The sequence below is a fragment of the Lissotriton vulgaris genome, unplaced genomic scaffold (assembly GCF_964263255.1).
Source record: "Lissotriton vulgaris unplaced genomic scaffold, aLisVul1.2 SCAFFOLD_811, whole genome shotgun sequence".
NCBI lineage: Eukaryota > Metazoa > Chordata > Amphibia > Caudata > Salamandridae > Lissotriton > Lissotriton vulgaris.
This window is the reverse complement of record NW_028252708.1, coordinates 509,212-653,390: the sequence shown is the minus strand read 5'-3', so window position 1 is coordinate 653,390 and position 144,179 is coordinate 509,212. Positions and strand designations below refer to the sequence as shown.

Below are 144,179 nucleotides of genomic sequence, written 5' to 3'. Positions count from 1 at the left end.
TCTCTCTAGGGCCTGAAACACTGCACATCCTGGGATGAGGGGCCAAGCCTCCTTTCCCAGGCTGGGCAGGGTCCACGAAGGGGAAGCTTCAAAGGCTTGCCGCCTTTGTGAGCTTCCCCAGGCCTTTGCTGCTTCCTGGAACTGGTCCCCACCGGTTCTGACCCGCATTATGGGCGGGGGAACTGTCAGGAAAAACAAGTGAGGAAGAGAGGTGTGCCCACCTCTGCCAACTCCACCCCTCAGGTGGAGGAGACAAGGTGAAACATAACTCTCAGTCCCCACCTTCTATCAGTTCGGGGGACCAAGCCAACCAGAGTGAACCCACTAGAGGGTTGCATAATAGGGGGTGTACCCAACCCAAGGAAGGGACCCATCGGTCCCAACCTTTACTTACCTGTGACGCCCCTAAATCTAGTATTTAGGGGGTACCCTGAACCTTGCTTCCTCCAACAAGAAACCAGAAGATGAAAAGAAGGACGAATAGCCATGCCGAAGCTAACAAGAGGACGTCTACTGACTTGGCCTCAGCCCTACCGGCCTGTCCCCACCTTGAACCTGCAGAAGAGAAACCCTGGTATGTCCTTTATCCAGCAGCCTCAAGAACGCAGATGACCTGCCCTGCCTTCAATAGAAAAGACTCTGTCTCCAGTGTACACCAGATTTGTTCACCAACAGACCCTAGCTCCGGCAGGATGCGCAAGTCTGCACCACTCTGCACCCGATGCCCACGGCCCGAGTTTGAGTGGCCCAACACAAAAAGGAGGCCTCCCCGGCAATCCTGACCCGAGATCCGGTGACCAATGCCTGCAGCATAAAACCGGAAGGTCCCCCAACCATGACCAGGAGCTGGTAAGAAGATCTGACCCGAAAAGGCACCCATGCACCTGACGCCTCATGGCCTTGGGTGGCCCAACCAAAAGTGCCTAACTAACCCCCAAGATACCAACTTACCTTTCCACGTGGTGGTCCCACCCAGAAGACATTTGTCCTCGAGCCTGCAGTGTGTTTGCAAACCGTAGACTCCCCATTGAAAGCTACAGGGCTCCTGACGCCAAAACAGCACTTTGCCACCCCAGTGCTGATGAGGTAACACCTTTTGTGTTGGCCTAAATCCCATTTGCCCTGAGTTTAAGTCCAGAAGCTTTGCTCCCACAACCCAGTGGCCTGTTCGCAAGCAGCCACAAAAGGGAGCCCCCCTATCCCTCTTTGGATAACCTGAGTCTAACCCCAGAATACCAACTTCCACAACTGAATACTACCTTTGAAGCAATAACCCTATTTTCCTCCATAGGATAATATTGACTGTTTTTCTGTGTGGAGTTTGAAAATCTAAATTTAAGAAACCCTTTAAAACTGTAACTAAATTACAAAAACGCTTTTACTTACCTTTTTACCGGAAATGTCCCAGTGCAGTGTCCAGGTATCCAGGTATACTGCACTGTTAAGAAAAGTAATCTGTAAAGTAATCTACTTTACATTCTACTAAAAAGCCAAAACAAAGTATATGTACAGTATATCAAAAGCATTGCATGACTAGTATCTTTACTGTAATCACATCAAAGTGCGTATACAACTGCAATTCAAACTGTTCACAAACTGCATTACTACTGTAAAGTATTTATTGCTTACCTGTGCCAGGCGTGCTTGGTTCTAGAAAATAAAATAACTAAAAGAATATTTTTATACAAAAACAATTGGTCTGAAGTTTAGTCTTTGAGTGTGTGAATTCATTTTGTGACTGAGTGTGTACAACAAATGCTTAACACTGTCCTCTGATACGGCCTTACTGCTCGACCACACTACCACAAATAAAGAGAGAGGTGCTATCTAACTTTACCTCTGCTTTCCTTTTGGGTTCCACTGGACTCTGTGCTCACCATACCTCAATTTGGTAGAGTATACACAGAGCCAGCTTCCTACATCAGCTTCATAACTATGTTTTATTTTCCCTTCTGTTTAATTAAGGTCAGTATCTAATCTCTATTCAGCACATATCACTGTAATAAAGATAACAATGTTTACTTGTAAGCTACTTTTATCTTTATTGCACTGCCGGTGTCTACTTTCAGGAGATGGGCAATATAAAAGCTCATACCAACCCAGACTTTTTGTTAAAAAAACAAGTATAAATGCATTTTAAGCAGCGTATCTGGTACAGCTCGCTTAAATCCAAAGTTCTCGCGAAAGCTATTGGCATAGCCAATGCTTGTTTACTTAATGCAGACACTATGACATTCTTAGTCATGTCTAACTAATTAGTAGTCCGTCCTACAAAATTCAAAATGTGCCTTTTGCACTTCCCAAGAACCTCAAGAGGGAAAGATTCCTTTAAAAAGGACTTTTATTTATTCGAACACTGTCTTGGGCTCAGCTGTCATCCCGAACCACGAGGACCCACTGCTCGCCCTCAGAGGTAGATTTTGTACAACACGGGTGTCTGCTTCGATGAACAGAGGGGAGGTGGTGGGCTTGGCCCTCGAAGTCCGTCAGGCTGACCACAAGAAGTGTCCCATCTTGGGTGCCAATGTCAAATGTGGTAAGTTATTTCCGTCTGCCCGTCAAAAGCCACGTCATTCTTTCGTCTTGGTTTCCTAGAATCACCTTTATTCACGTCTGGGAGGCCTCCTGAAGTATCATGTGCAGGACATCAAACCTGAGCTTCTATTGGAATTCTACAAGGCATATTAGCAAGTCCATTATCCAGTTTCCTGCCGCTAAAACAGCGATAGTTTTAACGAGGTTCTTGCTAATATGCCCCCATGTTCTTCTATATTGTGTTAGACAAAAGCTTCATACATTAACTACATCAGCACGCAGTTCACATGTTCTCAGCCAACAGAATCCAAACACAGAAGTAACAGTTGTAAAGAAATACATTCAAAGATTTTTTTAACTATTTCACTACATGGAGTGCTGGCAACACAACATCTGTTCTCCGCACATGCAGCCGTGCCAAGTACCACGCATCAGGCGTTAGACCAATGCGTTTTAGTGTGCAGGAATGTTACATAGTATGTTATTCAGTCTGGGACAGCCGCTCTGTCCTTGGGAAAGTACACTTTGCTTAGTCAGCTACTGAAAATCCCTTTCTCTTCTAGTGAAGCCTTGGAAGTCTTTATTGTAGCGAGGAAGAAATCAGCAACTCAAGTCACCTTATAATTAGGGCTTCCGGTTTTATTGTGTTCATTTTTTTCACATTTCCATCTGTATTCATCTATATTTATTGTTTGGCCTATTTATTCTTATTTTTCCATATTTATTTAGTGTTTTGACAATAAATGGAGTCGTAAAATGGAATATTTCCACATTTATTTAATGGAAAAACATGCACTCATACTTTGATGCCTGTCACGATTTAGCAGATTAAGCAGCCAAATATGACAAATCACTATAGCCACAGGTCAATAGTAGCATTATATACAAATGTTTATTAAAATATCCCTGTGTTTAAGAATATCTCATCTTGTCTTTTAACTCCCCATGCTGCCTTTCTGTTCAGCTGTTGGCCTGGAAATCATGAAGGACAGCATGGAGAGACACTAACAATAGGCACACTTTTCTGTAATTTTCCACTTTAAAAAATAAATACAGACAGGAAATACATTGTTTTCTGTTTGAAATTATCTGTAAAAATCAGTAAAAACGAAAAACTTTGATCCTTAGTTGGAATGCAGCATCACGGTGAAAATGGACAACAGGGCATAGGTTATCCGTGGTTTAGCTACAGCCTGAATTCTTACACTCTAACAACCATTGAATTTTAAGCAATCTGCAATCAGAACATCCCTTCTGGTGATTCTTGAAATCACCACATCCCGTCCGTTATTACCATCACAAGACAGTTGTCATTGTTTCCGGATTCTTTTGTTTAGATCCTTCAACTCCTTCATGTCAACATAAAAGTCACTCTGTTAAGCCTTAAATTCACTATCAGCCCTTTTTAGGTCTCGCGTGGCATACTGCGCACATGCGCAGTTGAGCTTGCGAGACTTTATGTTTTTAGGAGAACTTCACTAGCAAGGGATAAGCCCCGCCCCTCTTCTCCATTGGCTGGCCTCCTAAACGGTGGCCAGCCATTGGAGAAGAGGTCCTAGTGACGTTCTCCTTTCTCTTTTACCCCCGACCTTTTCAGATTGGGTTCCTTGACTTACTGGTGGCGTAAAAGGTTTCTTATCTTCTTTATGGGGCCATCTGTTTCGCCCCATAAAGAAGATAAGGAACCTTTTACGCCACCAGTAAGTCATGCTGAGCCCGTCTGAAAAGGACGGGGCTAAAAGAGAAAAGTTTACGCGAGCGATGATTCTAGAGTGCTTCTTGAATATTTTTTGTGATAATAAAACGCAGTAGGGTTCTGTAAATACAACTTTCTCGAAATATAGACTGACATTTAATATTTAAAGCTATGCATAATATCGATTAAAGCGATTATGGCAATTTAATTTTTTTCGATTCACATTTTGAGCGATGAATAGATTCACCAACTTGATAATCTGGGTCTATCTATTAATTTAACTCGGCGTATAGTGGCCGGACATTATCGTAGGTTGTGAGTCAGTCGGGCAGCTCGGCCAGCTTGTTTTTTTTTTTCCGGAATGATGATTCAGATGAAGAAAAGTGGCCCTCGGAACACCACATCTTAAACAGCATGGGGCAGATTTACAATAAGTGACGCATCCCCCCATATCAGCAGGGATGCGCCACTTATTGTGCGCCATGCCTCCACCCCCATGCACCATGGGACAAATCTGTGCCGTAAAAGAAGCGCATTGCTGGAGTTGGGTCGCAAGCGCGACGCAGCTCCAGCAATGCTCTGGGGGGCCCTATTCTTACAATGCTGCGTCAATCCTTACGCCTGCTTCAACCAGGTGCAGGGTTTTGACGCAGCATGGGCCCCAAAGTGACTGAGTGAAATCTTGTAGATTTCACTCAGCCACTTTTAGGAGGCGTTCCTGCGCCGGAACCCCCCCCCCCCCTGCGCAGGAACGCCTCCTTCTGGTGCAGGGCTTTACAATGTGACGCATCTCCCAGATGTGTCACGTTGTAAATACCCTGCTCCAGACGGACGGCGAGCGTTGTAATATCACCTGCGTTGTAATGGCATGCGTTGTAAAAGCATGCGTTGTAATGGATTTTGCGTTGTGAAAGTTGCGTTGTAATGGTATGCGTTGTGAATGTATGCGTTGTAACATCATACATTCGCTAATGGAACTTTAAGAGAATACAGACAAGTGAGTCCAGACTGCTTGCAAGCAGCTCTTTGTTAATGCTGCAGCAGTGTTAGTGGCCAGTCTATCTACTAGGGTCGACAGTTTTGTAATCTTAACATCCTTTAGGGCCACTCCTACTGAAGGTGTTACTGCACCAAAAATGTCACTCGTTTTCTGTCCAAACTGCATTTGCTTCGTCTCAAATATGTCTTAGGTCTTGGACTTGATTCACTGGTGTGATAAATCTTCAGGAAAAATAAGACTATATATCAACTTCTTACCCAGTAGTGCGCGGATGAAAGAAAGCAGACTTAACAAACACACAATGTATTCCCCGTTTACTCCTAATTCTGCAAAAACTCAACCTTTAACCAACTATCTATGGTCACTTCTACTCCAGCCTACATCTTCCACTGTCTCATTTCCTCTTGTCTGAGCACATGGATAACACCTCTCTTTTCTCCAGGTATAAACTTAATTTGTGGTGTTGATCTTTCTTATCCCCTTTCTCTTCCTTTTGCTTTACCTTCCCTACTTTTCTTTTCAGCCTCCTTCCTTATTCTTTCATTCAACTCATTTTTAAGACTCTCTTGTTTTAGTTTTACAGGTTAGTACATGCACATTGGGATCAGTGGGTTTTGCATTTGTTATTTGCTCCCACTTGTCCATTTGTTTAAATGCTTTAGAAAAATGGTATGCACGTTTTGTAGCCCAAAGATATAGACTGCTATTTCTAATGATAGGTACATTTTCTAAAAGTCTTTCATAATCTAAATAAAACAATTTCATCGAACTCTGGTTCAAGAACAAATTCAAGAAAAAATAAATGTGGAAATGGTTGAAAGAGCCGCCACGCTTCCCTACGTGAATCATACTTACTACAACTTTACGGCCAGCATTTTTCTTCTGATACGCTACGCATCTCTGACGTAGGTTTTCGGCCATGTTTCGAAATTGAGGATTGTGCCAATAGTGCTTGAATGTTAGCACCATACCCTCTCGCCCTGCATGAGTCGGGCTATGTATGTGTCTTACCGGGATGAGAAGTATGGGGGCAGATTCACAAGCCCCTTGCGCCTCTTTTACGCCGCTGTTGCATCACTTTTGTGACGCAGCTGCAGCGCAAAGCCAGCGCCATGCTGCGGGGTATTTACAACGTGACACATCTGGGGGATTCGTCACGTTGTAAAGCCCTGCGCCACGGCGCAGGGGGGGGGGGGGGCGTTACGGCACAGGAACGCCTCCTAAAAGTGGCTGAGTGAAATCTACAAGATTTCACTCAGTCACTTTTATGCCCATGCTGCGTCAAAATCCTGCGCCTGCCTGAAGCAGGCGTAAGGATTGACGCAGCATGTTAGGCATAGGGGCACCCCGAACCTTGCTGGAGCTGCGTCTCGCTTGCGACACAACTCCAGCAGTGCGCCGCCTTTCCGCCGGGGGATGCGACACGCATCTGTCCATCCATGCGCCAAGGTGCGCCGTATTGTAAATGAGGCGCATCAGTGGTGGCGCACAGGTGGGCAGAAGTGTCACAATTTTTCTGGCGCATCCCTGCTGATTAGCAGAGACGCGCCAGAAGTCGTAAATCTGCCCCATGGAATCTGGCATCAGAGACTTACCATCTGTTGACGCATCTTTAGTCACCCTGCCTTCTTCCTCTTCTCTTTTGCAACTGCAGGGTCTCCATGTTTTATCTCCCTCAACTCCCTAAATATTTGCTCTGTGTTTAACAACAGAGAGGGATATTTAGTGGGACACAATCCTTGTTTTAAGTCTGTTTCCTTCCCTGTAAAATCCCAAACTTCTTCTCTGACTGTTTCCTTTATCTCGAAGGGCCTGCTAAACTACTGGAATTTTCAAGGAAATCCATCAAGTGGACATTAACCAAATATTCTCGCATTTTAGCTGGGGCAGGAGGACTAGGAGGGGGTCTAACACTGGCTTGGGGTTATAGAGCTGCAGTGGATTATTTTAATGGTGGTTTGACCCCGTCCGGCTTCCGTCACTCTGGAACCAGAGCAGAAGAAAGGGGGACCCTGGGGCCCTGGAGCACCCCGGGGGCCCCTCTGGGGAACAAGGTCTGTGACTGGGGCAGGTCACAGGCTGATCGGGAAGGCTGGGTGGGGGTGGGGAGGGGGTCTGTAAGCCAGATTGGCCAGGCTAGCTGGCAAATGTTACTACATGCATTCATGTATCTGTGAAATGTCACCCCAGCCTGTGTGTCTCGTGCACCCCTGACTGCTCAGGGGGTGCTGAGCTGGACGGGAGGGTGTGCATGACCCTGAAGCATCCTTTGGGCCTGTTCACAAGTGCGTCTGCCAGGCCCTTTGCTCACAATCAAGGGTGAGTGATGGGGTACTACAGGGCTTTAAGTGGGCCGGGTCTCGCCGGTGCTGAGCACCAGCAGTTTTTTAAAGGGGGCCTCGAAACGGGTCTCTATCGGGCTCTGTTTTGTGCCCTGGCACAGGCGGACTGCAGTGACAGCAGGAACATGGATGTGCGCTGCTCACACTGCTCACTTCTCACTAGTGAAGTTACATCATGACGTCATACCAGGTGAGCGCTGTAGGGGAATGGAAATCCTTTAAAGCGTCGTTTCCTCTCTGGATTTCCCTTCTCTTTAAAACTCAGGAGCAGCAACATTGTCCTGGTGCCACCAGGGCTTTAAGTTGGAGCTTTTTCAATATTATATAAAAGCCAAAGTTGTTGCTTTCTTTATCTTATGCAACTAACAACCATTGATAAAGCCAATAGTCCTGACATCTTGTAGGTATGATGTTACTGGTTGTATCACATATCTGGATTGCTTGACAGAAACAGCAAAATACAAGTCGGCGGCAGACTCTGCTAAGCACGGATGTTTAGCTTAAGTGGTTTTAAGACACGCCCTTAAGTGCACAGGCCACACCCCCTTTGAGAGACCCACTCGTTTTTTCATCCCACTTAAAGCCCTTGGGAACTCAGAAGGTGAAAAAACCCGACGCTGTGTCTGGTGGCCCGAGGGCCGGAAATTGCAGGAGGAATTAAACATGTTTTTCCAGGTTCAAGGACCCTGGCCTGGGGGAGGGGGAAGTATGAGAGGCGCCAAGCAGGTCCCACCGGTGCTGTGATGATGAGAGGCGCTATCAGCCCTGCAGCGCAGGGTGTGACCCTGGGCCTGGTGCTGGCCAGGAGAGGCTTGGCTCTCGGGTGGGTGAGGACAAACCCTCTCACCCCAGCTGCCAGGCTGTGCCAGGATACAGGGCGGAGACAGAGGGGCGGTGCGTGGGCACCAGACACGGCCTCGGGCATCACCTGAGAAGATGCTAACACCCAGGAATACTGACAGAGTGACGTCGCCGCCAGGTGTGCCTGTGTTCCGACAGCCAATTTACTGCTAAGGTATAATTTGGACGTCAATTTAAGTAGATTATTAGTGATACCGAAGCTCTGATCTGTGCCAACTTAAAGGGCGCATTTCTAGTACTGGCCTTCGTCTCGGTTCCCTTTGTATTCGCTTCTCATCCCGCACCTGTCTGCATTCACCTGGCCATGCGAATCTGAACCGCAAAGAAAACTGTAAAATGGGGGTGACACTTTCAGACAGTAAGAAATGTCATAACAATGACATTAAGGGACAAATTCACAGAACTAACTTAAGACAAAATCCTAAACTTACCACTTTTGGTATTCACAGAAGGCATTTAGTAGTAGTAAAGTTAAGATTTTGTCTTAAGTTTGACTTAAGTCTGTCTTAAGTCTGTCTTAAGTGTGTCTTAGGTTAATTCTGTCAATACCAAAAGTAGTAACTTTAGGATTTTGTCTTAAGTTAGTTCTGTGAATCGGGCCCATAGAAATAATAAACCATTTTAATGTAACTAATACCTTGCAATGGAGAGAAACTCAAGCGGCGCTCAACGCAGAGTCCCTGGGGCAGATTTACAAGAACTGACGCATCTCTGCTTATCAGCAGAGATGTGTCAGTTAATTTGCATCTCGCAAAAAACCCTGGCGCCACCATGGATGCGTCGCATTTACAATGCGGCACACTGTGACGCAAGGATTGACAGGTGGCGCAAGGGGCTTGTAAATCTGCCCCCCTTGTTTTTATAATAAAACATATATGACTTACATTTAATACTGCAGGACGTCACCTGATACAGCAAACATTGGTCCATCCAGGAAACAGCCCAAAAAACAGCGCAGTCCAAGTGCAGTGCGCAGAACTGGATGCAAGCTCATTGGTCCAGCAACCAAGGTACTACCTGGGTGAGGAAGCAACGGACCCGCGGACCCTGATGGAAAAACTTACAGGAGCCGAAAGGAGCCTGCCGGGCCAGGGGCCCATCCTCACCTGGGCAACCGTCCGCTGGGGGTCCTCACTACACCCCTCTGACCTCACCTGGGCAGACCCCGCAGTACCGCAGCCGTCCGCTGGGGGTCCTCACTACCCCCCTGTCCTCACCTGGACAGACCCTCTGAAGATTATGCCGGGTTGCCCAATAGTATCTATATATATCTCAGGGGAAACCCAATAAACCAAACGGCTTCTGGGAAAATACAACAAAATAAATACAATGACGCTGAGACTGACTACCGCCGACCAGGGAGTTCTGTGGATGACCCCTGCATCGTTCCTGTTACCGGATTGACCTTTTGCCTTCCATCCCCGTACCTCGCGGAACCCGCTCCGCGGGTCCCGCATCGCCCGCTCTGCTGGGCTGACTTTGGAAAGGGGAGAACTTTGGCTGTTCTACAGGGGCGAAAGAAGGAAACACTCGGCCCGGGCTGCGAGCACCAGGTGAGGGACAGGGACTCCATTTCCCAGGAGTCCCTGTGTAGTCATCCCCTGCACCTGGACGCTCTCCCGGGTAGCCCCGCCCCCGACCGCCGGAGTAAAAGCTGCCGTCCACCGCAGCAACTTGGGAAACGCTGAGACTGACTACCGCCGACCAGGGAGTTCTGTGGATGACCCCTGCATCGTTCCTGTTACCGGATTGACCTTTTGCCTTCCATCCCCGTACCTCGCGGAACCCGCTCCGCGGGTCCCGCATCGCCCGCTCTGCTGGGCTGACTTTGGAAAGGGGAGAACTTTGGCTGTTCTACAGGGGCGAAAGAAGGAAACACTCGGCCCGGGCTGCGAGCACCAGGTGAGGGACAGGGACTCCATTTCCCAGGAGTCCCTGTGTAGTCATCCCCTGCACCTGGACGCTCTCCCGGGTAGCCCCGCCCCCGACCGCCGGAGTAAAAGCTGCCGTCCACCGCAGCAACTTGGGAAACGCTGAGACTGACTACCGCCGACCAGGGAGTTCTGTGGATGACCCCTGCATCGTTCCTGTTACCGGATTGACCTTTTGCCTTCCATCCCCGTACCTCGCGGAACCCGCTCCGCGGGTCCCGCATCGCCCGCTCTGCTGGGCTGACTTTGGAAAGGGGAGAACTTTGGCTGTTCTACAGGGGCGAAAGAAGGAAACACTCGGCCCGGGCTGCGAGCACCAGGTGAGGGACAGGGACTCCATTTCCCAGGAGTCCCTGTGTAGTCATCCCCTGCACCTGGACGCTCTCCCGGGTAGCCCCGCCCCCGACCGCCGGAGTAAAAGCTGCCGTCCACCGCAGCAACTTGGGAAACGCTGAGACTGACTACCGCCGACCAGGGAGTTCTGTGGATGACCCCTGCATCGTTCCTGTTACCGGATTGACCTTTTGCCTTCCATCCCCGTACCTCGCGGAACCCGCTCCGCGGGTCCCGCATCGCCCGCTCTGCTGGGCTGACTTTGGAAAGGGGAGAACTTTGGCTGTTCTACAGGGGCGAAAGAAGGAAACACTCGGCCCGGGCTGCGAGCACCAGGTGAGGGACAGGGACTCCATTTCCCAGGAGTCCCTGTGTAGTCATCCCCTGCACCTGGACGCTCTCCCGGGTAGCCCCGCCCCCAACCACCTCATTTCCTCATTAGCAATAGTTGATATCCGCTACGCGGGACGCGTGCGGGACGCCCGGGGCTAAGCCCGGGCAAAGGGCGGGCCCTCTGTGGCCCTCAGAGGCCTGAGGAGCCTGGTCTGGGCCACACCTCTTGTCACTTGGCCGCCCTATATTCCGGACTAACGGACCCACTACCACTCAATTGTAAGTCTGCATACTGGTATATTTGTGTTTTTTATCGGGACTAACATTAGAGCCTCTTATCCCATTAGTTGCACGTAACCTCGGCTGCCTTGCATTGTAATTGTATTTATTCTTTTCGGACTGTAATGAACTGTCGAGAGACCAGAAGCATGGCAGCTGCTGGAGCCAAAAAACTGACGGGTACCCTTGATGATTTTATTGTTCGGACCCATGCTTTAATAGATCAGGGGATTATTTTAATGGATAGAAGGGTATCTCAAGATCTGGCATTAGCCAGGAGATCCTCTCTAGGCCTCATAGCACAAGCCCGTACTCCACACGCAGTAACAAATCCTAACACCTTAGCAATTGTACATAATGAGGGGGCCCATGACGACATTAGCTCACAAGAAGGTTTGGAGGCAACACCTAATCTCGCTTTGTTAGCTGAGAGTGGCTCACTAAATGAGCCTGGAAATGTTTCGTTGGAAAACGCTCTTGAAAGGGGCCTGAAAGAGGGAGCAATACCCAAAAAAAAGTCCAAACCTGTCACACGTAAGCGAAAGAAAGCTTTGAACACAGAGAACCTAGACCAGACTACCCCAGACCTGGTGACTCTAAACCCCAACAGTGTCCTGGCGACTAACACTGCTGACACTGATGGTTCCAAACATACCAATGTGGCCATGTCTTTAAGCTTACCAGATGACACAGTTATAGATAGTAGTTTAGAGGAAATTTTGGATCTAGGTGGCGATGTAGACAACCACGTTAGAAGCGATGAGGATAGGAATAGCCTCAACTTGGTAAATAACAACATTTTCCAAATGTTAAAAACCCTGCTTGAACCTATTGAAGTAAGGCTGCGTTGTCTAGAAACCATCTTAAAAAACATTCACAAAGATATAAGCGCTCCTAGTTTCAGCCTGGATAATAAGATACCCCCCGTAAAAAAGCCCATGAACAAGCCTCCGCTGGTTAACAAGAATACCCCATCCCTAAAAAAAAGTGCACCCACCAATCCAGTTAATTCTATTACCACTGGGGGCACTTCCTTAATAACTCCTGACACTAAACTAGTCCCTAACCCTGTTAATCCTAAGGTTGCCCCGCAGGTTAAGTTTAAAGATCCTGTACCCCCGACTCCTAAATTGGATCAGACACCAAAGGAAAGGAGAGAATCACGGAGAAACATCCATCTCCCCCCGGATGCATGCTCCTATGTAGTCATCCTGACAGGGGTCACTGAACTTGGGCAAACTGAAACGGAGTCTTACCAAACCCTAAAAAATAAGGTGTGCCATTGGCTGTCTAAAAATTTTCCTTTACCGCCTGGCATGCCTAGTAACATCTTAATGGTGGAGAGAGCACCTTGGGTAGGGGGCAATAGGAAAAATCTACAAGGTGACTGCGTGGTGGTCACCTTTGAGCACCCACAAACAGTAAACTACATTTGTGCCGGTACCCCGCGCCATCAGGCGAGTACGGTCACGGCTAGGCCTCTCTCCTATTTTTACGTCCAAGGGAACCAACCGGACAAAAGATGGAGTTGGTTAAAGGTCCCTCATGAGCTCAATCATAGACAGAGGTTTAATCCCCCCTGGGAGGTTCAATCACGTGGCTGGGAGGAGGGGGGGGAAGACGGGTGGACCATGGTCAGGAGAAGAAGAGCTGGTCCTTTTCAGGGTGGTTTTTTTGCGGGCCCCCAAAACAAATATCCACACCATGACCATCACTACGTAAATGGGCAGGAAAATTACTTCAATGTCCCCACGTTCAATCATTATGATCACCCGTCCTTTATGGACTGGGTAGATTGACAAACACTGGGTCACCATGCAACACAATCTCTAACTTCCCCACACACCACCTCACAGAGTAGTCACTCCCCAGTAGATTTAAACCCTGACCTAAGTACTGAGCAAATGTCCATTGCAGAACAGTTCATGGAGGGGGGGACAGACTTGTCTGTAATTGATGGAAATAAAGAAGGCAGGCAGGGGATCACTATGGCCTCATGGAACATAGCGGGCCTCAGGAACAAAATCGATGACCCTCACTGGAGAGATCTTATAGGCTCCATGGACATTATTGCCATGCAAGAATCGTGGGTGACCGAAAATTTGCTTACATTGGATGGATACACCACCTTTTCCCTCCCTGCCGTAAATTCACTGAGAGGGCGGGCTAGAGGTGGTCTGATCACCCTGATATCAGCAAAAATTTCAGGCTCCTATAAAGAAATCCCCACTGGTAGTCCTTACTGCCTTGCAGTCTTAATTACAAATAGGAGTTCAAATGCTGTATTATTAGTGAACTTCTATAACTCTTTTGATAGAGAAAACTCAGTTGATAACCTGCAGAGGCTAAACTCTTTTTTAATTAAGTTTCAAGAGTCCATGAAGGCCAATTGTATTGTTATTTTATTAGGAGATTTTAATGTACACGGCTGCCAGGAAGACTGTCCCCCTAACCTTCTTTTTGGTTCCCCTGATGATGAAAATACTCATTTTGAACACTCAGAACAGGGCGTTTTCTTAGAATCTCTGTTAGCCGAAAATGGTTTAATGTTGCCTTCTGGGGGGGGAGAGGACATTCCAACCTTCACGGGTCATGGTAGCGGGTCTACTATTGATTATATTTTTGTGAGTAGTGTTTGCAGTAGTCATATTATCTGTTATACCGTTGTTAGATCCCATTTTAGTGATCACAATCTTGTTGTACTTAAAGTTAGAAATGTATTAGAACTTAATGACACTAGCTTGGGTTTGGTTGATAAATGTGACTTACGATCAACTGATCAGGCACGGCGAATTAAATGGTGCAAAATAATTCCTGAGGATTTCTTTGGCAATTTGTGTTTAAATAGTCAGGAGGATCTTGAACTCTGTTTAAATGACCAGGCGGGGGACACTGAGGTCTTAGACGCATATAAGAGGGTATGCATTAACATCGTGTCTAACCTGACACAACATTGCAAAAGGAAAAATCAGGATAGGGTAGGCTGGTTCGACAGTAAATGCTCTGCTGCCAACCACAAATTAAAACTAGCCTTAAAATCTAGCCCTGTAGATAGAAAACTTGTGGCTACCCTTAGGAAAGCATATAAGACTGCCATTGAGAAAAGGCGGCGTGAGATCAGAGAGGATGCCTGGGCCGACCTGACCTCAATTGACGTCTTAAAAAGCAGCACCAAATTCTGGGCCGTGGTAAATCAACCATATTTTGTAGATACATGCAATAGCGATTTAGATTGTGGCATCCAAGAAGATAAATGGCACTCGCACTTTAAATCTGTTTATGAGCAGGAAGCTAACGGGGCTGAGGATACGATTAGTTTTCATCAGCTCCCGTATAGCTTAACGGTGGATGAGGAAGAGGTGGGTTTAGCCATCGAAAAAATGACCACCAATAAGGCTCCGGGGCCGGACGGGGTCCCAGCCGACCTTTTTAAAGTGGATATTTTATTCTGGTCCAAAATTTTAGCTAGAGTTTTTAATAGCATCTTTAAAACGGGTATTCCTGATTCCTGGTCCCAATCTGTTATAGTGCCTATTTTTAAAAAAGGTGACAGGGGGGAACCGGGAAATTACCGCCCCATATCCCTGATAGACTCTGCGGTTAAGGTCATAGGGAGAGTGGTCCTTAGTAAACTCAATGATTGGTTAGAGGAGACTAATACCTTGTCCCCAACTCAGTATGGCTTTAGAAAAGGAAGGAGCACTATCGATCAGAGTTTAAATTTACAATTGCTGATCGGAAAATATACTCAAGCTAAACCAGGCTCCCTATTCATTGCCTTTATGGATCTGTCCTCGGCTTTCGACCGAGTGAACAGGTCCAAGTTGTGGGCCCAGCTCCTCAGTATAGGCATCGATCCAAACATTGTGTATTTTCTGGCAGACCTTCACAAGGACCTCACCGCTACTGTTCGTTATGACAGAAAAGGGAATTGTACAGGGAAAATCCATATTACTAATGGTGTTAGGCAGGGTTGCATTCTTGCTCCCCTGCTGTTCACCTTATACATTAACAACTTGGGTGGAACATTGGATCTAGCCTGTAAAGACATACCCAGAGCGGGGAAATATACACTTCCCGCATTACTATACGCAGATGATGCGGCTCTTATAGCTAGAACTGCGGTGGGTTTGCAAAGTCTGCTGAATTCCTTTTATAAGTTTATGACAAATCTGGACCTCAGTATTAACTTTGGCAAATCCCATGTAATGGTGGTCGGAACTCATGTTAAGGCCAAAAAACGCGCCTTGTCTATACATTGCAATGGACATAAACTATCTAGAGTCTCAAGATTCCCCTATCTGGGCGTAGTGTTCGACGATCGCTCTACCTGGCTTCCCCAATTGCTGGAGAAAAAAAAGGTCTTGATGCGCGCTACATCCGCAGTCCTTGGTTTCTCACGCAAAATCGGGGTGAAGCCAATAGAGGCTGTCCTAAAAGTGTACGCCGCTAAATGCATAGCTATTGCTATGTATGGCGCGGACCTGTGGGGCATTATGCCCACTAAATCCCTCCAAGTGATTGAAGACAACTTCTTGAAGTCCATTCTCTCTTTACCAACATCCACTGCTAATTTTATTGTCCATCAGGAATGTGGGGTGGATTTCTTGGAGGATCGAATTGCTATGGCCCCCCTCCTGAAATGGATATCTGTGTGGCTCAACTCAGAGATTGATGTCAACCATGATATTTTGAAGGATTGTTTAAAACTAGATCATTGGAACAAGATTCCCTGGCTAAAATACGTCGAACAGTCCTGTGTTAAACTGGGCAGGCCTGAATTGTTCCGCAATCCCTCTGCCCTCGTCAAGGCTGACTTGAAGTGGGTTAAAAACACCTTCTTGCTACACAGTGGAATGGACAGAGAAAGCAAGGAGCTGAAAAAATCTTCTGTTAGGTCACACCAATTGATTGTTTCCTCAGATTGTGAACCGGAGCTTTACCTGAAAGTTGTAAATAACCCAACCCACAGGTACCTCCTCACTAAGTTCCGATTAAACAAGGTTCACCTGCTAATTTGTGGTCGCCCTGGTTGGACCAGGGACTCGGCACTGAGTGTATGCAATTGTGACGGTTACTCAATTATGGACACCGCCCATTTTCTGTTTTTTTGTACCCATTTTAAAATCATTAGGGAAAAATTCATCATTCCCCTGTTGAAGGGGAAGGGATTTAGGCAGGTCAAACCAGCGGTGTTATATCTCCAGATGCTAACTAACATCTGGGAAATCTACAATGTGGCCAAGTTTTTAACCATTGCTATGAGAATGGGCAAAAAGATCAATTGGGTGTAGTTCATGTTCCAACCATTTGGTTTTTATTTTGTAAATGTTTTACCTTGCTGCTTTTTTAAATTGTAACTATTTTCTTTAATGATGAATTCTAATGTTTGGACCTTTTTTATGTATGTCTGTACTTTTATGGTTTTGAAAATTTGAACCGAATAAAGTATTATTTGACTTTGAATACAATGATGCCTCTGGTGTTTCTTTTAAGGAACCTTCTAGTTGAAGACAGACACTATACATTATCCATCCATGGTTATTAATTTCCACCAGAATGAATCTACCACATAGTATTCTTTGTTCATCGAATTGCTATCAGAAACATTTATACCAACAAAATTATACACAGACAGAAAAAGTTGGTTTAGTATACTCGTTTTTAGTTAACCAATTGTACTTTTCACTGAATCTTATTATCAGTTCTTTCCATTTTTTCTTTTTGTACACATTTATATACAAACATCATATATTTATACACAATATTTACAATGTCCAACAAAACAAAAGTGTGACGCACGGCAACCACACCTTTACAAAACCCAATTATGCGTGAGTAAAGGCGCGTTGTTACGGTGCACAACATAGTCAGTTACGGCGAGCATTAGAAGCGGTAATTGGTTGGGAGCGATTTCACAGGATTGGATTGATGGACGCCAGTTTCTTCGTCTTACCACATGACCTGATTTAATATTGGGTACTAGAGTCTTATTATGGAATAATTTAACACTACCCGGGATGGTAGATGCAAGAGACCGGTTGACCTCTACTTTATGAGGTAAAGGACGATACTGGTACCTCGGCTATTAAGAGGTTGAACACAGTTTATTGCTGGTAATGTTGTACTTGTTGCCCAAAGTCCTGAGGAGGCCTCAAACTGTTTCATAGGCCGAAACGCATCGACAGTTATTATAATCCGACACCATACAAAAGTTGGAATTGATTTTGAAAAATCCTACGAGAGCTTTGCAAAAATAAGAAGCATAAAGATACTTTAGCTGCCTAGGCTCTATAACTATATGGTGATTGTGTTAAAGGAATTAAGGTTACAAAAGATAATGCCATAAATTTCCTTATGTAAAAAAATTGGGCTTCAGTCTACCCCAAATAATTGGGTTTTGTAAAGGTGTGGTTGCCGTGCGTCACACTTTTGTTTTGTTGCACATTGTAAATATTGTGTATAAATATATGATGTTTGTATATAAATGTGTACAAAAAAAAAGAAATGGAAAGAACTGATAATAAGATTCAGTGAAAAGTACAATTGGTTAACTAAAAACGAGTATACTAAACCAACTTTTTCTGTCTGTGTATAATTTTGTTGGTATAAATGTTTCTGATAGCAATTCGATGAACAAAGAATACTGGCCCACATGCATCATTGTGACATTTTGCACTTCCTAATTTGCGAAAAATAAGGAATCGCAAATTAGGAAGTGCAAAATGCTATGCATCATTTTTTTCGGTATTTCCTTGTGATTCGGTAAAAATCGCAATTTTTACCGAATCCCAAAGAAATACCGAATTCTTAAGTTAATTTTCGCAATTCCCATTGATTCCTATGGGCCAAAAGGCCCATAGGAGTCAATGCAAATTGCGAGTGGCACTTAGAAAATTTCATGGGTGCAGGGGGGGGTCCAAAGGACCCCCCCCTGCACCCCTGAAATGTATTTTTCGCATCATGTTGCACACACACATGTCCTAAGGACATGTGTGTCCGTAACATGAATGCTTTTAAAATGCGTTAAAAGTGTTAATTACACTTTTTGCAAATTTACTGAGTAGTTCAACTACTCGGTAAATTTGTCCCTCTAATTGCGAATTCGCAATTTCAAAATTAATCATGCATTGCTTTTAGGAAATCGCAAATTTGCGATTTCCTAAAAGCAATCGCATTTTTGGAAATCGCAAAAATGTTGCGATTTCAAAAAATGCTTCATGCATTCCAAAAAGCACTTTTGGAATCGCAAACGGCCGATTTTAAGGAATCGCACCGTTTGCGACTCCAAAAATGAATGATGCATGTGGGCCACTATGTGGTAGATTCATTCTGGTGGAAATTAATAACCATGGATGGATAATTTATAGTGTCTGTCTTCAACTAGAAGGTTCCTTAAAAGAAACACCAGAGGCATCATTGTATTTATTTTGTTGGGTTGCCCAATAGGGCATGAAACCAGATTATTCGCGATGGGCAAGGAGTATAATTACTCCTGCGAGATGGGCGGCCAGCATCTTAAAAAATATTTTTACTTCTGAATTCAAAAGCGAGATTGGTCGGAAGTCCCTGCAAAGTGAACCCTCCGTACCTGGCTTCAGGATTATCCCAATCGCTGCCGTCCGGAGATCAGGGGGTAAGTCGAACCTCTCGAAGGCCTCTCGAACGGTCTCCAGCAGTAACGGGCCAGTTTGTGGCCAAACTAGGCGCCAGAACTCAGCCGGGAAACCATCAGGACCCAGAGCTTTATCAGCCTGCAGCTAAGCCAGGGCCAGGCACAGCTTGCCGCATGTAACATCTGCCTCCAACGCTTCCGCTCTTCAGGGGTCAGGCGAGGCTTTGGTAGATCCCATACAAATCGAGGTAGGTCTGGACGAGGGCTAAGGGGGCTGCCCCATACAACTGTCAGTAGTCAGCTGCAAAGGCATTCATGAAGGGCTTGCTCCGAGTCTCCCGGGAACCATTCTATGCCAACAAATACGCTTCTGGGCTCCAATCTCCCTGGGGGGTGCAAAGCCAGTGCAATGTCTTACTGACTTTATTGCCCCCAGTAATAGACCCTACTGGCAGTGGCCAGACACAACACTCTAGTCTCCTGAGTAAGCTCCTGGTGGGGCAAAGTCATTCAAGTCTCAATCTACCCCAGAAGCACACTTCTGATGTCCCTCGGGACCTCAGAGAGACACCTAGAGAGTCACAAGATATCAGCGTGGGGCCAGCAGAAGGGTCCAGCCCAAGCCCAGTGACCACTGGTCAGCTGGGCAGTTGTACGGAAGGACTCTTGTGGCATATTGTGTCCCTGTAACTTGAACCGGAGATCAGTCTTATGACCCTTGGAGTCCACTTCTTTGTCTTGGGTACAACAGGGAGCAGGTCCAGTCCCTCAGGGCTCCTCTCAGGTCCAGTCCCTCAGGGCTCCTCTCAGGTCCAGTCCCTCAGGGCTCCTCTCAGGTCACAGACGGCAGGTCTAGTCCCTCAGGGCTCCTCTCAGGTCACAGACGGCAGGTCCAGTCCTTCAGGGCTCCTCTCAGGTCACAACATCAGGACCAGTCCTCCTCAGCTCTTCCTCAGGTCCAGGAGTGTTCTGAAGTGGGTGACTGAAGATGCCACATTTATGTCTGCCACAAGCTAGCTGGTGGGAATGATTCCTGGCAACGGCCTAACCAACTGGATAAAAGCTTCTACGGCCAACCTACCCACTTTGGGAATTGTCAAGATGGTGAAAGTCTTCGGCCACAATAAAGCTATGCTCTGAGGGCTGAGAGTGGAGGGAGGGGGGTAAGGAGTGCACTATGGTAACCCCAGTGTCCTCTCACATCTTACACTAACATCTAGTTTGAAGCAGCCTCGATAACCCCTATAATCCCAGAGACAGATGTCTGGTAGGAACAAAGCAAATGTCAAAAAGGATGCTCACAGCCCACTGTTGCAGGGATTCTACACCATCACAGAACTATGCGTAGGATTATGGGACCGTAGTGCACAGGGACTGAGTCATCCTACCACCTTGGTACCCACGAACCCGGGACCGACTAGCTATAGTGTCTCACTTGCTCTCCTACTCACTCACAGAGAAACAAGTGATTAGACACCCCAGAACACAACACTCCAGAATCTTTCAGGAATTGCGGTTACAAGACACACCCTTTCGTTCACACTCTTGTACCTGTCCACAATAAGATTTGACAGAGACACAAAAAAGTTTAAAATATTCATAATAACTAATGTGCCCTAACATGCAGTATACGTGCCACAATAAGCAGGAAAATGCATAACACAAATACGGTCAGCAGATCAAGTAGTCCGTAAATCATGAAAGGAGCTGTCATTATGAAAAGACAGTGTAGCCTACTCTCTCTCTCCTTGTATAGAAGCAGAATGATTATATATCAAAAGAACTCTGGGAGTTATCTGCAGACCCGATGCTTCTGTCTATAGATGGTAGATCTACATCATAGGAGCTGTCTTGCTGTTCTCCCTGGAAAGGTCCCTCTCTACGTGTGTCCTACCTGTTCGTTTATTCCAATAAGACCAAAGTACATATTCCCAAACAACTGCTGCATCGATATGTTTTGTCTAGGTGCTCGGGCCGGACCAGAACAGAATAACAAGCGTCATTGTTGATCAACCTTGTTTGCAATGTTCAGACTAACTCACATGAACCTGAAGAGTGTGAACACAGCGATACGTTCTCATTCGAAAATGACAAAAGAGGCATTTGCTAAATAAACTTGTGTAGAAACGTGTGCAAATCAGCGCACAGTGTGCAGCGTGCTCATGTTAACTTAGAGAAGACGACAATGCCCCCATGGGCCATGTTACACCCCCTCCTGCTGAACTCAAAGGAGTTATCATCCCTGCCCATGCAGGTTGACCTGTCAATCACTGTGACTTATTGTGTTGCTCCTGGGAGTTATTTCACATCTCTTTTCACTCCTATTCAAGGCTTGAGCACAGGCCAAAAAAGCTAGAGAGCCAATGTAAATTAGCCTCCAGGAGTTTCTGTCAGGGAAAGTGTAACTTTCTAAAAGTTACTTTTCCTTAATATTTATTAAAAATCTGGATTTACAATTGAATTTGATTTATAATAAATGTTAAAAATAGTTGTTCAATATTTTTCTAGCTAGTCCCATTCCCGAGATACAATATTATATCATAATATTATTATTAATATACTGTATTGTGGTTTTCTACGTGGGACAGCTAGGCCTGCCACAGTAAAAAAAAATGCTTTTGCGTGCTGGTCACTGTAAGGGGACATCAACAGTAAAGATCTCTCCATGTCCTGCTTTTAAATACCATGCACTCTGCCTTCTGGGCTACAAGGCCTACTTCGGGATGACTTATGAATATTTAAAAGGGAGGTTTTGACCTGTCAAATGGGTTTATTCAGACAGGTTGAATTGCAGTTTTCACACAACTGCAGTCAGGCTACAGTGGTAGGCTTGAAGCCATGTTTGCACTGCCAATGCAGTGGGAGGAGCAATACGGGCTGCAGTCCACTAGTGGCATATAACTTTACGGATAGGAGTGGTGTGAGTGATACGTGTCTAACATCACATTACAGTACTGTTACCCAGGGAGCCATTTTAAGTGGGTATTATCCCGCCCAGCCTCTCTCCCTCCTTGCCCCGATTATGACTTGCTGCTGGGAGAATGTTTTACGCTCTATCTGGGGCCGCTATTGCTGCTGTTAAGTGCACCACCATTCACATCTACCTTACTTGTCTAGGTTACCAGCTACCAATTTTTACATCCTATAGGTGCATCCAACCTTATAACGCTGGCCTCACGGGAGCATGCTGCGGGGCCCATTCTTAATCCCTTTAGGGTAAGAACATGACTAATGCTGCACGCCTGCTGTTGTTTCCTAGGGACGGGTTGTTATCTTGAAAGCTTCGGCTTTATATACCACAGTTTTTTCTTAAACACACAATGGAAATTCTCCAATTGTGATATTTGGGTGGTGTATGACATAGAAGGGACGTTGCACCCAAATTCCCGGTTCAATTGGTTTTCCCTTCCACACTACCCCCTTCACTTTTCACAGTGTGGAGCCTGTGTCACAGGAGTCACGCTGCACGATTTGAGCATTGAGTCACTATGTTGCATTTGACTTGAGTTGTTCTTTCTGTTTTTATATTTTGTTCCCCTACCTCTAGGTCGCCTAAATAGAGCAGGACCCCTTGGCCCTCTTGTCCTCCGACCCAGCGAGGTTGTATTTGCTTTCTTCATATAGATTGAGCATTGAGTCCAAATTTGTTTTTTTGTGTAGTACTTTATTTGAGGTCCTGACGAATCGCCTTTTGGCGAGAAACATGTTGACCACACTAGGGGGTAGAGTTATTGCTCTGTATACCTTTACGGTCTCTAAACTCCCCTCCCACCCCTTTTAACTAAGGAATCAGCCACGTTATTAAAGTTGGAAGTGGACTGATTACCTTTTTTATCACTTTCACTCACTATTGCACTGACTACACCTTCCTTCATCCTCACCCACATCCACCATCGGCAAGGAACTAAAGAACCCCGTCAAAAGAGTACCTTTGGGGACTCCGTCAGACATTGCAGCGCCGGTCTGACGAGGGGCAGTGAGCCGATGATGACACCGGACACCCTCTAGTAAGGGTGTGTTTCACGCTTATTACTTTGGGTGTGTGAGGCTCTCTAAGTTCCGACTAGGGAACCCTTCCTTCGCAGCCACGGTATTTGAAATACCAACTCCTTGCTCCACACTGTTACACGCTCCCTGGGGAACTTTGTACTCTGCTGTTAGATATAACTTTACGGACCTGGATACACTTTGGGCCAGATGTAGGTAGGCTTTTACCAGTCGGTAACGGCCGAAATCGGCAGTTACCGACCGGTAAAAGCCTTTTCCTATGTAGGAGGCTTTTTTACTGATTCAGTAAATTCCGAATCGGTAAATGTTGATTCGGTATTTACCGAATCGGAGAGAGGATTTCCTTCAAAGACCTCCTCTGTACCAGCCAGTGATCAATTAATCAATCAACCAGGATTTTACAGCGCAGCTAATCACCCACGAGGGTATCCAGGCGCTGGGAGCCAGGCTGCTTGGGTAGCCTCCGTTGAAAAGCGAGGTCTAGAGTCCCCTTTGTATTTTCTGAAGAGAGGGGGATGTCCTGAGGTGGAGGCTGTTGCAGGACTTCACAGTTAAGTAGGAGAAGGAGATTCCTCCACTGTTGCTTCTTTGGATGTGGGGGGTGTGTGTGAGGGTGAGCAAGGGAGAGGGAGGTGGATCACCGGAGTCCAGGCTCAGGCCGTGGTTGATGTACGCTGGTCCTTGGTTGTGGAGAGCTTTGTAGGCGTGGGTCAGCATCTTGAATTGGCATCTCTTGTGGACGGGGAGCCAGTGGAGTTTCTTGAGGATGAGTCTGGCTGCAGAGTTCTGAATGGTCTGCAGTCTCTTGAAGAGGTGTGTGGTAATTTCTGCGTAGAGCGTTGTCGTAGTCCAAGCGGCCCGTGACGAGGGCTTCAGTACGGTGCATCTACTGGAGACTGGGAGCCATTTGAAGATTTTTCGGAACATTTTCAAAGTGAGTGGGCAGATGGAGGAGACTGCGTTGATCTGGTTCTTCATGGTGAGTTTGCTGTCCAAGATGATGCTGAGGTTCCAGGCTTGGTCATCGGGGGTGGGAGAGGGTCCCAGTTCAGCAGGGCACCAGGAGTCGTTCCACGGGGAGGTGTTTTTCTAGGGCGTGATGAGGACCAGAATTTCAGATAGCTCCTAGGTCTGCTGGGCAAAGCACTGAGGTTTCCCATTTAGGGCCAGGTTTATTGAGCCCTGTGAAAGAACCTGGCTTTCAGCAGCCAGCTCCTCATGCAGAGTGAGGGAAATCTTCCCAGAAACAGCCTGCTTTGCCTCTGGGAGGAGAAGACGAGCAAGCACAAGGCCTGGATGCTAGAATGAATCGCAGAGAAATATCATCCGGAAACATGGAGGGCAACTAGTGGGGGCTGAGAGTAGTAACTGCAAACAGCTCCAGGAGAGACACTGGCCTCCCCCAGGGGGAGGAGGAGGCATGCTTGGACGCTGCCCAGTCATTCCATTATGTTATAAATAATAAGTGGGTGGTGTTGCAGGTGCCAGGCTGCTGTCGACAAACAAAAGAGCTGTTCAGCGTGCCAGTGTGCCAGGGTGGTGCCAATATCATCAGGGCGTGTTCTCACCTCTCACTGCCTCCTAACCTCGCCCACCATCCCCGGACCTCCACCTGATCTTCTTGAAGATAGGGGCACCTCTGCCTAAACACTGGAGAGGGTTTGGGGGGGCTCTAGCATGTTTGAGCACAGGATGGATCTTCATAGGCCCCCCCAGTGGGCTAACAGAGGGCATCCAGGCTTGGCTCATCCCACCAGCCACACTCCTGCTATTGCCCCAACAGCCAGAATCACATGACCAGTCAGCCCCTCTGTCTTCCCTGTCAGCAGAGCTCAGCAGTAGCTGAGCAGAGTAGAGTCTGGAGAGGGAGGGGCGTTCTACCAGTGCTGGGTTCAGACCCAGGATTGTTAAGAACTGGGGGCTCACTGCTGAGAGCATGGAAGCCCCTGGATTGGCTGTGAGGGTGGCATGGTGGAGCTGTGTGCACTCAGCCCGGTGGCACCACCATGCAGCGCGGTGCCTGCCTCCTCTTCTAGGCTCATCTGCCCTTTGCCTGGCGTGGTGCCCTCCTCCACCCAGTTGAAAACTCACAACCTGGGGTGATGTTTGACAGCAGCCTTCTTCCTTCCTCAAATGCTCTATGGCCAGAGCTGCAACTGGGGAGCTGGGGAACCAGCTTCGAGTCTTGGTGTCGGCTCAACATCCTGTGACCCTGGGCAAGTCACTTAGGGGCGCATTTATCATAAAATCATGCAGTGCTGCAAGCCATCTTGCTGGGTGATAGGGAAAGTTCAGGAATGCGCTGTATTTAACATTATATGCCACATTCCTGTCTTTTCCCCATGCTGACGCACAATGTGCTGCCTAGCGCCAACACAGGCGCCCTAGCACCATGGTGCAATCAAGCAGTGTTTGCATAGTGCGGCTAATCACCCAGTGGGTATCCAGGCACAGGTATCAGTTGAAAGAACAGGTCTTGAGTCCCTTCGTGAAATGGTTAAGCGAGGGTGCTGTGCCGAGGTGGAGGGGGAGGGTGTTCCAGGCTTTGGAGGTGAGCTGGGAGAAGGAGCGTCCTACGGAGCGGCTGCAGCAGATGCGTGGTGTCTGGGCGAAGGCAAAGTGTGCGGAGTGGAGGTGTCTGGTCGGCTGGTGGAAGATAAGGCTGTAGTTTAAGTAGTCTGGCCCTTGGTTGTGGAGGGCTTTGTAGGCGTGGGTCAGGAGCTTGAACTGATTTCTCTTCTCTACGGGGAGCCAGTGGAGGTCTTCCAGGTGCTGGGTGATGTGCGTCCTCTCGGGGATGTTGAGGATCAGTTTGGCGGCTGCGTTCTGGTTGGTCTGTAGTCTTTGCATGAGTTTGGCTGTGGTGCCACCCTGGAGTGCGCTGCTGCAGTGCAAGGGTGCTTGCGTTGTAAGCAAGATTGTTTTTATGCAGAAAAGGACACCTTAGAAGCATTTCCTCTTTCTGTGTGTGCTGCACGTCAGCGCTTGTCGGCATAAGCCTTCATTTTGCATTTGCAAGAGGTGTCAGTGACACGAATCTCATCAGGGTCTACTGACCGGCTGGTGGTCCATTGTGGTATCTTCATTCCAAAAGCTCTCCCCTGGCCAGGAAGGTGGCAGGACTTTCTCCTGTCCTGGAAAGAGAAGCGGAATGGTAGGCACGTAGGGCTGGGCGTAAAACAGACTCGAGGTCGATGCCTTCCAGCGCAGCGCACGGAACCACCCTTTTCAAAGTACTCATAAATCGCTAAACAACGCCATTTGCCTGTGGCCAGAGAGGTGTACTTTCTCATGTTTGATGTTCAAGTGATTGAGAAAGTCTTTGAACATTGTGCTATTAAAGGGTGGACCGTTGTCAGATTTGAGAATGGAGGGAACACCCCATGTTGTGAAAATGTCACCGAGCCTCTCAATGAATCTGTCATGTGTGGTTGATGATAGGTCTTCCACTGAAGGCAAACAAGAGAACTCATCGACAACTACCTAGAGATGATAGGAAGGAAGGACCCAAAAGATACAACTGGGGGATGAAACATCAGAGGTGGGGATCTTGGAGTGTGGGGTACCGCAGGGGTCTGCCCTGTCCCCGCTTCTATTTAACCTTTACCTGCAACCACTGATTGCTTCGCTAGCTGCGATGAACTGTAAAGTTTTTAACTACGCTGATGACACGCAGCTACTGCTAAGTATAAATGACACCACGGAGGCACAACTCCAATCCCAGAACATCCTGAGGTTCACGGTGCAATGGATGACGGATAACCTTTTAAAAGTCAATCCTGACAAAACTGAGATCTTGGTTATCCCATCCACTTCTTCACCTTGGAGTGACCTTTACTGGCCTATGGAGTTGGGCCCTGCCCCAAAACCAAGCCTGGCTGTGAAAAGTTTAGGGATTAAACTGGATGCCGACCTGTCGATGGCTGCTCAGATCGCATCGGTGGTAGGCAGCTGTATTAATATCATTCGGCAACTGCGGAAGCTATCCCCTATCCTTTCAGAGCCCATGATGCGATCAATAGTGGCTGCCACCATCATTTCCAGAATCGATTACGGAAATGCTCTCTATCTTGGCTTACCGAAAACCCTCACCAACAGGCTCCAGGTTTTGATGAATGATGCTGCCCGTTTGATCTTTAGACTTCCTAGGAGGTCTAGAGCCACTCCCCTACTACAAAGCCTACATTGGCTTCCAATTAAAGAGAGAGTGGAATTTAAGAGTTTGTGTACAGCTCATAAGGCAATTTACGGTAAGGCTCCAGCCTATATCAAGGAGCGCCTGCAGCTGTACTGTCCGACGAGATCACTTCGGTCCTCGGACTCGCAGCTGCTGACCTGCTCTCGCTATAGGCTGGCGACGAAGGGAGGGAGAGCTTTTTCAGTACTGGTTCCCCAGTTGTGGAACAGTCTGCCTGGAGGGTTGCGCGAAGAAGGAAACCTCCTAAGATTCCGAAAGAGCTTAAAAACATTATTGTTTAGGAGAAGCCTGAGCATAGCATAACCGGAATGCTGCTCTTTGCTCTGACTTCGTTATGTTGTTGTCCTGTACCATCTTTTCCTGGCGCTTAGAGACCTGCAGGTGATTAGGCGCGGTATAAAATTAAAATAACAATAACAATAACAATAACAATGATGTCCATTATTGAGGGATCCGAAGAAGTCATTCACAATCCTCTCCCAAGCTTTCGTAGGCAGATCAGCCATGCTCAACGGGTGCTGAGTCATTTTGGGAGACAGGCAGGTGCACAGACGACAAGCTTTCAGCTCACTTGCAAGTCGTTCATCAAGACGTGGGAATCACACTCAATCCTGGAGGGCTCGTTTAGTTGCAGCAATGCAATAATGTCCTTCGTGTGCCAGTTCAATAACTTGTTGCCTCAGGCTTTCAGGGATAACGATTCCCTCCCTCTCTTAGTATGACACCGTCGTGTGTGACAGAAAGTTCTTCCTGAACATTCTAGAATGTCTGGCACTCGACATCATCTGCCGGGTCTGGTGGTTTATTGGTCCAAGGTGTCCACTGTAAGGGCTTGTGTTTGACTTCACAGTCACAAGTTCAAAACCCGGCAGATCCACTCAGCCTTTCATCCTTCTGAGGTCGATAAAATGAGTACCATTGAGTTGGGTAACAATAAACATCTGTTATTCAGCGCCAAGATACCCATGGGTGAATGTTCGCTTTACAAATACATGTTATGTTATCCGTAAGAGGTCGAGTATGCTTCCTCCAAGATTGTGTTGTAAGGATTTCCTTGAGCTTAAGCATGTCTTTGTCAGTATCAGCAGCTGCAAGAATCTATTCAATAGAAAGAGTTACAGATGCACTTGACTTTATTATGAAATTGATGTAGGCCTCAGCCGCTTTGGACGTTGTGCTGTGACGCTGTAGAGGCATTTGTGAAAAGTAGTCTGCGGGGTTTTGATCCTTCTCTGGGTTGCGCACAATAGTGTAATCATACTCCTACAGACGCAACCCCCACCTCTCGGTGCGAGGAGGCCTCTTGCCTTTCAGATTTCCGAAGAGGGTGAGCAACGCCTGATGATCCACGACAAGGGTGAAATGTTTTCCATGCAGAAACACATGGAATTGTTCACACGTCCACACCACAGCTAAGCTTTCTTTCTCTGGTTGGGCACGGGCACGTTCAGCCTGAGATAGGCGCAGGCTGGCATAGGCCACAATGTCTCTCTAAGCATCAGGCTGTCTATTGTGTTCTATTAGAACTTCTATTAGAACAAGACCTAGGTGGTGCAAATAAGGAGTTTATAGTTAACTGTGTCAGACTCATCTTGACCAATAATGTGTTCCTATTCAAGAATGAATATTTCAAACAGCTCAAAGGGACCAGCATGGGGGCTACCTGTGCCCCGAGCCTGGCTTGTTTGTATGTTGGCAATTTTGAGGCCAAACATATCAATAACGAAATGGCACCCTTTTTCGAAAATGTAGCGGGCTGGTACTGCTACATTGACGATATTTTCTTTATATGGGAAGGTCCCACTGAACTTTTGGATGAATTCCTTCAGTGGCTCAATCTGGGAGACCCCAACTTGAAGTTTACATCTACATACAGTACTACTAAGGTAGATTTTCTAGATATATCAATCAAAAATTGTAGTGGAACTCTGACTGTAGAACTATTTACGAAACCCATGGCTAAAAACACGTTATTACACTTCTCTAGTTTTCATCCCAAGTCACAAAGGGAGAGCATCCCCTTTAGTCAATTTCTCCGTCTCCGGGATTACTATAAACATGCGGAGACACTTAAAATAAAATTCAGAGAGAGGGGCTATCCAAAGAAGCTCCTTTCACAGTCTATGAAACGAGCGAGGTTTTATGACCGTGATGCATTAATCCAGAACACTAAGAAAGAAAAGGGCCCTCTGAACAAGTTTGTCTTCGTAAGTAAATTCTCCAATATCAGTAACCAGATTAAAAATGTGGTAAATAAGAACTGGCACATCCTGAATCATGAAGAAGAAATGCCCCTAGAAAAACCGCTGTTCGCATTTAAAAAGAATAAGAACTTGCGTGACTTGCTAGTACACACATATAAGGCTGAACCACTGAACAATCAAAGAACAATAGATGGTACAAAGGTGATTGGTACGACTAGATGTGGTACATGCAATGTTTGTGCTCAGTGTATTGTTGGAACAGAAATTGAATGCAATACCAAGACTGTTAAATGTAGAACCCACAACAACTGTAGGAGTAAAAATGTTATTTACTTACTAAGGTGTCCGTGCGGCCTCTCATATGTTGGAGAAACAGGTAGAGAGGCACGTACGAGGTTTCAAGAGCACAGATCTACTATTAAGACCAAAAAGATCACAGCACCGATTGTGTCCCATTTCCTGGAGAAAGAACACAGAGAATCAGACTTTAGTTGGTTCATTCTAGAGAAAATCAAGATAGGCAAGAGAGGTGGTGACATGGTCTCTAAAAGAAAAGAGAGAGAGCAATGGTATATCTCCTACCTTGATACTGTTAGAAGAGGTCTAAACTCTAGAGAAGAGTGGGACCGCATTGTTGGGGCCACATAACTCTTTACCGTAGCATAGGATAGCCCTAGTATAGATGTAATGGGCATGTACTTGCATGCTTGCTGTTTAGGTGCATATGCGTAGCTGTTCAGATACAGGTTCATATCTGTATCTGATAACAACATGGACATTTGGGTAATGATATATGCTGTCCCATAGGGGCTGTCGCAGCATATCTTATGCGGCTTATCATATTATAGGTCTAATATGTCAAGGATACAGTAGTGCTCGGCAACCTACTACCCTCCCTGCATATGATTCTTGCACTGGACATGATGATGCCCAGTCTCAGATATAGACCCATATCCGTGTGGTATTCTTTGGGGTAATGTTTACCTCACAACTTGTAAAGGAAAACAATAGCGCATACCGGGAGTGCATTAGGCAAGTTTTCTCAAAATAAATTATAATTTCATGTCTTCAGATTTCACCTAGCTATATACATTCTTAATTAATATTTAATACCAGACGGATGCCCTTGTATAGCACCTTCGTTAGCCATTGTTTATGTTTTGTTTAGCAGGAAGTGAATATTTGACGCTTTTCGAACATCGTCCGTTAGTCCTTCCTTAAGCTCTTAGAAAAATCTCGCCATGTGACCTAGACGTCACGGAGAGCGTAGAAAGAAATGATGTACTTAAACCTGCAAACGATGCGGGTGAGTTGTTTGTTGCTGAGGACCCCAAGCTACAGACACGCGGGACGCTTTATCCGGCGGCGCGAATAGGTATGATTGCGAACATATGCTTACCACATCGGAAACCCGCTATTTAAATTCCGTGAATTATATACGCATAGCATTTCTCTAATATTCGGCACATTTGCCCCCTAGGGAACGCACGTTTGAACTACGGCGGGTTCCAACTATCGAAGGCTTCTAATGCACATGTCTTCAAGTAAGTAATATCAAGGAAGGGTTTCTAGTAATAATTTATATAAGACTAGCTAACATATCTATGGCACTGAAGGCTATCTTCTAACCACTAGGTTTTTGCCCACAGACCTACATTGCCCGTAAAGGAAGCCAAAAAACGTAAAAATACAGAGACTCCGCTCTGCCGGGTTCATCTAACACTAAGCAAGTGATACTTTATCTAGGCTAGGCTGGGCTATTTCTTGTAGTTAGTTATCAAGTATATTGGAGTCAGCGGGGGAGAAAAAATTATAACAAATAATAAGATATGGCTTTTGCTTTCTGCTATCTCTTCACAGCCTAATTTTTTATATATGAGCTATGTATACCGCGTGTCAAGATTGACAATATTAAATGACTTTGTAAGTATTAACTAGTAAACTTTTGATGTCTACGTATGATTAGGCATACTGAGCAGTTGCATGACTTCTTTGGCTTTCACGTAATCTTGGGCCTATAAGTCTGTGTTCCCTACCGGTTGGCTGTGTATTACCTTTTCACATCGTATATTATCTTTATCTTTATTTCGCACTCTATACATCAGTTATATTTTAGGTGGGTGAGCCCCAAGTGTATTATGGGCTTTTTACCGGCGCATTTTTCTATCAGGAATACCTTTGAAATTCTAGTGTATTTTCTTATGTGAATAGACAGCCATTGAAATAATAGGTACTAATTATATACCCGTACCACAAATTGAATTACTTTAGTAGTAGGCTATACACTGTCGAAGTCTGGGACGCTTTAGAGTCACGTTTATCTACCCCATAAACCATTTGACAATTATTTCCAACTAGTATTGTGTGGAGCCGTCTGTATGATCGTGTGCTGTTAATAGGTTCAATAGATATATCCGACTCTTTGGTCTTTCTAGAATACATTAGGTGAAGACCTTTCACCACAAAAGCAACGGCTAACTTTTGCTCATTTCCCTACATAGGACACTTTTTAAACATTGAAAGTGGGAGGATATTTCGCTGGCCGAATATCTTCTGCTTTGTGTGGAAAGGAGGCCGAGTACCCCTTATTACGATCCTAATGGTTTTATCGAGGTAGGTGATATATCTATACCATCATGCTATCCACCTCCCTTGCCTATATTGAAGGAGTAAGGGTATTAGAATTGAGAATTGTCAGGATATTATGACATTTCAGGGATACCCAAGAACAAAAGGTACAAGTTCTTGATGTTATGGACTGTTCATGAAAGATATAATGATGAAATGATCAATGGTATTAGCATATTGTGGCAATATTTATGATTATTATGCTATGTTATGTTATGATGTTTTATGTAATGTCTGTTCTTTTTGTTCATGGAAGCAGTGTTGTTAGATTATCTGTTAGGGTAGCAATATCCGTTTACACTATATTTTTTAAGAAGAACTATATTATGTTGCCATGAATAGTAATTGTAACTAAGAATGGTTCTGTTTTAAATTTTAGAATTATTGGGAAACTACTATCTCAACTGTCCTGATGAAGGTGGTAAAACTTCTTTCTCACCACCGAAACGCGTCGATGCATAAGGAGTAATACATGGTCAAGAAATAGAGGAAAATTATATAATTTCCGTCTTGTCTGTTTCCCATTTTTTAACAAATATAGTGTATATTAATAAATTGTTTAGATTAATTTTACTAGAGTGTTTTCACTTGTTTTTAATTCTGTTGACATTGCTTCCTGCTTGTCCATGTGGTATGTATTGATGTATTTCTATTTGTTTGGTCCGTAAGAACTAGTTGTTCTATGTTCATTCGTCCAAAGGGAATTTCCTTTTTGACTTATGTCTATTGTGTGGGGCCAGCATTGCTCCCAAACAGTGCTTAATTTGCAAAATATGAAGTGCCAGGGCTCTGACCAGTGGGCCACTGCAGCTTGCACCACACTTCGCCCTTGTCATTGCTGCCAAAAGAACTATTAACCATGTCTCTCGCATGCGAATGCGACAGTTCAGATTATTCCAGGTCCCCAACGATAAAGGAATGGCTGGGGAGGCAGGTATTACAAATTTTAATGTATATTGTATTCCCAAACTACCGTTGTTCTACTCATCTCTAAATTAATGAGCAGCGCCACCATGTGGTGGACTGTCCCAAGCAATGTTCCCTCTAATTATTTTCCTCTGTGTGCGGCAGAGTAAGGTCTGTGTGCGCTGCAGCCAAGGCTATGTGCGCCAAGGACCTGACCGCGTGTGTAGACTAGGGCTTTGAGAGGGATGGAAATACTCTGAGATCTTTCAAAGGGGCGTAACCGATGCAATTAAGGGTGTGGCTTAAAGGCAATTACACTAAAAATATGTGCATCGCATAGTGTGCCACCCTACCGATATTTTGCTGCTTCTGTCATTGCATCCAGATATATAATACAAGTAGCATTACACCTACAAAAAGCCAAGACTATTGGCTTAGTCAATGGTTGTCTTTTGCATCAAATTGTAAATAATATTGAAAATGCTTCCGCTCTTATGGTTGGGGTTGTGGCTAATGCTCAAGCTATCGATTTAGGAGATGGGTTTTTAGTCTCTGGTCAGCCTAACCTGCGATTCTGCGGTTTTATATAGCGCAAACTTTACCCGAAGGTGTCAGAGCGCTTTACATAAGAACCAGTTGCAAAACATAAGGATTTAGGATTACATGCGTTACAAAAAAGATACAAACAGAAAAAAATGCAAATGTACAAGATGTAAAGTCACACAAGGAAGAGATACAAAGTGAAAGAAAAATTGTGAATGTACAGGTAGTAAAGTCACTCAAGGAAGAGATACAAATGGCTATACTCTAAGAGTCCCATAGGAATGGTAGACAGTACAAAGGTATACTGCATATGCTAGTGATTAGAGTTATCTCTATATACACATAGTAAATTTTCTCAGGTCAAGAGCGTTCAATGCGTACCAACACGTATTTGTGTGTAAATAGAATAATTGAAAATGCTGCTCATCACCTCAGACTTAGTTAAAAAAAAATCAGTAGCCACTTAAAATCTGAGTTTTACTCACTGAAATAGATCTATATAAATGTACTTGATGGAAACTGTTCGATACTCTGTGGGAATATATAAAATCCTACTCAGACACCAGGCAACAGCTAAGTGACAGAAACTCACGATAATATGACAGTAGAAATCTCAGTACAACATGCTTTTACTAGGCTTAGTGCTTTGGCTAATTTTGCTAAGCATGCTTTTCATGCTTGCTTGAATAGTGTCTGTGAAAGTAGTGCAAAATCCTCGGTGTGGAATAGGTTCAAAAAGACCCCCCCAAAAAATTGGACACTGGCAAAGTCGCTGTCAAGTATATTCTTAAAGAATCATGCGTAAATACAAGTGTATACTAAATGCAGAAACAGAATGAAGGTCAACAGGGTACTAGATCAACTTCTTGGCGAACCAAGGAGTATAATAATAAAATCATGTTAAAAAAACTTTCTAACTCGTTATAAGATATACCAAACATTGAAAGCATCTATTCAGAAGTTATATTTCTGAACATTTACAATATCCCTCTTTACAGTGTTGGGTCAGTACCCCAAGAAACCCCTCCTTCGCCTAAATGCCGTTCCTGCTTTTCTAATGTGCCATGGATGACAACATCTGCATTAAGGAATCCAAACGGAGAGACGGTGCTTTGGTTCACGCTCTCCGAAAAGGAATGGAACACTTAACCTCTGGGAACATACTTAATACCGGACAAACCATTTACAGCGTTATATTCAGGAGAAATGGTACAGGTCGCTGCTCGAGTCAACTTCTCACTCGCATCGTGACTTATTCTAGACCACGTCTCGCCTTTCTCCAAGCACGGAAAGCGTCCTAAATCTCCTCTGAAATAATTAAGGAACGCGCGTGGGGAAAAGGAATAGCATAAACAAGCTGCCTGATTCGGTTTCAAGAAGTAGGCATATGTAGGGTAAAAATAAGAAAGAAGCAGCAGCATACATAGGGGTGGGTGTGCTTTTGTTGGTGAGAGTTGACTGAGGATGCACGGGAAGGGTCTGGAGCTGGTAGTAGGAGAATGGAGCATTGTCTGAATGATCCTTACCAAGCCTCCCGAAGGGTAGCCGGTTCCTCTCTCCCAGCATCAGGTTGAATCTGGGATTGTCCCTCTTAAACCTCTTCCACTGACCGGTGGAGAGGAGGATCTTGGAACCCTTTGCATAGACGCTGCTGTTCTCATCCCGCACTACAAATGTATCCATGGCTCAAGCTTCATTCAGTGACCGCGGCCACCACTGCAGGATCAGAGGGGAAAGCTCGGCAGCAGCCGCACAACGGAAGCAGTAGAGGCGTGCGGATCCCGAGCCACAGCCATCAGCAGCTATTGCATGGGCCCTACGCTGGCACACCGGCTGCTATTCTCTGCTGGGGCACAAAGTGGCAGCTGCAACCGTTCTGTCATACCAGGCCCAAAAGCACCTGAAGAGTGTGCTTTACACGTTTTGCTTTCAGACGTGTTTCATTTCTTTTCTAAATAGAGCGCAGCAGGGTGCTGATTGTGGGACATTGTGAAAATATTCCTGTTAACTGCAGCGCATGATGGGCACTGTAATTAACAGGAATCCTTTCACGATGGCCCACTATCAGCACCCTGCTGCGCTCTATTTAGAAAAGGAATGAAACACGTCTGAAAGCAAAACGTGTAAAGCACACGTTGTGCTTTTGGATTTGCTACATGTCTTTTCTCAATGGCGAGAGGCTGCGGGATGATTGTGAACATTTGTGAAAGTATTCCTGTTAATTGCAGCGCCTGACTGGCGCTGTGATTAACAGGAATACTTTCACAAAGGCCTCTGGCAACGAGTAAATTGCCGTTTTTTGCCGCTCGCGCTTTAAAAGCGGGCGGCAGCGAGAACGTTTGCGCGCTTCACTGGAGGCACTGCGCGCTCCATGCCTTAAAGGTGCGCGCGAGCGCAGGCGCGCAGGTTAGAGGGAACACTGGTCCCAAGTAATGTGTTGACAATAAGGTGCCGAGACCCGGAAAGCCCCGGCTCTAATTAAGCACTGCTCCCAACCCCACTGGGCTTTCATCCACCACAATCTATGTATGCTATTTCGGATCAAAGTAAGCCATTTAAATAAAAATGTTAATTACATGTTTTATTTTCTTGAAATCTTTGTCACATTCAGATGACCATCTGCTTTGTTAGTTCTCTTAGAGGGGCACTCACAGTAACAAGATCACAAATGTACCGTGAGAAGTAGCTGCCCATGGCTAAGGATTGTCGCATGGTCACATCTTCTGGAGGGCAGGTAGATGACAATGCTTGTACCTTTTCGGGCTCGGGAGTCATTCCCTTTTCAGAAAAAATATGCCCAAGGAATTTGAGTCTATTTTTGTGAAACTCACACTTGTCTACATTGTAGGAGGCTGGCTTAGTATATGGTGCTCACTTATATAAGGGTAGCACCCTGCACTAATCCAGACATGGTGATATTAGTGGTTTAGATAACCATAGATAGCTCTCTAAGTGGTAGCTGTGGAGAGCAGCCTTCAGGCTTAGTCTAGGAGGAGTGTAAAGCAGCTTGTTTTACCAGTACTAATAATATAGTGTAGGTTAAGTGAAAAAGAACCACACAGTGTAGTTATAAAAAGATGTATTTATTATAAAGACTCACTAACACATTGCAATATTTCCTCACCGGAGATATAATCACAATACACAAAATATTTTAACAATAAAACAGGTAAGCAACACAAATACACAGTGGTCTCCAAGGGGAGATTAAACCATATACAAATAAAGTGGAATGCAACCCACGACTTAAGTCAATACTGGACCCAGAAGACATAGAAGGGCCGGGGACCCAAGGAACCACCCATGGTAAGTACCCAGGAACATCACAGAGGCCGTGTGCAGAGTGGAAACACAGCCACATACGCAATGCAAGTTGATGGGTAAGTCGCAGTTGCAGTTTTTAAGAAGAAGGACACTTCCCAGAGGACCCTGAAGAAACCAGATGCAAGATGGAAGGTTGGAGACTCACCCCACCAGTGGATACCCTGGGAACTAGGATACCTACACCAGGGAAGCCAGGTGCATAGGTGCGACGTGACGTCAGAAACTGCCATAAACCGCAATGGAGGACTTCAATAAAGATACCGCTGGCGAAGAGGTGAAAGAGTCCGGTGGAACCTAAAGGTGGATTCAGGATGAGAAGTACCTGCAAGCAGAGGGGACAGAGTCTATGCTACTCAGGAATGACCAGGAGGCACTGAAGACGATGCCCACCGATGCCATGAGATGCAGGAGAGTTGACGGTGACCTTGGCGCTGCAGCTGTGCGGACCAGGCAATGCTGTGGAGGACCAGGTGCCATTCATAAGCTGTACCATGTTGGATGTCAAGAGCCAGGGGGTTGGTGTCCGCCGGGGGCACCAAAAAGCCTTGGCAATGGAAACAAACGTAGAAGAAGAAAAAGGTACAATGTCGGGACCAGCGAGGTCCAAGGGACTCACCACGTTCAGGTAAGTCAGAGCAGGCCACTAGAAAACATGAGGGCCCACTGGAGCCAAAGAAGACCCTCAAGAGGAACCATGGTATGAAGGTACAAGAATCACAAGAGGACGCGAGCAGCTCACCAAAGGATGAAGACCCACGGTGCAGAGGATGCGATGCACATGAAGATCTTGGCTGCAGGAGATGCTTGAGGCTGGAGCTTCTTGGAGCCGGAGGATCTCTGGAGGAGAGAGTAAACAAGCCTTGCCAACGGCAAGATAACAAGGTGCACAGGGTTACTGCTCCAGCAGTTTCGACGAGGGATACTGGTGTCAAACTTGCTGGAAGACAGTGCAGGCCTTGAAGGAGTTGAAAAACTATAAATTGTGTTGCTGAACCTTTCAGAGTCCGTGGTAGCTCAGGAACAGGAGACTTGTCAGCTTTGTTGTGGTGCCTGCAGATGCAGGAGAGTGACTCCTTCACACTTCAAGGGAGATTTCTTCGGGTGTCTTGGATGTCCACAGGCCTTGAGAAGAACCTGTATGGAGCACAGGCACAGACGACGCAGAAGACTGTCAGGACGACGAGACCAGGAGCAGCAGGAGCCGTCCCAGTTGCAGTCTCGGTTCCCAAAGCGAAGGCCAGAGTGCCCAGATGGTTGAAGATGAAGTGGTTTCAGATCTGAATCTTGTCCCACGACGAATCTAAGGAACCACCCGCAGGTAAGCCCCTAAGTACCGTAAGGAAAGGGTTGGGACGATTCAGGGATCCCTCCCTCAGGACATGCTGGACAGTGGGGAGGATACTCCCCTGTCCTTTGTCCAGTTTTGCACCAGAGCCGGAGCCAACGGCTCACTGAACTGGTTCCAAATGGAATATCCAAGGAGGGCACCAAATGTTCCCTTCAAAGCAGTCTAGTGGCGTTGGCAAGCACCCCCAACCTTTCCCAATACACTAAGGGCCAGATGTAGGTAAATACTGTTTACCGATTCTAAAATACCGAATTTTACCAATACGGTATTTCAGAATCGGTAAATGCTATGTAGATAAAAATTCGGTAAAATTTACCGAATCGGTAATACCGATTCGGTAAATACTGAATCGGTAATTCCCATTCTTTCCTATGGGCCTGGAGGCCTATAGGAATGAATGGGAAGCCATTCACTATTACCGATTTGGTAAATACCGAATCGGTAATAGGGGGTGCATATTCAAGGGTGGCAGGGTGTCACATTGACACCCTGTTGCACCCCTGAATCGTGCATGTGTGCACATGTGGCACACATACATGCCCTAAGGGCATGTATGTCTGCCACATGGCACTTGTGAAAAAGCACAAATTTGCTTTTTCAAAGGTATTCAATATTTACCACCAACTTATAGTTGGTGGTAAATAACGAATCCTTAACTCAGAAATGCACTCACTTGAGTGCTCCCTACATTACTGATTCAGTAATTTACAGATTCTGTATTTTAAGAATTCAGTAGTTACCGATTCCTTAAATTACTGAATCAGTAAATTACCATACTAGTACCATATACTAGGGACTTACAAGGGTACACCAGTAGCCAATCTGGGGGGTACTTAAGTACTCACCATGGTCCAATTTAGGTAAGAAGCCCAGAGACTGGGGTCCGGATTTGCAGGATCCCAGTCAGACAGAAAACATAAGGACACCCGCAAAAGTGGGGACCATAGAAGCAGATCCTACTTTCCTACATACATTTAGTGTGAGACCTGCATCAGCAATCAGATGGCAAACTTGTGTGAGTGCTTTGTCATTTTCCTTTTGTGTAGCCCCAGACATCAGTAGATCATTACTGTAGTAAAAAGCATGTGTGACAGGCTGCATTATTTAATGAATGACATCGTAAAAGATTACTGTGGCGGACGACACACCAAAACTAAGCCTTTATATCTGAACAAACCAACATGCGTTGAAAAAGTTCAAGTTGATGGTAAACTTTGTTCAGATCAAGGAGAGAGAAATCTTTGATGCCATTCAACTACGTGATCATGTCTGCAATATGTGGACGTAGATGTCTTTGTCTTTCATTTGCTTTGTTGGCCTGTCTTATATCAACACAACTGTGCAGTGAACTTCCACTGTCTTTTTTTGGTAACACCACAATGGGTGAAACCCATGGCATAGGTCCGGTAGAGCGCTCGATTATGTCATGCTTTAACAGTGTTCTAGTTCTTTCTCGACAGCTTCCTGTAAGTAAAAAGCAATTCAAAGGTGTTACTGTGCAACAGGGAGAATGTCTTCATTAATGTAAAGCTGCACCTTCATTTTCTTAAGTTTCACAAATCCATGAAACAATGTCTGGAATTGACTCACTTCTTCAGAATGAGCATTCAAGTTGTAGTTAATAGAGATCAGTCCCATGTCAGCAGCAGTATCGAATATAAGCATTCACTTGGCGAAGTACCTGGGAGGACATTAATTGGTGCTTGCACTGTCGTTTTCTTGTGCCGCATGGTCACCACAAAGGATCCTTTATTCTGTAAGGGTGTAGAAGCTGCCCAGGTGTACACTTTTGTTCTCGATAGTGTGAGGCGTGGCATCAGAAACAGTTCTTTGTACTTTCAGCTGGCATGATGTTTATCGACGCTCCACTGTCTATAGTGAAAGTTTTAGGGCAACCATTCACCTTGAGTGTGATTTTAGGACAATGTCCAATTTTAAGTGGCGATTCTTTCCAGAGTTGTGTTTTTCCTGGCAAGCGGCCAATCCTATATGTGCATGTCGGTCTGTGACTGACATCCCATTGCACATTCTTCTTCCTCATCCTCACTCTATGATAACGTCCCCGAACCATTGGAAGATGAATTTGATAATGATCGACTTCATTTCATTTCTACTCAACTTAGTCAATGTTGCCGTTTGGCTTTGTGGGAGTGGCTAAGTGCTTCTGGAACTTACTGCCATCCATCTTCTAGTCTCTTTGTGACGCACTTAGTTTCTCTTTTGCTTTGCAAACCGTTATGAAATGGTTTTCCTTCTGCAGCCTGTGCATATTTGTCCGATAGCAGGTCGTTTGCCTTCATGTGGAAAGGAGAATCTACATTGGAAACACAATTTCTTTTTCTTTGGAGACATCACTCGGTGGGCCTCTCCCTTGTGATTTTGCATATTTTTCATGCTAAATGCTGATTCGTTTTGGGTTGTTCTAGCTTCCATATCAGCAGCTTGATGGTCAGCACATTCCGCCGCTATTGCAGCCATGAGCACTTTCTCCAAAGTGAGCGTTTTTCTCAGAATGCGTCGTCGGAATGAATTGGAGAGACAACCATCAATAACTGTAAGACTCATGGCTTCTTCATCATTGAACTTGCAGTGCTTTATAAGCATATCAAGTCCCTCAACAAACTCATCCATCGTCTCGCTATCTCGCTTGATTGAAAGTGTACCTTTCATAGTCGACATTCGTTATCGGATTGTACTTGGCCTCTGTCTTCTTGATTTGACTGTATGATTTGACGGTATGATACTTCATCAGCTTGTGATATCTTCTTTATCACTTCCTTTATTCCGTCACCTGCAAGGTTCTGTAAGTATTTGGGAATCTTTTTGTCACTTGCTTCTTCCATAGCATCTATCATAGAACGTTTCAATCCAGGCACTCCATCTGGCGTCATTATTCTGCTTTTTGGCACGATCGAAAGTAAGTGGTGGTTTCAAGAACGTGACTAGGCCATATTTGGCGCTCTTCTCTGCAACCATTAAAATATTTCACTATTCTGAAGACCTTTTGATATTTTTGGATGCTACTTGATCCTTTGGACGCATTGGCAGCTCAACTGGGTCGTCACAGTTGATTCAAGGTCATGTGGCACTCCCCTCGCTCATGCTGGTAAGTATGTTTGCACTTTCGATATCCGGTTGTCACTTTAATTAGTGCTTTCTTGTACCTGGTTGTCGCTGCCTGTAGAGTTTCTTTGCACCTGCTTGTCTCTGCCACTAGCGCTTTCTTACACATGGCTATTGCTGCCTTTAGAGTTTCATTGTACCTGGTTGTCACTATCTTTAGAGTTTCTGCTTTGTATTAGTGCTGGCTCTGTGTTGTGCTCTGGCAGCGAATCTCTTGTTTAAGCCTTACCAGTAGATTTTTGGCAGGCTTACTGACGGCTCTCCTCTGTAGAGCCTTCACCTTCTGCGAGGGCCACTCCAAAGCTGGAGTTGTGCTTTGGCTCCACATACGCTAACGGTAGACCGCTTCTTGAGGCGCACATGGCATGTGAGCAGTTTTCTGGACCAAGGCACACTCTTAGGGAGAGCAGTCTTGTATCCTTGGGGTCACGTATCCCCATTTTGTCACCAGTTGTAGCATCGTCCCCAGTATGGGAGCACGTAACAGACCACACTACACACGGAGCTCTGGTTTGCACGTCTTTATTCTTCGGCATGCAACCGTTAACCGAACGCACTGCGTCACAAACTTTAACCACAACCACCAGATTACACCCACCAGATTCTTGAACAACGTGCTGTGGTGCTTCCTACGAAACCCACCCCTGGAGCAAAAGAGGACAGCGGGGCCCGTAGTAGAAGGTATCCCCGTGTGAGTAGCCCGACAGAGGGGAACTGCTTTCACTGGGGTGGCCTGCACGCTCGGGGAAAAGAGAAGCTCCAGGCCCTGTGCCTGACTTTAAGATGGTGTCCCTTCCCACCATAGGCGGCCATCTTAGAGTGTGTTCTTCCTATACATTACACTCATGGCCTGCTTTGTTACCCCATTTCCGCATTGTTGATGGTGAATATTTCCTATATGACCTAGTATGAAATGGCCTGTCTGAACTGACTACCCTCTGAGGTTATTTGTATGAATCGGCCTGCCTGATCTCCCTTCCCTCTGAAGATTTAGAGTCCCAGATCGCCTCCTTGGCGCATCTCTGACCCCCCCCCCCCCCGCCTGCCTGAGGGTCACTCCTCGCACCTGTGCCCATGGCCAGACCACCTCTGGCAGCCACACCCAGCAGCATCTACCCCCTTGGATGTCTTATTTCTTTGTTCACTCTATTGAAAAGTAATATACAATCATTTTTAGCCTAATCGTGAAAATGGAACCCTGAGTGAATTTACTATCTTGCATGGTTACACCTCTAACCACTAGTATATGTAGTAGTTCTTTGTACTTAATATCAGTATTTTGTGATTCTGAGCTTGCCCATTTCCATCTCTCTCCTGAGTGACTTTACAACACTATCTGTGTCCCTTCCTTGTGGGGTCTTCTACTCACTGATTCTCTCCCTTTGCCCTCCCTGACCTCTGCCTTTCGTGGATCCTGTCTTTTTCTGGATCGCTAATTTACCCTGGTGTTGAATGTGTTATCTTACTGTAATTAATGCGATTTTCTTTTGCCTTTTGGTCCCCCTCTGTTGACCTGTCAGTTCCGACCCGCCTCCTAGCCCCCTGTCCCTTGTTGCCCTTTGACTAAGCACTCCTTCTCCCCTTGTTTGGGAAAGAGCCAATATTCTTACTCTGGAGTCTCAGTGACCCCTTCTGAGAGAGTCCACTGCGCCCAGGGAGCCACTCACAGTTGAGGTGTGGTATGGCCCCCCCATGCCAAAGCACTCCCTCTCCCCTTTTTGGGGAAGGATCCAGTATGTAGGCCTTGGAGTCTCAGAGACCCCTCTGAGAGAGTCCACTGCGTAAAGGGAGGCTCCCGCAATAGAGATAGGGAAGGGATACCTTTCCGCCTGGGATCACAGCTCACTGGACTTGGGACACAGCTTTGACTCGTCTACTACTTTGTGTCCCCGTCCCCCTCCCCCTCCTCTCCCCCTCCTTCATTCACTGTCTACTACCCCTTCTCCTAACCCCTCTCCAATGAATCTCTCCCCTTGCCTGCTTTTTCTCTTAAGCATATTGTCCTTATTGCTTGTCTCGACCTTACATCTCACTATGTTGCCGGCTCTAATAACTGTGTAACCTTGGTAACGATGTAACCTGCAGCTATGATCTGATGCTCATGTAAAGCGCTCTCATACCCCCGGGTCTAGCCAGCGCTATATAAAACCTGTCAAAGAAAGAAAACAAACAAAATAGATAATACTCGTAAGGAGTCTGCCGAGGGACCCGACAGTAGGTACAGCCCGGGTGGTGTTCGGCCTGCAGCCCTTGTGACACTGCTGCTGGGTGTGGCTGCCAGAGGTGGTCTGGCCATGGGCACAGGTGCGAGGAGTGACCCTCAGGCAGGCCAGGCTCACACTCAGCCCTTCCCCTGCCCTGTGAGGGGTGTCAGAGGCCTCCTGCAGTCAGCAGCTCTTCCAGGGCACTGTGTCTTACTTTGGATTATGGGGTTCATGAACCTGTTCGTTTACGCTGATGAACCCTGGACGTGTGACCTCTTGACCTTGTCTCCGTTCCATGACCTCTCAGCTGGTCGGTGGTTCTGATCCGAACCCGGCTCACCTGGACTGAGCATCCTTGGAGGCGATGAGTCCAGCATCCGAGTTATCCCACCGTCCTGGGTACCAAAGGGCTGTCGGGCACTGCCACCTAGTGGGAGACACGAGTATCACTCCGCAACAGGGACATGGAGGGAAATGCATGGATTGTAAGAGCGGTAAGATAACTCTGGAGGTCAATGCACTTCTAAGAGTTCCGTGTCTATTATCTGAAGGAAGACCCTCCATTATAAAAACCCTTCTCTCCATCACCTTGGAAGTGCCTTCCCAGTGTGTCTGCCATTTATTGCAGTATTATCCTTCTACCTGTATTTTGTACTCTTTTGTAACCTGCACACGTCACTGTTCTCTTGTAACACTGTTTGCTCCTCTTACATTTTGTTTGCCTTTGATACTTGCACAAGTGCCACTATTGCCCACGTAACGTTTGTTCTTGTGCTCGAGTGTCTTACAGTATTTTACCTCTACTGGTATTTTGTACGCTTTTGTAACTTGCACACTTGTCACTTTTCCCTCCTGTAATGCGCCGTTTGCTCCTCTTGTATTTTGTTAGCTCACAATTGTCATTTTTGCCTCATGTAACTTAACGTTTGCTTTTGTAATTTATTCACTTTTCATAATCTCCTCTTGTATCAGTTTTGTTCCTATTGTTAAGCGCTCTGACACCTTCCGGTAAAGTCCGCGCTATAGAAAAACGCATAAAATAAATAAATAAAAATATTTTAAAAATCACACTTCTGACTCTTGAAGTAGCACAAAGGGTTCATGTGCCTGCTGCAAAGCACATTGTGCGACATGCAGATCCCAGAGTTATATTTTATGCACTGCGGAATGTGGGCTACTGCGTTATTTCCAGTTCACAAGTTGCAATTCTTCTAATGTAGCACAGTGAGCTATTTACGGAATCAAGGAGCTGCAGGCAAACTGTACATCATAGCTTTAGGTCCTTATGTTTTGTTTTTTTGATCTGTGGTTCTTCTAAGATTACAAAGAAGTCTCCTCTGGGAACCAATGAAGTCATGTTAATACAGACAAACCCCAACATCACATGATGTTTTATATCCTGACTTTCTGTTTTTCCTGACAACAAGCTCTTAACAAACAGTGCCTTCAAGTGTGGCTGCTGTGTGACTCCTGTAGCTTATAACCCTGTACGTTGTATTACACTCTTGTATGCTTTACTGTATCTGTGTTTGTGATGTAAAGTGCTCTGATACCCTACAGTGAAATGAGTAGCGCTATGAAAGAACTAAATAAAAATTAAAAATAAAAATTAGCAGGGTGAATTTAAACCTATGGTTAGTGTAATTATTCATACACATAGACAAAGCTTACATTCTTACAATGCATGCACATCTCTTACAAAAGGGTGTTGAACAAAGTCAAAAACGTTCCTCAAAGCCATATTTTCATTAAAGTACTTGTAAAGTGATAAGCTGTGTGCCTTTGTTTCCTTCCATTGCATTGGCATCTAGGAATTAGGCTACTGATATCTCCTAGCCACGGTAATACTTGAACAAAAGATGGGCTGATTTCCCTTTAAATCACGCCTCTGTTTTGTGCTCGACTGAAAGTGAAAAGAAGAAAGCTCCTCGCTGCCTGCAGGTTGCTTCATCGAATGGAATTCACAGAATTGTATGGGCTTTGCTGAATTGTGTCCCGGTGTTGAAAATGGCACCAGGACAAGTTCAGCATATTTTCCATTGTCAGCGAGATCCCAGATCTGGCCCAGAAATAGCTGCCGGAACCAGCCTCAAACGCAATCCCCCTACTTTCCAGCACTGTGCAGCAGCAAGTAGCAGTGTCATATGTGTGGGGCTGAGAGGGATAAATCTTCATGCAGCATTTACAAACCAGTGTCTCATAGTCTGCAAGGTTTTATTTTGTTTTATTTATTTAATGCGATGTTATATAGCGCAAACATTACCCGAAGGTGTCAGAGCGCTTTACAAATGAACTAGTTGCGTTACATAAGGACTTTGGATTACATGAGTTACATAAGAGATACAAACAGAAAGAAATTGCAAATGTATTAGTTGTAAAGTCACTTAAGGAAGAGATACAAACTCTAAAATCACATAGGAATGGTAGTAAGTACAAAGGTCTACTACATATACTAGTGGTTAGAGTTATATATCTACAAATAGTAAATTCACACAGGATTACATTTTAACAACAATTAGGCTTGGACAATTATATAATACATATTTACATATACATATATATTTAAGGCCGTCCACCAAAAAGAGTAAAACGATCATGGGTCATCAGGAGAAGTCGTGAGGGAAGAAGGAACGGAACAAAGGTCATACAAAATGGCGGGTCCGGGTCATGGGTCATGGGTATCGACGGAGACCATCTCCATAGGAAGAGCCAGGCATAGATTTTGGAATTCTTGATGGATATTGAGCGGGCATGCCCTCTTGGTGCTTGTTCCAGAGCTGATCTATTTGCACTGAGGCAGCGCAATCTCCAATGCTTTGTTATTAAAAATGATGGATGACCAGGAGTGGGGCCATCCTGGACCTGGAGCTATTCCTTTGTATAGTTTCAAATGTGGAGGACAGGTCATCTTCCGTAGATCACGCAGTGCGCCATGCAAAGAACTTTGTAAATAATTATTTTTATTACATGTAGCCTATTTAGGACTATGAGGGATGGGGTAATGTGTTTAGAACTTGTCATGCAGCCATGTTCTAGATTTGTTGTAGGTTGTCTTTTAGTTTTTTTAAGGTATGGTATAGAAGACATTCGCCCAGGGATGGTGTGAAGAAACTAAAGGCCTGATTTGGATCTTGCCGGATCGGATACTCCATCACAAACGCGTTGTATATCCCATCAGCCGTATTACAAGTTCCATTGGATGTAATGCACTGGTAATACGGCGGATGGAATGCGACGGAGTTGACCAGCCACCCTGAGGCTAGTGATGCCTGAATCCTGGGCGACTGGACCCAGTAAAGGAAGATACATGGGGCTGCTTTCTGAGAGATCTGGGGAATTCATCTTTACTCATCTCCAAAGATGCCCAAAAAACCTCTACGTCCTTAGTTTTAGTAAATGAGAGCTCTTTGACAGCCGTAAACTTTTCCTCTTGTGGTTTAATACACCCATCACCTAGTAGATAACAAGGGCCTACTTAACTTTTTTCTGGTTGATATGCTATATCCTGCCTATTTTAAAGTTTTAAAGTTATTAAAACAGCTTGTAAGTGACCTTTAATCAATACAAAATCTTTGATATATGTTGTCGACAAGGAGGGAGTGCAGTTTTCATGGCTCGCTGTCCTGTTCTTTTGTTGTGTCTTAACATGAGGTGTATTACAGTAAAACATAAGTTGCAAGATAAGGTCCAAAATTACAAAGTATCTAATCATTCCTTAAGGTTGTTGAATAAGGTCCAAAATTACAAATTACAAGGCATATAATTACAACTGTTCGAAGGCATAAGTAGTATAAGTTTCAGCAGTTAATAAGTTGTTAATTGATGGCAACTAAGGAATTGGAGGTAGAACAGTAATCTCAGGGCAGTGATCAGAGGCTAAGCCATGGAGGTGAGAGAGCATGTTTCCACCAGAGAGGTTATCTGAAATTTGTTTAACTTTATGAAAATCAATACAAACACTGACTGACCCCCCTGGCTTTGGCATCAGGACAATAGGTGATTTCCAATTACCATTAGAAAAGGGTTCTTGGATTTCTCCCAAAAAGTAACTTAAAAGATGAGAACAATAGACTACCTGAGTCAGACAACCAATAGAAAAATAGAGCCAAGGGCATATCTTTTTCCCAGTTCTTTTCTTCTAAACCACAAAGTTTCTTGAGCGTCAGTTTTAAAGAAGTGTTATATTGTTCCACTGATAAATCTTTTGAGGGGTGATATGAAGACATATTAAATTAATTTACCCCCAACTGTTAGCATATTTGAGCCATCAGTTTAGATACAAAGGAAGTGCTCTGGTACGTTCCAGGTATCTGAGAGGACTTCAATCATCGCGGAGGCCATTTGAGAGGGGTTTATTTGTCTCAAAGGTACAGCCTCTGGATAACGGGTGGCTTGGCCACCTATATCCACCTATATATATACATATATCTTTACCCTTTGCTGAAAGGAACTAGAAGACCAACTAGGTCTATCCCTAAACATATTTCGGGGAAGGGTGCTTTTAGAGGTTTATAAGGATTAGTAGTCCAGCAGTATGACCCTGCTTGAAATATTTCTTAAGGGGAGAGAAACATTCCTGGCAAGTAAAATTGTTCAACAATACTCTTTTCTGTCTTCTCAGTCCCAAAGAGCCCTTACATGAATTATATGTGAGCTAAAAACAATGGGGCTTACTTATGAGCCCTCGCGTCACTTTTACGCCGCTGGTGCGTCACTTTTTGTGACGCACCAGCAGGGTAAAAAATTTGCCTTGTTGCACTATATTTACAAGTGATGCATCTGGAGAAGTGTGGCTCAATGATTAGAGCGGCAGACCCTGATGCAGAGGTCTAGCCTGGGACCAGGGTTCAATTCCCTGCCTCGGCGGGTCTTGGGCTCAAAATTCCACAGACCTGATAATTCTCGCCTCGGTGCCTATTCCAATCATGGAGTCCAACTCTGCAACTCTGGGCAATAGCTTGCTTAATCTCCACAACGCTAAGGATGCCTGGCCTTCACCTTGGGGGTGCCCAGGAGTGGACGCCTCACAGGGAAAGCCAGGATGGGTTCCACAGCGGTATTCGTACAAGCGCCTTGAGACCCTTGCGGGTGAGTAGTATGCTATACAAGTATCAATTTACATTTTTTTTTACGTAGATGCGTCACTTTGTAAACAGCTGCGCCACATTATACCTGCGCCAGGTATAATGTATGCAGGGGGGGGGGGCGTTCTGACGCTAGTAAGCCTTGTAGAAAGTGATGCAGTGAAATCTATATGATTTCACTGCGTCACTTCTAGGGCGCAAATGCGTCAATATCTTATGCCTGCCTCATGGCAGGCGTAAGACTGACGCGGACACATTTCTGGAGTTGCGTCACTTTTGTGACACTCTCCAGCAATGCGTCATTTTTGCGCCTACAGATACGTCAGAAATACTGACATATCTGTAACTCCTTGTGCCATGATGCGTCATACTGTAAATAGACGCATCATCGGTGTCGCAAGGAGGGCGCAATGAAAAGTGACGCATCGCTGTTTTCTCGCAGCGATGCGTCACTTTTCATAAATGAGGCCTCATATATTATCTTTCAAAGGCTGCCGTATGAAAAGTTGAGGAGATTGTTCCTGTACAGCCCTGCTGTACATCAATCCATCCTTAAGACCAAAACAGGGTCCTACGTCAGAGTCTCTTTCTGTTTCCTGGGCTTCCTCCCAGGCCTTTGGCAACAGCGGGTTCTCTCACTGAGCAGCCTGAAAGTCCTTATCTGCCTGATAATTGTCACAAGTTAGAAGTAAACTGTACTCTTGACTACCCTTTTACCTATCCTGTCTTCTCTGCCCCCCTTAGTTTGATAGATTTCTGAGTTAAGAAAGACAGTTCTTCACCTGAGAAGGGAACCTCTATTAGCCACAACCCCAAGCCCGCTATGCTCTACCTCACATGGAATAAAATTGGTGATAACTGGTCCCTATGACTGAGGGCTTTAGTAAATCAAGCACTACCTCTACTTGGGTGGTGACATCTGGATTTCACTTTACACATACTTGAGCAACTGGGGTTTCCTGGCGGTCCCCTCCCACACATCTGATAGCCACTCTCTGCTTTGGCACCAGTTGAAGTGATTGAACAAATGTGTTTTGAACAACTGACTGTACACCCCGTGTCCAATAAAGCATTTATAGTCCGGCCATTACCTTGAAGGTGAGAATGATAAGTGGGCGATTCTCTGGTATAGTAATAGGCTTATGAACCAGGCTGATATCCATTGGCTCTTCTTAGTTCTTTTTCGTACAAAGCCCGGCAAAATGCTCCCGCCTGCCTCTCTGGGTGCCGGGGACCCTGTAATTTTGATCGGAGGATCGTCGGAAGCGCCGGAGGGACTCGGCATCAGTGGCTCTTACCAGGACGAGTCACTGCGAGACACGTGACCACGTGACACGGTGTCGATTTGATAGTTGCCGGTATATAGTGGCTGGGCAACCATAAGGTCCTTGTTCAATCAAATTTTGATGTGAAGTTCGAGAATAGTGAACCCCCCTTTTACGCCCTGAAGAATTTGCCGAATCTATAGCAACGAAACATGTTGGCTTGAAAAAGAAAAGGATATGGTATATAATTAACCATTTTTAATGGAAGGTCTTGCAGCATCAGAATAAAGAAAAAGACGGCCAGCAAGACCTGACCAGGTTTTATTTATTTATCTGTTTGTTTTTGTTGTCTTGGGGTCTTAGTTTGTATACATGTTGTCACAGTATTGTTTCAACTCACTCACTGTTTTTTGTCACTATTCTCACTCTGTGTACTAGTATATTTTTGTGCACGTTCCTTTCTTCACGTAGAGAGAGTGACCGATGATGAGAAGTGGGTATACCGGATATTGCTATTATCCGGCAACCCCCTCGGGTGTTACGACCGTGAGGTACTCTCTCTGCCCCCTGTGGTTTTCGATATTGTTGATTTATTGAAACATCCTGGCCTAAGGAGGAGTGTTAGTATACACAGCTAGGGTACAGAAACAGACCCTGTGGTCATTTACCCACGTTGTGGTCAAGAAAGTGGATGTTGTGCTGACGAAGGTAGGGCTACATTTTGATTAACTCATCCTGAGGGAAGCCTAAAAATCTAATCTCTGAGGGATGCAACATCTCCTAGAACCCCTAAGGTCAGTTGTAGGGTTCCGAAGATAGGAGACCTGGAATCAACGCTTTGCGCGGTGGGTAAATGGAGGTGGTGCTACCATGAATGCCAGCCCCAGGCCCACCGTGCTCCAAAGAAAATAGGAGGGAAGTCTAGGAGGCAGAGACGGACCCTACTAATCTCCACTGCAGAAAAGAACTTGAGACAGGAACAAAAAACTGGTGAAATTATATTGTGTCGTAGGAGTCACAAAGAGGCGTGTAGATGGATAGGTGAGATCACCGCCTCAAAGGCTCAGTAATCTGTGAAGATGCCACCAATGCCTGATATTTTAAGTACTATGAATCTCTAACTTAGCTATCATCCAACAGAGGACAATTCTGCTGTTGAAAGCCTTTTTGACCGGATCATACTTCAGGCACTCTAGAAGAGAGACCGTCTGCGACTGAATAACAATCTTACTCTTGGCGTGGTTTCAAGGTCTTGAGTGACCTGCAGTCTGGTAAGGTACAGGGGTCCCAATGGCCTCCTGGCTGAACTTCTAAACCCTTGTTGAGTCTCAGCAGTCCTGAACTCTTGCACCTGTTCCTGGAGGTGAAAGTAAAGTGGGCAGATCTGAGGCACAGTGCCATTACTGTCATTCCTCAACTGCTCAGTTCCACTAGTACTATCAGTCCATTTCCCTGTTAATTGGATAATCTCCAAGAAACTGGCCAATCAGCTAGGGCTATCCATCTCCTCTTTGGTTCACCCAATCCAATCCTTTTGAATGCTGTCCTGAATTGCGTGTCTAAATCTGCGTCGCTAGTACAATGTTATGGCTAAATCTTCTTCCCTTCCCTGGCCAGCTGATCTTTTCGCATGGATTCTACGGAATTCACGCATCGACTCATAATACGCCCCCTCGTTCTCTCTTGGGCAGAGAGTCTATGCAAAAGGATTTCTCTACCAAACCTTTTTTTATTACAATTCTTTTTATTACAGTTAGGTGGTCATACAACAGATGTTAAGGGTAGCCAGAATATTCGACAATCTAAACAATATTGAATTACTTTCCAACAGTCAGTTTAAACGATTAGTGACCCATTAGAGTTCTTCGTCGTTTTCATCCATGGGACCTCCCCGCCAGCAGGACCCATTCCCTCGAGTGGAAGGCAAAGAACAAACATTGCCCCTATGAGCGTTGCATTTGCCCCATATCCGGTCCCACTTCCGGGGGCAACCCCTGCTTTCATAGGCCACTCTTTCTGCTATCATACACCAGTCCATATCTCGTTTCCATTCCTCTAATATTGGCGTCTCCGTTGCTCCCCACCTTCAGGCTATATTTCGTTTAGCAATTATCAACCCCAGGGTGATCCAAAGTTGCTCCATGTGGGTCATGTTTGTTGCCTCCCACACATAGAGAAGACATAATCTCTGCAGCGAAGAAGGTTCCCTAGCACATACACCTCACATCTGGAACACCACCGCCTCCCAATACAGTTTGATTGCCGGACATCCCCATAGTATATGGTAGAACGTACCCTCCCGCATACACAGTCATTTACACAATGCATTGTCCCTTCTTCCCATTCTGACCAAGGTGTCGCAGGAAAACTATGTCCTATAGAGTATTTTAAGCTGTTACAGTCTAAGTCGTGATGTTATGGCCACCTCCCGTGGGGAGGAGAGCTCTTCTTGCCAGTCCTCTTCTTCTAGGTTCCCGAGGTCTGCCTGCCAAAGTGCAAGGAGGCGCAGAAGGGGTCAGGTAGGTTACTGATTATTGTTTGGTATGTCACGGAGATGGCTCTACGATCCATGTGGTCCGATAGGAGTCTGTCTTTCAGAGGGGAGGCCTCTGGTAGGTCTTGGTCAGGTGGGATGATTGTCATCAGAGCATGTCGTGTCTGTAAGTATCTAAATGTCTCAGTTTCTGACATCTCGTATTCTTTCTGTAAATTGGAGAATTAGACTATTTTTCCCTTTACCCGCAGGTCACCCACCCTTGATATACCAATGGCGTCCCATTTGTCAAAGCCCGAGCAGGAGCCAAGTCTTCCCAACCTCTCCTTCCCTTGTTATGCCATCCCAGTCTCTTTGTCACTCGATGCCACTGGGAGATTGTTTGGGCGGTTGGGCCCTTGAGGTACTGGTGTTTCAGTTTCATAACCCCCTGGGCCCATGAGGCATCTATCCATCTGACATGATGGCTCGTCGTGTGGGCGGAGAACCGATTGATTTATAACCGACAGCTGAGCTGCCCAGTATTATGCTTGAATGTTCGTCAGTGCGATCCATCCATTGTACCATCCCCTGACTAGTTTATGGACAGGTATACGTGGGGGCCGCCTGTCCCAGAGTAGGGTCCTAACTTCCCCCTCTATCGTGCTGAAGTAGGCGTCGGACTTTGTATGGTGTATTTTGCATGGCGTAGAGGGAATGTGGCCATGCCATTATTTTAAAAGGAAAAGGCACACAATTGATGAACGGAATGAGGAACAAATCAAAACATTCTCCCCCAGTCAAGAGAACTGGGTTAAATCCATCATTCTTTTGCTCACAATGCCACCCCAGTTTAGACCTGGCCATATGTAAATCAGTCTCAACCCTGTGCCTCATGGGAACAGTCCAGTCTGAACGGCCATTCCAGGTCCTGCCTGGACCGGAAACAAGCATCCTACGACCGGTTTCGGGGTTTCACTCCACTTCAGCTAGGATAGCTTGAATCCAGTGGCACAGTGAGCCCGGGACCCACCTCTGGGTATACCCGGTGCACTTAGAGCAAGAAAGAAAAAGACACACAACTGATGGACGAATGCAGAACAAATCAAAACATTCTCCCCCAGTCAAGAGATTTGGGTTAAATCCAATGTTCTTTTGCTCACCATGCCCCCCAGTTTAGACCTGGCCATATGCAAAACAGTCTTGACCCTGTGCCTCATGGGAACAGTCCAGCCGGAACTGCCAAGCCATGTCTTCCCTGGACTGGAAACAAGCAGGTCTGAGACTAATGATTGACAGATCACAGGTTGGGTTGCACGTAAGCAGCATGACAAACACACAAACAAGAAAAGCCTAGATTAGTCCTACAGATAGGCAGCGACACCACAATGGTCCCAGGGGATTTGCCCCAATAAAGCACATATGGCCAGAGGGACGCACGGTCCAAAAACACCACAAAGGTAGATGTCACATGAAGTTAGGAACACTCAACCAATCGGGACACCACACACGCAGCACACGCACTGATCACGCACTCCCCATGCTGGACATCTGGACACTTTACCTACAAGCCGTCATTGTGTCCATGCAAAGTCGAGACCCACCTGCAATGGTGATAAACACACACTACTCAATATTGATAGAAGCACATGGATAGGTGTGCAGTCCTTGTCTTATTTATGGTGTGATTTCTTGAAAATAAATGCACGTCAGTTATGGTGATTCTCATCCTTAATCCGAAGATGCTCTCGCATCACTGAGTTCTCCTGAACAAGGCCAACTGACTCCTAATGAAGGATTACATACCTGAAGTGCCAGCTTCATTCTTTCATCGAGCAGGATAATCTTTCGGATGCCCATCAAGCAGGCTTTTGCCCTTAACCTCTTCGCAGCTGCAGCGGACATTCTGCCGAGGTGTGGCCGAATCTTACGAGTGCGCAGATCGGAAGCCCCCCGGCCGTCCGACGCATCGAAAAGGCTAAACAGATCTGGTAAATGTGGCTGTACCTAATGACTTACGTAGTCGGTTCGATGATAGCGAAACAGGGGCTCTGATTTTATGAGATCTCCGTGAGTCATTCCATACCATCGACCATGCATTATTCACTCAGATGCTCTCTGATATTAAAAATATTGGAATAGTCTGTGTAGAAAAGTGCCCCTTATGACATGGTCACCCCCACTTTTTGCCACTGGTACTGATGTTTTTCGACTGATGTGCACTAGGTCCCTGCTAACCAGGCCCCAGTGCCAGTCCTCTTTTCCTAAAACAAACTACATATTCAATTGTTAAACCGATTGACAAGGACTTAAGCTCCTAGTAAATAGTAATGCTGGTCGGGTCTGGTGGCTCAGTGGACTAATGCGTCCACTGCAGGGGCCTGTGTTCGACCTCATGGTCACAGGTTCAAATCCCGGCGGGTCCACTCAGCCTTTCATCCATCTGAGGTCGATAAAATGAGTACCATTGAGTTGGGTAACAATAAACATCTGTTATTCAGCGCCAAGAAACCGCTGGGTGAACGTGCGCTTTACAAATACACATGTTATGTTATGTTATGTTATGTTATGTTATGTTATGTTATGTTATGTTATGTTATGTTATGTGGTACCTAGGGTATGGGGTCTAAAGAGGGCCCCCAAGGGCTGCAGCATGTTTTGTGGCATCCCAAGAAACCCACACACAAATCCATGCAGACTGCCATTGCAGCCTGCGTAAAGTGCTGCAAACTATTGTGAAAACACGCCATGGCAGCCTCCCTGTGTGCCATGCCGACAGACACTGCATGCAAATATGTAAGTTACCCCTACAGCAAGCCTTAAAGCCCTAAGGCAGGGTGCATTATATTACGCGAGGGCACATTTGCATGGGTAGATATGCTCCTGTGATGTCTTGTTCCACTGTTAGATATTACAAGTGATCAGGGAGCCATTTTAAGAATATGAACTGGGTATTGGTATTTACAAGTTACACAGCTACATAATAGCTTCACTGAAAATAACGGTGTTTGGTATCAAACACCACGTCTTGTCAAATTCATATTGATGTCAGAATCGGATTTGTCCTGACATGCACCCACAGGGCAACTTAGAGGTGTCCCCTCAATCCTACTAGTTTCTTAGTGTGCTGGCTGACTGGTATTGTCCAGCCTGCCACCACAGACAAGTTTCTGACCCACTGCAGGAGTGAGCCCGCGCTCTCTGAGGTCAGAAACAATGCCTGCTCCAGAGGAAGGTGTTCACACCTCCATCAGCAGGATGGCAAGTCTTTCAGCATATCAAGGCCAGGGGCTCAGTATTTAGGGGTCCCCCTGACACCAGGAACTCATATTTGTCTACTGGGAACAGAAGAAGGAAAAAGAAGAACCAAGAAGCAAGAGCTGTGGATCAGCTCCGGAATTTGTGCCAAACGCTGCCTGCCAGCTGCTGACCCCACAATTGCAATGACCCGACTCGAACACCAACTGTGCCTCCTCCCAAAGCCTTGGAGGGCTGACAGCACATTGCCAACCAGTCAGCATCTCTCTTAAAGTGGAAAAGTCACTTCCCTGCGGTCTGCAGGCACTGACCGCATCTGCCCGGTACACTGTTCTGTTGACCACTGGTCCACCGGGGAATTGGCACCCCCAGGGAAAAGCACTTCATGGCTCCCTGAGGCCAGCCCTGTCGCCCCAGCAAGTTTCGAGCCACTAGACCCTTCAGGAGTCCTCCAGCACCAATACCCTGGGGACCAGAGCCCTTGCAGCCGGCAAGGCCTGTTAAGTGTCTGGTCCGGACACTTAACCTGCCAAGTCTGACCTACAGACGAGGGACATCAGCATCACCAAGGCCAGCACAGAGAGTGGTCCTGTCATCCTGTTTGCCCCCATCACCAGTGCGACGCCAAGAAGTGATAGCCTCCAACGCAAGCGACCCGCTGGACTAAACACCTCTGTACCTGAGCCCCAGAGCTCAAGTCTGAGGCAACCGATGACATTCTTTGAAAAGCATCATAGTCATAAATAACAAGGAAAAACATCTCATCTCATAACGGGACACAGGTGGCTCTCGACCTCGCCGAGAGCTAGTGTGGGCCAGTGTATGTGTGTCCAGATGTCCGGTGTGGTGAGCGTGATCACGGTGTGCATGTTGTGTCCGGATTGACTGAGTGTCCCTAACTACATGTGGCATCTAAATTTGTGGTATTTTGGAAACATGCGCCTTTGGCCAAATGTGTTTAATTGGGGCCAATCTCCTCAGTCCTGTTTGTGGTGTGACTACCTATATGTGGGATCGATCAGGGTTTTCCCTGGGGGTGCATTTGTCTTGGGCTAAATGTAACCCCACCTGTGACCTGTCAATCAGGAGGCTTTGATTTGGGCTGCAGGGCCTGTCTGACCACGTATCTCTGATGGGGAGTTCATCTCGAATGAATCTGACAGCAATGATATGAGTTCAGGAGTGCGTGTACGTGTAACATGGCAGTCATTTATATAATATTTAACGATTTTCTCATTATTATACATACAGTTGTTACATCGTATATCAACATAGCATTCACTGATATTGATGTCATTAGGCGGGCATAAGTTACAGTGTAAACAGACATTGGAATTACTGGTATTGGCTTCACTGTGCATGCATAGATTATAGCTTACATCTGTATGGCATTTATTGGTACTGCCGCTGCTATGCGTGCATACATCAGGGTGTACATTGCTATTGTATTTAGCGATCTCAACAAGATTAACCCTATCAACCCTTTGCAAGCATAACTATACAGTGTATGTTTCTCCAATAAACTACAATGTTCAATGCTCATGCTACAAATATGACAGCTTTTGATGTTCTACTGCTTTTTTTTGTAAAAACGATTACTCCGAAAGTACTTACCTGATTCTGATGATCTTGGTGTCTAAATTAATATAAGAATATATGTTATTTTTCTAATTTGGTCTTGAATTTCTTCTTGAGTGAATGTGTCTCATTTATTGACTCTGTGTGAGAACAAATGCTCAACACTCCCCTCTGATAAGCCTAAAGCTGCTGGACCACACTACCAAAAAACAGAGCACTTTGCGATTGTTAAAGAAAGCCCCTGTAACCCAAAAAGGGTGCCCTGGACTTTCTGCACAGTGTACCTCATTTTGGTACACTATATAGAAAGCCGGCTTCCTACAGCCCATTATTGGATTACTTCTTTTTTTTGGCAAAACACCAACAGTTGGATGCTTTTTCCGTTTCCGCCCAGAAACAGAACTCTCCGTCGTGGTGTCCATCAGGGATTTCCTCTATACCTCAAACCCCTCTTCTGTTTAACATCTATATGTGCATCTATATGTGCCTCTTGGCTAATCTGATTCATCAAGCTAGGTTGAAACCCAATTGATCTTATGTTGTATTCATTCTCCTAATTCGTCATCTTCATTTTCAGTACTTTATTCACTTTCATTGACTCAGTGGATAGCCACCAAATGTATGAAATTTAATACATCTAAACCATGACGTCTAACGTCCATCGCTCCTTGAGCCTTAGAACGGTTATAATGGCCATTGTCCATGTGCTATACATACACAAACCTCATTAGTCGGTAACCTAGGTATCTGCATAGAGGCTAAACTCTCTTAATTCTCTGATTATAAAAGTAACTGTAGGAAGTTGGCTCTGTATATACTTTACCAAAGTGAGGTATAGTGTGCACAGAGTCCAGTGGAACCCCAAAGGTAGGCAGAGGTCAAGTTAGATAACACCTCACTCTCTATTTGTGGTAGTGTGGTCGAGCAGTAAGGCAGTATCAGAGGACAGTGTTAAGCATTTGTTGTACACACTCAGTCAGCAAATGAATTAACACACTCAAGAACTGAACTCTAGGCCAATTGTTTTTGTATAAAAATATTATTCTAGTTATTTTATTTCCTAGAACCAAGCTAGCCTGGCACAGGTAAATGATAAATACTATGCAGTAAATATACAGTTGTAACATAGTTTGGATTGCAATTGTATATGCACTTTGTTTTGATTTCCAGTACTGTTACTGAGAAATGCATTGCTTTGAAAATACAGTACATATACTTTGTATAGGTTTTGGAGTACAACACAGTCAAGTTAGTCTTTAGATTACTTTTCTTTCACATTTCCTGAAAATAGGTAAGTAAAAGCGTTTTTGTTATTTAGTACAATTTTTTTTTCAGAACAAAATTTTATTGTGTTGTTGAAAAGATGCTTGCAAAGCACAGCGCCCCGAGCACCGGAGAAGCTGTGAGCATTAGAGTAATAATCACATTTAGGCAATTCAGACAACAGTTTTAAAAATAAGGTAACATTCCTATGTTCCCCCTCCCACTCCCCCTGCCCGGAACCCCCCCCCCCTGCACAGTGTCTAGTTAGTCTATAAACAAAAAGCATGTCAAGAAACATTTAGTGTGTACTCCTCATCACCCGAGATTAGTGTCCAATTGTCTTTCTTCAGCTTCATCGTGCACTGGCGGTTCCAGCCACAGTCCTCTATAGTCTGCCCATCTTTTCCAAATCTTATAACGCTTCCGGGGACAGCCCCTGGCCTCAAAGATCGGGCGCTCCAGTCCCATATAAAAATCTAGTCCCCTCTTCCACACTCCCACTAGGGGGGCCCTGGGGTCTTTCCAGGCTCGGGCCACATCTCTCTTGGCCACTGTGAGGCCCAAAAGCAGCAAGTGTTGTTTGTAGATATTTCCCCCCACTTGTTACAGGACATGAAGCAGACCCAACTGTGGCGAGCGGGGGAGCTCCCAGCCCAACACCTCAGACAAGCAGTCCCACACTCCCGACCAAAACCTCCTCAGCCCGTCACATGACCATACCGTATGCATAAATGTACCCACCTCTCGACCACATCGCAAACAATCAGGGGACGCAATCATGCCTGCCTTCCACAGCCGTTCCCTAGTATAATAGGCTCTATGCAGATACTTGAACTGAATAAATCGCAGGCGTACTGCAATGGACTCTCCTCTTGGAGCCTCAAGCGCTTCTTTCCAGTCTTCCTCCTCTAATGCCCCCACATCGCTCTCCCATTTAGTCCACAAGTTGTCTAGGGAAGAGGAGCAGTGCGTGACCAGTATTTAGTATATATTGGATATTTTTTTACTTTCCAATTCCCCCATAAAAACCTTAGCCTCCAGTGGGCTAAATTCGGGCAGTGAGTCCAGGCCGTTCAGGGTGGGTGTGATAGCATGACGGAATTGCAAATATCAAAAGAACTGGGTCTGAGGCATGTCATATTCCTCCCGTAGCTCCTGGAACGACTTGAGGGTTGTGCCCTTGGTAACATGGCCTAGAGCTGGTATGCCAATCGCGTCCCAGCCTCAGAACCCCTGCAGGGACGCCAACGCCGGCAATAGCCCATTTTGCCACAATGGGGTTTCGCTCGTTAGTCTGTTCCACCACCCCATGCGACGAAGTGCTCCGCCCCATATATGAAACACTATTTGAGTAACCACTGGGAGCCTCTTTCTCTGAATTGCTGAGTAAAGTATGGTGTGCAGCGTGTCAGGGTCCATTAGATGCCTCTCAAGGGCATAGGTCGGGTCGCCCCGGTCCCCTTACCACCACTCATTCAATATCAATAGGTGGGAAGCTTGATAATAGGACAGAATGTCCGACGTTGCTAGACCGCCACAATACGTAGAGAGGAAACATGTACGGAGTGCTACTCTCGCCACTCCCCCGGCCCAAAGAAACTGACTGAGTGCTGAATTCACTTGTTTGAACCACTGCGGAGAAATAGGATATGGATGATTTTGCAGGTGGTACAGTAGACGCGGGAGGGCCACCATCTTAAATATGGCCGACCGGCTGTATACGTTCAGAGGCATGCGGGACATTTAGTCATGTCTGATCGGACACGATCCCATACAGGTACAACATTGCGCGTCCAGGAGATCCCACGCAAGTCCGTCAGGAATACACCCAGATATTTAAGGCCTCCCGTCGCTTCCTGCAACGCCGCCGCCCAGGACCCCAGGCCGCAGCGCTCTCCCAGCACCCACAGCACAGACTTACGTAAGTTCAAACAGAGGCCCGACACCTCCCCGAATATTCGCATAATGTCAACGACCCGTGGCCCAGATCTGTTCAGGTCTGTGAGGAAAAATAGGACGTCATCCGCATAGAGCGCGATTCTATCGGAAGGTCCCGCCTCCCATTCAATGCCTCGCATCTGTGCATCCACTCGTACCCACGCCGCTAGCGGTTCCATAGCCAGGGCAAATAAATATGGCGATAGGGGGCATCCCTGTCTGGTGCCCCGGCCTATGGAGAAGGGATCTGACACTGCCCCAGCCACTCTCACCGACGCCGTCAGATCCGTGTATAGTAGCTGCAAATACGATAGGAAGTGGGGCCCGAGATTCAGGCGGGACAGGAGTGCGCGGAGGTAGACCCAGCTCACTGAGTCAAAGGCCCTGTCTATGTCGGCCAGTAGAAGTGCCGCCGAGATCCCCGCCGCCCGGGCCGCCTCGACCACCACCTGTGCGCGCCTAATATTGTGTCTTGTTGCTCTGTGGGGCATAAACCCGGCTTGGTCCGGGTGGACAAGATCAGTAATGTATGGGAGGAGGCGGTTGGCCAGTGCTTTCGCCAATATTTTCGCTTTGGTATTCAATAACGATATTGGTCTATAGGACTCATGTTGTTCAGGGGGCCTCCCCGGTTTACAGAAGACCACTATTTCAGTGTGCCGCCAGTCCTTCGGGAGTCGGCCACACTCTTTGGCTGCCTCCAGTGCCCTTCCATAGTATGTTCCTAGCTGGAGGTGAAATTTCTTTAAAAATTCACATGGGAACCCATTGGGTCCGGGGGCTTTGCCAACATTTAGTTCTCCGAGGGTTGTGCCTAGCTCCTCCGCTGACAAAGGGAGTTCAAGACTGGCACGCCCTTCATCCGAGATCGCTCGTGGCGGGAGGTCAGCAAGGAATTTGTCGATATCTTCTGCCGGGAGGAACTCCCGGGGGGGCATACTGGGCTGCATAATACTGTGCAAAGCTGGCCGCCAGATCTGCTGGGGCCGTCATAGGCGTCCCCGCCCCATAACGAAGACACGGTAGGGACTGCGCATGGAAAGTGCTCTGGCACAGCCTATATAGCATCGAGCTGGATTTGTCGCCCCATTGGTAGATCCTACTCTGAGTCGCCAACCATAGCTGTCTAGCCGCATCTAATAGCAAGGAGGCATACGATTGCTGCGTCAGTAGCAACTGTCCGACATCTTCCGCACCCCCTCCAGCGTGGCATCTTTCTTCCTGGTCTCTGACCCGATCCGCAGCTTTCTCTATGTCCTCCCTACGTGTCTTGCGGGCAGCTGCACACCAAGCAATGTCCACCCCGCGAAGCGTGGGCTTCAGAGCCTCCCAGAGGGTCATGTCGTCAATGTCAGACCTGTCATTATCGCTCCTGGTCTGGTAGCTGTCTGGTAGCGTCTGGTAGCTGTCCTGTTGCAAATGCCACGTGGAAAGGCGCCATCTGAATGGCTGTCGTCTTCTATCAAGAAGTAAGTCGATCGCTATCGGGGAGTGATCCGACAGGCTGCATGGCAGTATAGAAGTGGAATCTACCCTCCCAACCCAGGTGTGGGGGACAAACAAGTAATCGATCCTGGAGAAGGACTTATGTACTGCCGAAACATACGTGTATTCACGACTTTGGGTATGTTGGTGTCGCCATACATCAACCCATCCCATCCCTCTCACCATGCCATTCAGTTTAGTAGGTGTGTCCGCTGGCACATCTCCCCCCAGCCTGTGGCGATCCATTTGTGCATTCATCACATCGTTCCAGTCACCGCCCACCACTGCCATAACATTTGGTATCTCGGCCCATACACCAAACAACTTTTCTATAAGAACACCCTGTAGTGGAGGTGGGGCGTATACACTACCGAAGAATACCGGCTCAGTGCCTATCCTGCCCTGGGCAAACACATACCTGCCCTGTGTATCAACCCACTGAGTCTCATGAACATAGGACAACCTGCGGTGTACCAAGAAGGCAACTCCCCGAGATCCCCTCGCAAACCCAGCATGAAACACCTGCTGAAATCCGTAGCGCTGTAAACTAAGGGTCTTGGTACCCAGGAGGTGAGTCTCCTGCAACAGTAGTACATCAGCCTTTTCTTTCTTCCCCTGCCGCAGGACTGCACCTCGCATTATCCTATCCAGCATCCCCCGTACATTCCAGCTCACAACACGCATTGATGCCCTCTGGGGGCCTGTCTCGGGAGTATCAACCACCATCTATGGGCAGAAAGAGGAATGGCCCAGGAGTCAGAGACCACACTCACATATCACGCTGCAATAGGACCTGAAAGAACACTGTGCAGATGAAAGCATCTCCCCCTCCCCTTCTCCTCCCCAACTCACACCCAACTAGCCCCCTAACTCCCTGCCTGCCCCAAGCCACCTCTACAACTCCCCCACCGCCCCCCACCCCATACCTCAGCAACATTGAAGTACCTGTCGCGGTATAGATTGTCTCCGGCCCCCAACGGGAGGTCAGAGACCCACTATCCCAATGGATCCCCATGAACTACCCACTTAGTCCCAACTTACCCCCCACTTAACAAACTCCTCTAAACTGAGGGGTTATGACCGCCCTCCCCTTGTCGTCCCCCAACCCACGTCCCATAATCACAGAATTACTTGTTCATCGGGAGTCTCAGGTGATAAATTACAAGAGTATTCTTCGCCCAAGAGATGAGCGCGATCTTCTAGCCACTTCCTCGGGCCCATGCCCGGAATCTGCAGAGTGACTTCGGATCTCATGCTTCCGGGTTCTGAGAGTCTGTAGCCTCGGTTGCCTCCGCCGCCCCATCGTTGGGAAGCGGGTTCTTCTTAGACCGCGACCTCCAGTTGCTCCTGCTCCGCGATCGCCGTGGGGTCCTCGGGGGCCCCGTCGTGGAGGATGAATCCGACTCCCGACCCGGAGGGGTATGTACTCTGATCCTGACCGTCTCGTCCGTCCAAGTGAAGACTCCCTCTGGAGTATTAAAGAATTGAGTCCGGGACTGGAAGACCACACGCAGGCGGGCCGGGTAGAGCAAGGCATATTGGATATTGAGTTCCCTCAGCCGCGCCTTGGCTGCGGTAAAGGACTGGCGCTGTTGCTGTACCAGTCTGGTGTAGTCCGGGAATATTCGGATTTTGTGGTTTTCAAATAATAGAGGCTCCTTCATTCGGGCTTGTCGCAAAATCGCGTCGCGATCATGGTAATTGAGCAGCTTGGCTATCACCGGTCGAGGGCGAGCTCCTACCGGCGGCTTTTGGACCAGCATGCGGTGTGCGCGCTCAATTATAAAACAGCGCGAAAGGGACTCCGGAGGGAGCCACCCCTCCAACCATTGGGTCAGAAAGGCTTCCATGTCGCCCTTCTCAGAGCCCTCCGGAAATCCCACAAACCGCAGGTTGTTTCGCCGAGCACCCCCTTCCGCGTCCTCAGCCCGCAGTGCAAAGCCCTTCTGAATCCCTTCCATGTTGGCTACTTTCTTCTTCAGGGTCGCCACATCGTCCTCCACTCCCGTAATTCTGGTCTCAGCCTCAGTAATGCGGGCCACGGCATTTTGCAAATCCTGGCGCAGCAAAGTAACATCAGCCCCAACTGGCCCTATTTTTGCATCTAGCATGTCTCTGGATTGTGTGATCGCCGCCATGAGGGCTGCATTGTCCGGGCCAGACACTTGAGGGCCCCCCGAGGCTCCAGCACCCCCTGTTGACCCAGTGAACTTGTCAATCGTGCCTTGTTTCGAGGTACCTCCACTGTTGCCACCCCTCGTCATGGTAGCCTACAGATATGTGCACAGAGTCCAGGGTACAGTGGGGGTGTAGATCAGCCACACTAACCTCTTCAGTAGCGGATCTGTGTCCGGGCCTTCCCCGCTTTCCCGGGCGTCGAGGAGGCTATTGTCTACTCCCAGGCCAATCTGCGTGATCGCCCGTGTTATCACGTCTCCTCACACCAATGTCACACCAATGTTGCGGCGCCCCTATCCATTTTCGCTATGAGCAATCACTCCACCTCCGATGCAAGAGAAGTATGGGTCACACCTTTGTTCGGGAGCCACTCTGGGGGCACCGTCACTGCTCCACCGGGGACCTTCTCGGAGAGCCAGGGGCCCCCAATGCGTAGGCAATCGCAGGGTCTGCGTGGGGCTGCCCGCTTCCGCCTCCGAACACCTCTGTGCCACCGCCAGCTCTTCTCCGCCCAGGGTCTAGTCTTTGGCACCCAGGCACCCCGCCCTGGAAGGTCTCCCCTGCGGTCCGATCTCACCGCCGAGTGGGGGGTATGCAGTGGCGCTCTGTGTATGGAGCGCTATTATATCTGGGCCTCAGCCGGGCTCGGTACGAGTCACTCGCCTCCTCTGTAGCGAGCACTGCCACTGCCGTCCCAGACCCGTTGAAGGGCGGGGGGAGACACAGGAGAGACTCTCCACAGCGCCCGCAGCCCAACAGTCCTCCCGCGGTCCGATACGACCGCCGAACGAGGCCAGCCCAGTCTCTCCCGCACTCCTCTCGTTCGTAGTTGGCGCAGCCTCTTATAGCTTGTTGTGACAGCGGTGCTGTTAATTACACCGTCCCCCTCCCGCCGCACAGTTTACTCACTCCGGACCATCACGCACCGGAAGTGCGGACCTGCCCACTGCTCCTCTCTGGCCCCGGCCGCACCGCACTTCCGCCCGGGTGCACTCAGACTCGAGGTTCCGGCTTCTGTGCGCCCGGAAGGCCTCACCACCTCGGGGTCCGGATCGCCGTTGAGCAGGTGTTGAAGTCGCTCAGATCGCCGATGGGGCTTCTCCGCCGTCTCTGATAGATGTATACCCCTTTTAGGTCGTCTCAGGGTCGGGGAGACGGAGGATATTCGACGGATATGTCGTCGGCGGGACGGAGCTCACTTAGGCTGCATCCGCCATGTTCGCCGCCTTGGCCACGCCCTCGTTATTCAGTACAATTTTAACAGGATTTCTTAGGTTTTCCAACTCCACACTTAGAAACTTATCATAGAAAAACAGTCAAAGTTATCCTATGGAATAGTGTTAACGGTTCAAGGGTAAGTACTTCGGTTGTGGGAGTTGGTATTCTGGGGTTAGACTCAGGGGTCCCCCAGGGTCAGGGATGCTCTCTTGTTACACCCTCAGCGGCACTAGGGCGGCCGGGTGCAGAGTGCTGAGGCCCAATGTGATCCAATAGGGATAGGGGGACTCCGGCTGGTGGCTGCTGACGAGCAGGCCACTGGGTTGTGGGAGCAAAGCTCTTGGACTTAAACTCAGGGCAAATGGGGGTTTAGGCCTGCACAAGATGCACCCTCAGCAGCACTGGGGCGGCCGGGTGCTGAGTCCTGTTTTGGCGACGGAAGCCCTTTAGCTTTCAATAGGGAGTCTCCAGTTTCCAAAAGGACTGCAGGCTCGGGGACGAAGGTCTTCTGGGTGCGACCACCACTTCGAGAGGTAAGTTGGGATGTTGGGGGTTGGCTAGGCACCATCGGTTGGGCTACCCTAGGCCGTGGGGCGTCGGGTGCAGGGGTGCCTTTTAGTGTCAGATCTTCTTACCAGCTCCTGGTCGCGGTTGGGGGGACCTTCCGGATTTAGGCTGGAGGCGTTGGCTGGGTTCTGAAACTGGGATGGTGCAGTGAGCTAAAAAAACGGTGTTGGATCTAGCCCTGATCTCTTGACTGGGTGAGAGCTTTCTGCTTAATTCAGAGACTCTGTCCCTCACCACCCCTTGTTGTAAATATTTTTGTCCACCCTAAGCGTGGAAGGGTATTCTCAGATGTGAGACCCTTGCTCATTGCACCATCAGGATTCAAGCAAACCGGGCCGAAGACGGCTGTAATGCCAGAAACCGGTCCCCGGGAGCTTGTTTCCTTCCCAGTGTAAGAATTGGCTTTTGTAGTTTGGTTTGCCCTGTTCCCATCATGCACTGGGACAGGAACAGACTAATTTGCATACAGCCAGTTTCTGAAACTGGGATGGTGCAGTGAGCTAAAAAACGGTGTTGGATCTAGCCCTGATCTCTTGACTGGGTGAGAGCTTTCTGCTTAATTCAGAGACTCTGTCCCTCACCACCCCTTGTTGTAAATATTTTTGTCCACCCTAAGCGTGGAAGGGTATTCTCAGATGTGAGACCCTTGCTCATTGCACCATCAGGATTCAAGCAAACCGGGCCGAAGACGGCTGTAATGCCAGAAACCGGTCCCCGGGAGCTTGTTTCCTTCCCAGTGTAAGAATTGGCTTTTGTAGTTTGGTTTGCCCTGTTCCCATCATGCACTGGGACAGGAACAGACTAATTTGCATACAGCCAGGTTCTGAAACTGGGATGGTGCAGTGAGCTAAAAAACGGTGTTGGATCTAGCCCTGATCTCTTGACTGGGTGAGAGCTTTCTGCTTAATTCAGAGACTCTGTCCCTCACCACCCCTTGTTGTAAATATGGCTGGAGGCTTGAGGCAGGTCAGGGATCGCCGGGGAGACTTCCTCGTGGTGTTTTCCCACTCGAGCTCGGGCCGTGGACGGCCAATTAGCAGGGCGTATTAGCGGTTTCCGGCCAGGGCCAGAGGTTGGAGATGAACAAATCCAGGGTTCACGGGAGACGACGTCTTTGGAATTAAAGGCAGGCAGGTCCTTCGGGTTTCTTGAGGTTGCTGGCTGCAGGAGACACCGGGATTTCGCAGTAGCAGGTTCGAGGTGGAGACAGGTCAGTAGGACTGTGGCCATGGCAGTAGGTGTCTTCCTCTTGTTAGCTTTGGCACAGCTGTTCGGTGTGAGAAGTTGGCCTGGTATATGATGCTCACTAGTTCTAGTGATCACCTTGTACCATGCCAAGCAACCCTTATGATGATTGGTTGTAAGTCAACCTTATAGACCAGCTATCCTAGTGGTAGCGTGGACAAAGCAGTCTTAGGCTAAACTCTGAAAGGCATGTGAAGCAAGCTGTGTTACCATATACAACCCCCTTGAATACCAAATGAAAGGACACCACACAGATATATATTGAAAATTACCTACTGGCGGTCGCCAGTAGGTATATATAGTTAGGATTTTTTCTCTATGGGATTTTTGAAAATTCTATGTCTAATAACTTTGGCGTTTGTGCACGGAATTGGCTGAAATTTTCAGGAAAACGGAACATTTTGTTTCTGAGCAGCCTCCGACAATTTGGGGGGGTTTCATCAAGGGGGGGCCGAGAAAAAAGGGGGGTCCCAAAACGCGTTTTTCCCATGTTAATTTCCATAGGGCGGTTGGCCTCACTTTTAGCTCGAACGGCTGAATGGATTTGCACGAAACTTGGCAAAATTGTAGGGACTGTTAGCCCGATGTGCCTTTGCTAGGTTTCAATATATGTGCTCCAGTGGATTTTGAGTAATTTAGGTTCAAAAAACACATATATATCTGGGCGGAACCTAACCACACATCTCATCGTGAGATCTGATTGGCTGTCAGCACTTCATCCAAGAAGTGTTGGCAGCCATCTTGGGACCAATATACATGATAGCACCTCATTAAAAAGCATTGTAGTTAATAGAGGGTTTTAGGACTTTAGTTACATTATAAATCATTTGTTGATGGTACCATACTCGTTTTAGGAATTGTGGTGGGTTCTAAGGTGATTTTAACATGTGAAAAAAACTTCTGCTGTGATATCATGAATATTGTTTGAAAGAAAACTAATATCTCATGATTTTCCCACAGTGGTTTGGAAGGGGATCTATAAGCTAAACTGAAAGCATATTTTCTGTAAATTCACATTATCTTTCTCAGGCATGTGAAAATGAAGTCTGACATTCTCAGTAAAACATGTACATCCAACAAGGACAGAGACTGTCAGTTGATTCCTTTGTGTTCTACTGCAGCCTCCTAGAGTCTCCTAAAGAACAACTAGAGCGCTAACAGTCCTACTTATTACAAAGGTATGGCACACCTGAAGCCATCTTGATTGAAATAAAGTGGTAACTCTTAAAACATTTAATTTAAAAAGAAACAACATGAGGGGGTATATTTTGCCATAGAAAGTATGATTAGTGCTGCAGAATGAAAAATTAGGGCACATTTTGAGTGACTTCTCAAATCCTTTTCTATTTCATTAAAACATTCTGACATGCAGTCTCCCAAAATGGCCACCAGAGACAAAAGAGCCCAAATGTAGCCCAAATATCACCCAGATGTAGCCCAAGTATAGCCCAATGACAGAATGTCCCAGAGTGTTCTAAAGAACAACTAGAGCGCTAACAGTCCTACTTATTACAAAGGTATAGCACACCTGGAGCCATCGTTATGGGAATAAAGTGGTAACTCTTAAAACATTTAATTTAAAAAGGAACAAAATGAGGGGGTATATTATGCAATAGAAGGTATTATTAGTGCTGCAGAAAGAAAAATTAGGGCACATTTTGAGTGACTTTTCAAATCCTCTTCTATTTCATTAAAAAATTCTGACATGCAGTCTCCCAAAATGGCCACCAGAGACAAAAGAGCCCAAATGTAGCCCAAATATCACCCAGATGTAGCCCAAGTATAGCCCAATGACAGAATGTCCCAGAGTGTTCTAAAGAACAACGAGAGCGCTAACAGTCCTACTTATTACAAAGGTATGGCACACCTGAAGCCATCTTGATTGGAATAAAGTGGTAACTCTTAAAACATTTAATTTAAAAAGGAACAAAATGAGGGGGTATATTTTGCCATATGAATTATGATTAGTGCTGCAGAAAGAAAAATTAGGGCACATTTTGAGTGACTTCTCAAACCCTCTTCAATTTCATAAAAAAATTCTGACATACAGTCTCCCAAGATGGCCACCAGAGACAAAAGAGCCTAAATGTAGCCCAAATATCACCCAGATGTACCCCAAGTATAGCCCAATGACAGAATGTCCCAGAGTGTTCTAAAGAACAACTAGAGCGCTAACAGTCTTACTTATGACAAAAGTATGGCACACCAGAAGCCATCTTGATTGGAATGAAGTGGTAAGTCTGAAAACACTCAATTTAAAAAGGAACAACATGAGGGGGTTAATTTTGCCATAGAAAGTATGATTAGTGCTTCTGAAAGAAAAATTAGGGATCATTTTGAGTGACTTCTCAAATCCTCTTCTATTTCATTAAAAAAATTGTGACATGCAGACTGAAACATGCACTTTGAATATCAGCAGCAGACGTCCCTGGTGAGCAGTAGCTTTACTACAGTGATCTAATGTGCAACTAGAGTGCTAACATTCAGAATTTATGGCAAATGTGTGACACATCTGAATGCCTTCTTGATGGAACCAAAGTAAACAAGCATTGAAAATGCAATAGATCTCGCCCTTGTTTAAGTTAAAGCCATTCTGTTTGTAATGAGGTGCTTTTTAGCTTTGCTTTTATTAGTGTTTTTTCAACTTTCATGTAAATAACATGCATCTGTATGCATATAAGTATATGTATGCATGCATTTATGTTTGTATTTATATAGATATACAGATGATATATGTTTATATATGTATGTATATATATATATATTCACTGAAAAAACCATAGGCTATAGACCATATATAGTTAGGAATTAGCATTTACAAAACCTTGAAAATTCACTGAAAAAACCATAGGTTATAGACCATATATAGTTAGGAATTAGCATTTACAAAACCTTGAAAATTCACTGAAAAAACCATAGGTTATAGACCATATATAGTTAGGAATTCGCATTTACAAAACCTTATTTTACTCACACAAAACCATTGAAATTCCATATATAGTTAGTTGCACTAACTATATATCGCGCACCCGCAATCCACTGCTGATGATGTCACATATTACATCATTCATGACATGGTCAGTGACATCACTGATGACATCACTGATGACATCTCAAATGACATCACTGATGACATAACTGATGACAACATCCAGTGACTGTATGTTTCTGTAAAGTTAAAATATGTCTTACATATTGAAGAATGAGTGGATGTATAAGTGTCTGGATGAAGGATTTAGTAGGTGCATGACTGACTGTATGAGTGAGTGATTAAATGTGTCTCACTGAGTGCATGGGTTAGTGACTAAACTGTCTTAATTTGTGCATCATTATGTCTGTTGTTCTGTAAACTGTTGCATGTGTTGATAAGTAGCTATATGAGTAACTATATGGGTTATTGATTGGTTGCCCAAGTATTTGTATGGGAGACTGAGTGTGTGTGTGGGTGGCTGGGAGGTGTATGACTCTGTGCATAGATGTGCGAGCAGTTGATTCACTAGATGTATGGTTTCAAAAGTGCATGTGGAAACAGCTGTATGGGCGGTTGACTGTGTGCATGAGAGTATTGGTGAGTGAATGGATATCTCAGTGCTACATGTCAAAGTAAGTACATATGTAAAACACAGTACATGTGAGAGTTGACATATATAAATAACTGTGCATAAGAGCCAGTGAATGTGTGAGTGGCTGTATGGATCATTGTGAACTTGTATCGGGGATTGTATAAGAGAGTAAATATGTGTTAGTATATGTTTGAATAAGTAAAGTTTGTATAACTGTATAGTTGAGGAAATGGAGGTGTGATTGATTCTTTGCATGACTGACTAGGTGTGTGAGTAACTCCATAGATGAGTGACAGTCTGTGAGTGTCTGTTTACACTGATTGTATCTAAGGTTATATTAGAGTCTGAAGAGGTTCATCGTATTATCACATGAATGATATCATCAGTGATGTGATCAGTAATGTCAAATGAGATGTCATCAGTGATGTCATTTGAGATGTCATCAGTGATGTCATTTGAGATGTCATTAGTGATGTCATTTGAGATGTCATCAGTGATGTCATCAGTGATGTCACTGGCCATGTCATGAATGATGTAATATGTGACATCATCAGCAGTGGATTGCGGGTGCGCGATATATAGTTAGTGCAACTAACTATATATGGAATTTCAATGGTTTTGTGTGAGTAAAATAAGGTTTTGTAAATGCGAATTCCTAACTATATATGGTCTATAACCTATGGTTTTTTCAGTGAATATATATATATTTATTAACTACAAATATCCCCTATACTCTTTATGAGCACAGAAGCACAAGCGTTAAAACAAAACACAGTTTAAATACACAAAAGTTGCACAATATGAATGAGCCCTAGGGGCCACCTAAACCATATACTAAGAAAGTGGTATAAGAGGTACCAATCGAAAAGGAAATAGGCCTAGGGCCTTGGGAATCGCTGGAGCTGATCGGGACTAGCAGGGACTACGTCAGGAAAGGCCTGCGGGACTCGGGTGCAGTCCTTAAAGTGCACGCGTTCACCAATGCATTGTCTATGGTGCGTAAAAGTTACAAAGTTAGTGTTTTAGGAACCTTCCGAGTGACCTAGAGGAGTGAGTGAAACTTTAGACACAAGCACTAGAGGTGTGTACCAGTGTAGGAACACCAGCGTTGTTGAGTTACCTCACCCACAGGAAGCGGGTGCACAGGTGCGAAGTAGTGTCGGGTTTCGTCACGCAGGCCGATGGTGCTTGGAGCTGAAGATGCTGCAGGCGGCTCGATGTGAAGAGTTCCAGTGGATCCAAGGAGGGATCTGAAGTGGTGAAGACCTGAAAGCAGAGGGGACAATGTTCAAAGTCACTAGCCAGTGACTACCGTGGAACCAGATTGGAACCAGGCGATGTCAGGTGCAAACAGGCGTTGAGGTGTAGCTTCTCTCAGCAGCCATGTGGACACGAAGAGGTCGAGGACGTCCAGGAGTCGATCATGAGCTGTCCCACGAAGGCTCTAGCTGATGGCGGTGTCGGCAACTTGATCGGAGCAAACAGGCCTAGGCTAATGCAAGCCACGCAGGAAGTGAAAAAGGCTTATCACTCGGACCAGCAAGGTCAGAGCGGGTGCTCCCTTTCACAGGAGCGAGGGCAAGTCTGGAGCAACCAGACCCGCAGTGTAGATTATAGGTTTCGTCGCCAAGATGGCCGCTGACCACGTGGCAAGTGGCCGGGATGGCGCGTCGAGTGGCACGATGCAAAAGGGCCCCACGCTGATCGTGGAGATGCTGGGGGGCTGATCTTCGGTGCAAGGGCTGCTCGGTGGTGGGGCTTCTCAAACCCCAAAGCACAGCGTCGAGGGTGCCTCGGGTGCTGCACAGTCAGCGTCTCGGGGGTCTTTCAAGAGGTCCGGTCCCACGTCTCTCGGTGCCTCCACGGGTCCCTTCTTTGCAGGGACTGTGGATCGGGCGGTGAGAAGTCTGGGAGTCTGGGTCTCGTCAGGCTCTGGGCTCCGGCGGGAGGCGGGAGGCGGCGGCAAAGCAGACGTCGAGTTGCTGGATGGTGCCTGTGTTCACAGGGTGGCCACTCCTAGGCCACAAGGGAGATGCTCTTCAGTCTTCTGTGCAGCAGAATGTCGAAGTCCAGTCGTCTTCTTAGTTTCAAGTTGATTCAGGATGATCTGAGGTGCTATGGCACTGCTCCCACTCTTATTCCCAATCTGAGGGGTGGATAACCTGCTAGGTCCCTCCTCTGGGTGGGACCAGGAAGGGGGGCGGTTACACCCCCTTTCCTTTGTCCAGCTGCTCGCCAGGCCTGGGTCTGGAAAGTCCCAGGACCGGTTTGGACTGGCTTATGCATGGGGACACCTTGTGTGCCCCGGGCATGTCTGATTCTATTCAGCCCTGTCCTACCCAATACACAAAATCCTGTCTGGGGTGGTGCTTGCACCTCTCAAGGCAGGAAACCCTTTGTCCAAGCCTTCCTCGCTGGACTGACTCCCAGCAGCAGGAGGTCAGACTTGTGTCTGTGGTGGCAGCATCCATTTTGTGATGTTGAGGCTCTGGTTAACTTTAACCGGGGTTAAGGCTATGTACATGTCGTGCCCCTCTAGAAGGGTGGAATGCTATCCCCGTCGACAGAACTGTCGAGGGGATAGTATTCCAAATCGTATGACACCTTACTCGACATGTTTTGATAAAGCCAAACCAAAGTTAGCAAATAACCGCGAGGATTATAATGCACTTAAGAGTATATGGTATGGCAATATCCCGGAACAGCTGAGGGAGTTGTTCCCGACAGCTGCAGACAGGCTCAGCTCATGCTAGAGCACCATCTCACATATTTCCAAGCACTCTGCCCCCAGGACTGCAGGGACCTTCCATAGGAATGGCTTATAGGTTAACATGTGTCCAGTTAAGTTTAGATATAGGGATACTATATCTAAGTAAGAGGTGATTACACCAACTTACCCCAGCTGAGTGATCAGCCAGTTGTGTCAAAATATGGAGGCCAGGACAGGGGTGGCACAATACACGCTGCAGCCCCTGGTAGGCCTTGGATACACCTATGCCCTGGGTACCTATGGTACACTGTTACAGGGTCCTATAAGGTGAACCAGTTCCAATTGTGTATGCACCTAAGGTACATGGAGTCCATTTTAAGGAGAGAGCAATTAGCCTGGGGCCCTGAATAGCAGGATCCCAGGCCAACTATGTAAAAAACCAGCTAAACACCAGGCAAAAAGTTTGGGGGTAACCATAGTCAGATATCCACCTTCCTACATTCGGTCCTTTTTTGAGGAAGCAAGGTTCAGGGGTGCCCCTAAATACTAGATTTAGGGGCGTTACAGGTAGGTAAAAGGTTGGGACCAATGGGTCCCTTCCCTGGGGTGCATACAGTGGGAGGGGGTATAAGCCTTACTCTGGTTGGCTGGGTCCCGCAATATGCAAGATGGTGGGGACTGAGAGTTGTGCTTCTCCTCGCCTCCCCCACCTGAGGGGTGGAATTGGTAGAGGTGGGCACGCCTCTCTTTCTCACTTGTTTTTACTGCCAGTTCTCCCAACCAAAGTGGGGGTCAGAACCAGTGGGGACCAGTTGTTCAAAGCAGCAAGTGGCCTGGGGAAGCTCACAAAGGCGGCAAGCCTTTGAAGCTTCCCCTTCATGGACCCTGCCCTTCCTGGGGGAGGAGGATTAGCTCCTCGTCCCAGGATGAGCATTTTTCAGGCCCCCGAGAGCAGCAGGCTCTGACCCAGGGGTCCAGAACATGTCTGGTGGTGGCAGCCTAGGCAGCCACTCAGCCTGGACACTATTGGTAGGTTAGTTTTCAGGGGGCAGCTCTAATATGACCTCTGGGTGCATTTTTCATTAAATCCCACACTGGCATCACTGTGGGTTTAATGTGCTGAGAAGTTGGATACGAAACTTCTCAATTTTCAGTGTAGCCATCATGGTGCTGTGGAGTTCGTAATGACAAACTCCCAGCACCATATACTCTTAATAGCATCACTGCACTTATAATGTCTAAGAATGGACTTAAACACTGGACCTATACCCTCACCACTGGTATAGTGCACCCAGCTAGAGGGAAGACTGATCTATGCCAGGGCAGTGGGTTGTAGGCATGGCATGTCCACTCTTCACTTTGTTCTGCACCAAGAAACGCAGCCTGCAAAGTCAGGGTGTGTGTGTCAGGGTGCAGGGACCCTAAGGGTGGCACAATAAGTGCTGCAGCCCTTAGAGGTCTTCCCTGGTCGCAGTGCCCTGGGTACTTGTGGTACCATTTACCAGGGGCTGACAGGTGGCCAGAGATGCAAATTGGGTTTTAGTTTCAACACAGTTTTAGGGAAGGAACACAGGCCCTGGGTACCTGGTTAGCAGGAGCCCAGGGCACACTCAGTAAAAGCACATCAGCAATTGTAATGTAAAGTAATGTAAATTGGTACTTATAGAGCACCCAGCTACTCAACAGTGTCCCGGCGCTGAAAGACCTCAAGACAGACAACTGGCACTATAGCTAGAGGAGCGATAGGCTCATTCGCTATTGCTGAAACAGCAAAAAGTGGGGACAACCATGCAGGAAGAGGGCACTTTCTCACAGTAAGGGGTTCTTATTTGTTTCAAGTAAACACCTTAACACCTTAAGAGTCTTTCTTTCATTTATTGGACATTGTCATCAAATGCCAGTCATTAATGCCCTGGTTCAGTGTAGACTAGAATCTAGCAACTTGATTTAATTAGCCTTATCAGAAATATCTTTGCATAGCCGCCAAATGGTACAAAATGCTGTGACATCATTTACAAACAACACACCCAGTTATGAACACATCCCTTCTAAAACAATTCCACTGATTACCGATTCTCTGCAGAGTTCTGTTTCAAGACATGATAATCATGTATCTATTCAAGAGTCCTCAAATTTATGGCAATCAATTTTCATGAAACTTCATAAACTAAGGCAGTTTCAATGTTTCAGTAGCTGGATTCATAACTTCCTCTATTATAAATGTAGGCTGTAACTTAGAAGGTGTTTTCAAATTAACATTCTTTGTAATTAATCGCACTTTCTCCACTACAGAATACTGAGGTGCAAGATTTCGCCTCTGATCAGCATAAAACATAAAAGTGTCTTTAGCTTTTTTCAGTTTCTTGAGCAGATGTCTGGATCTCAACTGAATGAACCCTGGTAAATGTCCATCCAAAGAGGGAATGGAGGTTGACATAGACTGATGCAGAGGAAATGCATGATGTTGATGACCAAAGATACAAAAGAAGTTTGACATCGAAACAGAAGAATGGTTATATGACTACTGCATTGTCTTGCTGCAATCATCCTATTATGCTGAAGCATTATATTGCAAGTACCGTCAACACACTGATTCCATTTTTCATCCTATCCATTTGTCTGAGGGTGATAAGTGGTGGACACATGGAGCTCAATATTCATCTCTTTACACAACGCGGACAAAAGCTTTGAAATAAAATGGGATCCTGTGTCGGTAAGTAATTCCCATAGAACACAATGTAAATCGGATAACATGTTGTGAAAATACTTATGCTTATTCTTTAAGATATTCAATTACCACCACCATTTGACTCACTGTACTACCATGACTCTTGGGCAATTTTACAATTAAATTCACCGACACTGTATACCACGGTCTAAGTGGAACAGGCAAAGGTCTCAATAGCCCCACTAATTTAATCTGTGAACTCTCGAATGGGGCACACATATAAACATAGCCACCAAATATATATTTTTACTGCTCTAAAATCCATCTCTTTCATGTCTATTTTTTAGTTCCTTTAACCAACCCTTTTTATCTAGTGACTGATTCTTTGTACATACTGTAACCAAAAATGAATCTACATTAATCAATGATACAAAATGAGCACCTTTGAAACCAAAGCCAACAGTACAGTCTCAGTCACTTGATTTTCTTTCTCACACTGATCGTCTTGCTAAGGCATCTGCCTTTCAATTCTTAAGACTCAGTATGTAATTAATCACAAAATTATGAATCAGAATGAAAGTCCATCCAAGTTACTTAGGAATTAATGCTCTAGCTGACTACAAAAACTGCAGATTTACATGGTCTTTGTACACTTCTGTAATATGTTTAACTCCTAATAAAAAATGTGTTCATTCTCCAAAATATATTTTTGGGGACAAGTTACTTGTCACCGATTGTATATGTAGCACATTTCTTCCGCCCATTTTGTTCACCAAGATTTTTGACTTATGATTACCTGGCATTTGCAACCTTTCTGTGGGTGAGTCCAACCATCTAAGTCTCACTCATGGTAAATTCATGCTACTTGGACTGAGCGTGTTTCCTGCTAGTGCTTCCCTTTTAGGATAATACCGCTGCAGCACAGCGAGGGAAACAGCCTTCCTATTGCATGCGTTACATCGCGTGCCATTACAAAGCGGTCATTACAACGACTGCGTTGTTAAATCGCATACGATTACAATGCAAGCCATTACAACGACTTGCTGTAGGGGGCGTGCTAAACCAAAGAATAGTATAATTTACTATTCCAACACATTCCCTACTGTTGCACACACTGGAGTTGGAATAGTAAATTATAATATTCCTATGTCCAGCACCCTCTCCAGCAAGTCGTTGCAACGCCTTGCGTTGTAATCGTATGCAATGTAACAAGGCGGTCGCTGTAACGAACCGCATTGCAATGGCATGCGTTGTAAACGCAGGCAATGTGAAGTGCTTTATTCTCATAACGAGGGTTAGAGGTACTGGGCGGGTCACAAGTGTGCGCATATGAGTGGGTTTCACGTGTAAGATCACTGTTGTGCACAGCTTGGTAATTACGCACAGGCAGCCTGCCGCAGAAATGGATTGGTGCTGATCTGGGGTACACCTTATAATAATAGTTGGTATTCATAGACAGGCGAGTAGGATTTAGTGGAAAACCTGTAGCGCTTTTACTGTATTATATATATACATTTATATATAGGTGAAATCCGCCCTAAAGAGCAGTTTGTTCTACTTGGAGTACAAGGGTGAGCAAGAAGTCAAACTGGGGTAAAACATGCACACAGAGTTTGACTTTACAGATCCCAGCACCCTAAACCCATCTTACGGGACTTCAGGAATTGTCTTATGTCTCTGGCTAGGCTCTTAATCAGATTCCACGTCTTTGTTCTCCCTCATGGGCCAAGTTCATTACTTTGTTTTGCAGCAGAGGGAACAAAGCCCTCTGCATAAAATGAAACCAAGGTAACGTCTCAGCCTGAGCATCATGCACAGCCATGTTGGGCACTGTATTGTAGTCCGCTGCCCAGCAAATACCAGGCCACTAGCATGGAAAATATATATAAAAGATATACAAACCTGTCTCTGAGCTCTACCTTCAAGGTGCTTTACACTACCACAAGCAACTTTGCCAGTCTACTGCGTTGAATGCCACTAGAAGCCCATCCCCACCAACCACAGCATAAAGTGCATACAGCTGGAAGAGGGACTTGAATGTCACAAATGTTCACGTTTATAAAACTCTCTGGCAATGTGATGCTTTCTCTCTTCCAACACATTACAGTAGCAATTGGAAGAAACTCTCCAACCCCTATGGGTTTACTATGATTACTGTTCAAAGAATTAGTAAAATGGATAGTTTTCTTTTAACGACTGTGAACTGTCTGCTCCCACTAGCAATATCTATGCATCCCCTGAATAAATGATGGTACTCGTACTTTGCACAAGAAAGGTGAATTGTTTGGATGGAAGTGGTGCAGGTCGTCTCTGGAAAATATTCCATAAAGTACGATTCTCTTCGTATATTCCTTGCCCAGGGTGAAATGAACTGAAGATGGATCCTGAAGGCTGGTGACATCCAATTACATGGCATGGCCAAGGCAAGCATACCCTTCTCTCTCATCACACTGCTTGGCAGGGTTGGCGCATCACTGAGCACAGCCTTCAGGGGGACAAGTTTACTTTCACCTCAGGCTAGAGTTGGGAAAGGATCCCCTACATAAGAGTCCAGTTTCTCATCACAAAGCTTGGGAATCTCTCTCACTCTCCTTGCCTGATGAACCACAGTTCATTTCGACGATGAGGAACTGTAGGGTTCTCATACGTTGCCACCAAATATGTCCCTCGCAGAAGTGTGTCCATGTTGCCGACGAAAGCCCAAAGCTGGCCCACCTCCCTGCGAAGCGACTCCTCTGTGATTGCCCCGTAAAAGACCCTATAAGGCAGAGATGAAAAATTGAGTCACAAATGTAATTCTTACAGATACATAACACAAAAGTCCCAGTGGCTGACACAGCTAACCTGACAAATTCTCATCACACTCCACTACTCAGTGCTTATTTGAGCCGGTGGTTAGATGTGGGACCCACCATCATTCACTTTTTTGGGATGAACACTTATGTTTCCATCATCAACCTTTAATCCAGAACAAGAAAGAGAGAAGCAGCACTGTCCTTCAGGTTAAAGATGTGTTACAGGCTAAGGCACATGCAAGCAAAGGTTTCCCTCACAAACTTTGGAGGCTCTGGTATTTAACAGTATCACTATCCTTCAGGTCAAAGAGGTCTTACAGGCTCAAAAGCATTTGACTGCAAACAGGCTGAGGCATAGGACAGCAAAGGTAGTCATCAGCTTACATGAACCTTATAGGCACAGGCGTCAGACTCCACACCTGTCACTCTGGGCACACTTATCTTGCACGCTACAGTATGAGAGAGATTCCAAATATCTTACAAGTCTAAGCTTTGACAACAAATCTATTCTTTTGGTAATGTATATTTTACTCGATCAGGGATACAAAAACAGGGATGTACGGACAACCAAATAGAACCCTTAAATGTATGGTCCCCCCGGCCCGTATTACACGGAGCGAGTGAGTCTAACCCTCTGGAGGAGCAGGAGGTGAAGCTCCTTCCATACAGAGGGATGGGGGAAGGACTGCTTTTTTATTCCAGGATCTGCTGCAGTCAACACACCAGAGTATCATCCCTGTGCAGCAGCAAAACGAGTCCACCTTGTGGCAGCCCTCCAGGAAACCTCCTGTCTTATTTGTGACCTGGGTAAGTCCTGTCTGACAGCAACACTGCCCCTCAGACTGCAAAGATCTCAGAGGTGTAGGCTTATGACAAACGCATTACAGAGAACTACAGGGATTTAAGTATCCATCTGCACACCTTTTCCTCATGTTATGGAGACATCATGACCATGTGCAAGGCTGTTCAGAGATCTTACTACATTCAGGCCTAGCTTTCCCCAACCATAAGAGGATCTTCCAGGCCAAGGCTGTTCACTTAAGAACAAACCATCAGGTTATAAAGATTACATATCCCAAGGATTTAGACAAAAAAAAACAATGCCTTTGATTGCACATAATGTGAAGAATGTATGACAGGTTATACACATTTCTCATGTTCAGGCCTGCATGAGGAGAGCTATCCTTCAGGTTACACAGTTTGCAAATGCCCAAGTCTATGACAGCAGAGCCATCCATTGTGTTTCAGAGGTGTTACTGACTCACGAGTCTACCAGTAAAGTTATCCCTCAAGTTACACATATCTAACAGGTTTATTAATATGACAGGTTACCAACCTGGGAACCTGTTCAACCTCTTGTGAAACAGATGTACTCAGTGACGATGGAATATCCGAAGACTGTACTCAAAGACACCTTTCTGTAAGACAAGCCTTGAATGCTTTTCTTTGCATAGAAATAATGTATTGCCTAAAAATACAGGTGACTATGAGCATTTATTAGTTTATATGATTCCAATCTATACCAGCTAAAGGCGACTTCTGTTTACATTTTGAATTTTTATCAATAAGCAAAAAGTGCAAAATAAACACACAGCATTTGACCATTGATTAATAATTCAAATCAAAAAGTGAACTTGTTGCATTTAGTTGTTTTGATGAACTTTGTTTCCAGAGTGCTTTCTTTCCACAGTTCTTTGTTTCCAGAGTGCTTTCTTTCCACAGTTCTTTGTTTCCAGAGTGCTTTCTTTCCACAGTTCTTTGTTTCCAGAGTGCTTTGTTTCCAGAGTGCTTTGTTTCAACAGTGCTTTATTTCAAGAGTGCTTTGTTTCCAGAGAGCTTTCTTTCCAGAATTCTTTGTTTGGAGAGTCCTTTGTTTCTGAGTGCTTTGTTTCCAGAGTGTTTCTTTCCAGAATTCTTTGTTTCCAGAGTGTTTCTTTCCAGAATTCTTTGTTTCCAGAGTGCTTTATTTCAAGAGTGCTTTGTTTCCAGAGAGCTTTCTTTCCAGAATTCTTTGTTTGGAGAGTCCTTTGTTTCTGAGTGCTTTGTTTCCAGAGTGTTTCTTTCCAGAATTCTTTGTTTCCAGAGTGCTTGTTTCCAGAGTGCTTTGTTTCGACAGTGCTTTATTTCAAGAGTGCTTTGTTTCCAGAGAGCTTTCTTTCCAGAATTCTTTGTTTGGAGAGTCCTTTGTTTCTGAGTGCTTTGTTTCCAGAGTTCTTTGTTTCCAGAGTGCTTTGTTTCAACTGTGCTTTGTTTCCAGAGTGCTTTGTTTCAACTGTGCTTTGTTTCCAGAGTGCTTTGTTTCAACTGTGCTTTGTTTCCAGAGTGCTTTATTTCAAGAGAGCTTTGTTTCCAGAGTGCTTTGTTTCCAGAGTGCTTTCTTTCCACAGTTCTTTGTTTCCAGAGTGCTTTCTTTCCACAGTTCTTTGTTTCCAGAGTGTTTCTTTCCAGTATTCTTTGTTTCCAGAGTGCTTTATTTCAAGAGTGCTTTGTTTCCAGAGAGCTTTCTTTCCAGAATTCTTTGTTTGGAGAGTCCTTTGTTTCTGAGTGCTTTGTTTCCAGAGTGTTTCTTTCCAGAATTCTTTGTTTCCAGAGTGTTTCTTTCCAGAATTCTTTGTTTCCAGAGTGCTTTATTTCAAGAGTGCTTTGTTTCCAGAGAGCTTTCTTTCCAGAATTCTTTGTTTGGAGAGTCCTTTGTTTCTGAGTGCTTTGTTTCCAGAGTGTTTCTTTCCAGAATTCTTTGTTTCCAGAGTGCTTGTTTCCAGAGTGCTTTGTTTCGACAGTGCTTTATTTCAAGAGTGCTTTGTTTCCAGAGAGCTTTCTTTCCAGAATTCTTTGTTTGGAGAGTCCTTTGTTTCTGAGTGCTTTGTTTCCAGAGTTCTTTGTTTCCAGAGTGCTTTGTTTCAACTGTGCTTTGTTTCCAGAGTGCTTTGTTTCAACTGTGCTTTGTTTCCAGAGTGCTTTGTTTCAACTGTGCTTTGTTTCCAGAGTGCTTTATTTCAAGAGAGCTTTGTTTCCAGAGTGCTTTGTTTCCAGAGTGTTTCTTTCCAGAATTCTTTGTTTCCAGAGTGCTTTGTTTCCAGAGAGCTTTGTTTCCAGAGTGTTTCTTTCCAGAATTCTTTGTTTCCAGAGTGCTTGTTTCAAGAGTGCTTTGTTTCCAGGGTGCTTTCTTTCCAGAATTCTTTGTTTGGAGAGTCCTTTGTTTCTGAGTGCTTTGTTTCCAGAGTGTTTCTTTCCAGAATTCTTTGTTTCCAGAGTGCTTTATTTCAAGAGTGCTTTGTTTCCAGAGAGCTTTCTTTCCAGAATTCTTTGTTTGGAGAGTCCTTTGTTTCTGAGTGCTTTGTTTCCAGAGTGTTTCTTTCCAGAATTCTTTGTTTCCAGAGTGCTTGTTTCCAGAGTGCTTTGTTTCGACAGTGCTTTATTTCAAGAGTGCTTTGTTTCCAGAGAGCTTTCTTTCCAGAATTCTTTGTTTGGAGAGTCCTTTGTTTCTGAGTGCTTTGTTTCCAGAGTTCTTTGTTTCCAGAGTGCTTTGTTTCAACTGTGCTTTGTTTCCAGAGTGCTTTGTTTCAACTGTGCTTTGTTTCAACTGTGCTTTGTTTCCAGAGTGCTTTATTTCAAGAGAGCTTTGTTTCCAGAGTGCTTTGTTTCCAGAGTGTTTCTTTCCAGAATTCTTTGTTTCCAGAGTGCTTTGTTTCCAGAGAGCTTTGTTTCCAGAGTGTTTCTTTCCAGAATTCTTTGTTTCCAGAGTGCTTGTTTCAAGAGTGCTTTGTTTCCAGGGTGCTTTCTTTCCAGAATTCTTTGTTTGGAGAGTCCTTTGTTTCTGAGTGCTTTCTTTCCAGAGTTCTTTGTTTCCAGAGTGCTTTGTTTCAACTGTGCTTTGTTTCCAGAGTGCTTTGTTTCAACTGTGCTTTGTTTCCAGAGTGCTTTGTTTCAACTGTGCTTTGTTTCCAGAGTGCTTTATTTCAAGAGAGCTTTGTTTCCAGAGTGCTTTGTTTCCAGAGTGTTTCTTTCCAGAATTCTTTGTTTCCAGAGTGCTTTGTTTCCAGAGAGCTTTGTTTCCAGAGTGTTTCTTTCCAGAATTCTTTGTTTCCAGAGTGCTTGTTTCAAGAGTGCTTTGTTTCCAGGGTGCTTTCTTTCCAGAATTCTTTGTTTGGAGAGTCCTTTGTTTCTGAGTGCTTTGTTTCCAGAGTGTTTCTTTCCAGAATTCTTTGTTTCCAGAGTGCTTTATTTCAAGAGTGCTTTGTTTCCAGAGAGCTTTCTTTCCAGAATTCTTTGTTTGGAGAGTCCTTTGTTTCTGAGTGCTTTGTTTCCAGAGTGTTTCTTTCCAGAATTCTTTGTTTCCAGAGTGCTTGTTTCCAGAGTGCTTTGTTTCGACAGTGCTTTATTTCAAGAGTGCTTTGTTTCCAGAGAGCTTTCTTTCCAGAATTCTTTGTTTGGAGAGTCCTTTGTTTCTGAGTGCTTTGTTTCCAGAGTTCTTTGTTTCCAGAGTGCTTTGTTTCAACTGTGCTTTGTTTCCAGAGTGCTTTGTTTCAACTGTGCTTTGTTTCAACTGTGCTTTGTTTCCAGAGTGCTTTGTTTCAACTGTGCTTTGTTTCAACTGTGCTTTGTTTCCAGAGTGCTTTATTTCAAGAGAGCTTTGTTTCCAGAGTGCTTTGTTTCCAGAGTGTTTCTTTCCAGAATTCTTTGTTTCCAGAGTGCTTTGTTTCCAGAGAGCTTTGTTTCCAGAGTGTTTCTTTCCAGAATTCTTTGTTTCCAGAGTGCTTGTTTCAAGAGTGCTTTGTTTCCAGGGTGCTTTCTTTCCAGAATTCTTTGTTTGGAGAGTCCTTTGTTTCCAGAGTTCTTTGTTTCTGAGTGCTTTGCTTCCAGAGTGCTTTGTTTGGAGAATGCTTTGATTCAAAGGTGGGGTGTAGCTTAGGATCTTAGGTACTGGTCCTAGTGAGAACACCTTGGTATTATTATAAACTAACATTCTTGGTTTATGTTTAATGTGGAGTGTTAACAAAGTGTCACGCTGTATTTGATCCAAAGCTAAACACTGCTAAGTAAGCACAAGAAAGTGTTGACCAAAATGCGGATGAGTGTTGTTAAGCATTAGGTTCAACTTCAAGAGACACAGGCACTGCCCTCATCTTGTTATCACCTGTAGCGCACTTCGCCTGGTTATGACTTGCACTGGGCCTTAACTGATGTCATTTGTTCTGGGGACGTCTACAAGGCCTCAAGTGCATTCTGCCGGTATTATTTTTTATTTATTTAGTGTTTTATAGAGTGCGAATGTGACCCATTAGGGTATCAGATCGCTTTACAGGGAAAACACGTTGTATACAAGTATGGAATAGTTAAAAAGATAAAAAATGAGAAAAATAAACATAAGTAGGGGTAGAAGGAAGTGAAACATTTGGGGAATAACAGGGTGTATACAATGTTCAGATCATAATGCAGAGAAATCCAGCAATTACATTTGTGGGAGTACAAGGTCAGTACAAGATGCATAGCAGCCAGTCAGTCCAAACACTAGCGGCAACAAAAATAAGCAAAGCCGCAGAGCGGTGTGTGAAATGCATTATTTATGGGAGAAACTTGCCCATCAGGAAGGTTTTAGCTTCGTTTTTAAATATTGAAAGAAAGGGAATTCTTCTGATGAAAGATGGCAGCGAGTTCCAGATTCTTGGTGTGGCCCCAAAGAAGGCACGATTGTACGTTTTTTCCTTTCGGAAGCGGGGTGGCTGGAGCACTAAGTTTCTGGCGGACCAGTAGTTTCTGGCTCCTCCAGAAACCATGATTTTCTCAGTGAAATATGCAGGGTGTTTCGTGTGTAGCGCTTTGTGGGTGATACATGACAGTTTGAGTTGAATTCTGGCTTCAAGAGGAAACCAGTTCAGTGCCTTCAGATGTGGTGAGATGTGGTCGTATTTTTTTGAGCCTGTTAAGTCTGGCGGCGGCGTTGAGGCAAGCTTTTAAGGGGGCCATGGAGATCTTGGGCAGGTCTGAAAGGGTCGAGCACCTGTATTCGATTCTGGAGATAACTAATGCCTAGACTGCCATTTTAAGGTCTGAAGCATCAATGAAATGTTTTAGTTTCCTCAGGTAGCTCAGATAAAACCTAGCAGCTTTGGCCATCGAGTTGATGTGGTCTCGCATATTCAGGTTGCTGTCTAGGATTATTCCGAGAGATTTGGCAGATTCCACTGTGGTCTGTGGGCAGTTTAGTGCTGAGATCGACGTGATCCATTCCCGGTTGTCAGTGTTACTTTTAGTGGGGGAGATTAGAAGGAACTAAGGGCCCGATGTAGGTAAAAGGGATTTTCCGATTTCAAAATACCGAGGCGGGCCGAATCGGTATTCTGAAATCGGAAAACGAGATGTAGCAAACAAACGGCGAAATAATAGCGAATCGGTCGGCATCGGTAATGTGAATCGGTACGTACCGAATCGGCACGGACCGAATCGGAAAGTACCGAATCGGCTACCACCGATTCGGAAATAGCCGAATCGGCTATCACCGAATCGGAAATAGCCGAGTCGGTAAAATCCGATTCGGCTATTAACGAATCGTAGGTATGAAAACACACCCATGGCCAAAAAGCCCATAGGAATGCATTGAAGAAACCGAATCGGTAAAATCCGAATCGGACAATACTGAATCGGATTTTACCGATTCGGTAATATCCGATTCGGTAAAAGCCGATTCGGCAAAAGCCGATTCAGCCAATGAGGTGGCTCCCCTCCCCCACCCAAACAGGGAGTGGCAACCCTTGCAGGTGCAGCTAATTAAGAACTTTCTGGAGAGCCAGCCTGAGCTGAACACACACAGTTAGCAGCAGTGGGAGTAGGAGGTAGTGAACTGTTCTGATCAAGATGGCAAACCAGAGTGAGAGCCAGAAGTCCACCCAGAAGAGGAAGCCTAAGTTCAGCAGCATCGAGCTGCAGGTGTTGGTTGAGGAGGTGGTGAGGGTGCACCGGCAGCTATTTGGAAAGCTGTCCCTCAATGTGCCAGACAGCACCAAGAGGAGGATCTGGAGCGAAATCGCCCAAAAGGTGAATGCTGTGGGTGTCACCCCCAGGTCCCTGGATGAGCTGAAGAAGCGTTTCTATGACATCCGCAGCCTGACCAAACGGAAGATGGCAGAGATCCAGAGGCAGGCTGGAGGCACTGGTGGAGGCAGGAACCCGGCGCCACCCCTCACAGACCTCGAGGAAATGGTGTCCACCACCATTGAGAGGGAGAGCGTAACTGGAATTGGGACCCTGGACAGCTCAGCCAGAGCTACAGCTACAGGTAAGAAGCATGCGCATCATGACACACCCTACCAGACACCTCCCCATTAGACACAATGCATAGCCAAACCCCAGCACAGTACTGTAACCAACATACAAGAGACAAGCATCATGGTACATGTAGTCAGCAGAAGTTAGCAAAATATGGCAGTGCAGAATCACAAGACAGGAAACAGTGGAACACATTCTAAGGAGATGCAAGGACATGTGGAATGCTTTAATTGTACTGACTGTAATACATCGGCACTCAATTTACAAATGCTTCTTTGTACCTAGGGGCACCATCAGGCGGACAAACAATGACAACAGAGGCAGCAGCACCATCTACCACTGCACTCGCAGGGCCGAGCACCAGTCAGGCTGCCGAGGAGGAGGAGGACGAAAACACCATAGGGCTTGGTATAGAGGGAGACCTGGTAATAGACTTTGAAGCACTGCACTCCCCACAAATGCCGAGCACACCCCCCTTGCAGTTCTCCCCAGAGAACTCCCCGACAAGGGACCTCCTTCCACCTACACCAGCTCCTGCCACGATCATGGCTGTGGCACCAGTACACCCTGTCCTGGGAGCAGGGGCTCAGGCCCCGGCCAGCACCACACCCCCACCAGTGGCACCCCAGCCCACTCAGCAGGCCGGCAGCAGCAGTACCCGGCGCCGTGCCATTCCCACCACTGCAGCCCCAGCACCGGAGGGCAGTGTCTTCCTGGGCCTCGAAGGTAATATGGTAAAGATCCAAAGGCAGCAGGCGAAATCCATCATGGCCTGCCAACGCCAGCTCCTGCAGCACAACCTGCAGATGGGGGAAATGGTGAAAGGATTTCAGGCCTTTGTGGATTCAAACAAGGAGGTAGCAGCAGGTTTAGGCAGGCTAACCACTGCCATAACCCAGTTATGTGGCAGACTGGAGGAGCATGAGCTGGTGCGCAGGCGGGATGCCCGGGTGCAGAACCGCTCCATGAGCCGCCTTGCTGCTGCAACGGCACAACTCTGTCAGTGCAGTGCCAACATGGAGTCTAGTCTCACACAAAATACGGCAGAGATAACAAGGGGAATGGCCCGCATCACGACAGCAATGGAGGCCATGATTATCTCTAACACTGCCGCAAATCCTGCCCTGGACCTGGGGGATGCTGGGGACAGCAGCAGCCGCAGCAGCCCGGCCAGCGCTGCGTCAGAGCCACGCAGTAGCACCAGGCGCTCCGCAGATGCCGCTGGTCATTCTGAGGGGGCTGAGGGACACCCCAGTGGGGCTGCCAAGCGCTCAAAGAAATAGCCTTGCAAGGGCGGGTGAGGCAACCTGGACCTTGGACTTTTGTTTTCTTTGCTATTACACCTTTTTTTTGTTGCACATCAGTGCAGTAACTGTGTTGCAACAGTATTAAAAATTGTTTTTTCACCACAACCATTTACCTGTCTTTGCATCTGTACTCACTCAGAAATAGTTTTCTGTAATCTCCTCACGTCTGTATCTGCCATCACTTGGCGTACACACCCCAGCTGGCTGTGTCAGTGGCACAGCTTCGTCGTCGTCATGGTCCTCGTAGTCAGACAACTCCACCTCAGTGCCCTTCTTCACCGCAAGGTTGTGTAACATTGCACATACAGCTATGATCTTGCAGCAGGTGATGGGGGTATACTGCCTTGCACCTCCACTCTTGTGCAGGCATCTGAATCTACTTTTCCAGATGCCAAAGGTCCGTTCGACGACATTCCTTGTGCGTATGTGGGCCCGGTTATACCTCCTTTGGCTGGGTGTGGAGGGGTTGAGGTAGGGGGTGAGTATGAATGAGCGGAGGGCATATGCACTGTCGCCTGGAAGAGAAAGGGGTAACATTACACACATGCATACATGTATTCCACCTAGCTACTGTGTGTTATGGGGGTCTGATGATGTGTCTCACCTAGGAGGTATCCTTCACCAAATTCGCCAGCCATCAGCCGTGCATAGATGCCGCTCTGTTGGAAGATATAGGAGTCATGGGTACTCCCTGGAAATTTTGCTACCAGGTCTGTGATGGTGCACTTCGCATTGCAGATCACCTGCACGTTGATGGTGTGTGTAGACTTCCGATTGCGGTATATGTATTCTGTGTCCGCTGGTGGGCAAATCGGAATGTGCGTGCCATCTATGCAGCCAATGATTTGGGGAAATTGTGCCATCTGGTAGAAGTCAGCTTTAGTTTGTAGCAGTTCTGCGTGGGTTGCAGGGAAAGAGATGTATTGGTCCATCCTGTGTATCATGGCGTCAAGGAATGTGTGGAAGAACCTTGACAGGCTGCTCTGGCTCACCCCTCCTGCTGCTGCTACTCCACTTTGATAGCTGCCAGACGCTAGCAGGTGTAGGCTGCATAGCACCTGGACGTGTGCTGGGATGGCGTGTGCCCTTGGGGTGTGGTGGTCCAAGAATGGTTTGAGGTCCCTGATGAGCTCAAGTATGGTGTCAGAGTCCAGCCTGTATCTCTGTAGGATCTCTGCCTCTGTGAGCATGAACAGGGTTATCCTCTGTCTGTAGACCTGTTCATTTCTTAGCCATTCCCTCTGTCCTTCCTGCTGTAGCCGTAGCCGCCTCGCAATGACATAAAAAGCTGCCATCCTGCAAGTTGCAATGCATTTTGGGGCTGTTTATATGGGTTGGAGTTGGTTACCACCTGATTGTAATCCATGGTAAATACCGAGTGAATTCTACCGAATTTGAGCCGATTTCGGTGTTTCTGTGCCTCCCTACATCTCCCCATCTGACGGAATCGGGGAATTTCCCGATCGGTGATTCATACGAATCGGTATGTTCTCCGATTCGGCTCATGTCCGATTCGGTGTATCTACCGATTCGGTACATGGACCGAATCGGCTTCATTCCGATTCGGTGTGTCTACCGAATCGGTACATGGACCGATTCGGATAATTTCCGAATCGGTGTCACTACCGATTCGGTACATGGACCGAATCGGTGTTTGCATCCGATTCGGTGTGTTACCGATTCGTTACATATCCGATTTTCGGTATGTACGTATCGGATTCTTTTCCATTCGGTACTCATTCCGAATCGGTTTTCACTCCGATTTTTATTTTTTTTGGTTCCCTACATCTCGATGGCTGTTTACCGATCGGTAAGGGCCAAAAATCGGTATTTTCGGCCGTTACCGATCGGTAACGGCCTACCTACATCGGGCCCCTAGTTTTTTGTGCATTTAGTTTGAGCTCGTTGCAGGCGAGTCATTGAGCAGTCCGCTTCAGGGCCTCATTCAAAGAGTAGATTTCCTCGAAAGATGAGATTTTTATGTAGATCTGAGTATAATCAGTGTGCATGTGGAAGGAGATGTCGATGGTAAGTAGTAATTCAGCTAACGGTTCAAGGTAGAGATTGAAGAGGGTTGGGGAAAGCGTTGATCATTGGGGGGACTCCGATCGTTATCGGTGAAGGAGCAGATAGATTACAGTTGACTAAGAATCTCTGGGTGCCGTTCAGGAGGAAGACTCTAAACCATTCAAGAACGGCTCCCCTTACTCCCATCCTGAATTAGAGGCATTCAAGTAGTTTCTTGAGGTTGACTGTGTCGAATGCCGAGGATAAATCCAGTAGAATTAAGAGACATGTTTGCCTTGGTCAAGGGCTTAAAGAGCATCTTCCACAATATGGAGAATAGTAGTTTCCGTGCTGTGCCCTGGCCTGAACCCAAATTGGAATTCATCTAGAAGTGGGATATTGGAGATTGGTCTGAAATTGTCTGGAGTAGCAGGATTCAAGGTGTTTTTTTTTTTAGATGGGGTGACTTGACCGGCTTTTAGAGAGTCAGGTATGGGCCTTGTAACGGGGAAGCGTTGATTATTGTAGCCCAAATGGGAATGATAAAATGGGAGGTCGCGACCACGCAGCTGGAGGGGAGTGGGTCATTAAAGTGGTTATTCAGATTAAAGTAGGATAGAATTTTCAAGATAGAATGGTCGTCATTTAACTTAAAGTTGGACCAGTGAGCTTAGTTCTTGGGTGTTTTCTGGGGGGAAGAGAGGAGAGATGGGACCCGGCAGGAAGAGGTCGGATGTTGGTGGCGGAATTAAGTTTGTTTCCTAGGGAGGTAATTTTGGTTGCAAACAAGGAGAACTCCTCGCAGGTTATTAGGGATTTTGAGGTTTCTTTGGAAGTTTTAGCCAGTTTATTAGACTGGTGTTTGACCATTATGGCTCACTTGATCACACATGGATCGAGGTCACCTGAATATCACCTGTAACGGACTTCACTTGGGTATAACCTGTGAAGTTGCTCACCTGGATATCACCCGGAAGGATCCCCGATCAATGATGAGCACCTCAGGGTCCTGGGGAAGAGGAGGATCCTGCTGAAACTCTGCTGGGAGATAAAACTCTGTGCTGACTGAACCCACAAAGGCGGTATCATTCTCGTTCATCTGGATTCTGTTCAGAACTGGCACAGTCATTCCCAAATAGCGCCCTGAAAGGAGAGATTCACAAAATCAGTAAAAAGACAAGAAATTCTAGCTCATTAAGAGAAACAAGCATGGCAGGCAATGCCCAATGTCAGGTTGTCCTAAACATAGGCACACTTGTCTACATGTTAGGGAAAAATGTTACGTACCCTATAAGCATCTGTTTGTGGCATCTAGTGCTGTAGATTCACATGCTTTGCATATCTTTGACATCTACTGTTGGGTCCGGATGTGTGGAAGTTGCTTTTCTTTGAAGAAATCTTTCGAGTCACAAGGTAGAGTGGCGATAATGCGCATGGGCATCGACTCCATTGTTAGATTGTTTTCCCGCAGACGGGTGAGAATAGATTGTAAAAGTAAGTGCTAAGTAAAGAGATGCCCATGCCTATGAAGAAGAAAAGAAACTGCAACGGCCACAGGCGAGCAGGAGGAGGGTGGGAGAATGTGAATCTACAGGATTACATGCCACAAACAGATGCTTACAGTGTAACATATTCCGTTCCAGGCATGTATGGCTGCAGATACACATGCTCTGCATAGACTGTAAAACCGTTCTCCTCAAAAGCGGTTGCTAAACTGTGTGTGTTGCAGTTGTTGGGAAAAGTGTACAGAGCAATGCCTGACCAAAGTTAGATTCCTGCCATCCACACAATAATGTTTAGAGAAAGTGTGTGGTGTAGACCACGTAGCTGCTTCACATATGTCAGCTACTGCAATGTTTCCTAGGAAAGCCATAGATACTCCGTTCTTCAGATTAGAGTGTGTTCTAGGAGGTGTAGGTAGAGTTCTTTTGGCTTTAGCATAACATGTTTGAATGCACTTAACTGTCCATCTCGCAATACGTGTTTTGGATATAGGCTTTCCTTTATTAGGTGGTGAGAAAGCATTAACTAGTTGTTTAGTGTTTCTAAAAGTTTTAGTTCTATCAATGTAGTACATGAGAGCTCTTTTGACATCTAATGTATGGAAAGCCCTCTCCGCAACTGAGTCTGGTTGAGGGGGAAAAAAGGTAGCTCAATTGTTTGCTTAAGGTGGAAATGATAAATGGCCTCTGGAAGGAATTTGGGGTTGGTGCGGAGGACCATCCTGTCTTTGTGGAGCTGGAAGAAAGGTTCTTCCAAGGTTACTGCTTGGAGCTCACTAACACGCCTGAGTGAGGTAATAACAATAAAAAATGGCACCTTCCCAGAGATAAATTGAAAGGGGCAGGTATGCAGGGACTCAAACGGAGGGCCCATGAGTTGTATAAGAACAATGTTAAGATTCCAAGAGGGTGCAGGAGGAACCTGTGGTGGAATTACTCTTTTAAGTCTTTCTATGAAGCCTTTAATGGCTGGTATTTTGAATAAAGAAACGTGTTGCCTATTTTGAAGTTAGGCAGCTTTTGCGGGAGGTCTAACCTTATGGAGGTGAATGCTAGCCAGAGAGTTGTAAATGAAGCAAGTAACAAACAATGTTCTGTACTTTTATGTTAGGTTATAAAGATTTCTAAAGTGGAACGAATACCCGGAGGTGTCTTGGCGCAAGCTAGAAAGGCATTGTTGACCGAGAAGGGGTGACAGAGAATCAATGGTGAATTAATGAACCAGGTTTTCAACAATCTCTGGAGGGCCAGTAGACTGTGGAAGAGCATTCCAGGATTTAGAGGCTCCCAGCAGGAAACTCCTGCCTCCCCATGATGCCCACGTGAAATTAGGGACAACTAAGAATTTGACAGTGGCATTAAAAGGATCCATTTGTTTTGAGTGACAATAGTATACAAATCTTTTCCATTTAGTCGTGTAGCAGGCATGGGTGGTAGGTCTGCGGGCTTCTGTAGGAATGGTCATACATTCAGGTGGGAGATTGAGGTAACCAAATTCTATGACCTCATGAGCCAGATCGCCAGGTTGAGAGGCTTGGGATCTGGATGCCTGATTTCTCCATGATCTGACTGAGAAGTTCCGGCCTGTAGGGAGCTTCTCATGTGGAACTACGGAGAAGTTCAACAATGTTGAGTGCCAGGGCTGACGACCCATGTGTGAGCTACTAGATTGAGCATGTGAGATGTTTGCTTGAGCTTCCCAACCAGAAATGGAAGGAAAGGGAGAGGGGGAAAACTGTAGGCAAATACAAATATCCTTGTCCAATTCCTCCACAGTGCGTTGCTGCTTGATAGTGGGTGTGGGAACCTGGAGGCAAAGTTTGGGCATTCTGCATTGTCCGCGGCTGCGAACAAATCTATGTGGTGAAAGCCCATTTGTGGAAGTATGGGAGAAGGACTTGTGGGTGGAGTTCCCACTGATGGAATTGTTGCTGCATCTTCCTGAGGAGGTCAGCAAAGTTGTTGTCTGTTCCCGGAAGATACTCAAGTAAGTAATTCTATTGTTTAGTTAATAAAAACCTTTACAATTTTCACATAAATAAGCATAAAACAGGAAAATTCATGGTTAAAATATTGAAGAGCGTATCACAAAACAATCAATCCTTTTGTCAAAGTAGTCGGTGGTGATCAGTAGTTGTTATCAAATAGAGTTAGTAGACAAAATCTTTGGTCTTGAGGTCGGACATAAATTATTCCTCTCGGGCTACTTACATCTTCAAAGTTCCAATTAATTAGCTAAATGTGTAAGATTTTGGCAGTACATTCAATCTGCAAAAATAACAAACTTAGGTCCTGAGCTAATAAACTGAAGCCCTAGATGTTTTGCTAGCTTCAGATGTACAACAATACTCAGTCCTGCATAGCAACTTAGAGAGTACATGCTCTAAAGGCTAGTTCAGTGTGTAAATGATAAGAAGGTAAGTACAAGGTCCAATATTGTTCAAAACAATTTGCAAAGAGTTTACTATTTCTGTCACGTAAAGTGCCTAGTACATTTATAAAAATTGACACACTTTTTCAGATTTTCATAATTTGATAAGTAGGTATCACAATGAATCGCACAGCTTAGAGTGTTTACCGAAAAAGAGATAGAGAGGGGGATAGGGATCAAGGAAACATGTTCCAATAGTTAAAAAGTCAATATTTGAGTCACTGTAGAAAGGGACGCCTGTGCATTACACAACTGATCTGTAAACAGCTGAGACGCTGCATTACTGTTGAGTGTTGTGCTCCAGCTTGTGGCGTCCGGATAACGGTTGGCCTGAGTGTTTGTAGTTCACTGTGAAGCGACGCTGTGAGGTTGTTTACATTGCAGTGATGAAGATTGCTGGTCACTTAATGCCAGACTTTTTTCTCCTGCCGCTTGCATGAATCATACAAAGCGACACAACAACTGTACGTCTCCACCTCCAAGGCATGCCTTCACTGCTTATCTGCAGGATCTTATCCCCTTGCTTATAAAAATGGGCTTCAATAGCAGTCGCAGTTTCATTTGCAGTTCTCTTCATATGCACAGTAGGTGTAGGATACTTTCCTTGACTTCCCGACATAGACAACATGTGATCTGAGTCAGTGATAGTTTCCAAGGGGGGAGATTCAACAGGGTTGGTAAAATGCCCATTTGGAAAGAAAAGGTATTTTTCTACTATTCTCCTGTTGAAACCCGCGCCTAGATAAGATTGTGCAACGAACGATCCGTGGACAGCCTTTTTACTGTCTTGTTTACAAGTTGTTTGAAGGAGTTGTGAGTCCCCGAGGCCGCCCAGAGATCCTCAAGGCCTAGATGGTTTATTGATGCTGTCAAATAACCAATGGCTGCACAATCCTTCCTTAGATGAATTTCATGCCATAGATAAGTATTCAGTTTCCCTGGTTCGGCCTTTTTAAAATGGTGCCATTACTTGACATAGGCACCTTTGCGAGGGATTTCTTGGGTCTGCAGGACAAATTCCAACCTGATATGGGCCGGCGAGGCATATTTGTGACAGTGATGTGGGGAACAGGGTAGAGAATAGGTCGCCCCGTAACAAGTTCAATCAATCAATCAGTATTTGCAGAGCGCGGCTACTCACCCATGAGGGTCTCAAGGCGCTGACGGATTGTTGGTGTTCCACCACTGCGGAGAGTGATGAATGCAGTGGCCGAACTACATGAGATTTTCCAAATGACCCTGTGACTGAGACCACTGCTGAGCTAAGCATTCCTGTGACAGTCCCAATGCAGGAGGCAATCATATCTAAGAGAAGCATGAATGTTCTGACTTTGAGCTAGTGATCGGGTTGAAACTGGGGTATTAACGCTTGGAAAGACTGGATTCTTGCAGTATTGGGATAAGCTAGGCCAACTGGTTTATTTAGAATGGCCTCTAAATAAGTGACACCTGTAGGAGTTGAAGGTGAGACTTGGTAAAATCGATGGTGAACCCTGAGCGATGGAGCAGATCTATTGTGACCTGAGTGTGGCGTTGACACTGCCGGTGAGTGTTGGCTTTGATAAGCCAATCGTCCAGATGTGGAAATAAGTGGACTTTTTATCTGCGTAGGTGTGCGGCTACCACTGGAAGGTACTTGGTGAACAACCGAGGAGAGGTAGTCACCACGAAAAGTAGGACTTTGAACTGATAATCTTTGCCTCCCACAACAAACCTGAGATGTATGTGATGTGCGAGGTGTATTGGTATGTGAAAATAGGCATCCAGGGTAGCTATAAAGTTGCCTTGTTGATTAATGTCCAACCCCACTGGTCTGAAGTGATGGTTTTCCAAGTGGGTAGGAAATGTTGTAAGCGTCCTCCAACTGGTGTTATGTGGTACCGAAGTTCCACTCAGCGTCGTAGCGGTGGACGTCAATGGTGGAATTACAGGTGTGCGCCAGCTGGGGTTCCGAGACTGAAGTGCCGGTAGGCGGGGAATACTAACCAGTTGCTCAGTGCCGACCATGGACAGAGAACAGTGGTGGACCAAGGGCCTATGTATGATGTTTCAGAGGACTCAGATGTCTTTTGGGATGATCGACACATTGTTGAAGGGTAGTGGGTACTGTACTCACAGATTGTTGCGCAGCAGTTACTTCCTCCATCTCCAAGTCAACCTCAAGGGCGGATCCAGAACTGCCCTCAATGGAAAAAAACTCTTCTTCCGCAACCGATGGTTGAGTGTTTTCTTCCTCCTTCTTAATGAAGGTTTTTTGGGAGCGAAAGGAGAGGCAGGTGTTGCAGTCAGCTTCTTTGTGTACCGGCAACAGGCAAAGATTACAGACCTGCGAGGACAGTAACAGAAGGGCCCCGTTCCATCACCAACAAGGCATTCTCTGGAAAACATGATGGAGAATGAAGAAAAACCCTGCCTTTCTTCAGGGAATCAATCTTCAGGGAATCAATCAATCAATCAACCCAGATTTTTACAGTGCGGCTAATCACAGGCGAGGGTATCCAGCCGCTAGTTTATTGCTGGAATCAGTTGAAGAGCCAAGTCTTGAGCCGCTTCCTGAATTCTAGGAAAGATGATGATGTATGGAGGTGGAGCGGGAGTACACTCCAGGACTTGGAGACAAGGTAGGAGAAGGATTGTTTTTCTCCCAAGCTTCGGCGAATGCAGGGAGTGTGTGAGAGGGCCAGGGAGGCAGAGCACATGTGTCTGGAGGGTTGGTGGAAGTGTAGGCGGTGGTTGATGTTATCTGGTTGTTGGTCCTGGAGGGCCTTGTAGGCCTGAGTGAGCATCTTGTATTGGTATCCTCCCTGAATGGGAAGCCATCTTAAGATCTTTCGAAGAATGCGTGTGGAGTGTGGAAGCAGATGGAGGAGCCTGCGTTGATCTGATGTTTCATGATGAGTTTGCTGTCTAGGATGACGCCCAGGTCACGGGAGTGGTCTGTCGGTGTATGTGTGTGGGTCAGAGTTGAAAAGGCGACTAGCTGTCGTTCCACTGGGAGGTTTTGTTCCCGAAGGTCAGCACTTGTCTTGTCCGTGCTGAGCTTCAGGCAGCTGTTTTTAATCCATTATGCGATACTCGCCATGCAGTTGTGGAATTGGTCCTAGTGGTGGATGGGTATTTGGAGAGCTGGGTGTCGTTTGCATGGGAAATCATGTTGAGGCCATGAGTTCTGACTATGTTTGCCAGAGGCGTCAGAATGAACAGGGGGGCTGAGGGATGAACCTTGAGGGACGCTGCACATGGTGCTCTTTTTTCCGAGATAAAGGCTGTTAGGCGGATTCTCTGCAGGGCGCCTCTTTTGTGTCTTTCAGGTGTTGGTGGTATTTTAGAGGGCTGAGCTGGAGGTGGCTCGGTCTGTGGAATCCCTGCAGGTGCGCCATTTTCTTTCAAGTTGCTTGCAGTTGCATTTTATTGTACTGAGTTCTGGTGTATACCAATGTGCTCGTTTGGTGAGTCTACTGGCCATGGCGGGCTTGATGGGGCAACTCTATTGGTGCAGTTGGTGATCCAGGCAGAGAAATTCTGGAATGCCTGTTGCAGGTCAGTTGCAGGGTCGGGCTAAAGGGTGTTGAGGAAGTCCGTCCACTTGGTCTGTGTTACTTTGTTCCAGCTGTAGAGGGAGGAGTTGGGGAGCTTACTGGTGGTGCTTATGGATCTTGCAACAGTACAATGGATGATGGTGTGGTTGATCCAAGTGATTTTGGTGGTATGAGTGTACTTGACTCTGTCGCTGGCAGTGAAGATAGGGTCGAGCGTGTGTCCTGCGATGTGTGTGGGGTTGGGGGCCAGTTTGGTAAGGTCGATGTTGCTCATGCTTTCCAGGAGACTGGCGGAGTTAGCATCTTTGGAAGCGTTGAGGTGGAAGTTGAAGTCGCTGAGGAAATGATAGTACTTGGAATCAATGCTTAGAGGGGTCGATGAATTTGGCGATGGAATTGCAGAAGAAAGGGCGTAGTACTGGGGGTCTGCATGTGAGGGTGCCTCTGATGGTAGTTCTGCCGTCGCTTTGAGGTTGAAAATTGAGGTATTACATGATCGGTGTGGTGTCATCTTCAGTGGTGGTGCAACGGATGGTTTCTTTGTGGATGATGGCGATGCCTCCTCTGTGTTTGTTGGTACGGTCCCTGTGTATCATCTTGTAGCCTTTGGACGTTGCGGTGGTGATGTTGGTGTGGAGGAGGGGGTTGGACCAGGTCTCTGTGATGAAGAGCACATCGGGATGAGGGTGGTGATGGTGTACCAGATTTCAGTGGCATGCTTGCAGATTGATCGGGCATTCAGCAGGAGGAGGTGGAGTTGTTCAGGGATTGCCTTTTTCGGAGAGGTGGGTGTGGCAAGGGTTTTCGTGAGGGCGGGAGTTCCTGAGTTTCAGGTGAAAATGGAGTGACGGCAGGTAAAATGCCCCACCATTGATTAAGGAGATGCGATGCAGCAGTTGTTGCTGTGGCATCGGGGGTCCATGGCTCAGAGCTCCGCAGCAGAGTATCTGTGGGTGGCAAGAGGGTCAGGATTCCTAGCGCTAGATGCGGTCCAGATGCGGACAGGCCCAGACAAATTTGTCTTTGGCGTGCCGGCAGAATAGCCACGATGTGGCCTTCATTAAGTAGGTCCTGGGAGAGGGAAGGAGCCCTGGGTGGCGGGAGGTGGCGAAGGGGTGCGAAAAGGAGCAATAGGCATGGCGGGTCTGCTCCTTGAGGCAGAAAACAATGAGGAAAAACAAAAGTGAGTACAGAGATCACAAATATTCAGGCAGTTGAACTTAGCTTGACAGCAGTAAAGAACTTATAATTAGTCTAAAAAGTACAACACTTGCATGAATAGCAAAGCAGATAACACAGGCAATTGAACTTAGCTAAACAGAGGAAAACTTAATAAGGGACTAAAGACAACACTTGTGTGAATAACGGAGCATAAAGTAACAAGAGGGTGAAAATACAATGAGCGCAGGCAGTGGGGCTACCAGGCGGACTGGTAGAGGGCATAGCGAGCGGCAGAGTCAGGGAGATCTGCTAGCGACCGAGGCAGCAAGGGGAGATGATTGAGGAAAGACCCTGTGAGGGCTGTGGCCGAAGCAGCTCGACGACATATGTAAACCTCGATATGCAAGAATTAGAAACGCAATCAAAACAATACTGACAAAGGGAAAGTTAACGAACTGAAAAGAGCACCGCGATGGTGTCGAACTGAAGCACAGGCAAACACATCTGAAATTGACGGTGGAAAGTAAACAATCTAATAATGCAGTTGATGTCCATTCCCATTATCACCAAGACGAGGAGTTTGTGACTCAAAAGACTTCTTTGCAGAAAAACAACTTGCACACATCTGGACCCAGCACAACATAGCTGTGTTATGCAAAGCATGTGTATCTACAGCCACTCATGCCTCAAACACATAATTTTCCTCAGAGTCTTAAACTTTCTAGCCAAACCAAGACAAGCCAGCTAATAATCACCACATTTAACCTACAGTGTCTTTCCTTTGTAGTTTGCTCACAACCACATGCCATATTTTGTGTGGCTCATGGATGGTGAGAAACTTTGATTTTTCTTGCTGCCTTGCAGATGTTCTTGTGGTTAAACACTGTGAAGCCAAATGCGAAAGCATGAATCTCAAGAGACACACTTGAGGTAGAAGGGAATATCCCCACATGCTTCTGCGTTTGAAAGGTCCTTTAAGAGGACAAGCACATTTTCACATGTGAGATCTTTTTTATGGGGATATTTATCATTCCTTGGGTAGCTGCCACCTCTAAGACGACTTTGAACAGCTCAGTCTTTGGGTTCGCAAGCCATCTGATTCCAGTGGCTCAATAAACCTTCTCTGTCCCCTGACCACGTTCTGGTACCTTTCTTATCTGGCGTTTACAGTGAGCTCTGTTAGCTGCTTTGTGCGTTTTTCAATAAAGTTCTCACTTCCCTCCCAGTCTTTCTTGGTTCAATCTGTTGTTTTCTTCCTCGTTGATTGGCTTTCAGTTCTTTCGCGAAACTGTGGCTCCTGCATTGAAAGCTGTGGTTATACGACAGTAAATTACTTCCAGGCGAGCTTCCGATTCGGCTTACACTAGGGGTGCAGAATGAACTGAGACGAACGCTTCTTGAGGCCTGCTTGGAATAGGTTGGTTGGCTCAGGAGGCAGCCTCCTTTAATTACAATTGGTTAATGATGATTTATGCGGAATTGTAATGTCAGAGGTACAAGACCACAACTAAATGCAGTTTACATAATGTTGCCTGCTGTGTGGCCCAAGGATGTGATTAGTTTGTGCCAGAACAGCCTTAGATATTACTTCCCTCTATATGTTTTTTTGCCATGGAATGGAAATTGAAGTCACCCCCATCAGACGCACAGATACTGCTTTGTGTTGGTGAGACTCAGGGTCATTCTGCTGCAACTTTTCAAACTTGTCTGATCTCCATTGCAGGCTGGATGACCACAAACACAGTTAAACTCAGGGCCAACACGACGGAGGTCCTGGTGTCAGGTGAACCATCATCTGTCCAGACTCAGCAGGTTGAGGCCCTCCCTAACCCAGCTCTACAGTTCAGACCCTTGAAACAAAGTTCTACATTTTCTTAACTTAGAAGCTTGCCACGAGGCTACCATGGCCTCTTGCTTAGACAATGCAACACCTAATTGACCCATCCTGCTTCCAGGCCTAAGGAAAACAGGCAAACGCATATTGGCTCCCAGTCTCCAAGGAGATTGTCCTTAAGACTCTTTGCTTAGGTTGTTGAGCCTAGTATGCTCAAGTATCCGGAGGAGGAGAGATGTCCAACAGCTCTTAGATCCACCCCCTGCATGTCCCTTACTTTAGACGGGCCTGCTTAGGTGGTTGCTTCATCTTCTGTGTCAATGTCTACGGAACAATCTCAATTTTCAAACTTTACCTCAGCACCAGTCATCTCTCATCCTACAAACATTTAAAGACCCATCTTTTTGCCCTTTAATCTGATGGGGATTCTTCTCCAGTTTTCAGCAGTTCCTGACGTCTATCACCAGAACACTCTTGGGTAATAATGATTCTAATTTATATATGATAAAAAAATCATTACATCGTTCAGACTATCAAGTACTTTTGAAAACCCCATGATATTCAAAACATCTGTTGCCAAACAGTTCAAAGGGCCATTAGTCCAAATACGGAAAGTCCCCCAAAAGAAACAGATGGAGAACTACAACTGCAAAAATGATACCACATTAGATAGGTGTGGTGTGAAATGGTTCTGTGTCCAGATTGCCTCTGCAGATCTGTGGAGTACAGGCCCAGCTCTCATACTCTGCAAACTAAGTCTCTTGATGCATGTGTCTATTAAGGACTTATGCCATCCTGAGGTTGGTCGATCTCAGACCCCTCCCAAGCTTCCCCAATGAAAAGCAGTCAGGGTGGTCCATCTCTCCCCATCCATTCTCTTTCACTTTTCCTTTCCTCTACCACTTTGCTGCCCCATATCAATTCCTGTCAGCAATTGCAAACCCGTTTAGAAAAAGGAGGGCACAGTGTATACAATCTAAGAATCGCATGCACACTCTAGACAAATCATTTATATATTAGATCGATAACTTTTTCATAAATGCGCAAACCATGTTGTTTATACGATAAATTCTCTTTTTTATTACTTCTTTTTTGCTGGGGGTTGCGTAACTAGTTAGCATGGAGGAGTCTCGTTTGTTATCGGAATTAACCAGACAAATCGCTCCTCCAACTAAGAACGGCCATGCACCACCACCCACAGAATCGAGAAAGAGCTATCAATCTGTCAATCCTTTCCGTGTCTGGGCCGGGTGAGGTTTGCCACCGCTTGAGTTGGCCCTGCAGGTACAAAGCATGAGCTTCATGAAGCCACAGACGGCGCTCGGCTCATTGGACTAACAGCTAGGGCGCTCGACCTCGGACCTGGGGATCTGGGTTCGAGTCTCGGTAACGACGCCAAAACCTCCTGTGATTCTGGGCAAATCACTTAATCTCCCCGTGCCTAAAATGAATGTGTGTCCTCATGTAACATAACTGGTGCTATGTAAAGCGCTCTGATACCCGATTCGGTTTGGGTCTAGTTCGCGCTATATAAAACTCTGGAGAAAAAAAAAATACACACCCACCTCGCGAGTTCTCCTTGCATATGTAACGCATCAGCTGCATGAAGCCATAGGCGGTGCTCTGTTCATACAGTGGCTCTTGTTTCCTTATGCAGGCCCACTTCCCGGCTGGGTACTGACGCTCTTCGTAAGCTTCATCCTGGACCTAAAAACACCCCATGAGAACTCTGGAAAGACACCAGACAAAGTATCACTGCAGAGAGGCATGTGCGAGAATTTCAGGTAGGGGTAAAAACAAATGAAAAAAGGGCAATGTCATTGGGAGTGTGGCTGGGATCCCATTGGAAAGCCTCTGCTTCAAAAAAGACAGAAGCGTTCAGTGACATTGAAGCCACTGAAAAGCAGCAAAAGGGTTAAAGTGACATTTCAAAGCATTCAACTAACAGTCTGTTTGCATGTTTCAGGCATTTAAAAGGGATGTGGAAAATAAAATACCACACTCATTTCCAAGTTTTAGAATCACTTTGTATCGTGTTGGAAAATAATCTGAAAGTTCTTTTAAGAAAAAGGAGGAAGTTATACTTACAACATTTTTGTGTGGGAAACAAAGCATATCTGCAGCTGAATGGTAAGCATAGTAAAATATTGTATTTATTTTGACATGACACACATCTATTTATGAAAAAGCTGACATAGGCCTATTGGGATAAATGTATGTAATGTCAAAATGAGTAGAAGGGGGCATTACAAGTCTGCATCGTTCCCCTGACTGCTTGTGAGAGGCAGGGTTTAAGATTGTGAGACTTTGATTCTTGACTGAGCTTAAAGAAAACTCCCTGGTGTGTGTCCTGTGATTAACCATTTCAGTGCAGCTACTACTTTCTGATGAGTTCCCTCAGAGGAGAAACAACATCCGTAGTCTGTGGCAATGCTCTAAGAGCAAGGTGCCCTGAAAGGGGACTCCATTACTGCCAGCCTCCTGTATCTCTCTTATGTCTTAGATGATCTTGCACAAAACACACTCGCACTTCAACATGATCTTTCTATGGACAGGCAACCATTATAGCTGAAACCTGAACCAAGGCTCTAGGATATCATTTACTAGGTTGCTGTAGCGATTCTTGGTATGAATGCTCCCAGTGGGAATGGACATCGTTATTCATCATTTGGGAACCGCCACACTACAACTCCCAGAAAGCTCTGGGTTCTGGCGGTTAGGAAGTTGCACACGGCTGCCTGCATATAAGCACCTCCCATTGTAGAGGAAGGTGCTTGTCAATCATTCCCGATGCCTGACGAAGCCTTGCTTACAACCTTCGTGATCACTACAGAGGAATCGCTGCGCGGATGCTTTCCTTCCCGCTTTGGACACCTGAGGAATCGCTGCACAGACGCTTTCTTTCCCGCTTTGGACACCTGAGGAATCGCTGCACAGACGCTTTCCTTCCCACTTTGGACACCTGAGGAATCGCTGCACGGACGCTTTCCTTCCCGCTTTGGACACCTGAGGAATCGCTGCACGGACGCTTTCCTTCCCGCTTTGGATACCTGAGGAATCGCTGCACGGACGCTTTCCTTCCCGCTTTGGACACCTGAGGAATCTCTGCACGGACGCTTTCCTTCCCGCTTTGGACACCTGAGGAATCTCTGCGCGGACGCTTTCCTTCCCGCTTTGGACACCTGAGGAATCGCTGCACGGACGCTTTCCTTCCCGCTTTGGACACCTGAGGAATCGCTGCACGGACGCTTTCCTTCCCGCTTTGGACACCTGAGGAATCGCTACACGGACACTTTCCTTCCCGCTTTGGAATTCCAGAACTCGCTGAGCGAACGCCTCCTTTCCCGCTTCCAAGGTAGGATTGCTCTTGTTGATTCCACCCGGAGATAGCGTGGCTGCATTATCGAGTCTCCCGATCTCATTCTTAGGTCACCATTACATTACCTGACAGTCTCGTATTTGCAATCACTAAGAGACTCTGTGTTTTATGACACAACCCCTGTAATGATGGTAATAACAGACTCCCAGAGGAACATTGTTCCTAACTAACTCGGATGTACGCTGTATTTCCTGTAAAGCTTGGAACCTGTTCTAGTGCTGTGACTATAACAGCGGTAAACAGCATCCTGGTAATTAGTGATTCAGCCCCAGGACTCAAGGGCAGTTCAAAGACAAAAATTGCTGGGCACCGATTAAGTGCGCAACGGTTCTTGCCGAGTGTGTATGTGTTATAGTTTTTGTTCTTTGTATACCAACTCTCCTTTCTATCTTTATAGTTACTTCTACGTCTAGAAGATTCCTACACCTTAGACCAGACCTAAGACGTGTGCCATACCGGCAGTGTTCTTTCTTATTTTGTCCCCTTCGCTTTTCCCCGGGGTGTTGCCTGCCTTAGTTGTGTTTACCACACTGTGGGGGTTTGCGCTTAAGGGAACTGGGAGACTCCTCTTCAAGCTGTGGTCCCTGCTGGCTATTGGAAAAGAGGTTAGTGGCATATGTGTTTCTATTTTGGGCTACTAACAATCTGGCAAAGACTTGACAGTTGCTGAGAGCACATAAGGGCGGGTGAATGGCTGATCCTCACAGACTACACACAATGCAACAAACAATCTCACAGGGTCACCTGTAATATCCTACATACAGTCAACCTCACAGGCTCTGCTACACTCGCGGTATGGTTGTACCATGATAAGCCGGCCAGCTAATCCGGCAGACTGGGCCGCCTGATACTTTACAGCTGTCAGTCTGATTCCATATCAGGTATACATTCTTTGCAAATGTTTTTGATGCCCTCTTGAAAATGTGCTCCCTAGAGGCCCCCTTGGAATTATTTGAATATTAAATATTTTCTTCTTGATAAAATTGGCTATTCTGTCCACCAGATTCGTTTAGTCTGCAAGCAAAGTAAACACTTGTGATATGAATGTACCTTTATCATTTATTATAGTTTGTCTGAGCCATTAGTCCTAAATTCATGATGCATTTTAAAAGTGTTGTTCCATCAACTTCCAAAGCTAAATATAATACTGTTGATAACACACAATGAAGTCAGAGGTAGGATGTAGTATATTTCCATCAAATATTTGATGGTTGCTGGGCTGCTTAGATTTTTTAAACTAAAGTCGACTTGCATTTCACCTGCCCTAATTTCCATGGCCATGAGGGTTCTAAAGTATGGCTATTTGTGCGTAACTAGAGTTGAGCAGTAGAAATGTGGGAAGGCATTCAAAGCAACATGTGTGCAACCCTCCCCCTTCTGTCTTATCACTCTTAGTCAAAGAACCGATACGACACATACCTTCTCATGGTGCGACAGTGGCACAAAAGGGATGGGCTCTCGCATGTGGCTCTGTCTGCTCATCTCAGAGATTGGACCAGCGATATCTGAAGGGAGAGACAACACAAACAGTATATGACCGATCCGGATAGGAGAGGTGTTAGAAATGGGATCCCTGGCTGGCCAGGGCTTGCGCCAAAGTCAGTCAGAGACCACCACTCCTAAGTCAGGGCAAGGGAGTTACACGCCAAGATAACCCCTGCTCACCCTCTAGGTAACGTGGCGCGAGCAGCAAGGCTAAACTTGGAGGCAATATGAGTTAAGTATTTGCGCACGCACCCCAGCAACAACACCCACGGCCCACCACAAAGGAAACTCCACACAAGGTTATATATAAAAATAGCCTTTGTATTACACCAAAACACATTAGATAAAACACACACTTTACAATGTGCCAACAGGCACGGGCAGAATTTACAAAGGATATGTACAAGACAGGGCCACATGGACCACTGTCAGGAATCAGCAATTTTTAGATCATAGAATTATCACTGTAGCACAAAAATAACATACAACCAGTCACTACTGGTACCAGGTGAGCACCACCTACGCAACCCTCACTATCTTAGGAGATCACACAAGGAACCTGGGTCTCGCTAGTACCACCTGTAAGAAGGAAACCACCTAAGTATCGCTATACCTGTAGGGGTCTAAGGAAGGAAACACATGATGCATCACAATACATTCAGCGGTGTAAAAGGACAAAGCACATGACGCATAAAACACATTCAGAGGTGCAGCACAAGAGAACACATGATGAATAATCTTCCCATTCAGAGGTGTAAGAATAAGCAACTACGCAACACAGTCACGTAAGCCACAACTTGTGGCAGTCCCAATGTCAGGGTCCTAAACGGAGCAACTGCCCACAAAGTGCTGGGCAGCTGGAAACACTGTTGGGCCACTGCTGGAGCCTCGCAGGCTCTGGCCAGAACAATGTGGTGCAAAGAGTGAGCCTCTCAGGGCTCTGAAGTGAATCTATGCAGCCTCCCTGGGCTGGGGGGGTCCCTCACGGGGGAACCCAGAAACACTGGGGGTGCCTCGAGCCTCTCTGGGCTGAAGGCACAAATGCGGCGGGTTGGAGTCCCTCCTGGACTCTGGATGCAATGGACAATGCCCCCAAGAGCCCTCGTGGGCTTTGCAGAAGAATGCGGCCGTTAAGGTGGAGTCCCCCACTGGGGACTCTGAGCGTGCAATTGCCCCCTTGAGCCTCGCAGGCTCTATACACAGCTGTCGCCTTTTGGAGCCTTCTGCAGGCTCGACACACCGGAGGGGAGGGGCGCGGGCACCGGCAATGTGCCCCGACGGCCCCCCCCTTTCCCAGATGCTCACTCACCGGTCTCGGGGCGGCTCTTCCTCCGGTGCGGCCTGGGTCGGTACTTTCTCTTTAGCAGCGCGGGGCTCTCCTGCGCTACACCGGAACGTCCTCTTGGCTGCTAGTCCTGGAAACAGGGCAAGGCTCTCCCTCGTGAGAGCCTCGCCTGACCGGACCGATGCAGCCGGTTCCTCCTTCTCGGGCTGCGGGGGCGGGAATTCCGGTCCTTCTCTCGGAGCCGCGCAGCAATTGGCCGGCGGGCCACCTGCTTCCGGGTCGCCGTAGGCAGAGCGGCGGCCCGCGGGAAGGCTCTCCTTGGGGGGGATCAATCCGGGGTGAGCTCCCGGTCTTTAACTATAACCCCTCCGGATCGGTAAGAGGAATGCGGCAATGAACGGGGTTGCACCCGCGCCGCTCCACTATCGAACAGGGTCACAAATGCCGGGTGGGCACCGGCGAAGCATAAGTGGAGCGCTTTCCAGCGCTAAGGACCCCCATCAAGCGCTCTCAGGCGCTACGAGCAAAATACAGCGCCCCAGATACTATAAGTAAGATAAAAGCGCTCCCAAGCGCTAGAAATAAACTTCAGCGCTCCCAGCGCTACAAATAAAAGAAAAGCGCTCTCAAGCGCTAGAGGGCACTCAGTTCAGCAACAAAGTCCCTGTAGGCAGGCAGGGGGGCAAGGCTGGGCCCAGAGCCAGCACACTGGGTCTCCAGGCAGGGAGACACTCCAAGTGGCGGTCCTCTGGCCCAGCGACAGCAGCAGCAGCCCCCTCAGGATCCTGGAAGAGAACAACTTCTGTGGGGACACAGCCCCATTTTTATACACCACATTCCTTTGTCTGTAGGTGCAGGGTGGGGGGAAACTAGTTGCAGCTGGTTTTGAACTACTATTGATGGCTCAACCACCCATTTAATTCACTGGCAGGGCTAGGGTCATCAGTCGCACCACAGGGGGCGGAGCCAGCATTGTCTGGGGAAAACCCAGCCTCATTCAGGACACAGGTACACTCATCCCCAGCCATCAGCATGCTAATGTCCCACTCACCACCGGGCAGACCCATCCAGCCTTCCTGGAGCCAGGCTCACCAGCCAGCTCCAGCCAATCACACGCCAGGCATATTTTACATTAATATGCCAAGTCCTAGAAGTGGCATTTGTACACAAGACACACTCATGCCACATACACCATTGCGAAGCATTCACTCTCACAAGTTCGCACATATCAGATTCGAACCTGTACACCCCACGCATCAGGAACTACCAGGGACACATACATTCCCCATGCATTCCTATGGGAGGGCAGGCCTATGTCATCACATGCACTCAGAGTGCGCACGCACTTTCCACTGGGACAGAGTGAAAGTACGCAGAACCCAAAAATCACCATCACCAGGTCACCATTACAAGCAAAAAGTCTAGGGGTGAACCTGCCAGAAGGGCCAAGTCCAACACAACCCCCTTCCAGCCAAAACGCAGGGTAGAACAATCACCACCGTGATGGACTTCCCTGCTTGGGGAGATAGAACACGGACGTGGGCCCACAACTGCAGGGACACCCTCCTGTTCTACGCCACGGTGAACCCATGGGATTCCTTCTCAACACACTGTCTGGACCAACTGGGCTACCCCACTGGTACTCCCGAGCTGTCCGCGGCCAGGACCAGGCCCTGGGCCACCCAGGTGCCACCGGTCCTTGCCTATTCAAAGAGTGGGGGGTAGTAACCCCTGGTACATAGTAGCCATTCTCCACTCTTCCTGTCTGCAAGACAGGACTAGACAGCCACTGGTTCTCCAGCCTAGGGTCTACAACCTCAGGTGGACCAGGAGTCTCGGGGAAGGCTCTCCTCCCCCTACCTCTTCTTCTAGGGTTCCTCCTCCTACTGCGAGGGGTACCCTTACAATGCCACTCCAACCCAGGGCTTATCCACTCAGGTTGTACCGGGGTCAGAGGTGGGCTTTCCCACTCTCTGCACCCCCTTCCAGAGGTCTGCACCCTCCCAACTGGAGGTGTTCCCCTGGAAGAAGCACTGGCTAGGACACTGGTTACAGTCGTCCCACCCTTCAGGTCAGGCTGAACCTGAACCTGGCCTCCCAACCTCCGGTCTAAAACCTTTGGCGGAATAATTGCCTGGCACTCCAGGACTTCTGGGGACTCACACGCAATCCCCCTGAGGCTGGCACATGACCCATGTGTCGTGTGACTGTCTGTCTGGCGCAGATCTCCCGTCCCCTGTCCACCTGACAGTGCGTGAAGATCCCCCAGACCAGAAGTGGCGCCACCCGGGTCCCCCCAAGAAGATCTAGCCCAACTGGCTAGCCCCTGGTCCACTGGTGCATCCACTGGGAAACTCATCCCCCAATCACTCCTCACTTCGGACTTCTGTGCCCTCCCTCCTGGAGTAGCACTACCGGACACTGGAACCCCTGGAGCGCTAGTTACAGACGCTCCAGGTTCCCTAGACACTAGGAGATCCTCCTCAAGTGTACTAACAGGACAGCCTAGGTCCCTAACCTGGTGTTCCCTCAAGAAACCACCCAGGTTTTGAGATAGGGCTTCGGGCCTCTGGGGACTCTCAGCCTCCCACTGACTCCTGCTCCACTGAGCCAGGTAGTCAGCCCCTCCACCCCTCTCACTATACGGGGACCTAGCTGGGCTACACTGAGCCTCTTCCACCACGCTGGGCTGGAAGATACCTGTACCACTACTGTTGGACTCACTCACTAGGGACTCTAAAGAACCTCTGGCCCTCTCCCAGCGATCTGCTTCCACTGCAAGCTGCTCTGAACAGGGAGACCCATATTCCAACAGGTGTTGGTGCAACTCTGGACAACAACAACTGAGCACCTGCTCTTTGACAATTATATCAAACAGTTTCTCAAAATCAGAGTCAGTGTGAACCTCTACCCAAGCCCACAGTGCTCCATGACATTCATCCTCAAACTTTTCCCAAGACTGGTGAGACAGTTTCCTACTGCCCCTGAATCTCAACCTATACTCCTCTTCCTGGGAAACAGGTACCATACTCTGGGAACTGGGACTTTCTACACTGAGATTTAAATAGCTGCCACCACTGGACTCAACCCTCCCTGGGGAGCCCAGAAAATTAAAACTGCGCGCAGGGGATAGTCTACCCTCCAGAGCTCCTCTGCCTCTGGTGGAGGCCCTCTCAGCCTCCTCTATCCTTTCCTGTGCTAAGACCCTTTCAGTCTCTACCCGTTGCTTTCTTACACCCAGCTGTGCCATAGCCTGGGCATGCTCCAGCCTGAGCTTTTCTAAAGCCAGCTGGTACTCCCTTTCTCACCTCCTATCTTCCAGCTCCTCTGGGGACAGGGAAAGGGATGAGGCGCTGCCTCCTACGCTGGACCCAGCAAGGGACTCCCTATCTATGGGGTCCTCACTATCTGCTGGCGTCCCTGTACTCTCATTTTCTTCCTCCTCCTCAGACTCATCAGGGCTCCCCTCTGACCCACCACCCTCATGGTGTGAGACCCGGGCCCTCTCCTCACTGTGCTCACGCTCCCAGTCATCCTTCTGCCATTGGATCAGGTTACCCCTAAGTTGGGACTGGGTGTCTGACTCATTCACTGCAATGTCTCTCTCTTCGCAAAACTCTCTCAGCTCATGCATAAAAAGACCCCAGACATTAAAAGCAGACTCCATCTTGGCAGGATGCTCACAGACACGTGCAACACAGGGGACTTAACTGTCAGCGCTGAAGCAAGAGTACCAAATTTACAAAGATTTAGTGAGCTCCCTAGAGAACTCCCCCTTCACTTGTCTAGTGCCACACACCACTCATTCACACACAACCCCCCCCTCGGACTGGTAAGGCAGTTTCTACCACCCCTGATTCCTCAACCTGACCACATGTGACACAGGTACCAAACTCTGGGCGCGGGGCAGGGGAACAAATGCACTGGACACTATTTGACAATGACACTCTTAGGATAAGAAAATGGAACTTCAAAAACAATAATCCCCAAAATGTGGTCATCTAAAATGCAGAGCTTTGTAGTGTGGCCAGTTGCCACTGCGGTACAACGCAAACACAAATCCTTATCCTCACCGCTGCGTCCAATGTTAGAAATAGGATCCCTGGCTGGCCAGGGCTTGCGCCAAAGTCAGTCAGAGACCACCACTCCTAAGTCAGGGCAAGGGAGTTACACGCCAAGATAACCCCTGCTCACCCTCTAGGTAACGTGGCGCGAGCAAGGCTAAACTTGGAGGCGATATGAGTTAAGTATTTGCGCACGCACCCCAGCAACAACACCCAAGGCCCACCACAAAGGAAACTCCACACAAGGTTATATATAAAAATAGCCTTTGTATTACACCAAAACACATTAGATAAAACACACACTTTACAATGTGCCAACAGGCACGGGCAGAATTTACAAGGGATATGTACAAGACAGGGCCACATGGACCACTGTCAGGAATCAGCACTTTTTAGATCATAGAATTATCACTGTAGCACAAAAATAACATACAACCAGTCACTACTGATACCAGGTGAGCACCACCTATGCAACCCTCACTATCTTAGGAGATCACACAAGGTACCTGGGCCTCGCTAGGACCACCTGTACTAGCAAGAAGGAAACCACCTAAGTATCGCTATACCTGTAGGGGTCTAAGGAAGGAAACACATGATGCATCACAATACATTCAGCGGTGTAAAAGGACAAAGCACATGACGCATAAAAACACATTCAGAGGTGCAGCACAATAGAACACATGATGAATAATCTACCCATTCAGAGGTGTAAGAATAAGCAACTACGCAACACAGTCACGTAAGCCACAACTTGTGGCAGTCCCAATGTCAGGGTCCTAAACGGATCAACTGCCCACAAAGTGCTGGGCAGCTGGAAACACTGTTGGGCCACTGCTGGAGCCTCGCAGGCTCTGGCCAGAACAATGTGGTGCAAAGAGTGAGCCTCTCAGGGCTCTGAAGTGAATCTATGCAGCCTCCCTGGGCTGGCGGGTCCCTCACGGGGGAACCCAGAAACACTGGGGGTGCCTCGAGCCTCTCTGGGCTGAAGGCACAAATGCGGCGGGTTGGAGTCCCTCCTGGACTCTGGATGCAATGGACAATGCCCCCAAGAGCCCTCGTGGGCTTTGCAGAAGAATGCGGCCGTTAAGGTGGAGTCCCCCACTGGGGACTCTGAGCGTGCAATTGCCCCCTTGAGCCTCGCAGGCTCTATACACAGCTGTCACCTTTTGGAACCTTCTGCAGGCTCGACACACCGGAGGGGAGGGGCGCGGGCACCGGCAATGTGCCCCGACGGCCCCCCCTTTCCCAGATGCTCACTCACCGGTCTCGGGCGGCTCTTCCTCCGGTGCGGCCTGGGTCAGTACTTTCTCTTTAGCAGCGCGGGGCTCTCCAGCGCTACACCGGAACGTCCTCTTGGCTGCTAGTCCTGGAAACAGGGCAAGGCTCTCTCTCGTGAGAGCCTCGCCGGACCGGACCGATGCAGCCGGTTCCTCCTTCTCGGGCTGCGGGGGCGGGACTTCCGGTCCTTCTCTCGGAGCCGCGCAGCGATTGGCCGGCGGGCCAGCTGCTTCCAGGTCGCCGTAGGCAGAGCGGCGGTCCGCGGGAAGGCTCTCCTTGGGGGGGATCAATCCGGGGTGGGCTCCCGGTCTTTTACTATAACCCCTCCGGATCGGTAAAAGGAATGCGGTAATGAACGGGGTTGCACCCGCGCCGCTCCACTATCGAACAGGGTCACAAATGCCGGGTGGGCACCGGCGAAGCATAAGTGGAGCGCTTTCCAGCGCTAAGGACCCCCATCAAGCGCTCTCAGGCGCTACGAGCAAAATACAGCGCCCCAGGCGCTATAAGTAAGATAAAAGCGCTCCCAAGCGCTAGAAATAAACCACGATGATTCAGAAAAGGGGGTGGTGATGAACAGAGTGTCTGAATTAAGCAGACCACTCTTACCCAGTCCAAAGATCAGGGCTTGATCCATTACCGTTTTTCAGCTCACTGCACCATCCCAGCTCAGAACTTGGCTATATGCAAATTAGTCTGACCCTGGCCCAGTGCATCATGGGAACAGGGCAGACCAAACTACCAAGCCAATTCTTATACTGGGAAGGAAACAAGCTACCGGGGACCGGTTTCTGGCATTTCAGCCGTCTTCGGCCCGGCTTGCTTGAATCCTGATGGTGCAATGAGCTAGGGACTCACATCTGAGTATACCCTTCCACGCTTATGGTGGACAAAAATGATTCAGAAAAGGGGGTGGTGATGAACAGAGTGTCTGAATTAAGCAGACCACTCTTACCCAGTCCAAAGATCAGGGCTTGATCCATCACCGTTTTTCAGCTCACTGCACCATCCCAGCTCAGAACTTGGCTATATGCAAATTAGTCTGACCCTGGCCCAGTGCATCATGGGAACAGGGCAGACCAAACTACCAAGCCAATTCTTATACTGGGAAGGAAACAAGCTACCGGGGACCGGTTTCTGGCATTTCAGCCGTCTTCGGCCCGGCTTGCTTGAATCCTGATGGTGCAATGAGCTAGGGACTCACATCTGAGTATACCCTTCCACGCTTACGGTGGACAAAAATGATTCAGAAAAGGGAGTGGTGATGAACAGAGTGTCTGAATTAAGCAGACCACTCTTACCCAGTCCAAAGATCAGGGCTTGATCCATCACCGTTTTTCAGCTCACTGCACCATCCCAGCTCAGAACTTGGCTATATGCAAATTAGTCTGACCCTGGCCCAGTGCATCATGGGAACAGGGCAGACCAAACTACCAAGCCAATTCTTATACTGGGAAGGAAACAAGCTACCGGGGACCGGTTTCTGGCATTTCAGCCGTCTTCGGCCCGGCTTGCTTGAATCCTGATGGTGCAATGAGCTAGGGACTCACATCTGAGTATACCCTTCCACGCTTATGGTGGACAAAAATGATTCAGAAAAGGGGGTGGTGATGAACAGAGTGTCTGAATTAAGCAGACCACTCTTACCCAGTCCAAAGATCAGGGCTTGATCCATCACCGTTTTTCAACTCACTGCACCATCCCAGCTCAGAACTTGGCTATATGCAAATTAGTCTGACCCTGGCCCAGTGCATCATGGGAACAGGGCAGACCAAACTACCAAGCCAATTCTTATACTGGGAAGGAAACAAGCTACCGGGGACCGGTTTCTGGCATTTCAGCCGTCTTCGGCCCGGCTTGCTTGAATCCTGATGGTGCAATGAGCTAGGGACTCACATCTGAGTATACCCTTCTACGCTTATGGTGGACAAAAATGATTCAGAAAAGGGGGTGGTGATGAACAGAGTGTCTGAATTAAGCAGACCACTCTTACCCAGTCCAAAGATCAGGGCTTGATCCATCACCGTTTTTCAGCTCACTGCACCATCCCAGCTCAGAACTTGGCTATATGCAAATTAGTCTGACCCTGGCCCAGTGCATCATGGGAACAGGGCAGACCAAACTACCAAGCCAATTCTTATACTGGGAAGGAAACAAGCTACCGGGGACCGGTTTCTGGCATTTCAGCCGTCTTCGGCCCGGCTTGCTTGAATCCTGATGGTGCAATGAACTAGGGACTCACAACTGAGTATACCCTTCCACGCTTATGGTGGACAAAAATAATTCAGAAAAGGGGGTGGTGATGAACAGAGTGTCTGAATTAAGCAGACCACTCTTACCCAGTCCAAAGATCAGGGCTTGATCCATCACCGTTTTTCAACTCACTGCACCATCCCAGCTCAGAACTTGGCTATATGCAAATTAGTCTGACCCTGGCCCAGTGCATCATGGGAACAGGGCAGACCAAACTACCAAGCCAATTCTTATACTGGGAAGGAAACAAGCTACCGGGGACCGGTTTCTGGCATTTCAGCCGTCTTCGGCCCGGCTTGCTTGAATCCTGATGGTGCAATGAGCTAGGGACTCACATCGGAGTATACCCTTCTACGCTTATGGTGGACAAAAATGATTCAGAAAAGGGGGTGGTGATGAACAGAGTGTCTGAATTAAGCAGACCACTCTTACCCAGTCCAAAGATCAGGGCTTGATCCATCACCGTTTTTCAGCTCACTGCACCATCCCAGCTCAGAACTTGGCTATATGCAAAGTAGTCTGACCCTGGCCCAATGCATCATGGGAACAGGGCAGACCAAACTACCAAGCCAATTCTTATACTGGGAAGGAAACAAGCTACCGGGGACCGATTTCTGGCATTTCAGCCGTCTTCGGCCCGGCTTGCTTGAATCCTGATGGTGCAATGAGCTAGGGACTCACATCTGAGTATACCCTTCCACGCTTATGGTGGACAAAAATGATTCAGAAAAGGGGATGGTGATGAACAGAGTGTCTGAATTAAGCAGACCACTCTTACCCAGTCCAAAGATCAGGGCTTGATCCATCACCGTTTTTCAGCTCACTGCACCATCCCAGCTCAGAACTTGGCTATATGCAAATTAGTCTGACCCTGGCCCAGTGCATCATGGGCCAGGGACAGACTGATTTGCATATAGCCAGGTTCTGAGCTGGGATGGTGCAGTGAGATAAATAACGGTGATGGATCAAGCCCTGATCTTTGGACTGGGTAAGAGTGGTCTGCTTAATTCAGACACTCTGTTCATCACCACCCCCTTTTCTGAATCGTTTTTGGCCACTATAGGTGTGGCAGGGTATACTCAGACATGAGTCCCTTTCTCACTGCACCATCAGGATTCAAGCAAGCCGGGCCGAAGAAGGCTGAAATGCCAGAAACCGGTCCCCGGTAGCTTGCCTCCTTTCTGGTGAAGAATTGGCTTGGTAGTTTAGTCTGCCCTGTTTCCATGATGCACTGGGCCAGGGACAGACTGATTTGCATATAGCCAGGTTCTGAGCTGGGATGGTGCAGTGAGATAAATAACGGTGATGGATCAAGCCCTGATCTTTAGACTGGGTAAGAGTGGTCTGCTTAATTCAGACACTCTGTTCATCACGACCCCCTTTTCTGAATAGAAATAAACCACAGCGCTCCCAGCGCTACAAATAAAAGAAAAGCGCTCTCAAGCGCTAGAGGGCACTCAGTTCAGCAACAAAGTCCCTGTAGGCAGGCAGGGGGGCAAGGCTGGGCCCAGAGCCAGCTCACTGGGTCTCCAGGCAGGGAGACACTCCAAGTGGCGGTCCTCTGGCCCAGCGACAGCAGCAGCAGCCCCCCTCAGGATCCTGGAAGAGAACAACTTCTGTGGGGACACAGCCCCATTTTTATACACCACATTCCTTTGTCTGTAGGTGCAGGGTGGGGGGAAACCAGTTGCAGCTGGTTTTGAAATAATCTTGATGGCTCAACCACCCATTTCATTCACTGGCAGGGCTAGGGTCATCAGTCGCACCACAGGGGGCGGAGCCAGCATTGTCTGGGGAAAACCCAGCCTCATTCAGGACACAGGTACACTCATCCCCAGCCATCAGCATGCTAATGTCCCACTCACCACCGGGCAGACCCATCCAGCCTTCCTGGAGCCAGGCTCACCAGCCAGCTCCAGCCAATCACACGCCAGGCATATTTTACATTAATATGCCAAGTCCTAGAAGTGGCATTTGTACACAAGACACACTCATGCCACATACACCATTGCGAAGCATTCACTCTCACGAGTTCGCACATATCAGATTCGAACCTGTACACCCCACGCATCAGGAACTACCAGGGACACATACATTCCCCATGCATTCCTATGGGAGGGCAGGCCTATGTCATCACATGCACTCAGAGTGCGCACGCACTTTCCACTGGGACACAGTGAAAGTACGCAGAACCCAAAAATCACCATCACCAGGTCACCATTACAAGCAAAAAGTCTAGGGGTGAACCTGCCAGAAAGGCCAAGTCCAACAAGAGGTGTCATCTGTGAAAGCATGTTCCTCCCGCCAGCAAAGAAATCCAGTGCAGGGCGCGAAATGTCCAACCTTATTGAATTATCATTCAGCACAAATATGAATTATTTTGCGTGTCTAAGTTTTGGCCATGCTCCTAATATTCCATTTAACGAACAAACCAAAATTATGTATATTATATGCACGTGAGCAGCTCTAGGCTTGGAGGGACGTCAGCCATGACTTTGTATTATGGCTACATTTGACACTAAAGATCATGCTATTTATAGGCGACACTAGAGGCCTGATAGGTGCCTCAGTAGGTGTGTTAACTTGAACTGGGCTTTCCTGCATTGCAGGGGGCAGTGTGTGAGATGTGGGGGATAGTGTTAACTGCCCGGAGGTGAGTTGTGCAGTTCTCTGGGGCTCTATGTTTTCCCTATTCCTCTACAATGCCACCATGTTCTTGTCAGCTGTGGCCTTCAGCATCAGATACATACTGGTCCACTCAAAATGATATAACCCATCCGCCACCCCAGCTAAGATAATATGGACTGCCACACCAGGTCACATAGCATCGATTTCCACCTCGGCTCAGATAATATCGACTTCCACACCAGGTTGTTTAGCATCAACCTCCACCCCTGCTAAGATAATATCTACTTCTAAACCAGGTCACATAGCATCGACCTCCATCCCGACTAAGATAATATCGACTTCCAAACCAGGTCACATAGCATCAACTCCCACCACAGCTAAGATAATATTAACTTCCACACCAGGTCACATAGCATCAACTTCCACCACGGCTAAGATAATATCGACTTCCACACCAGGTTGTTTAGCATCGACCTCTACCCCAGCTAAGATATTGACTTCCACACCAGGTCGCATAGCTTCGACCTCCACCCCATCTAAGATCATATCGGCTTTCACACCAGGTCGCATAGCATCGATCTCCACCTCACCGAAGATAATATCGAAATCCACACCAGCTCACTTAGCATCGACCTCCACCACACCTAAGATAATATCAACACAATTAGCATCGACCTCCACCTCACCTAAGATAATATCGACATCCACACTAGGTCACAAAGCATCGACCTCCACCTCACCGAAGATAATATCGAGACACTTAGCATCGACCTCCACCTCACCTAAGATAATATCGACACACTTAGCATCGACCTCCACCTCACCTAAGATAATATCGACATCCACACCAGCTCACTTAGCATCTACATCCACCTCACCTAAGATAATATCGACATCCACACCAGCTCACTTAGCATCGACCTCCACCTCACCTAAGATAATATCGACACACTTAGCATCGACCTCCACCTCACCTAAGATAATATCGACATCCACACCAGCTCACTTAGCATCGACCTCCACCTCACCTAAGATAATATCGACATCCACACCAGGTCACAAAGCATCGACCTCCACCTCATCTAAGATAATATTAACTTCCACACTAAGGCCCAGATTTAGGAGCCCTAATACCGGTCGGTAACGGCCGAATTCGGCCGTTACCGACCGGTATTAGGGTTTCCAGATGTAGGGGGCCTATATTTTACCGATTCTGTAAAGTTACCGAATCGGTAAATTTACAGAATCGGTAAAATACAGAATCGGTATATTTACTGATTTGGAAAAACGACATCTAGGTGGCACTCCTAAGAGTGCCACAGGCCCTTAAAAATCGGTATTTTACCACCCAATCCTATTAGGTGGTAAAATACCGAATTCAGGTGTGCATGCACATCTGTGCATGCACACCTGTGCAATGTGACATACAGACATGCCCTTAGGGCATGTCTGTGTGCCACATGGCACACAAGTCCGGAATTGGGGTTCTAGAGGGTGTCAAAGTGACACCCCCTGCACCCTTGCAGGATTCGGTATTTACAGATTCTGTAAATACCGAATCTGTATTTCCCATTGATTCCTATGGGCTTCAAGGCCCATAGGAATCAATGGGAAATACAGAATCGGTATTTACAGAATCTGTAAATACCGACTCTTACAGATTCTGTAATTTTTTTCCTACATCTGCCTCCTTCCAATTTACCGACTCTTAAATACCGAATCGGTATGAGTCGGTATTTAAGATTCGGTAAATCGGATTTACCTACATCTGGCCCTAGGTCACATAGCATCAACCTCTGCTCAAACTCAGATAATATGGATCTCCAGCCCATCTTAGATAACATGAATCCCCACCCAATCTCATAGCACCAACCAACCTCCACTCAAGCTGAGACAGCAAAACCTCCCCCTAAGTCGAGATAGAATTGACCTCTCTCTACCCTATTTCACATATCTTCAACTGTCTCCCCAGGTCATATTACATCAACTTCCACCCCAGGTTAGTTAACATCAACCTCTCTTCCTGGTCTGATAACATAGCACCTCGACCCTAGGTCAGAGATCTTCAACCTCCGTCTAATCGGTCAGGTAACAACAATCTCCACCCGAAGTCATTTAACAAGGCTTCCCACCCGACACAGAGAGCAGTGATAAAGTGACAAAGTTAATCCGCCCCCCCCCTATGAAGATGACACACAGCTTTACCTCAAAGTAACAGCTACCAAAGGAATCTGAAACAATATCTGTTACCTCACCAGCATCAACAAATAAGATATACCAGCCTCAAACTGAACATCTGTCAGACCACGTTCACAGGGACCACAGGGCAGAGAGGGGATACTGGCCCCAACCATGGAGGTTAAGGTAGTCCGCCACTGGTGTCCTGGGATCCGTCCTACTGCTGATCTGCAAACTGGGCCAAGGTCAACCCTTTACGTACTTGACACTCAGGGTAGTGAGGGCGAGCAGCCACAGGCTTCAGGGAGGCAGTGTGGGGGGCAAGAGCTCAGAACTCAACAGTCAACCAACAGAGAAAATAACACAATGTCCAGACGACCGATTATCTTTTATGTAAAAGAAAGTATTTTATTCCGACAGCACAACTAAATACAACACAACTCAAGTGGAACATAAGAGGGTTGCGCTACATCCCCCTTGTCAGTTGTTTCGGTTATATCTCTCCTGCTCCTCTCTTCTGACCAGGATAGTGGTCATGGTCAGGATCCAATGACTACCGTCCCCAGACACTACAGGTGCAGGCATCCATCAGGCACAGGTCAAATAATGCCAAATACCTTTAATGGTCCACTCCGTTCAATGTCTTTTACCCCTCCGGCAAAAGCCTCAACTGTATGGGGTGGACTCCTTTCCACATCCTGGTCTCTTGTCCCAGATGCAGGCAGTGCTGGATGTGGTTTGCAATCCTCCTTCGTGGTGAGGGTTCCTCTTCTGTAGGCCTCATAGCGGCAACCTCATTTTGAGAGATGTTCTAATTATGAAATCGGTGAGGAAGATCTATGTGGCAGCACTTGTTTTTGGCAAAGTGGCCTTCCCAGACAGTAACACAGTGGTGTTCAGATTTGAAGCTGCAGTCTCCAGGCCGAGTCTTCTGTGGTGGTATGTCTTTGGAAATTGCAGCCTTTGGGAAAATAAGGGCTTGATGCTTCAGCTGCGACAGAGTTTCACTCTCTCTGATATCAGCAGTGTCAGCATCAGTCTTTTGAGTCCCTGCCTGACTGTTGGGTGACACTTCATCTTTCAAAGTCTTCGTGCAGCTCATATGGAAACCATGCAGTGACAGTGGGGAGCAATCACGGCACGGGTCACTCCTGGCTTTGATCTCCTGGAATGTCAGATTTGTCTGGGTGATCATCACACTAGTAAAATACTGGACATAGCCTCATGTAGAGCCTCAAGAGGCAAGCTTCTAGGCACTTTAGGCAAACCGTCAGCGCCTTCAAAACATAGTGCAGACTTTAAGCGAGGTCTCCTCTCTTGTGAGGTCAGTCTCTGGGAGACTGTGAGTCAGGCAGACACCAGTCTTGGTAGAACAGCATTTCTTTGAGTACTTTGTGTAGAACTCCCTTGGTCAAGAAGAACTTGGGACTAGAAAAAGTTGGATGGTTTGGGTCCCACTTCATACATATTTTCCAGACAGGAGATGCAGAACCACTGTTAAAGCATTCAGAACCGTTTTGCGTTGGATCTGTTTCAAATATCATTTTCAGGCTGCTCCTAACAAACAGTTTTTTAGTTTTTTGTGCAAAGTGATGCTTCTCACAGCAGGTAGCCATGAGTATCCAAACGTGGGCACAATGAAGTTGAAGATTTCTGCACCTGGATGACATCAGCCGACTTTGAAGTCTAGAAACGTTCTCACCTTTAACAACAGAAACCGCAGTCCCACGCCTCACCCGTACAATCTACCAAATGGTAGTGCTCAGGTAAAACTAATCTGCAGTTCTTTGCCAACAAGGTCTTCAAGGAATTTCTAAAGGGAGTCCTTTCTCTATTCTTCTCACTCCAGTGTCGGGTCTCCACCTTCCAGCCATAGGAATGCAGGCGAAGCTCCTGCTCTGGAAAGCTGCCCTCATCCTCCATCTTGAGCCAAGCTAAACCATCAGAAATGCATCGCACTTCCCCTGTAATCAGAGCCCTACTACCATAGACGCGCTTTACACTAACTGCACAGGCACACTAAATGCACAAAATCAAAATGCACATGGGATGTCAGCACAAGGTTCTTAGCATCACATAACAGAGAAACTTTACACAATAGGAATCAAAAAACCACGCTCTTAATGATAAACACCACTGTCTGGAAACACGACAGATTCACAAACCAAGGTATGCAGCCAGTTATCTACTTAGGCCATGGATACTATTTCAATCCCTGCTATAAAGGTACATTTTGTGCGCCTCTACCAGTCTCAGAACAGATTATAAGCCTTGCAAAGGCCCAGGTCTTTGAACATATGATAGATTCATGTGAAAGCCAGGGTTACAGTTTCCCTTTGCAGTCAGCACTCGTGGCAGCAGTACAAGCCAGTTACCATGAAGGTGGCATTTCTTATTACTTTTCTAACAGGCTCAAAAAACTGAAAGTCAGCCTAACACACCTCCTTAGAAATGTGGACACTTTGAGGCCAAGTACCCTTCTTTGATGATACAGAAAAGTGGACACCTTGAGGCCACCAACGCTCTTTTTTGGAGATACATAAATGTGGACACCATGAGGACACCGACCAGCTTCTTTGCAGATACATAATCGTGGACATCTTGAGGCCACCGACCACCCCTTCTTTGGAGATCCATAAACGTAGACATCTTGAGGCCACTGACCACCTTCTTTGGACATACATAAATGTGGACACCAACCCCCTTCTTTGCAGGTACATAAACGTGGATACCTCGAGGCCACATCCCCCTTCTTTGCAGATACATAAACGTGGACACCTTGAGGCCACGGACCCCCTTCTTTGGAGATAGATAATTGCGGACACCTCGAGGCCACATCTCCCTTCTTTGCAGATATATAAACGTGAACACCTTGAAGCCACCAACCCCCTTCTTTGCAGATAGATAATTGCGGACACCTCAAGGCCACCGACCACCCCTTCTTTGCAGATACATAAACGTGGACACCTTGAAGCCACCGACCCCCTTCTTTGCAGATAGATAATTGCGGACACCTCAAGGCCACCGACCACCCCTTCTTTGCAGATACATAAACGTGAACACCTTGAAGCCACCAACCCCCTTCTTTGCAGATAGATAATTGCGGACACCTCAAGGCCACCGACCACCCCTTCTTTGCAGATACATAAACGTGGACACCTTGAGGCCACCGACCCCCTTCGTTGGAGATACATAAATGTGGACACCTTGCGCCCACCGACTCCGCTTCTTTGGAGATACCTACCTGTGTGACGAAGTCCGGCTCTCCTAACATCCCTGCCCCGCACACAATGGCTGTGGATGCACCAGTGCGACAGTCTTTTTTGATGTTTCTCTTACTTTTGTGCCAGTGCCTCACCTCTGTGAAGAAGCCATGGCAGTCCCCCTGCTATCAGCAGATCCTGTGACCCTGAGGAAGGAAAGCCTTATCTCTCTTCTTTCCTTTCCTTCTAAGCTCTTGGAAAGGGAGATTAACTCATCTCCTGTATAGAAAATAATCAGATCTAGACTGGTTGTTTACAGGCAGTCACAGACGACATCCTCCTGATGCTAGACAGTGGAAGCAGGCCTGCATTATTGATATTAGATCTTGGCGTTGCATTTGACATTGTCTCCAATTCCCAAAATACATCAGGAGTTACATTTATTAGTCATTCACGATATGACACTGTAGGAAGCTGGCTCTGTATATACTATACCAAAGTCAGGTATAGTGTGCACAGAGTCCAGTGAATCCCCAGAGGTAGGAAGAGGTAAAGGTAGATAGCACCTCACTTTCTACTTGTGGAAGTGTGGTCGAGCAGTAAGGCCGTATCAGAGGACCGTGTTAAGCATTTGTTGTACACACTCAGTCAGCAAATGAAATCACACACTCAAAGACTGAACTGAGACCAATCGTTTTTGTATAAAAATATTCTTTTTGTAATTTTATTTTCTAGTACCAAGCAAGCCTGGCACAGGTAAGCAATACATACTTTATAGTAGTAATGCAGTTGTAACACAGTTTGGACTGCAATTGTATATGCACTTTGGTTTTTTTTTGTAACATTTTTATTTATTGCAAAGTGAGTAGAAAAGAAGGAAACATAGAGAGAGAGAAAAGACAGAGGAAAAACAGGCGGCAATATTGCAGTATCACATATGCAGGGCTTGGGAAGAATCTCAGACATAAGCATTAGCAGCGATGTTCCACAGCAATCTGGGCAGTTCCGGAGGCCAGGAGAGCCAGTAACGGTCAAGGGACTTATATTCAATTGTTTCCTAATGCCTCAACTGCCTCCTCTAAAGGGAAAGTCAATCCAGCAAAACCGGGCGTCTCGGAAGCCCCCGGGTAAGCAAAATCCTCCGTTAGCTATGTAGTGCCGCAACAAGTACAAACCCCCCCCCCCCCAACTTACCCCCATCCCACCCCCCGCTACCACCCCTCCCCCCCAGGTGGTGGCGCCAACGTACACTCTCGCTCTCAGTCACACAATCACGCAACCTAATTAATGAAATCTGGAAAAGGTGAAGGGCTCGTAGGGCTGATGGGCAGACCGCAGATGGCAAACCTTGCGATAAAAATCGGACCAATGGTCCCCACCGAAACATAAAGTTCTTAAAGTTGCCCAGGAAGATGTCCGCCATTCTCTCCATGCTCATCAACCTCCACAGCTTCGCGTGCCATAATGACATAGCCGGGGCCGTCGGTTTCTTCCAGGCCGCAGCCAGTGTAAGCTTAGCCGCTCCCAGACAAAGCCATAAAATGTGTTTGTCCGCCTTCGTCTGATGTTCCAATAGCGGCTCCTGCAGGCCCAAGACGACAAAGGACAAGAAATCCGGGATTGGATATCCCAATATGACTTTGATATGAGATAAAATTTCGGCCAAAAAGGGCCGTATGACCGGACAGTCCCACCAAATGTGGCGGAAGTCTCCCAACAAACCACAGCCCCTCCAGCAGCGGTCTGAGGTCGCCGGGAACATGCGATGTAGTTTTGAGGGGTAGAGGTACCAATCGAACATAGTTTTAAAATGGGCATCCCGTAGGTCCACTGAGTGATTGTGAGTCCTAATATCTCGCCAGAGACCTTTCCATTCTCCTTCCGCTATGTCCCTACCTAGAAGGCCTTCCCAGTGGTCCATGTAGCGGGGACGAGGAGAGACTACCATAGTTAGCAAGAGTTTATATAGAAAGGAAATTGTTCCCTTCATCGTGGCGGTTCGTAAAAGAAAGGCCTCGAAGGGCGAGAACGGTCTAGTAGCTGCCTCTCTCAGTCCGGACGAGGTTGCCCAGTGGATCAGCTGGGCATATCGGAAGTGTTCCGTGGGTGGAAGGCCATAGTCACGCATGCAGTTAGAAAATGAGAGAGGTTATGTGCCGTGGAATAAATGCGTAAGGGCCCTACAACCTCCCTCCCTCCAAAGCCGAAATGGTCCCTTCTGCAGTGCCGGCGGAAAAGCCGGATTAAAATGCAAAGGAGTGAAGGGGGAGGGGAACGAGGTCCAGCGTTCATCTCCCGTTACCGTATCCCATACCTTCAAGACAGTGCCAGTGGGCGTGCTGATGTAGGCATTTCTAGGCCTGTCTACTTTGGGTTTCCAGGCCAGGTCCCAGATCGACCTCCCGGCCACACTCCTGTCCATGTGCAGCCAGTGTTTTTCAGACTCTTGCTGCAACCATTCCACCAACACCCGCAGCTGTGCGGCTTTATAGTACAGGTGCATATCCGGGAGGCCAACTCCTCCCTCCTCTCGTGGGCGCCGCAGAGTCGCAAAGGAAAGGCGCGCCCGGCCACCTTGCCAGATGAATTTCAGAAATAGAGTCTTAAGGCGCCGGAAGAAGTCCATCTCTATGGGGATGGAGAGGGCCTGGAAGAGGTACAAAAACCTAGGGAGGAAGACCATCTTGATGGCATGGATCCTACCCAGCCAAGAGATGTATTTCGGCTTCCACCGGTCCAGTTCTCCGCGCACGGCCGACAGCATAGGCGGAAAGTTTGCTGCGAATAGGGATCCAATAGAGGGTGTCAGACGGACACCCAGGTAGAGCAGGGAGGCTGGTGCCCATGCCAACGGCGTAAGCGGGCGCAGTCGCTCTAACTCGGCCGGCGGGAGCGTCAAATTTAAGATATAGGATTTGCAAAATTAACTTTAAACCCGGCCACTTCCTCATAGCCGGACAGCAGAGTTTGAATGTGTGGCAGAGATTGCGCCGGGTCCCTCACCGAGAGCAACACATCGTCCGCGAAAAGGGAGATTTTATGCTGTTCACCCGAAAAGGGGAGGCCCTATATCTGCTCTCGCTCACGCACCACAAGGGCCAGAGGTTCAATGCTTAAGGCACAGAGAAGTGGTGAAAGAGGGCAGCCCTGTCTAGTTCCCGGGGAGTGAGCGAAGCTGTGTGAGCGATGTCCATTAATCACCACCCTGGAGCAAGGAGTGCTGTAATTCGCGCGGATCATGGTGATAAAATGGTGCGAGAAGCCAAAGGCCTCCAGGGTGCGGAACATGAATCCCCAGTCCACCCGGTCAAAGGACTTTTCCGCATCTAACCCCACCAGTACCGCTGGGATACGGAACCGAGTGGCCTTCTCAATGAGGTGTATAACCCGTCTCAGATTGTCGTGCGTCTGACGGCCCTTAATAAACCCTGATTGATCCGGGTGAATGATGGCCGGCATCAGGTCCTGGAGCCTGCGCGCAATGATAGTGGAATATAATTTAGCATCCACGTTGAGTAGAGCTATCGGGCGGTAGGACGAGCAGTGAGACAGGTCTTTCCCCGGCTTAGGAATCACGGTGATCACAGCTTCCGCCATGGAGCCCATGGTTCGCCCCGTGGCTGCCATTTCGTTGAAGAGGGGTACCAAAAAATCACAGAGCTCTGATGCAAAAGATTTGTAGAACAACGCTGTGTAGCCATCTGGACCCGGCGCCTTGTGGAGCCTCAGGTCCCTAATAGCATCCAACACCTCTGTTCTAGAGATGGGGGCAGCGAGGAGTTCATTCCACTCTTTCGACACCCGTGGGATGGGAAGGTCAGCCAGAAAGCGATCCTGAGCCGCTTGATCTAGGGAGTCACCCTTATAGAGTGCCTCATAAAAACGGCCGAAAATATTTGCCTTATCTACATCTCTATGGTGTAACGACCCAGAGGAGTCCAGAATGCCACCGACATAATCCCTCTCCCTCTTGTCCCGGAGCTGACAAGCCAAGTGCCTGCCTATTTTATTCCCCTGTGAGTAGGAGACATGCCGAAGCCGAAGGAGGGTAAACTCTGCACGGTTGTTATAGTGGGCCTTCAATTTGACCCGCACAGCAGTCAGCGGTCTCAGAGTCAGTCTAGACGGGTTGGTTTTGTGGGCTTGCTCTAAGACAGCCCGTTCCGCCTCTAGGTCTTCTCGTTCCTTCCTCCTCAATCTATTGAGGTTGGCGTTGAGGCTGAGGCAGGTGCCCCGCAGGGAGGCCTTACATGCGTCCCAAGTATTAAACAGGGAGGTGTCCGACGCCGGGTCAGTCACTCCCCTATCGCGTTACGCAGTTCCTTGCAGGAGGTGTCATCCCGGACAAGCGCCGGCGGAAAATACCATTTCCTCACCCCGTCCCCTCCGGTCGGCCAGTGTAGCCCTAGCACCAGCAAGCTATGGTCAGACACAGACAGAGGGAAAACGCTAGAATCCCGGACATCTCCCCTGAGGGCCTGGCTTACAAAAATATGATCGAGCCGGGAGTAGGAATGATGAACATGGGAGAAGTATGTGTAATCTCGCGTTTGTGGATGCAGGAACCTCCAGCAGTCAATCAATCAATCCAAGCTCACCAATCATACTCTGAGTTTCAGTAGAAAAAACCCCTGTGCCCGCTCTCTGAGCTCATGAGCTGTCCAGGTCTTTGTCCCAAACGATGTTGAAATCCCCCATAAGAACCACAAGTCCCTCAACAAAGTCCCCCGCCCTGTCCAACAGGCCTCGGAGAAAAGCATTCTGCCCCGAGTTGGGAACATACACCACCACAAACGTACAGGTCTTGCCATGAAGTACCCCCTTGACCATCAGCCACCGCCCCTCCTTGTCACAGTTGATCCCCATAGGTTGGAAGTGTAGGGACGCTCGGAACAGGAGTGCCACCCCTCTATGTTTTGTAGATGCAGAGGATCTATAGATGAGCGGGAAATGCCTATGTCGTAATCGGAGCTCATCTTTACGTGCCAAGTGGGTCTCTTGGAGCCCCACAATATCTAAGTGGTGATCAGATAGATATTTCCAAATTTTTTGGCGCTTCTGAGGGGAGTTGAGGCCCTTTATATTCCATGTCCCAATACTAAGCGGCATGGGAGATAATCAGAACCCACCCCTGTATGCTCAATTCGACAACCTGCCCACTCCCCCATCTCCCCAGAGGCAGCCAAGCCGGCCCCCAAGCCCCATCTAGCACAGGGCCCCCAATGAGCACTGCACTCCTCTCGGATCTCGGGTACTCAAGCCCGGCGACAGCTTCCACCCAGCAAGCAGTCCCTCCCAGAGGCTTGACAAGCAAGATCACAATCAACTCAGATGTAGAGAGAAAAAAGCATACTACACATTCATTCCGGACGCCACCACCTCCCAGTCCAACCACCCCCCCCTGCAAAAGCCCCCAACATCTCTCCCACCCCCCCCCCCAGACCAAAATCAAAACCCAAGTGGATGGTAGTTCGTGGAAATCCTCCTGGGCTGGGGCCGGAGAACCATTGTTGGGACCCCAAGAGACCACGGACCGGGGTGTCTTCTCCAAAAGTACAATCAAACCCACAGTACCTGAAGTCATGTGCCCCTCCGGCACCTACCAGCTGGCGGCTGAAAGATCAAGCAGCTCCTGAGCTTTGCTGGGAAGACGCCATGGTCGCCGGGACCACCGAGGCCACAGCATCCCCCCTCTCCAGTAAGCAAGCCAAACGGTCAGGTCGCCTGCTGTCCACATCCGAGCCCACTCTCTGCCATGAGGAGGAACACCTACGCCTCCGCGGCGGCGAGCCGCCAGCTTCCTGTGAGGGGGCCACGTCATCCAGACCCAGAAGATCCTTCGCCACTTGGAGAGAGCGAATCTGCGCCAGCCTGTTCTCCCACCTGAAGATGATGCGGAATGGATGACCCCACGAATAAGAAATGCCTCGGTCCCGGAGGAAGGCGGTCACTGGACGGAACTCCCGCCTCTTCTGAAGGGTCGAAGCTGCCAGGTCTTGATAGACCTGCGGCCGGTGCTCCCTAAATTGCAGAGACGAGATGGTCCGTGCCTTCCGTAGGATGCGTTCTTTAAGCTGGAAATCGTGAACACAAACTAAAATGTCCGGGGGCGGCCCCCCTCTCCTTGGAAGACCAACCCTATGCACCCTGTCCATTCTGATTTCCTGGATATCATCTTCGCCCAGCACCTGCAGGAAGAGGGCCTGGACATATCCCCGCAGATCGCCCGCTTCTCCGTCCCATGGTACAGCGCGAATGCGGATGTTGTTCCGGCGGGAACGGTTCTCCAGATCCTCCGTGTGGATCTGGAGGTCCAAGTTTTGCTCAGTGAGCCGAATGATGTCTTGCTGTAACTGGTGGACATCATTCGCCATACTTAAGTCGTGATCCTCCAAGGTAGCCACCCTCTCTCCAATACCGTCTACATCCCTCCGCACTTCACGGAGGTCCGACGCAAGCTGGGCGCGAAGTTCCGAAATATCTTCTTTAATGGAGGCAAAGAGCTCGGTCATAAAGGCCTTGGTCGCTGGGGCCTCATCGTCCGATTTCTTAGGCGACGCGCTGGGTCCAGGGGACGCCGGTTGCTGAGTAGATTTCGCAGCGCCATCTTTCCCAGGCTTCACTTTGCGGGACGCGGCTGACATCGTGGCACCACCTAACCCGGATGTGACGTTCCCCCAATTTCAGGTGGCGCGAGCGGCACCCCGATGATCTGCCTCCTCCTGTCGATGCCGATTGCAGGTGCACCCCACAGTACAGCGCTATCAAGTCTCATGCGCCAGTCCTCGCAGGTTGGGCCCACCGGCGTGGCAGCGCCACTCCACAAACCTTCATAAGCAACCACAGTGGGGGAGCGCAGCGGATCCCCTACAAGACCCCTCGGATGCCAGTCAGCCACCGTTGTCAAGGCAGGTCAAGGCAGGGTGGTGGGGAAGAGTCCATGCATCCACACAGTCCGCTCTGCTCTCAGGATCGGGCTGGAAGCGCCCTCTCTGCAACTCCAGCAAGCCTCGCTCCAGCGTAGTCTTGCCGCACCATCCAACGTAGTACAGCCCCCTCAGCAGTAGGCAAGCCGAGGCCAAAGTTCGTAGGCTCCCCCGGGCACAACTCAGCACCTGCCCCCGGCACTCTCCTCAGCTGCGCAGGAAGGTCGGGCCCGTCCGAGACACCAGGCCGGGAACCACAGGCCTGCAGTACTCAGGGCGCCACGGCTCTAGGGCAGCCGTCGCTGGGTCCGAACCCGTTGCTGGGTCCCACCGCACCACCCCGTAGGTCACCGCCGGTGGGGGGGAAAAGCCTCCTGATATCACAGGCTCGCTGCACCAGTCGGCGAAGAGCGGGGGGAGAGGGGGCACGGCTCCGTCTCTCCGCCGGACCTCACCGGCCCGCACCGCTGAAGGACACGCGGCGGCCGCAGCCCCCGACGCCCGCGGTGTCTCACCTCTCCAGCTCCCCACAAGCAGTCCGGGCAGGCAACAAAGCAGGGGCCACGGACCTCGGAGCCGCCTACGCTCCGCCACAGGGTCCGCGCTATGCAGCTGCGTCCGGGACCCGGAAGTCCAGCCCCTCCAGTATGCAAGGCCGGGGATGACAGGGCCGCGCGGCATCGCCGCTCCCGGGACCTCGTCCAGCCCTCCAAATGACTCGCTCGTGGCACCGGAGCCGACCCCCACTCTTCAGGGAGTCGAATCAGTCCACGAGGGACCGCAGAGCATGCCGCTAATCGTGCTAGGCAAAGCTAAGGTGGGCTCGGCACCGGAGGGACTTTAAAGACGTCTCACTCCGTCGCCATCTTGGCCACGCCCCCTATGCACTTTGTTTTGATTACAGTATTGTTACTGAAAATGCAATGCTTTGGAAATACAGTACATAATCTTTGTATAGGCTTTTTAGTAAAATGACCAGTAGATTACTTTGCAGATTACTTTTCTTTACACAGTGCAGTATACCTGGATACTGCACTGGCACATTCCTGTAAACAGGTGGGTAAAAGCGTTTGTGTTATTTAGTGCAATTCTAAAAGGATTTCTTAGGTTTTCCAAATCTACACTTGGAAACTTTTCATAGAAAAACAGTCAATGTCATCCCATGGAGTAAAATAGTGTTATCCGTTAACAGGTAAGTACCTTGTTATGATAGTTGGTATTCTGGGTTAGACTCAGGGGTCCTCCAGGTTCAGGGATGCACTGTTGTTACACCCTCAGCGACACTAGGGCGGCCAGGTGCAGAGTGCTGAGTCCCACTGTTATATAATGGGGGATAGGTGGCCTCCGGTTGGTGGCTGCTGACGAGCAGGCCACTGAGTTGTGGGAACAAAGCTCCTGGACTTAAGCTCAGGGCAAATGGGGGTTTAAGAACAGCACAAAAAGTGCACCCTCAGTGGCACTTGGGCGGCCGAGTGCAGAGTGCTGTTTTGGCATCGGGTGCCCTGTAGCTTTCAATGGGGAGTCTCCGGTTTGCAAATACACTGCAGGCTCGGGGCGAAGATCTTCTGGGTGCAACTACCACTTGGAGAGGTAAGTTGGGATGCTGGAGGTTGGTTAGGCACTGTCGGTTGGGCCACCCAAGGCTGTGGGGCGTCGGGTGCAGGGGTGCCTTTTAGGGTCGGATCTTCTTACCAGCTTCTGGTCTCGGTTGGGGGGGACTATCCAGTTTGAGGCTTTCAAGAAGTGAGAGTGAGGAGGAAGCTATTATGTGTAGAGGGAGGTCGTTCCATACTTTAGGAGAGATTTAGGAGATGGCTTGACCGCCAGACCTAGTTTTCCGTATCTGTGGGATTTGTATCAGTAGAAGCCTGGGGGATTGGAGGTGTCTGGAAGGTTTGTGAAAGCAGATGTGATTGTTGAGGTATGTTGGCCAGTGTCTATTTTCTATCACAATCACATGGATGAAGACCTCTTTACAGGTAACATTGAAACTCTACCCTCTCCTTCAATCCGTTGGGTTTTAGAGTATTCAAATAATAAATCCAATGATTCTCTCTCTTGAGCAGGGTGTTTCTGTTGTCTTTTCCTTCTATCTTTTCCACTATTTCTAGCACGCAGGCTTTCAATTGACTAATATGAGGATTTGAGGACAGAAATCGAGGTAGTTAAAACGGAGCTAGAGAAAACAATGACTGCGGATGAATTGTCTAAAACACTGGAAGATATAAACAATCAACTACAGAAACACACTCAAAAAGTGAATGAAAGAAAAATTAGAAAGTATCGAAGAGACACCATTGATTATAAGTTGGGGGAAGTGTATACATGGGACGATATTTATGCAAAAAAAAAGACAAAACAAACCTTATACAATGAATACAGACACCTCATCATCTGATAGTGAGACAACTCAATCATCAAGAAACACCCAAAGGTTAAATAGGACACAAGGACAAATACAGATAAGTGCAAGCACTTCATCTACCGCTCCTTTTTTAGAGGTAGGCCGCGACGAACGGGAAGACCCCGGCGGGGAAAAAGAAATAGACAAGGAGAAAGAGAAAGGACCTCCGCAGACGAGAAATGTAACAGCAAAGAAGGACAAGAGCAAGAAATGAAACACCTAGTGATAAACATATCGGATTACCATTTTAACAAAAGTCAACTACGAACACATCAGAAAGGAACATCTTTCGTGCCCACAGCTCATACCAACTTGTTGGAAATCAATATTAGTTTCTTTAAACCAATTAGAAAACTAAGACTTCGCCATTTCTTTGAAAACGTGATAACTGAACAAAAGACAGAGGAAGAAGACCTACTGAAAGGATTGAGACCGGTCAGCACATATATGGCACCGGTGAGCCATAAGACTCCAGATTTGTTTGAACAGGTAGTAAAATAAAATTTGTCAAAATAAAATTTTCACAAGAAATCCAAACATAAAAACTTATCAGCAAAAGAATTTGGTATTCTACGGTCAATCGCAAACAACAACGCAGTAACCTGCCAGAAAGATGACAAAGGAGGAGCTCTAGTATTATTAAATACTGCATATTATCTGGAACAAGTGAACAACCACCTACTTACAGGATGAAAACATCTACATGAAACTCGAGTCAAATCCAACAACAGAGATAAAAGCTACATTAGTGAACATCATCCAGAAAGCAGTAGACGGAGGCATCATCAATGAGAAAGTCAAGAAATATCTCATTCAAAGTAATCTCATAAGTCCGAGCTTCTACATGGTGCCTAAAATTCATAAGGACGCTCTAAAACCACCATGTTGCCCTATCGTATCTACGAGGAGAAGTCTCCGTGAACCGGTGGGGAGGTTTTTGGATCGATATTTACAACCGTGTGTAACTAAGATGAGATAATTTCTTAAGGATACAACAGATTTTCTCAATAAACTTCAAAACATCACCATAACAGAAGAAGAACCTATAGTGCTAAGCACAATTGATGTAAAATCTCTATATACAGCAATCCCTCACCAACAAGGCATTGACGCGCTTGAAAAAGTATTATTACACACTGACTACAAGGAAGAAATGAAAGTGTTTTTGAAGGAGCTATTGGAATTAACCTTAATGCATAGCTACTTTAAATAGGACAACAGCTGGTACTTACAAAAGAATGGAACATCTATGGGCAATTGCGCAGCACCAACATGGGCTAATATATTCATGAGCGATTTTGAGGAAGAGCACATCTTGAACACTACAGCATGGAAAGATCAAATACAATTGTATTTACGCTTCAGAGGTGACAATTTTATCACATGGAGAGGAACAACAGATACATTAAAAACCCAAATAACACAACTGAATGCCATAGATGAGAGGATACAGTTCACTTATGAAATACAGGAACAGTCCATTAACTTTTTGGATGTAGAGATCACTAAAAAATCAACAGGCTTCGAAACAAACCTCTATAGAAAACCCACGGATAAAAATAACACCTTGATGTATGAGAGTTTTCATCCACACCCATTAAAACAGCATCTACCATATTCTCAACTGTTGAGGATCAAGAGGATTGTCTCAGACCCCGTCAAGGAGAAAGAACAGTCTAAACACATGATACAACATTTCAAACAACGAGGATACCCGGAGGATCTACTGGCACAGGCTTTCGACCGAACAACAAACAAAACAAGAGCAGAACTCCTCACAACACAACTCAAAACCAAGGAACACAGAATGACATGTGTAAGCAAATATTCCAATATGAGTCGCATTATAAGAAAATAATCAAAAAACATTGGATTCTATTGAAAATGGAACAAGATTTCAGAAATATCTTTGAGCAAGAGCCTCTGTTTGCGTACACGAGAACAAAAAATAGAGGAGAAATTATAAGGCACCCCACTAAGATCACTGACAGAAAAGGATATAGTGGTTTAACTCAATGTTGGAACTGTAACAACTGTCATAACATAATCCGAGGAGGTTATATCACCCACCCGATGAAAGGGTACAAAATCAATTTACAAGTCAATGCCACATGTGATATGTCCAACATCATTTACATGCTCAAATGCCCATGTGGGAAAGCCCACATAGGCCAGTTGGAATGCAAATTGAAAATTTGCATGAACGAACATAAGAGCAATATAAGAGCTAGAGCTATGAAGTCTACTGTAGCATCCCACTTCATTGAGGCTCAACATCATATTAGCCAATTGAAAGCATGCGTGCTAGAAATAGTGGAAAAGACAGAAGGAAAAGACAACAGAAACACCCTGCTCAAGAGAGAGAATCATTGGATTTATTATTTTAATACTCTAAAACCCAACGGATTGAAGGAGAGGGTAGAGTTTCAATGTTACCTGTAAAGAGGTCTTCACCCATGTGATAGAAGATAGACATATTCATATGCGTATATTCTAAAAATGGAGGTACCCATCGGACTGCTGGTAATCATTCATGGTTAACCATGGACAAATTAGACTGCACGTTATATTTTGGGTCCTATTTAATTTAATGTAGATATGTATTTGTAGTACTTATTTTAGGTAAAAGTAATTCTTTTTAACATGTCAGAAACGCTCTAATTGAGACAAGCTTAATATCCTAACATCTAGGAATCGTTCTTTTCTTGTAACCCTCATTGGTTTTTTCCTGACACCGTAAACGTTTTTTTCTTGTTACCTTTATTGACCTACATACTGCGAGTCAAACTAACACTCACATTTCCAATAATAAACACCACGTACTGATGCACGCACACGTTCTAAACCAACAACAAGCTTCGGCATGCGCATATGTGATCTGAGAAGGACACAAACGTCTCACGCTTGAGACACCGGTAAGTGCTGATTTATCGAGTCAACATTTCAGAGCTGAGTTTCTGTAAAGTGCCCGCGAGCGTAAAAGCCTAAGCGTGTTAAATCTAAATGCATTTCAATACCGGGGGAACTAACAGCACGAAACCCATCAGTTTGACCCATGCGCATTTTATCTAGAGCACCGCGATTAAGAGGTTTGCGTTAGTAAACACGTGTAGATCATCTTTTTCACTTAATCATAACAGGCAGAGCACCAAGACATAGAACGATAAAAATCTTTGACAACATTAACCACAATTAATAAGGTGGTGGCAACATTTCAGGAGGAATACCCCGCAATTGTGTGAGCATGTTATCTTGATTCACTTTTTGGATACTCCCCTGATGAAGGCACATGCCGAAATGCATAGGGAGGAGAGAATGTGATCTATGCGTTTGATGTGAAGGCAATGCATTGTGGTATATGGAGTTCTATCCCTAAACTATCAAGCACAATATGTGTGAATTAAACACATTAAAGGAATAAACAATGCATATGGAGAGTTGAAAATATTTTTTTATTTGAGTTTAGCCGATTAATCAGCAATCAACGCTTGTGCCCAGGGAGACACCCCAAAGATTTGGGGTTGCTACCAAAGCAACATATCATTAAAACTCCCGAGCAGGGAGTGATTCCCAGGAGCATGGCATTACTGTCAAACCGAGGTGAAAACACAGGCTGTGCACGATCAATTTGAACTACTGTACTCCACAGAAGAGGTCGCAGGCGACGGATGTACAATGCCTGGCTGTCTGACTGTGTTCCAGTCAGGAAGGAGCAGATCCATTGGAGTGCATGCTCTTCGATTCTGATGTTGTGTAGGCATTGGATGAGAATGGGGTGGGAGACTGTATCAAATGCAGCGGACAGGTCCAGGAGGAGGAGGAGGATTGCTGTGTCTCCTCTGTCCAAAGTCATGTGGATTTCATCTTTGGCAGCGATGAGGGCAGTTTCCACGCTGTGATTGGTTCTGAAACTAGACTGAGTGTTGTTGAGGACTTTGTGGTCGTTGAGGTATTTGGCGAGTTGTCCATTGATGATTTTTTCAAAGACCTTGGCTAAAAAAATTCATTCAAGAAAACTCCATCCTCGACCCCTCCCAATCAGAATTCTGCAGCAACCACAGCACTGAGACCTCTCTACTCACCGCCAGAGACGACATCCGCACCCTCCTTGACCAAGGACACACCTCAGCCCTGATCCTTCTCGACCCCTCTGTAGCCTTCAACACCGTCTCCCCCGCACACTCACCGCCAGACTCCACGACGCCGGCATACAGGGAACCGCCCTCGACTGGCTCCGCTCCTTCCTCACCAGCAGAACCCAAAGAATCAATCTCCCACCCTTCCTCTCCGAACCCACAGAGACCAACTGCTGAGTACCCCAAGGATCATCGCTCTTCAAGCATCTACATGGCCCCCCTCGCCGCCATCGTCAGACAGCACAGACTTTGCATAATATCCGTTGCCGATGACACCCAGCTCATCCTCTCCCTCACCAAGGACCCCTACACTACCAGACTCAACTTCCAGGATGGAATAAAGGACGCGGCATCTTCGATGAGCAGCAGCTGCCTAAAGCTCAACTCAGAGAAAACAGAGGTCCTCGTCCTCGGACCCTCCCCCTCTGCTTGTAAGAACACCTGGTGGACTACAACCCTCAGCAGTCCTCCCACCCCCTCGGACAACGCCCGAAACCTCGGCATCATACTCAACTCCTCCCTCTCCATGATCCAACAGGGTATCGCCGTCGCCTACACCTGCTTCAACACCCTCTGCATCCTTCAAATGGCTTCCCCCGGAATCCAAAAAGACTGTCACCCAAGAACTGATAACCAGCAGACTGGACTACGGAAACACCCTCCACGCCGGGATCAACAAGTCTCTGCTCCGCAAACTCCAGACCATACAGAACACCGCAGCCAGACTTGTCCTCAGCATCCCTCGACACGCACACATCTCCCAACACCTGCGTAACCTCCACTGGCTTCCCGTCGAGAAGAGAGTAACTTTCAAGATACCCACGCCTACAAATGCCTAAACAACACGTACCCCAATATCTCAACAATAGAATCTCATTCCACGTACCCAAGAGGAACTTCCAATCCACCAACCTCGCCGAAGCCGCGCGCATCCGCAGAGCAAGAACGGGTGGAGGAACCTTCTCCTACATCACAGACAATACATGGAACGAGCTCCTGATCAACATCAGACACGCCCCCACCCTGCACATCTTCAGGAAGACCCTCAAGACATGGCTCTTCAACTGACAGAAGTTGCCCTGCACCTCCCCTAGCTCCTTGAGACCCTCACAGGTGAGTAGCACGCTTAAAACTACCTGATTGATTGATTGATTGATTGATTGATAAGAATACTAGCTGGGAAATCAGTATGTAGTTGGCATGTATTGAAGGATCGACAAAGAGTTTCATCAGCAATCGGTAGACAGTTGCGTGTTTACAGGCTTCTGCGAAGGTCGCGAAAGCAGTGGAAGTATTCAGAATGGGTGTGAGCATGACGCTGATGGATTGCACTCCTCTAGCATAGGTTTGGTGGGGGCAGGGGTCTGATGGGGCCCCTGAGTGGAGGGAGTTCATAGCGGTGGGGGTTTCTTCTGGGGTGATTATGGGCCATGTGGTTAGCACTGGTTCATTAGGTAACATTGGGAGGGGTTTGGAGAGGTCTGTTTGGTCGGGTTGTGGGCATGAGTTGCTGTAAATGGCGGTGATTTTGTTGCTGAAGAATTGAGAGATTGTTGCAGAGGTCCTGCGTGGAGTTAACCAAGTTGGAGGCAACCGATGGTGAGATGAAATCTTTCACAATGGCGAAGATATCTTTTCTGCTGTTGGTGCTGGCATCAATGTGGTCCACCAGAGGGGTGCGTTTGGTGGTCTGGCTCATTTGGTTGTAGCGTCTTGGGGCAGAATTGAATGTGCTTCTATCTGCACTGTCCTGGATCAGTCCTCTTTTGTTTTTGGTGCCATTTTATTGATCGGAGTTTCTCCATGCACCAACATGCCTTGGGTATGGATCATGTTGCATTGCTGTGTTTGAATGGGCAAAGGAGTCGGGGAGGAGGTGATCCAATTTTTTTAAATTCTTGATTGCTTTGGGGAGGCTGTTGCTGTATTGTGGTCAGTGGGTGTTGAGAGTGGCATTCCAGTCCTTGTCCGTGATGCTGTTCCAGTTTCGGCTTGCTCGTCTGGTAGCAGTAAGTGTATGTTGAACAGGGACGGAGATACTGATCTTGACAAGAGTGTGGTCAGTCCAGGGGACTGGTGTGGACTTGTCAAAGCAAATGTTGCAGTTTTTGGTGAAATGAGGGTCTAGGAGGTGTCCGGAAATGAGGGAGTGTCCCTTTACTCGCTTTGTGAGACCCAGGCTTCCAAATTCTTCAATGAGTGCTCTTGAAGATTACCAATACTTGCCATGAGTTGTACAGCCCTTACCTCGAGCGGGTTTCTTCCAACGCAGCATAGGCAAAGACACAAGAACTGTCAAATGATTTCGTTTTCTTTAAATACTTTTTTAAGTTGATTAAACACATTGCAGCCCTTTTATGCGAATATCCAGAATGAATCACAAATTGTCTAAGCATTGGCCTTCAAAAGAGATGTTCCTCTTATCCTTTACTAAAAAAGGTGGTGATAGTTAAGTGATCTCTAAATTGACAGCAAGAGTATACTGGTTTTTCCTGAACTTTGGTGCACACACACAATGCAAGAAGTCTCCTTTCAGGCTGTAAGCGAGCACCAAAGTTTGCAGATCAAGCTGGAGGTGCTTGGTAACGTGTTGGTCGAGATGAGCACTGGGGTCTCTCTCTCTAGTCCTGTGAAGCTGAGGGTTACACATAATGGCAAGGCATACCAATCAAATACTTTATTTCGGCATGAGTGCCATAAAAAGGCATTCATAGTTTTGCACTGCAAAAACAGTCAAAGGTTCCTAAGTGACATTTAGGACATCATGCAAAAATAGTATCCTATAGATCCATGTAATATCAGAGGGATGGACGTGGCTTTGACCTCGAGAAAAGTCTTTTGTGTATGGTGACTGAGGGAATCCAAAGAAAGAAAGAGTGTGCAAGAGCTAGTGAAGAAAAAAAAGAAGGAAGGATGCTCAATGGTCAGGGAACAATGGGAAAAGACAGGCAGGAAATCACAGACAGAGAAAAAAGAAGAGTTAACAAGACAGAGCATGACATAGGTCGGAAGAAACTCAAAGAATATGGGAAGAAGACAGCAAAAGGCTAAGAAACAGTAACAAAAGAGCCCACAGGGTGGGAGGCATTTATTGATTTCTTTACAAAGAAACTCACCAGGAGGAAGGCTGACGCGATGAGCAGTTGCCACAGCCTCCCAGTGAGAGAACTGGCTCTGTGTTAAATTATCCTGCTGCTGTTCCTGGGGCCCAACATCTTCCATCAGCTCGTCGTCTAACTGGTTCAGGTCCTCCAGAGTGATAAGGGACATCCTGTGTCACAGAGGTAGGCAAACAAGTAAATGCTTGAGACCTTGTGAAGCAGAAACAACTCACCAGAGAGATGGAATGTGTATTGCATAACCCTAACCACCCACACACATTATTCTCCCCCTGCCAAGCACAGAAGGCTGCAGAAATGGATTTTCTTGCAAGAGCCTCAAATGAGCTAAATGTCACAGATGCATTCGAATTCTTGCATTTGGTACTTGTGCTGCCTGGGTGGGAACTGTGTCCCCATGCAAACCTTCAATAACAAGAAAAGACCAAGCTTACAGAGAAGCACCATGGCATTTCAGTGAGCTTGTAGTAGTACATGGTTTCTGTATTTCCAGCAATACTTATTACAAGGATTGCTTTATCTGCCCTTGCGTTGGTGCAGGCCCTTGAGAGTTGGCCTCAGATATTAGATGTGCTCAGGGTACCAGAATCATACACTGCAGATGTTCCCCTATTGAGCCATTCCGCTAGATGGCTCAGTGACATTGCATTGTATTGCAACATTTATATATCCTTACTACCCATATCTGGGGCACAGAAGTGCTTGCCTACATGGGCAACAGGCCCTTTTTTTGGTCCTGTGTGGGAAGTGTTTCCATATCATGCATGATGATCACTGAGGTCTTGTTCTGGGATGTAGCGCTTAGCAGTGTGATGAATGAAGTGTGGGAGGCAGGCACTTAGTTTGTGGTTTTCAGTCAGCTGGTAGCTTTGAGCAGCTCTGCAGGTCCCTTTAAGGTATTTCTTACTTTCATAGTCCACTCAGCAGGTTACTGCACTGGATTGTTGATTTTAAGATATTTTGTTTAAAAATTATGTTACTGGGCAGACATAGGTTAAAGAGAAATGGTGGAGATGTCAAGAAGCAGCCGTAGTAAGTAGCTTGTTGGGACCTCCATAGGTGGACTAAAAGAAAGCTATTGGCCAGCGGCATGCAGAATTATCTCTTCAGTTATTCAACAAATGTCCAGCTAGTAATGAGGTGGATCATGATTTCAAAACCCAGCAAATTAGAAATAAATGTAACCTCACACTGAGTTAGTAAATGGCACAAGAGTAACTCGACCCGTAGTAACACCAGGTATTTAAAGAGCTTAAACACAGTAAAAGCGTTCAATAATAATCACTTGTTATTAATTCAAAACTCAACTTGCCATCTCTTTGATTGTGATACTTTCCTTGAACCCATGTTCACTCTCTGAACAAAATGGTTTCCACGGGCCTGAGTAGAATGACATGCCTTCACAAAATGTTTAATCTTCACTGAGTTCAAATAAACAACTAGTTGAAGACTGAGAGAGTGAGAGAGATGAAAACTACCTCTACACAGTTGCCAAAGGTCCCATATCATGTGTAACACCAACAGTTCTGTTTTGTTCAGACGATGGAAAGGTACATTCTGGGACGCGTCGTTTTTAGGTGTCAAATGTGAAAATGCATGCGCTGCTGGCGTAAGTGTTCTCGCTTGCAAGCGATTTAATTTACTATAAGGGGCTTGGAGCCCACCGATTGCTTACCATACATGAGCTTCATTGTCTTACTGCCTCTTCATTGGGTAGTGCGTGCCAGCTTCACTTACTCTTCTGTCCTCTGAAACATGGACCAAGCACAGATAGCTTTATCTTGATTAGGGTCCTTCAACGGCTAGCCCTGTGATTGACGGACTATATATCTTTCTGGCTAGTGCAGTTGTCCCATCCTCTACTTAACTCTTGCCAATGTTACTTCTGTAGTCCGGCCCCAGCCCCTGTTTATGTTGATTCTTCCTGCTATCCCCACTACCTTCCTGCTGTATTTGTTGCCTCTTTCCCACCTCCACGTGGCACAAGAAAAAGAAGCGGTGTAATGCTGCACGTTCAGGTAGCTTCCTGTTATCGCATTATATCGCTTTCTTTTAATAACGTTTAACCATGCTGACCATCAGCCACATTGCTCTACAACATGGCTAAAGGATAGTTGCAAAACCATAGCTTTAACCCCTTGCGTGCGCATGACGGAACCACGTCGTCATGAGCCACGGGCAGCGTGTGCTCATGACGGTGTGGTTCTGTCATGCTGCGGCTGCTATGCCCATGAGGCATTAATTCCCCGCCTGTGCGGGCGAATTAATGAGCGGGCGGTGCCGTGAAGGAGGCACGCCGTCATGATGACAGGCTGCCTGTGACTCATGATGGTGTGGTTCTGTTACGAGCACGGAAGTGACGAGCTCATCCCCCCTCCTCCCGCGCTGTGGCAAAATTCGTGCCACGGTGAAGGGGTTGACGTAGCTAGAGGTGGGCGAGACACTGAATGCTCAAACCAGGCTTGAGCCTGGAGCTCCGCTCTGGCGTAGCTCGAGGTCCTGTTAGACCCTGAAGCCTATAAAGAAGCTAGCTTTGCTGTACCTTTTGCCTGCTATCCTCCCACAACCCTAGAAGTTCAACATACCGTGATTCTGGGAAAATCATTGAATCTACCCAAGCCCATAAACCATGAACGTGACTGTAATTTAACTGCTGCTCATGTATAGCGCTCCAGTGCCTTCGGGTGCAGTTTGCACTCTATAAAATCTCAGAAAAAAATCACAAGGAGATAAAATCAAGCCTTTAACAGAACTATAGATAAATAGGTACCATTATTGACTGGCTTGTATGAAGTGAAATCAGAAAACCTGGATAAACCGCACCTTCACGCTTAAATTGTGTGATCTTAGGCAAATAGTTTATCTGCACCAAAACTCCCTTTGCTTCCTTATCGTGTTTGAAATCACTTTCAAATATGTGAGTTCAGAACATCAATTGTTCCAAAACCCATCGTGTTTGATTGAATAGACTCCAATGATGCTTTATAATAATCTGGGATTTACATGACTGCAGTGCAGTCTCAGTTCATCAGAGGTTCATGTTTAAAAACTGTCACTTTTAGTAAAGTACTTCTCCGAGCAGTGCTAGAATTGGACATATTGTATTGTAATTGCATTTATACAGTGCTTACTACCCCTGACGAGGCGTCGAAGCGCTTTTTCGGCGAGTAGCTCGCTGCTTTGGGACCCAAGGAGGATTAGTGTTGAATTAGTAGAGTGAAACATGCAAGTACATTGTAAGTGGTGGATAGGTTAGTCAGTCATTTGGACATATCAAGGTCAAAGCTTCCACATGTTAAAGAAATACACTTTGATGAACTTTGAAGAGTCTTTATCCTATTTTAATGTGCTTTGCTGGAACATAACAAACATGTCCTGGGCTCTCCCTGTTCCTTTGCTGGCTGGCCCACCTCTAGGTGCCTCCCAGACCTCTTGCCTTTGCCAATGCTTGTTTTTCCACATCGCCCCCTGCCGGCCGGTGACTGCCATTACCGGGGCCCTCGGTCAGCTCTGGGCGCACCACCGCAAGGGAGGCACCAGAGGGTGGAGGGGTCAAAGGTCACGCACCTGGACGGCCTCGGCGGGTCAAAGGTCACGCTGCTGAACGGTCCGGCCGGTTGTGTGGGCCTCACGAGCGGCTCCGCGCGGTGTTTACTTCACACCCGGAAGTCGTTAATTATCAGCTGCGTCGTTAGTGGACAGAGAGGACGGACAAGCGCTGCTGCCAGCGGCCATCTTACTGCAGGCGGAAGTGCGTGATAGAAGCAGAAGGCAGACTGCCGAGCCATCTGGCCGTGCATAACAGAACATTGAAACTTATACGGTACTCTGCGCACGTGTATCATGTGACAGAACATGTACCATACAACTGGATTCCTTGCCAGACGTGGTCTGGACTGCGAGCACTCAGAGTCCAGCTCAGGGCACTCTTGGGCACCGCCCGTCTCCACAGGCCTCGGTCACTCGAGGCCACTTCAAGATGGCGGCGCGGTTCGCACGGTCACAACGCGCGGCCCTAGAAATAGACGAAGGGCAACTTACCGACCTCAGGCAATGATGCTGGGCAGACCCCCCAGGATATAACGGCATGAATTAGCAAATTTAGCGGCACAAAAATGGAAATTTAGCGGCAATTTTGCGGCATTTTATGTGGCCATTTTCCTACAACAAACACAAATATCTTACTTTTTTTAGTTATTTAACAACATGAAGCACACGCACACACCCCCACACCCCCACACACATCTTCTACCATCTCTCTCCTTTCTACCCGCTCTCGTGCCCTCTTCTCTCTTCCCCTTCCGTATCCTCACTCCCTCATCTTCGACCGCTCTCTTCCTCTCTTTCTCCCTGTCCTCTCTCTCCATTCTCTCTCCCACATTTCTGTCTGTCTCCCTCTTTCGCTTTTCTCTATCTCTTTCTTATCACCCCCTTTCTCCCCTCCCTCCACACTCTCCCCCTCTCTCGCCCGCCTCTCTTTCCTTCATGTCCCCTTCCTATCACCCACACCTTCTCTTTGCTTCTTCGCTCTCCCCATTTTCCAACTCCTCTCTCCTCCTTATCCTCTTTCCTTCCCCTGCCTTGCCTTCACCTCGGTTGTGCTTATCTCCTGCTTCTCTCTCGCTGCTCTCCCACCTCTCTTTCCCAATTATCTCTCGCTTTCTCTCCCACTCCTTTTTTCTCTCTCTCCTTACCCTGTCCCTCACTGACCTCTCTCCTTCTCACTCTCACTGATCTTTCTCACTGCCCTTTCTTTCCCTCTCTCTCCCTCATTCACCTCTATCCCTCCCTCTCTTTCTCACATCACTCTCTCGCTCTCTGATTCTCTTTCCTCTCTCTTCCCTTCTTTCTCCTCACCCCGTCCTCCATATGTCGCACCCCATCTCCTTCTGTTTCCTTTCTCTCTCTCCCTCTCTCTGATTCCGTTTCCTCTTTCTCTCCCTCCACTCTCCTTTTCCTCACTACCCCCTAGCTCTGTATCTCTTACCCTCTCTCTCTCTTTCTCCTCAATTCCCCTTGTTCCCCTCACCCATCCTCTCCCTCCCTTCTCACATTCTCACCCCCTCTCCCTGTTTCCCTTTCCTCTCTCCCTCCACTCTTTCCCCTCACTTCGCCCTCTCCCATTTTGTATCTCATACCCTCTCTCTTTATCCTCACTTCCTTCTCTTCCCCTCTCCCCTCCCCACCCCACTCTGTAACTCACCCCCTCTTCTTGTTTCTCTTTCCTGTGTCTCTCCCTCCATTCTCTCTCCTCACCTCTCCCTGTTTTGTATCTCGTAACCACCCCCACCCCCTCCCTTTCCATATGACAACTACTGCCTATCCCTCCCCCGGGTGCTACAAACTGCTTGCCAATGCTTAATGTTTCCAGCCTCGTTTGCCACCCCTTACAAATGAGCTCCCAATATCACTCCTTTGATTGCCTCGCTTCTGAAATGGAAAAAAAAAAACAAAAGCAGCTGTTCTGCCGTTCGAAGCCATCCTGGGTTTATTTAGGCGCTTCCATTACAACCTGGACGTGGACGCGCTGCTCGGAGCCGGAAGCTCGCCTGTTGGGCCAACAAAGCCTTTGTCTGCTCCCAGCAGGCGAGACGAGCAGCCGCGTTCATTATCACCCGCAGCATTATTAAGAATCCTCCATCAGGCCCCCTAATATCTGGCTGCAGAAGAGGGTGCAGTTAAAACCCTTGCTCACAGTTAAATCGCTACCGTACCTCATGCCTGCCTGAGAGCCTGCCGTGGTGCACCACGCAATCATGTGATGCATCTTTGCGACCTAGTCAGACCCCCCTCGACCTCTTCGCTCCTTCTCGCCGCGAAATCTAAGGCGGAAATGGCAAATTTTGCGGGCTTTTGCCCAAATATCGCGGCACTTCCACAGATCGGCCGATTTCGCGATTTTTTTGCAAATCGCGAAATCCCGTTAAGCTGGAGGGTCTGGCTGGGGTTAAAACCTTAAGACCAATATCTGCTTCGCGGCCGCAAATTGTATAAACAAACTTTTGCTGCATTGTAAACAGGGCTCCTGGTTTTATGTCGTGCAGAGGCGTTCTGTTTTTTTTGTAATATTTCCGTCTGTATTTATCCATATTTAT

The 144,179-nt window shown here is 47.1% G+C and overlaps 1 protein-coding gene across 3 annotated transcripts; it reads right to left on the bottom strand.

Moving 5' to 3' along the window:
* Positions 1-75,091: 75,091 nt before the first annotated feature.
* On the bottom strand, positions 75,092-141,825 carry LOC147662071 (heme-binding protein 1-like). Of its 3 annotated transcripts, none has more exons than XM_086951133.1 (6): positions 141,622-141,825; positions 138,082-138,236; positions 104,545-104,630; positions 101,312-101,453; positions 90,239-90,422; positions 75,092-78,662 (listed from the first exon to the last, which is right to left on the bottom strand). In XM_086951133.1, exons 2-6 carry the CDS (start codon positions 138,233-138,235, stop codon positions 78,488-78,490), a joined length of 741 nt encoding a protein of 246 aa, XP_086807259.1. In that variant the 5' UTR covers position 138,236; positions 141,622-141,825; the 3' UTR covers positions 75,092-78,487. The 3 variants fall into 3 exon arrangements, with proteins under 3 accessions (XP_086807259.1, XP_086807258.1, XP_086807260.1); XM_086951132.1 differs by having other exon boundaries at positions 141,652-141,777; XM_086951134.1 differs by lacking the exon at positions 141,622-141,825 and adding an exon at positions 141,495-141,563.
* Positions 141,826-144,179: the final 2,354 nt, after the last annotated feature.

What these genes read in the sequence shown, in the direction of transcription:
- LOC147662071 (XM_086951133.1), bottom strand. Translation starts at nt 138,235, where the DNA reads ATGTCCCTTATCACTCTGGAGGACCTGAACCAGTTAGACGACGAGCTG. An exon ending in TCGCGTCAGCCTTCCTCCTG is followed by an intron (nt 104,631 to 138,081) that starts GTGAGTTTCTTT and finishes CTCTCCCTTCAG; the next exon opens with ATATCGCTGGTCCAATCTCT. An exon ending in CACTGTCGCACCATGAGAAG is followed by an intron (nt 101,454 to 104,544) that starts GTATGTGTCGTA and finishes GGGTGTTTTTAG; the next exon opens with GTCCAGGATGAAGCTTACGA.